General features: G+C 37.2%; 3 protein-coding genes across 4 annotated transcripts; 2 read left to right on the top strand and 1 right to left on the bottom strand.

Moving 5' to 3' along the window:
- Positions 1–57,824: 57,824 nt before the first annotated feature.
- LOC121382802 (major vault protein-like) lies at positions 57,825–108,983 on the top strand. The gene is made up of 27 exons (XM_041512420.1): positions 57,825–57,970; positions 61,605–61,738; positions 63,247–63,310; positions 67,175–67,228; positions 69,140–69,364; positions 70,567–70,658; positions 72,061–72,130; positions 73,921–74,015; positions 74,882–74,948; positions 75,841–75,982; positions 78,011–78,112; positions 82,979–83,069; positions 83,414–83,474; positions 84,488–84,582; positions 86,222–86,300; positions 86,724–86,780; positions 87,431–87,527; positions 88,093–88,172; positions 91,089–91,148; positions 91,995–92,073; positions 92,929–93,071; positions 98,791–98,891; positions 99,568–99,794; positions 101,878–101,942; positions 103,650–103,730; positions 104,491–104,571; positions 105,590–108,983. The coding sequence occupies exons 1-27, from the start codon at positions 57,917–57,919 to the stop codon at positions 105,695–105,697; spliced, it is 2,604 nt and encodes an 867-aa protein (XP_041368354.1). The 5' UTR covers positions 57,825–57,916; the 3' UTR covers positions 105,698–108,983.
- Positions 108,984–115,543: 6,560 nt separating this feature from the next.
- On the bottom strand, positions 115,544–130,609 carry LOC121383228 (casein kinase II subunit beta). Of its 2 annotated transcripts, none has more exons than XM_041513118.1 (7): positions 130,513–130,609; positions 126,016–126,099; positions 125,239–125,341; positions 123,869–123,981; positions 118,102–118,177; positions 117,254–117,443; positions 115,544–116,870 (listed from the first exon to the last, which is right to left on the bottom strand). In XM_041513118.1, exons 1-7 carry the CDS (start codon positions 130,600–130,602, stop codon positions 116,762–116,764), a joined length of 765 nt encoding a protein of 254 aa, XP_041369052.1. In that variant the 5' UTR covers positions 130,603–130,609; the 3' UTR covers positions 115,544–116,761. The 2 variants fall into 2 exon arrangements, with proteins under 2 accessions (XP_041369052.1, XP_041369051.1); XM_041513117.1 differs by lacking the exon at positions 123,869–123,981 and adding an exon at positions 121,852–121,967.
- Positions 130,610–132,644: 2,035 nt separating this feature from the next.
- On the top strand, positions 132,645–142,663 carry LOC121383327 (DNA polymerase epsilon subunit 3-like). The gene is made up of 5 exons (XM_041513284.1): positions 132,645–132,779; positions 133,916–134,013; positions 139,552–139,637; positions 140,466–140,584; positions 142,322–142,663. The coding sequence occupies exons 2-5, from the start codon at positions 133,948–133,950 to the stop codon at positions 142,591–142,593; spliced, it is 543 nt and encodes a 180-aa protein (XP_041369218.1). The 5' UTR covers positions 132,645–132,779; positions 133,916–133,947; the 3' UTR covers positions 142,594–142,663.
- Positions 142,664–144,179: the final 1,516 nt, after the last annotated feature.

Raw genomic sequence — 144,179 nt, 5'->3', positions numbered from 1 at the left:
GTGGGAAGGACTATAAGTACATGACTGAACTCGCCAGTCAAAATCACTGCCAAATAATAGCACAATTATTCCCTAAGATGGAAAGTAGGGGCAAGACATAATATATATTAATGATCATAGTTTTAAAAATGTGTTTTCAAGATTGTAATATATAGAATTCCATCAAAATCAGGGCATTTTCACAATGTGAATATTCTGATAAGGATATTCCAGACCTTGACACATGAGTTTTAAAATTCCATGGCATTCCAAGATCTACAAGCTGCGTAGGTGCCCTATCGTCAGTATGTCATACCTGTTACTAAAGATTTGTGAAAAGAAAACAAACTAAAGATTATGATATATACATAATTTATTTGATGTTTTCTGGTGCATCAGTGTATGCCATACTGCCCATATATATATATATATATATATATATATATATATATATATATATATATATATATATATATATATATATATATATATATATATATATATATATATATATATATATATATATATATATATATATATATATATATAGAGAGAGAGAGAGAGAGAGAGAGAGAGAGAGAGAGAGAGAGAGAGAGAGAGGAGAGAGAGGAGAGAGAGAGAGAGAGGAGAGAGAGAGAGAGAGAGAGAGAGAGAGAGAGAGATAACAGGAAAAAGCTGATAATTTACACGTGTCATCAGTCTGTTATTATTTTTATTCTGTAAATCGGCAAGAAAGGTAGAGTTCTGTATTTTTTGTATAGCAAATTTTGTACGACATGTATCAAGTTAAACAAGCAATCTGTTTGAACTGTCATCCATGCGTCAAAAATAGTTTTTAAACACTTCTAAATACTGTATTAACGATATACTATATCAAACTGGAGTCTAATCCGAAGTAAATGAGTAGTTAAAGTTTGTTTTGTTTAACGACACCACTGGAGCACATTGACTAAATGAATACTAGTAGTCAGTCTACTAGCAGGATATCACATTGCTTTATCTTGTCATATTTTGTCAATACAAATGATGGTTGCAGGACCTCTCTCTCTCTCTCTCTCTCTCTCTCTCTCTCTCTCTCTATATATATATATATATATATATATATATATATATATATATATATATATATATATAAAGGAAGGGAAAAAAAGAAACACACTTTTTTTTATTTGTTTTTAAGCCTTATATCCAATTACGGTTCAAGCACACTGTCTCCGGCACACATTCTAGCTATGTTAGTGTTTAATGAGAGAGACGTCGGTGTAGTGGCCGTACACCTCCCTATTTAGTCATTAAAAAACATGGGCCATGATGTAAAAGGGGAAAAAACCCACCCCAACTAATATCCTTAGTGAAAATTGTTGTGAGCTCCTGGAAGTTTACAACTATAGTTTTATAGGTTTTTGTATCGTACGCATCTGCAACCGGTAGAGGCAGATTAACAAAAGAATATTCATTCATCTTTAATTTAGGCCTAACCTAATCAAAAATGGCGAAATACAACGGTCTATAAAGTTTAAAATCACTAAATAGAAATGACGAACTAGAACAAAAACTTTAATTGACGCAACACAACATTTTATTTTTGCCTGACTGTAGGCTGTTCTGTCGTTGTTGTTTTTGTTGTTGCTGCTGCTGCTGCTGCTGCTGCTGCTGCTGTGTAGTTGCTGCTGAAAACGAAAATACATTTGTAAACAGTGATCATTTGGTTGTATTATTATAAAGTTGTAGGCGGTTCTTTCATTGCTGAGGAGGAGTGTTCTTCTTGCAATTTATGTTTCTCAACTAATCTTCTTTGTGCTTGGCGTCAAGCTGACCGGTACTTCGTAGAAATCTAGGAATGGTACCGATTAATAGATATTTAAAGTCTGGAATTATAAACCGAATGGTGATCAATTTAATCCATTTGCTTGGAACAAGTGCACTTGTAATATAAAAGTGTTTATTTATTTCAAATTATATAGTTTCACATCACTCCTATTACACGTATGCCTACATGAAAAATAATATATATATATATATATATATATATATATATATATTAAATAAAAAGAAAAGAAACGAAAAAAGGTCGATCACTGTATCAGGAAATGAAAATACGAAAGGGTTGTCTTTTGTATCTTACACCACATTTGGCACACATGCACAACCACGCACGCGTGCACGCACACACGCACGCACACAGACGCACACACAATACATACATATGCACACACTCTTATTGACACATACATGCAAACACACACACACTTGGAACAAAACAGTCAGTAGGGACAGATAGATAGACAGACAGGCGGAAAACAGACATAATAAGAGAGAGAGAGAGAGAGAGAGAGAGAGAGAGAGAGAGAGAGAGAGAGAGAGAGAGAGAGAGAGAGAGAGAGAGAGAGAGTGTGTGTGGGTGTGTGTGTGTGTGTGTGTGTGTGTGTGTGTGTGTGTGTGTGTGTGTGTGTGTGTGTGTGTGTGTGTGTGTGTGTGTGTGTAAAAAACTAGACAGAGTAAGAGAGAGAGAAACCAGACAGTATATGTGCATTTGCATGTCTGAAAAAGACAGAGACGGCCAGACAGAAAAAAACAACAAATGGAGAAACGGACAAACAGAAACAGGCAGAGAGAGGCAGACAGACAAACAAATAGGCTGAGAGACATATGAAGAGAGACAAAGATAGTCAAAAACAGAAAGAATGGTATCTACGATAAACATTATTCTGTATTCAACATACTTTTATATAGATAGCCTTTCTTGCAAATGGTAAACCCTACAAAAAAAAAAAAAAACACAAAAAAACAAACAAACAAAACAAAGCAAAACGAACAGTTGGACGTATGTTAAAGCCCATTTTGTAATAACTACGACTATTTGGAAAGGGATAATAATAATAGTTTGACTCGACACCTCAGCACATTGTTAACATTTTAGTATCTAAAACATGACGTTATTTCGACACTCTACACAATGAGAGGAAAAGACTGATTCTTCCACGTAGGTTACTACTGCCGAAATAAGGTCAGAACAGGATAATCTTTTACACCGTGTATATATTCACTTAAGGTTTACGCACGGCCATAACTTCTGGCATCTATTCCGGGGTAGAAATAGATGGCGAATTTGAGATAGGCGGAATTTGCAATGGGTAAATTGGCCACAGAGTACAATTATTTACGTTATATGTTGCTGTATAGCGTTAGTGTTTATAGCACGTTTATTAATATCAGTAGGCCTATGGATTTTGTGATGCACCTTTGCCTTCCTAAGGGCAACATGCCTTAAAAAGGACAAACCCTGTTGTCCAGTACTTTCTTCCAGGATAGTGGTTTAAACAAACTATTATAATAGTATGTTCGTCTAACCATTTTAGTAATCTGTTATTTAAGATAGCAGTGAATATGTGTTTCCAGTGAGTTAACAAGTGTGATACCTCTGTAATTATTTGTGTTATTTACATCACCTTTCTTAAATAGAGGTATTACCCTCCACAACGTACCACAATTGAATATACCATTATAGAGTCGAGATAACAGAGGAATAAACATGTCTTAAAACCTAACAAAATATTAATTGAGTACTTTATAATTCCCTGCCGATTTTCTTGATTTTAACTGTTTATTTACATTCTGGATCTATCCTTCGGTGACTGGGTAGTCGAGCTCAGAGTAAATGCATTCATTGTGTTCTTCTACTGCACCCGGAGAGATGTCCGTGTTGTTGCTTAAATATTTAAAGGGTCATACCCTAGTTTCAACCCGTGAAAATTAACACTAAGTTTAGTTAATCTAAAAACCTGTAACACATTTGGATAAAGTTACAATAATGTAAAACATGAGTCTGTGACTTTGAAATGGTGAAATACCCTCTAAAAATAGACAAAAACTCGACTCCATAACTGTTACTTCTCAGACGCACGTGCGTTTTTAAAAATATGATAAATGCATTTTGTGATATTAAAAACACCAGGAAGACCAAAAACACTTCGAATTGATAATCTAAAGCATAACATCTAAGTAAAATATGATTTCGGTTATCAAAAACGGCTATAATAGTAAAAATATATATACCTTAGTGTTTAAGGGTATGTCCCTTTAAAATGTTTTTAAACATCATCCACAGAATGATGCGATTTTGGTATACATTGGCGCTTTTTACATAAATTAAAAAGCTGTCTATGATTACTTTTTCTAAGGTAACCAATTAAATTGCCTTCAAACCTTTGGTATTTTCTTTTAACTCTGCGATTATAAGATTTGTATAGTCATTTATCCACGATTAATGCTTGTCGACTTGTTACGCTACGTTCAGTGTTAGAAGTATTAAACGTTTTACGATCAGCATTGTAAAATATTTGTAGTGTTCTGTTTGGTTTTGTATGCAAAACTATAATACACATTTTCACAGATGTATTTACCTGCTCTTACACTTTCTACCTGCCGAGCACACGAGGAAAACATTGAGAAAAACGATGGAAAACAACAACAGCTTCATATTCGGCGGTGGAAAGCTCAAGATTGTCGAACGACAGACAAACGTCTTTATATACGTTCGTAGTACGCATCATTAACCAAATAAATTAAAAGGTACTCACGCAGATATCTATTGATCGTAAAATCAAATCGAGCCTGTGTGACACCTATAAAAGTCTTTATTATGATTATCAGTATTATTGTCGTGGATAAATGGGGGCGGGGGGGGGGGGGGGTCTTTTTTGTAAACGCTCACGTGCGTCTTATAACTTTTATATCATTATGGATGCTGCCGAATAGTATGTTTCATTGAGACTTGGCTGATGTGAGCTGTTTAGTTTATATTTCGCTAAAGTGACCTTCGTATTTCCGTCGAGAGCTGTAGTTATAGGTAGTACTAAACGTTTGATAGAGCAGTTAACACCACAAGTCCTGTGATTTGTGATAAATGTGAGTGTGGTTGATTGAAAAAAAAAATTGATCTGGGCAAAACGTGCGAAAAAAAAGTACTAAACTTTTGTGCGGAATTATAGCAGTCATAGACGCTACTCGTTATTTCTGAAATGAGCAGCTTGACACCCATTTTTTTCATATTCACTTTAAGGGTGAGGATTGGTAGCATTTATACCTATAGTGTATATGTCGATTGATAAGCTGAAGGTATGAGGCATAAGACCAACGTAAATTCTTCTACGATTGACTGTGCCCCTAACTCATACATTTTTCATTCATGATTTGACTGATAAAACTCATGTTTCGTGGTATACATGTCACGTTTTTCTATTAGATTAATGCGCAAATGAAATCGTCGTTAAACGGCATATGAAGAAGGAATAATAATTAATCTACCTGTTGATATGACAATTTTATGTTAATGATCTGCAGTGAACGCGTTAATCTGCTCAATAAATCAAGCGGGACACGACATCGTAAGTATCCAATTCTTGACATTTTATTGAGGGTCACCTGTTTTTGTTCGTTTTTATTGACCGTATATGAGTCTGTGTTGTGGTAATGAATTATGCACAGTTGATATGATAATTTACATGTTTAATTGGCCAGATATATATTTGTATACCGGCCTCGGTGGTATCGTGGTTAAGCCCTCGCACATACATCTGGTAGGTACTGGGTTCGCAGCTCGGTACCGGCTCCCACCCAGTGCGAGTTTTAACGACTCAATGGGTAGTAGGTATAAGACCACTACACCCTCTGTTCTCTCACTAACCATTAACAACTAACCCTCTGTCCTGGACAGACAGCCCAGATAGCTGAGGCGTGTGCTCAGGACAGCTTGCTTGAACCTTGATTCCATATAAGCACGAAAATGAAATGAAATATTTGTATTCTTAGGAGTTATCGTCATAAACGTACTCAAAGTATTTTCTGGTACAGACTGGGGGAGCGACAGAACAACTCTTCTCGTGATTTAAAACTCCCACATATGGCAGACTACAATATGGCTCTCAGTACCTGTCTGGTGGAGTACATGTCTGGTGGAGTACCTGTCTGGTGGAGTACCTGTCTAGTGGAGTACATGTCTGGTGGCGTATCTGTTTGGTGGAGTACCTGTCTCGTGGAGTACCTGTCTCGTGGAGTACCTGTCTCGTGGAGTACCTGTCTGGTAGAGTACCTGTCTGGTAGAGTGCACCTGTATGGTAGAGTACCTGTCTGGTGGAGTACTTGTCTGGTGAAGTACCTGTCTGGTAGAGAGCACCTGTCTGATGAAGTACATGTCTGGTGGAGTACCTGTCTCGTCGAGTACCTGTCTCGTCGAGTACCTGTCTGGAGGAGTACCTGTCTCGTCGAGTACCTGTCTGGAGGAGTACCTGTCTGGTAGAGTGTCTGTCTGGTGGAGTACCTATCTGGTAGAGTACCTGTCTTGTAGAGTACCTGTCTGATGGAGTACCTGTCTGGTGGAGTACCTATCTGGTGGAGTACTTGTCTGGTGGAGTATCTGTCTGGTGGAGTATCTATCTGGTGCAGTACCTCAGGTAGAGTGCACCTATCTGGTGGAGTATCTGTCTGGTGGAGTACCTGTCTGGTGGAGTACCTGTTTGGTGGAGTACCTGTCTGGTGGAGTAGCTTTCTGGTAGTACCTGTCTGGTGGAGTACCTGTCTGGTCGAGTACTTGTCTGGTCGAGTACTTGTCTGGTGGAGTACCTGATAGGTAGAGTGTCTGTCTTGTTGAGTACCTCTCTGGTGGAGTACCTGTCTGGTGGAGTACCTGTCTGGTAGAGTGCACCTGTCTAGTAGAGTACCTGTCTGGTGGAGTACCTGTCTGGTAGAGTGCACCTGTCTGGTGAGGTACCTGCCTGGTGAAGTACCTGTCTGGTAGAGTGCATGTGTCTGGTAGAGTACCTGTCTGATGGAGTACCTGTCTCGTCGAGTACCTGTCTGGAGGAGTACCTGTCTCGTCGAGTACCTGTCTGGAGGAGTACCTGTCTGGTAGAGTGTCTGTCTGGTGGAGTACCTTTCTGGTAGAGTACCTGTCTGGTAGAGTACCTGTCTGGTAAAGTACTTGTCTGGTGGAGTAGTTGTCTTGTAGAGTACCTGTCTGGTGGAGTACCTGTCTGGTGGAGTACCTATCTGGTGCAGTACCTCAGGTAGAGTGCCTCTGTCGTGGAGTACCTGTCTGGTGGAGTACCTGTCTTGTGGTGTGCACCTGTCTGGTTGAGTGCGCCTGTCTGGTGGAGTATCTGTCTGGTGGAGTACCTGTCTGGTGGTGTGCACCTGTCTGTTAGAGTACCTGTCTGGTGAGGTACCTGCCTGGTGAAGTACCTGTCTGGTAGAGTACCTGTCTGGTAGAGTTCCTGTCTGGTAAAGTACCTGTCTGGTGGAGTAGTTGTGTAGAGTACCTGTCTGATGGAGTACCTGTCTGGTGGAGTACTTGTCTGGTGGAGTACCTGTCTGGTGGAGTACCTATCTGGTGCAGTACCTCAGGTAGAGTGCCTCTGTCGTGGAGTATCTGTCTGGTGGAGTACATGTCTTGTGGTGTGCACCTGTCTGGTTGAGTGCGCCTGTCTGGTGGAGTATCTGTCTGGTGGAGTACCTGTCTGGTGGTGTGCACCTGTCTGTTAGAGTACCTGTCTGGTGAGGTACCTGCCTGGTGAAGTACCTGTCTGGTAGAGTGCACCTGTCTGGTAGAGTACCTGTCTGATGGAGTACCTGTCTCGTCGAGTACCTGTCTCGTCGAGTACCTGTCTGGAGGAGTACCTGTCTGGTAGAGTGTCTGTCTGGTGGAGTACTTATCTGGTAGAGTATCTGTCTGGTAGAGTACCTGTCTTGTGGTGTGCACCTGTCTGGTTGAGTGCACCTGTCTGGTGGAGTATCTGTCTGGTGGAGTACCTGTTTGGTGGAGTATCTGTCTGGTGGAGTACCTTTCTGGTAGTACCTATCTAGTAGAGTACCTGTCTGGTGGAGTACTTGTCTGGTGGAGTACATGATAGGTAGAGTACCTGTCTTGTGGAGTACCTCTTTGGTGGATTACCTGTCTGGTGGCGTACCTTTATGGTGGAGTACCTGTCTGGTAGCACCTGTCTGGTAGAGTACCCGTCTGGTAGAGTGCCTGTCTGGTGGAGTATCTTCTGGTGGCGTACCTGATTGGTAGAGTACCTGTCTCGTGGAGTACCTGTCTGGTGGAGTACCTATCTGGTGCAGTACCTCAGGTAGAGTGCCTGTGTCGTGGAGTACCTGTCTGGTAGAGTACCTATCTGGTGCAGTACCTCAGGTAGAGTGCATGTATCATGGAGTACCTGTCTGGTGGAGTACCTGTCTGGTGGAGTCCCTGTCTGGTGGAGTACGTGCCTGATGGAGTACCTGTCTGGTAGACTGCACCTGTCTGGTAGAGTGCACCTGTCTGGTGGAGTATCTGTCTGGTGGAGTACCTGTCTGGTGGAGTACCTATCTGGTGCAGGACCTCAGGTAGAGTGCCTGTGTCGTGGAGTACCTGTCTGATGTTGTGCACCTGTCTGGTGAAGTGCACCTGTCTGGTGAAGTACTTGTGTGGTGGAGTACCATTGTGGTAGTACCTATCTGGTAGAGTACCTGTCTGGTGGAGTACCTCTCTGGTGGAGTACCTCTCTGGTGGATACCTGTCTGGTGGAGTACCTGTCTGGTAGAGTACCTGTCTGGTGGAGTACCCTTGTGGTAGTACCTATCTGGTAGAGTACCTCTCTGGTGGAGTACCTCTCTGTTGGAGTACCTCTCTGGTGGAGTACCTGTCTGGTGAAGTACCTGTCTGGTGAAGTACCTGATAAGTAGAGTACCTGTCGTGTGGAGTACCTCTCTGGTGGAGTACCTCTCTGGTGGATACCTGTCTGGTGGAGTACCTGTCTGGTAGCACCTGTCTGGTAGAGTACCTGCCTGGTCGAGTACCTGTCTGGTGGAGTACCTTCTGGTGGCGTACCTGATTGGTAGAGTACCTGTCTGGTGGAGTACCTCTCTGATGGAGTATCTGTCTGATGGAGTACTTGTGTGGTGGAGTACCTGTCTGGTAGAGTACGTGCCTGGTGGAGTACCTATCTGGTAGAGTGCACCTGTCTGGTGGAGTATCTCTCTGGTGGAGTACATGTCTGGTGGAGTACCTTTGTGGTAGTACCTATCTAGTAGAGTACCTGTCTAGTGGAGTACCTGGTAGGTAGAGTACCTGTCTGGTGGAGTACCTCTCTGATGGAGTGCCTGTCTGGTGGAATACCTGTCTGGTGGAGTACCTGTCTGGTAGCACCTCTCTGGTAGAGTACCTGTCTGGTGGAGTACCTGATTGGTAGAGTACCTGTCTGGTGGAGTACGTGCCTTGTGGAGTACCTGTCTGGTAGAGTGCACCTGTCTTTTAGAGTACCTGTCCGGTAGTATTTGTCTGGTGGAGTACATGTCTAGTGGAGTACCTGTTTCGTGGAGTACCTGTCTGTCGGAGTACCTCTCTGTTAAAGTACCTGTCTGGTAGAGTACCTGTCTGGTAGGGTACTTGTCTGGCGGAGTACCTGTCTCTTAAAGTACCTGTCTGGTGGAGTACCTGTCTGGTAGAGTACCTGTCTGGTAGGGTACTTGTCTGGCGGAGTACCTGTCTCTTAAAGTACCTGTCTGGTGGAGTACCTGTCTGGTAGAGTACCTGTCTGGTAGAGTACTTGTCTGGCGGAGTACCTGTCTCTTAAAGTACCTGTCTGGGGGAGTACCTACCTTGTTGAGTACCTGTCTGGTGGAGTACCTGTCAGGTGGACTACCTGTCTGGTAGGGTACCTGTCTGGTAGAGTACCTATCTGGTGAAGTACCTGTCTGGTGGAGTACCTGTCTGGTGGAGTACCTGTCTGGTGAAGTACCTGTCTGGTGGAGTACCTGTCTTGTAGAGTACTTGTCTGGCAGAGTACCTGTCTCTTAAAGTACCTGTCTGGGGGAGTACTTGTCAGCTGGAGTACCTGTCTGGTGGGGTACCTGTCTAGTAGAGTACCTGTCTGGTGAAGTACCTGTCTGGTGGAGTACCTGTCTGGTGAAGTACCTGTCTGGTGGAGTACCTGTCTGGTTAAATACTTGTCTGGTGGAGTACCTGTCCGGTAAAGTACCGGTCTGGTGGAGTACCTGTCTGGCGGAGTACCTGTCTGGTGAAGTACCTGTCTGGTATAGTACCTGTCTGGTGGAGTACCTGTCTGGTGAAGTACCTGTCTGCACACCATAAGATAGGTTTCATGCTGAGTTGGGAGATTCCTCCCTTTCTAGTTAGGAGACAAACTCAGTGTCTCGAATTCTGGTCAAAACAAATTGTCTCACTCCAAACAAACCTGTTAATCTTCTTGAAGTCAATGATCACTTCCATATTGGTGATAGCAATGGCACGCTTAGGGGATACTTTTATAGACTAGCAAAACCGGCATTGCTTTTATTGTTGATGGCGGTATTAGCTCCAAACTTACCACAGGAAATGCCAGATTCACAAGTAACCTATCTGTCTATGCTACTGAATTAAGCGCCATCTTTAGTTTGGATTAAAAGTAATTAAATTAATTTGAAACAAATATTTGTAATTTTTTCAGACAGTTTGAGCTCTTTGCAATCATTAGAATCTGAAGTGACTCGATGACAAAATCTAATAAATCAAATATATTATATTATTTATAACGAGTCCCAGGGAATGAAGCCGCCGATCGTTTCGCCAAACATTCCTTGTTGGAAATGGAGAGTCCAGGCGGCCTGATGTTAGGGACATCAGAAGTAATTTCTGTGGCCATTTCAAAAATATATTCTGTTTAACAAAAAGACTGGAACCACAGGACTAGAGCATGGCACTTAACCTGTAGTAAATGTTCCTGGGCCGATATCTAACAATATTAAAAATACAACACTCCTAACTCGTATGAGAATTGATGTGTCGACTGGTCTGAAGTCTACTTGATGAAAACTGAAGTTGGTAAACTCGCCTAATTATAGTAAATGTGGGAAGATAGAAGAGGTTTCTCAGACGATTTTTAAAAAACACGGTCAAATCTTTTAATATAGAAACTACGTCCAGAAATGTATTAAATCCACCAAAACAAATTAAATCAGCAATTGACAAAGCAGTACTGGCCTTTGTAAGGGCCACTGAAGTAAAAATCTAATGGTTTTAAAATTTTAAAATTTTATTTTTTAATACATTCTAACTGAATTTGTTTTCTCTTGCTTTAACTACTAGTACTCTTTTAATACCTTATATTGTATATTTGTCTGTTGTATCTATTGTACCTAGCTCTGTTTAACTTTAGACCGGCCTCGGTGGCATTTCTTTCTTTCTGTTTAACTTCATCGCTGGCAGGAGGTGTGTGTTAGTACGTGCTCGTATGTATAAAAGTATTTAATTTTAAAATATGTAATTCGATTTAAACTAATCTTTGTTTTAATCTTACTTGGATTTTAACCTAATATCCCTGGATCTACTTGTTAACTTGAGTTACGATTAATTTTGGCAACCTTTATATAAACTGCTACAGGAATGGAGTCCAAATATATATGTGTTTGGTTTTGGAACCCTGCTCTATTTGCGACTAATTCATTTCATATTTAAGCCTGACGCAAACATTTTGTTGTTTAAATTTAGTTACATATATTATGATGCATTAAAAATAGTTTTATTCTGTTTCTTTGTTGTATATTCCTTTCTCTTCTAATTTATATTGTAAATTCCATAGCCTTATTACCCTACCAACTCCCTTGGTCACATCATCTCAGGGAATATACCCAAGATAGTCGTGCTTGAACTGTCAGTGGATGTAAGCACGAGACAAATGGTTGATTGATTGACTGATTTAGTAAAATGATGAAATTCATGGTAAAGGGTGATTATGCCAGCTCATATTGCTCGAACCTTTTCATCGTTTTTGCCCGAAAGCGAAGATTTGCTTCGTACTTATTCTAACTGATCCCAATATCACATTTGCATAATTATCGCAGACCCTGACGTTTCTTATCTGTTTGCCTCCAAGTATGTTCCTTTTACCTCGACTGGTAAGTTTAACATAAAGTCTTAATTAGATCGCTCTTTCTTGTTCCAGCAAGTACACCACGACTGTTACCTCTAAAACTTTGTCACAGTCACCACATGAATGACATCCAATAGCCGATGATTAATAAATCATTGTGCTCTAGTGGTGCCGTTAAACAAAACAAACTTTTAGAGAGGAAACCCGATACGTTTCTCAATTAGTAGCTAGGGATCTTTTATATGCACCATCCAAAAGACAGAATAGCACATACCACGGCCTTTGATATACCAGTCGTGGTGCCCTGGTTGGATCGAGAAATATACCAATGGGCCCATCTACGGGGGTTGATCCTACACCGACCGCGCATCAGGCGAGTGCTTTACCGTATAAGCTCAGCAGTAAAATATAATCAGCCATTTGATACGTGCTTAGGCCACTGAAGGTTCAAGCACATTTACCCTGGATGTATTTTCCGAGTTTCCAATAAGTGTCCCTGGAACAGATGCATGCATTATGTCGAAACAATTCGCAAGTGTTCATTAGACGTTATATATTAAACTGTTGTTTTCTTGGTTTGTCGTTTATATACTTTTAGCGAACAGTCTCTCATAACTCAGTATAGAGTGGATCATTACAATTGCATTATTTATATGGCTTGTAGGGACGGGACGTAGTCCAGTGGTAAAGCGCTCGCTTCGTACGCGGTCGGTGTTTGATCGATCCCCGTTGATGGGCTCATTGGGCTATTTCTCGTCTAAGCCAGTGCACCACGACTGGTATACCAAAGGCCGTGGTGTGTGCTACACTGTATGTGGGATAGTGCATATAAAAGATCCCTTGCTACTAATGGAAAAAGGTAGCGGGTTTCCTCTCTAAGACAATATATGTCAAAATTACCAAACGTTTGACATCCATTAGCCGATGATTAATAAATCAATGCGCTTTAATGGTGTCATTAAATTAAACAAATCAAACTTTAACTTTATATTGCTTGTATGTATATGTTGCATTCTATTATGTTGTAATGGGGTGAGACTTTGATAAACTATCTGTCTGTCTGTCTGTTCGTAGTCTAACTTATATTACGCCATTATGTCACCAATCGTGTATTTTTCTTTGTTCTACGGGAAACAAGTCGTAGTCTACCATGAAGTCATCTTGACATGATACAAGACTCTCTAGATTTCTTCTCGCATGATGAAATTAATTTTCCATATAGTACCAATATGTGGCAAACAATTGAACATGATTATTTGATTAAGTAACCTTTTACTCAGAAAAGTAATAATGCAGCATCCGCTGGTTGCAATATAAAGTCAGATACTCGTAGATCAGCCGACCAACTGCTTATTAAAGTCTCGCTTCCATTTATAAAGCCGACACCACCACTATTTATAACAGCCATTTTGACAGTATTGCTAAAACAATACTTATGCCTGACCGGGCCCAACAAATTTTCGTATCTCCTAAATTCAAGGGCCATACCTCTGTAAACATTTGGATAAATCGCCGCGAAAGTCGAACTTCATCTGTAACAGAACATGATACACCTACACACAAAATGTCCCATCAAACGTTTGTGGTACGGGAAACAAATTTTCGTATCTCCTAAGTTTAAGTGCAATACCTCTGTCAAAAATGGTAAATTGCCATGGAAGTCAAACTTGATCTGTAATTGTACATGAATCATCGAAAGGAATTTGACATTGGGGCGGCGGAGATATTGGGTGTGGAAGGGGTGTCTCCCTCTTGCAGACGGTCCTGCAGTGGTCTTCCCGCTTAAAACATTTTCAAAGATATCTACTTTTGGCCAATATTGTCAACATATTAAACAGAAAGAGCACTAAAATCTGTACGAGTATGTACGGTTCACGTGATACCTAGCACACCTAGAATTTTTAGAAAGCTGCCAGTCGCGATTCTTTATAACGTGCAAACTCGTCTGTCACCTGGCACATGTCTATATTGTCTGTTGCTTCTCAGGCAGCGTTATGCGATTCAGGTCACCCTACGCAGTGAGAAACACAATCTTTTACTGGTGACATTTGTTGCTGGCATTACTAGTATTACTGTAAGCCTAATTTTTTTCCATTAGTAGCAAGGGATTTTTTTTTTATATGCACCATCCCAGACAGGGAAGCACATACCACGTCGTTTGATATACTGGTCAGTCGTGGTGCCCTGGCTGGAACGAGAAACAACCCAATGGGCCTACCGACGGGGATCGATGCTAAACTGACCGCGCATCAGGTGAGCGCTTTGCTACTGCGCTTCGTTCCGCCACCCCCCCCCCCCCCCCCATACTCCGTCCTTTCTTCGGTACGGGGGCGGGAAGTAGCCCAGTGGTAAAGCGTTCGCTTGATGCGCTGTCGGTCTGGGATCAATCCCCGTCGGTGGACCCGTTGGGCTATTTCTCGTTCTAGCCAGCGCTCCACAAATGGTGTAGAAAAGACCGTGGTATGTATTATCCTTCCTGTGGGATGGTGCATATAAAAGATCCCTTGCTGCTAATCGTAAAGAATAGCCCATGAAGTGTCGACAGCGGGTTTCCTCTCTCAATATATGTGTGGTCCTTAACCATATGTCTGACGCCATATAACCGTAAATAAAATGTGTTGAGTGCGTCGATAAATAAAACATTTCCTTCCTTTCTTCGGTAAGTAACTATAGTTAGCGCCGGAAGTTGGCGGGATGGGGTCGCTAGCTCACCCCATTTAGATTCCAAATAATGAGAAACAATAAACAATACAATAACCAAGGCCGTGAAAAGGCCAAGTTATTATCCGACCGGAAATGCCATTTCCTTCCTGTTAGTCGACACTTTCCGAGTTTGGGGAAATCAATATGAATTCGTTCAAGTACCTGAATATAACAGAGTTATTTTTCTGACAGCCCTTCATTGTTAAAAACAAATTGATCCAAAGTTGGTCTATCATATTACAGCCGATTGAATACGCATTATTATACACGTTTCTCATATGAGTGTCTTTGGTGTAAGGAAGCATCTGTTGACGAAAGTCATTTGTCAAGAATCGATCTCTGATAGCACTTTGAAAAAAAGCAAACATATTTACATTTACCAGCATTTGCCACGATGAATTTTACTTGTAGAATCCAGGAAATTTCATTTCAGGATAAAACATTTCCGGGTAACGTGAAAAACAATCGTACTTTTCACAAAATTGCATATTTAATGAAATAAGCACAATTAACATGTATATTTTTCACACTTATCATATTTCATGACATATGATAATGTTTGTTGCTGCCTTTATGTGAATATAATCCATACATTTGTCTTGTTTTGACATTTTGTCTTCAAAATAGTCAAATTATCTCTCGATGTATCTGCATTATATGTTATAACATTATCAAACCTGATTTAATATATCAGTCAGAAATGACATCAGCAAAAGGAGTATCAGACCCTTGTAATATCTTATACATATGTAATTAAAAGACATATACTGATATATTCATAAGGTATACTATATAGTTAACAGTGTCTGTTTCATTATTTAGAATCACTTTTTTCTTCTTTAAAAACAACAAAACAAACCTACACCAAACACTACACCTTTCTTAATTTACAGCATATAAGGGGTTAATTGGCTAGGGTATACTTTTTTGTTATCTTGTTGAAATAAAGTTGTTTTAACTGAACATAGTAACTGATGAATTTAACCAGGTTTGATGCCGTTATGACTGATATATATCAAAGGTACCGGCCTCGTGGCGTCGTGGTTAGGCCATCGGTCTACAGGCTGGTAGGTACTGGGTTCGGATCTCAGTCGAGGCATGGAATTTTTAATCCAAATACAGACTCCAAACCCCGAGTGAGTGCTCCGCAAGGCTCAATGGGTAGGTGTAAACCACTTGCACCGACCAGTTATCCGTAAATGGTTCAACAAAGGCCATGGTCTGTTCTATTCTGCCTGTGGGAAGCGCAGATAAAAGATCCCTTGCTATCTGTCGTAAACGAGTAGCGGGTTTCCTCTAATAAAACAGTGTCAAAATGACCAAGTTTGACGTTCGATAGCCGATAAGATAAAAAAAAAATCAATGTGCTCTAGTGGCGTCGTTAAATAAAAGAAACTTTACTTTACTTTTTTATATCAAAGGCCATCGTGTTTGTGTGATGGTGCATATAAAACATCCCTTGCTACTAATGGAAAAATGTAGCGGGTTTTCTCTCTAAGACTATATGTCAAAAGTACCAAATGTTTGACATCCAATAGCCGATGCTTAATAAATCAATGTGCTCTAGTGGTGTCGTTACCCAAAACAAACTTCGTGTACGAATTTATTTCTTAAATTACAACCTGTCCGATCACTGTTTGATGAATTCTGTACAGACCCTATTAAATATATTTGGCGCCAAATCTCGGCGATCTGTTCTTTGGATCTATAAAATGAAATCGAATGCATGTAGTACCGGTAATCTTTTATTGATGTAAAGGCACTGAAAGCTAATAAATGTCAAGATAAATGAATACTTGTGGGTCGATTTTCTTTAAATCTACTATTCGGCTTCACCATAAACACTAGTTATCTAAAGCGGATCAGGCCTGTATTATAACACACACATCTACAGAAAACTACAAATATACATTACTTTGCTTTATTTAAGCTTAGGCGATTAGCCTTGTCCACGGGGCAAAACGAAATTATATCTTTAATATTACACACTTTATTTTTGACAACTCAAATCGCTCAGATCAAATGTTCCTGAAAACTAAGTTACATGGCTTCGAGTAATAAAATGTATTTGAAGTCGTCTTGCTTTAATCATCTTCAAGTCGTCCCGTTCTCGCTTTATTTCCTTATTTGTCTTAATTTAATTTTTTATGTCATGAATCATGCAGCATCGGGGTTATGCTTTCTGAATTTGTTCTAACCCAACGTAATCTGCGGTCCGCGAGGTGATTGTTAATGTCCGGGAAGAAATTACTTTTAAGATTAGTTGTTTGATTCTTGTGCCATAAGATCACAAAACATATTTATATGGCTTGTAGGGACGGGACGTAGTCCAGTGGTAAAGCGCTCGCTTCGTACGCGGTCGGTGTTTGATCGATCCCCGTTGATGGGCTCATTGGGCTATTTCTCGTCTAAGCCAGTGCACCACGACTGGTATACCAAAGGCCGTGGTGTGTGCTACACTGTATGTGGGATAGTGCATATAAAAGATCCCTTGCTACTAATGGAAAAAGGTAGCGGGTTTCCTCTCTAAGACAATATATGTCAAAATTACCAAACGTTTGACATCCATTAGCCGATGATTAATAAATCAATGCGCTCTAATGGTGTCATTAAACTAAACAAAACAAACTTTAACTTTATATTGCTTGTATGTATATGTTGCATTGTATTATGTTGTAATGGGGTGAGACTTTGATAAACTATCTGTCTGTCTGTTTGTTCGTAGTCTATCTTATATTACGCCATTATGTGACCAATCGTGTATTTTTCTTTGTTCTACGGGAAACAAGTCGTAGTCTACCATGAAGTCATCTTGACATGATACAAGACTCTCTAGATTTCTTCTCGCATGATGAAATTAATTTTCCATATAGTACCAATATGTGGCAAACAATTGAACATGATTATTTGATTAAGTAACCTTTTACTCAGACAAGTAATAGTGCAGCATCCGCTGGTTGCAATATAAAGTCAGATACTCGTAGATCAGCCGACCAACTGCTTATTAAAGTCTCGCTTCCATTTATAAAGCAGATACCACCACTATTTATAACAGCCATTTTGACAGTATTGCTAAAACAATATTATGCCTGACCGGGCCCAACAAATTTTCGTATCTCCTAAATTCAAGGGCCATACCTCTGTAAACATTTGGATAAATCGCCGCGAAAGTCGAACTTCATCTGTAACAGAACATGATACACCTACACACAAAATGTCCCATCAAACGTTTGTGGTACGGGAAACAAATTTTCGTATCTCCTAAGTTTAAGTGCAATAGTTCTGTCAAAAATGGTAAATTGCCATGGAAGTCAAACTTGATCTGTAATTGTACATGAATCATCGAAAGGAATTTGACATTGGGGCGGCGAAGATATTGGGTGTGGAAGGGGTGTCTCCCTCTTGCAGACGGTCCTGCAGTGGTCTTCCCGCTTAAAACATTTTCAAAGATATCAACTTTTGGCCAATATTGTCAACATATTAAACAGAAAGAGCACTAAAATCTGTACGAGTATGTACGGTTCACGTGATACCTAGCACACCTAGAATTTTTAGAAAGTTGCCAGTCGCGATTCTTTATAACGTGCAAACTCGTCTGTCACCTGGCACATGTCTATATTGTCTGTTGCTTCTCAGGCAGCGTTATGCGATTCAGGTCACCCTACGCAGTGAGAAACACAACCTTTTACTGGTGACATTTGTTGCTGGCATTACTAGTATTACTGTAAGCCTAATTTTTTTTCCATTAGTAGCAAGGGATTTTTTTTTATATGCACCATCCCAGACAGGGAAGCACATACCACGTCGTTTGATATACTGGTCAGTCGTGGTGCCCTGGCTGGAACGAGAAACAACCCAATGGGCCTACCGACGGGGATCGATGCTAAACTGACCGCGCATCAGGTGAGCGCTTTGCTACTGCGCTTCGTTCCGCCCCCCCCCCCCCCCCCCCCATACTCCGTCCTTTCTTCGGTACGGGGGCGGGAAGTAGCCCAGTGGTAAAGCGTTCGCTTGATGCGCTGTCGGTCTGGGATCAATCCCCGTCGGTGGACCCGTTGGGCTATTTCTCGTTCTAGCCAGCGCTCCACAAATGGTGTAGAAAAGACCGTGGTATGTATTATCCTTCCTGTGGGATGGTGCATATAAAAGATCCCTTGCTGCTAATCGTAAAGAGTAGCCCATAAAGTGTCGACAGCGGGTTTCCTCTCTCAATATCTGTGTGGTCCTTAACCATATGTCTGACGCCATATAACCGTAAATAAAATGTGTTGAGTGCGTCGATAAATAAAACATTTCCTTCCTTTCTTCGGTAAGTAACTATAGTTAGCGCCGGAAGTTGGCGGGATGGGGTCGCTAGCTCACCTCATTTAGATTCCAAATAATGAGAAACAATAAACAATACAATAACCAAGGCCGTGAAAAGGCCAAGTTATTATCCGACCGGAAATGCCATTTCCTTCCTGTTAGTCGACACTTTCCGAGTTTGGAGAAATCAATATGAATTCGTTCAAGTACCTGAATATAACAGAGTTATTTTTCTGACAGCCCTTCATTGTTAAAAACAAATTGATCCAAAGTTGGTCTATCATATTACAGCCGATTGAATACGCATTATTATATACGTTTCTCATATGAGAGTCTTTGGTGTAAGGAAGCATCTGTTGACGAAAGTCATTTGTCAAGAATCGATCTCTGATAGCACTCTGAAAAAAAGCAAACATATTTACATTTACCAGCATTTGCCACGATGAATTTTACTTGTAGAATCCAGGAAATTTTATTTCAGGATAAAACATTTCCGTGTAACGTGAAAAACAATCGTACTTTTCACAAAATTGCATATTTAATGAAATAAGCACAATTAACATGTATATTTTTCACACTTATCATATTTCATGACATATGATAATGTTTGTTGCTGCCTTTATGTGAATATAATCCATACATTTGTATTGTTTTGACATTTTGTCTTCAAAATAGTCAAATTATCTCTCGATGTATCTGCATTATATGTTATAACATTATCAAACCTGATTTAATATATCAGTCAGAAATGACATCAGCAAAAGGAGTATCAGACCCTTGTAATATCTTATACATATGTAATTAAAAGACATATACTGATATATTCATAAGGTATACTATATAGTTAACAGTGTCTGTTTCATTATTTAGAATCACTTTTTTCTTCTTTAAAAACAACAAAAAAACCCTACACCAAACACTACACCTTTCTTAATTCACAGCATATAAGGGGTTAATTGGCTAGGGTATACTTTTTTGTTATCTTGTTGAAATAAAGTTGTTTTAACTGAACATAGTAACTGATGAATTTAACCAGGTTTGATGCCGTTATGACTGATATATATCAAAGGTACCGGCTTCGTGGCGTCGTGGTTAGGCCATCGGTCTACAGGCTGGTAGGTACTGGGTTCGGATCTCAGTCGAAGCATGGAATTTTTAATCCAAATACCGACTCCAAACCCCGAGTGAGTGCTCCGCAAGGCTCAATGGGTAGGTGTAAACAACTTGCACCGACCAGTTATCCATAAATAGTTCAACAAAGGCCATGGTTTGTTCTATTCTGCCTGTGGGAAGCGCAGATAAAAGATCCCTTGCTATCTGTCGTAAACGAGTAGCGGGTTTCCTCTAATAAAACAGTGTCAGAATGACCAAGTTTGACGTTCGATAGCCGATAAGATAAAAAAAAAAATCAATGTGCTCTAGTGGCGTCGTTAAATAAAAGAAACTTTACTTTACTTTTTTTATATCAAAGGCCATCGTGTCTGTGTGATGGTGCATATAAAACATCCCTTGCTACTAATGGAAAAATGTAGCGGGTTTTCTCTCTAAGACTATATGTCAAAAGTACCAAATGTTTGACATCCAATAGCCGATGCTTAATAAATCAATGTGCTCTAGTGGTGTCGTTACCCAAAACAAACTTCGTGTACGAATTTATTTCTTAAATTACAACCTGTCCGATCACTGTTTGATGAATTCTGTACAGACCCTATTAAATATATTTGGCGCCAAATCTCGGCGATCTGTTCTTTGGATCTATAAAATGAAATCGAATGCATGTAGTACCGGTAATCTTTTATTGATGTAAAGGCACTGAAAGCTAATAAATGTCAAGATAAATGAATACTTGTGGGTCGATTTTCTTTAAATCTACTATTCGGCTCACCATAAACACTAGTTATCTAAAGCGGATCAGGCCTGCATTATAACACACACATCTACAGAAAACTACAAATATACATTACTTTGCTTTATTTAAGCTTAGGCGATTAGCCTTGTCCACGGGGCAAAACGAAATTATATCTTTAATATTACACACTTTATTTTTGACAACTCAAATCGCTCAGATCAAATGTTCCTGAAAACTAAGTTACATGGCTTCGAGTAATAAAGTGTATTTGAAGTCGTCTTGCTTTAATCATCTTCAAGTCGTCCCGTTCTCGCTTTATTTCCTTATTTGTCTTAATTTAATTTTTTATGTCATGAATCATGCAGCATCGGGGTAATGCTTTCTGAATTTGTTCTAACCCAACGTAATCTGCGGTCCGCGAGGTGATTGTTAATGTCCGCGAAGAAATTACTTTTAAGATTTGTTGTTTGATTCTTGTGCCATAAGATCACAAATCAGAAGATGTAATATTTCCAAAGTGAAGTAATCATCGATCTGAAACTCGGTTGAAAAAGAAAACGTAGCGAAGTAATTGAAGTGAGCTGTACTGCGTGACCATATCATTTAGAAGAAAAACGTCGATGAATAAGTAATAATGTTAGATGTTTTAGTTCACTTGTTTTTAATGTAACGTTATAATTAATTTGTTTGTTACAAATGTCACGAAGGGTAGGTTATTTAATTTCAGAAAACAAAAACTGTTGTCATATTTCTTTCATTTTTATTAAAAGATTTTACTGTTTATTTCTAAACAAAATGAAAACATATGTCCCACGATTAATTATTTTATTCTATCTAGGGAGTTAGGGAAGAAGCCTGCTAATCAATGAAAAGCTGTCAACCAGAGGAGGTTGCCCATACAGCCTAGCACAGCATTTCGAATGTAGTTGATAATTAACGTTTAAACTTATTATCGATTCTTTATTATCTAATTCTTTATCATGTTAAGTATTTATTTATACAAAAGAACATGGATAATTGCGTCTGTTTTGTCTTAACGTTTTAATTGGTGACTAAATGGTATGGTCTTATTATTTAGTCTATTTCTCGTTCCAGCCAGTGCACCACGACTGGTATATCAAAGGCCGCCGTATGTGCTAACCTAACCTGGCTGTGGGATAGTGCATATAAAAGATCCCTTGCTACTACTAAAAACATAATAATAACGGGTTTCCCCTCAATACTATATGTTAAAATTACCAAAATTTAATGTTTGATATCCAATAGCCTATGATTAATATATCAATGTCAATGTGCTCTAATGGTGTCATTAAACAAAACAAAAATGTTTAACAATCAGGATTATAGATCGAACTGACATTGTTTTGCAAATATTAAAAAACTTAACTACCAGAATGTGAGATAGAAACAAGGACAGCATTACACGTCATCGCCAGGATCTATACAAACTGTTGAGGACACGTGTATCAAGTGTAACCCGAATGTATTTATGGGACTACGGTCGGATAACATTGAAAACAAGTTGCTGGCATTAATAGCTATTTTGTTGTGGTTATCAGATATCATAATCGTGTAAAGTGAGATCTTTCCGCAGAAATATGTGCCATTACTGCTAGAAGAGGCCCTTAATATAGGCAGATTATCTGTGTAAAATTCATGATTCTTTCATAACATGAAACAAATGGAATGCTTTAAAGTAAGCAAAAGAACAGGGTTTTTTCTAGAACTTCGATATGAATATTCCATATAGGCACAGGCGGAGTATTATTAAACCACATACCGTTCTGTTATCTCAAAACAAGAAAAGAAGAAGAAAAAAAGAACATAAATAAAAAATACTGATCTGAGTTTTCTGTTAATGTAACACGTTTCTGACCAACAAAGCATTTTAATGACTAAAATTACATATACAATTCATTAGATTGCTTTTATATACACATATACACAAAGTATTTCTGACTGCCGAATGTTTGTAATAGTAATAGAAATATGTATATGACGAATCCTTAATATACTGACACACAATGAAAACGCAAAACAGATATTTTTCAATATTTTGTTGTGATTAATGAAAAATATATTTATTGGACTTAAAATAACAATTTATGAGAGGAAGATGGTGGATGATTACCATTCTGGAGAGCAAACTGTAGTCTCGCAGCACGATGTCGCGATGTCATGATGTTACCGTTGTACGGGCGTCTGCATTTGAGTCCAGCCGTTCGACGGATTACCGTCATCGGATGGATAGGCCTTCCATGACGTCCTATCGTGTTGCTTGCTGTTATCGTCGCAGTTCTGAACCGGTCACGGAGGTGGTGTCGTCGAATCTGCCGATCTTGGCGTGGGGTCGTAACGGGACGTTGACCAGGTCGAGGTCGATCACGGACACTCCCGGTCTGTTGATGACGTTCAACAAGTCGTCCAATATTTGATGGATGGACTCTGAAGGTCCTAGCAACTTGGCTTTGCGAAGTCCTCCCTTGAACCATGCCCAACGCTCGCTCCCTTTGTTGTTCTCCGAGTCGTGGCATTCTTAATGTGACGAGGAATATGACACCGTTACGTGACTTTTATGTGTCCACATACTGGCATTTCACGTGCATTGCATGCAGCATGATTGAGCATGTAGTGAACGCATTTCACACCATTTTGTGTGTTTCTGCTATTGTATGTGTAACGAGAACAAAACCAGGATTGAAACCCAGACAAAAGAACCAATCAGTGGCTTCCACTCATAAATTGTTATTTTAAATCCAATAAATATATTTTTCATTAATCACAACAAAATATTGAAAAATATCTGTTTTGCGTTTTCATTGTGTGTCAGTATATATATATATATACAGGATTCGTCACGAGTATTGTTTAATATGGAAAATATCAACCGAGTCTATGTTAATCGGTCTTCGTCGAGGCTCTGCCAAGACAAATACCGATTAACTAGACGAGGTTGATATTTTACATATTAAAAACACGAGTAGCGAATTCTATTTATCCTATAACACTTCTAAAATAACATTCTAATTACTTTTTTTTAGTAAATCATAGTACTAAAGTCACCGCCATCAATAATATGACGTCATCACGATTAGCACAGATTAGTTTGACGTCACGCATTTTAAACAAATCTTTCAAAATGTTACGCTCAGGTACACAAGTCTTGTTGGCTTGTAAACAAATGACCCATCCACAGCAACAAATTACCTAGAGACCTTGCAGATTTGCATACCATTATTAACCGGGTTAACAAAGTAAATTATCACATGGGTTTATGACATGGATATTATGGGTAAGTTATAGGATAAATATATATATATATATATATATATATATATATATAGAGAGAGAGAGAGAGAGAGAGAGAGAGAGAGAGAGAGAGAGAGAGAGAGAGAGAGAGAGAGAGAGAGAGAGAGAGAGAGAGAGAGAGTGTGTGTGTGTGTGTGTGTGTGTGGTGTGTGTGTGTGTGTGTGTGTGTGTGTGTGTGTGTGTGTGTGTGTGTGTGTGTACCAGGTTATTGATGATGATTATCATCTTTATCCTGTGAAGGTAAGAATGGGGGATTCGTCAGGAGTATTTTTTAATATGGAAAATATCAACCGAGTCTATGTTAATCGGTATTTGTCGAGGCTCTGCCGAGACAAATACCAATTAACTAGACGAGGTTGATATTTTACATACTAAAAAAAAGAGTAGCGAATTCTATTTATCCTATAACACTTCTAAAATAACATTTTAATTAAAGGGACACACCCTAGTTACGTTTATTTGTTAACCATTACGGCGTTGTTTTTCGCTATTAAACCCCATTTTTCACAAATAAAATTGCACTTTACTTACATTTTATTATTTAGAATACACATTTCCATTCACCTGAAGTGCTTTTTGGTAATCCTGATGTTTGTAAAACCACGAAATGCATTTTTTGCATTTTTTCACAAAACGTGTTGTCGAGAAAAAACCGTTAAGCAAGCGAGGTCCAATCTATTTTTAATGTCACAGACGTTGGTATATCACGTGACCGTTATCATTTTGGTTCGGTTTGTTTTCTCGTGCACGGTTCGCGCAATCAACATCCGATTTGTTGTTGTTCATTTGTGAGATTTTTCTTCACAGTTCGTGAGCATTTTCAGTAACAATAAAGTTCAGACAAGTAAGTGTCTCAATACAAAACGTTACAAACCCTTAAAACCAATAATTTTGCTAAGTCTTACGATATCTGGAGAGGGGATACAACCAGGACAGAACAGTTAGAACATGTCCAGGAGAGGTGAAAGGAACGCACCCCAAGTCTGTGAAATTTGTCGTGACGTAGGCATTGTTGTGCTTCTACCGGTGACATCAGAATACTAACTTTCAAAATTATTTCAAGCAATTGGGACATGGGGATTCCCTTGGTATTTATCGATATAAAACCTGCTTTTTCACTCCATTTGATAAAAACGTGATCTAAGTGTGTTACAGATTTGTAGATTAACTAAATTATAATTTATTTTCGCTGGATGGAACTAGGGTGTGAGGCTTTAAGTTTTTTAGTAAATCACAGTACTGAAGTCGCCACCATCGATAATATGACGTCATCACGATTAGCACAGATTAGTTTGACGTCACGCATTTTAAACAAATCTTTGAAAACATTACGCTCAGGTACACGGGTCTTGTTGGCTTGTAAGCAAATGACCTATCCACAGCAACACATTACCTAGAGACCTTGCAAATTTGCATTTCATTATTAACCGGGTTAATAAAGTAAATTATCACATGGGTTTATGACATGGATATCATGGGTAAGGTATAGGATAAATATATATATATATATATATATATATATATATATATATATATATATACACACACACACACACACACACATACATACATACATACATACATACATACATACATATACATGTATACAATGTGTAATTTCAGTTGTTCAAAGGGCTTTGTTAGTCAGAAACAATTTAAACTGGCAGAGAACATAGGACGGTCCCTGTAATATAAGAAAGTGTATCTGCCATTTGACGACTTGGTTTTAGACGAGGCAGTGTGTTGCAGAACTAGACTCGATGCTCTTAGAACGCCTTACCAATGGTCAGACCAAAGTTCCAAAATTGATGCGGCGATGCAGCTTTTTTTAACGCATGGATTGCTGAAAAAAGGTGAGTTTATTTGATACCAAAATAAGGGGCATATTTAAATTGAAATTAGAATACACGTCCTAGTTCATGTGCAATGGCATTTTAGCTCCAAATGCGGTTTTACGTCATAGCAAAAAAAGCATGGCAAAAATCGACGTCATACCGAGGGAAATTATTTTTTTAAATGTTGATGCGCGAGGTCAAAATCAACAGCGCGCAGTTAATTCTTGTGAGACTTGAACCCTAAACATTAATAAGCCCTCGAATCAATCTAATTAAAATTAGCTCCACTATTACATGTGGATCTAACACCAGCCAGTTGGAGCTCATGTCCACCAATCAAAACCTTACTTGCAGAATCCTGCCAGTGATTTAAAAATAATTTGAAAACATTCCGAATTATCCTGAGGGTATACATGTTTCGTGTGAATTACGAATGGCTTAAAACATGTTTTATTTTATAAAATAAATAATTTGTAATGTAAAACTGAAGACTGATTTAGGTTGTTTTTTTATATAAATAAATAAATAATATTTAATGTAAAATTGAAGACTGATAACCCACCACGTACGTATTGGTATGGTTCGCTGTACTGCGGCCACTAAAATAGACTCGCCCGATATTTTTAGAATTTGTATGCTCCCAAATAACGTTATAAAAGGTGAAGTGTGATTGGTCAATATTTAAATTATTATTTACAGACGAAATGTTACCTGGACATTGGGGACTACGCAGTGTTGTTAGCAATCCGATTAAAATTAGTTCTACTGGTGCAGATGTGGTACATTTTCAATACCCAGAATATCCCAATGGTGTTTAAATAAAATGCAATTTATATACCAAACTATATATACTAGGATATATTTTGTTTTTCAAAAGAGCTTATTTTTAATAACTCACATTACGAGTCTAGACACTAGGAAGTCCAATTCCGTGAATATATTATTTTGTAATCTCTCATTTATATCACAGATGCAGCTATTTCCCCAAAATTACATTTTCCTCTATGAATGGTGGGGTTGCATAGTGCAACTGTGATTTCAGCGTAGCCAGTAAATAGCATTATTAGGCTTAAACAATTTTGATGTCGCTATGTACTTTTAGCATCATTATATGACATTTCAGTGGCGAAGTTAACTCTCCATGTCATAACCAATATTATAAAAGTGAAATATCGAGGTGAGAAGGTACACGTATATTCCATTCCATACGAGGATTTTTCGTTTTCTTGAATTAGTATTTCCTCCTACGTAATGTTATTTTCTTAACGAAATACCACGTGATTTTACAGACAAACGCCTGTAATTGTCGAGGGCTAATGCCGCGGAGATTTTAATTTTTAATATCCCCACAGCACATTTTTTGCCTTGCACCAAATTCTCTTCTTTTTTTTCCAACGGCATTTTAAAATTATATTATATTATATTATATTATATTATTATATTATATTATATTATATTATATTGTTGCCGTATACATTTCCTTAACTGTAGGGCTTGCCGATAGGCATGCTGATTCTTGCCCGAATTAAAAGTAAAGTAAAGTTTGTTTTATTTAACGACGCCACTAGAGCACTGTGACGGTACAAGCTCTTATCGTTTCGCCTGTGACGATGTTAATTGTTTTAGAGGGCCGTGTGCAGCTTGGTTACGTAATACCCCCGCGTGACGGTGGTAGAGCTGCGTCCCAATATGCACTTAGACCAGGTGTGGAGGCCATGTGGCCAGTAGTTACGTAATAACTCCGGTAGTGCGGTTTACGACCGGGGTATTTCTAGCGAACTGGCGACAGTAAGTCTGGCCATCTAAGAAAAAAATACTGTCCCTGGGAGTTGTGGAAATATCACATGATAGGTGAGGTACCGCGTTGTGTCCCCAGGCGATATTCGCTTTCTCTGAGATTTTTTAATAAATAGATAGGATTTTAGATATATCGAGGAGAAACATTGGAAGGCTCCCGGGGAACGTTGTCCGACTGGACTGGTAAATATATTTTTCTGCTCTGTTGTATAACCTTGATGTGATTGTTGTGACTTTAAATATTTTAATACTGTATTATACCAATATTATTTAGACAGTGTCTCCGGTAATCTGACGAAGTAAATTGTAGGCTTCACTGTTCTAAAATATTAAAGCTTAGCCAGTCATCTTATAGGACCTAGGTAAACTGTAGGTTATTGTCTTTATTGGGATATGTACCAGTATTAATTCTGTATTACAAGGTTACTGAATTAGTAGTTAAGGGTTAATTAAAAATTAACCAGTTAGGAATAGAGTTGTAATTCCTTTATTAATTAAGTTCCCCTGGCAGCGTTTCTCAATTATCACACGTGTGTGTGTTGTATCACGATGAAGTGATTAGAATATTGTGTAAACTAGACACCTAGTGATGAACTAATTAAGTGATTAGTTCTGGGTTGTTATTATATTGTTGATGTTAATTAACTACTGCGGCAAGTACATTTGTCAGCGTTAGAGTTAATACAGATTCCAAAGTGTATTGTGTTTTGTGGTGTTTTCTAGTGAACTAAACGTGCTACATATATATATATATTTATATTAGATCTTAACTCTGATTACTCCTAGAGCCGGGCCACTCGGGTAGTAGCCTGCCCGATACAGAGAGCTCTAATAGATATACAGTTAGGAGAGATATTTGGATAATCGTGTTTTATTCAGGTACGGGTATTATAGGATCCCCGTGACAAGAATAAAAATTGGGGTGCTCGTCCCGGACCTGAAACGCGACATCCATATTTGAAAAGTATGGTTTGTAAATGGGGGCTTTATAAAAAATGTTTACAAATTCACTAGAAGTAGCAACGTTGTTCACTAGAAAAAATAAATAATAAGTGTGTCATATCTAAACATGGATAAGAATTTGCTGGATACGCTCAGTGTAGTGGAGATAAAGCGGGCGCGTAAGGCCGAATTAGTTGAAATCACGAGTGAGCGGGAAATTGATTTAACATCAGCTAAAACATTAGGAGATATAAGGACAATTATTATCCAGGAAGTTGTTGGTGATAGTCCAGTTATGGAAGAAAGTGAGATTGTTCCACAAATAGAGATAAATGAGTTAAGTGTGGAACAACAGTTAGCTTTTAAAAAGCTTGAGGCTTGAGTACGAAAGAGAAGCACGTGCATGAGAGAGAGAGAGAGAGAGAGAGAGAGAGAGAGAGAGAGAGAGAGAGAGAGAGAGAGAGAGAGAGAGAGAGAGAGAGAGAGAGAGAGAGAGAAGAGGGAGAGACAAAGAGAAGAGAGGGAGAGAGAAAAAGAAGATAGAGATAAAGAAGAGAGAGGTAGAGAGAGAGAGAGACAGAGAGAGAGAGAGAGAGAGAGAGAGAGAGAGAGAGAGAGAGAGAGAGAGAGAGAGAGAAATAACAAAATTAAAAGTGGAACATGAGTTAAAGTTGAATACTGAAGAAGTTAGACAAGAGGCAGGAAATAGGTTTAACATGTCGGAGGCTTATAGATCAGTGCCTGTATTTGACGACCAGGAGGTAGATATGTTCTTCCAACTTTTTGAACGGGCCGCTAAGCAGCTAAATTGGCCGCAGTCTAAGTGGACATTGTTAGCCGTGTCTACGTTTAAGGGGAAGGCTAGCGTAGCTTATGATTCAATGAGTGATGAGCGAGCAAGTCAGTACGACCTAGTTAAGTCTGCAGTGTTGAGGGCTTATGAGTTATGACCTGAGGATTATCGTTTACGGTATAGCGAGTTGACAAGAACGCAGCGTCAGTTTTATAGTGAGTTTGTGGCTAAGAAAGCAGGGATGTTTGATAAATGGGTGGTTTCTCATCAGGTAGGGTCATATACCGAGTTACGGGAATTGTTGATCTTACAGGACATTAAAAATGAATTACCAGTTAGCTTACGTATTCATTTAGAGGATCATGATATCAAAAAAATAGAGGAGGCAGGCATAGCGGCAGATGATTACGTGTTAATACACAAAGCTCAGGCAGTACAGGGTAGCTCTATACATCAGGGTGATAAGAAGAAATTTCAGCCAGGTTTTTCCCGGGAAAGTAACTATCGGAGAGAGTCATTTAGTTGGGCAGCTAGTCAGGCAAGGAATGCACCTGGTGGGCAAAGTAAGGATAAACCTGCATTATCAGCCAATGCACGGATTTTCGTCCACATTGCAGTTACTGTAAAAAGGATAACCATCTTGTCGGGGACTGTTTTAAAAGGAAACGCGATAATGCGCAAGTGGTCGGTTTAGTGAGGTCAGCTCCGTTAGCGAGAGAGTTAATGGTTAGACCTATGGCAGAGAAAGTAAACCCGTATGTGTCCACTGGTATGGTTTGTGATGTGAAACAAGAGTTGAGTCCTAAGGCAATATTAATCTATCGAGATACAGGATGTAGCCAGTCTCTTGTAACGTCAGAGTGTTTAGCTGGTGTGGAGAATTCAGATACAGGACGTAGTTTGGACTTAACCTCGGTTACTGGGGAAAATATGGTTGTCCGGTTACATAACGTTTTCTTCTGTTCGAAGTTTGTGAAGGGACCAGTCATTATGGGTGTTGTGAAGGACTTGCCTTTTGAAAACATAGGAGTTTTGTTGGGTAACGATTTGCCTAGTCAGTGTTGCCAGCCGCAAGGTGACAAATTGTTCATTGAAGACAGCCCTTTACCCATAGAAGAGTGTGAGGTTGATGAGATTAGATATCCTGCGTGTGTAATGACTAGGGCTATGGCAAGGGTAGCACGAGACACAGAGAAAAATTGTGATTTTTCTGATACATGTGTGAGCCATGAAATTGGAGTGGATGAGGTTATCAGTAAAATGGTAGATAAATCAACTGAGGAACTAAATGTGGTGGAACCTGTTGATTTCCCGCAGAGGGGAAATGAACCAGTTGTGTTTGATAGAGGGGACTTACCTTGTAATAGACAAGAGTTAATCCTAGAGCAGGGGGCTGATCTAAATTTGTTGGCAGCTCGCACTACATTGTTAACTGAGGGTGAGATGGAGGATCAGATGTCAGGTTATTATATAGACAAGGATAATGCCGAAAACCTGCTGATTTATGTAGGGAGAGTTACAGATAGGTTGTGGCAGGCGACCGAACTAGCTAGGAAGCAAACGGGGTTCATTACAGAACCGGTATTTCGGTCCCTATGTTGTGCACAAACGGGTTAATGAGACAGGGTATGTGATAAACACTCCTGATAGGGTTAGGAAAAGTAGGTATTGTCACATCAATTTGCTAAAAGGTTATTTTGACAGACTGCCGATAGTTCCAGTGTTGCCTGTCCAAATTGAGAGTCACTCAACTTCCTGTGATGACGTCAAGACTGCAGAGATCAAGTTAACCAATAGCCAGATTCTAGCAGACTTGAGTTCTTATCTACAGCACCTTGACAGCCCCCAGCGAGCAAAGTTGACTACATTGATACAAGACAATGTTTCCATTTGTCAGGACTTTCCTACGGTTACTAACTTAATCCAGGATGTGCGCTTGGAACCCAACGCTACACCGATTCGAAAGCATGCCTATCGGATAAACCCTGTAAAACGTGCGGCACTGAAAAAGGAGATAGATTACATGTTGGAACACGACATTGTGGATGCCAGTGACGTGGGAGCTGGAGCTGTGCTGTTCCAAGAACCGAAAATGGACTGGACCATCCTGTAAGTTTCTTCTCGAAAAAGTTTGACATACACGAGGTGAACTATTCCACTATAGAGAAGGAAGCTTTGGCCATGGTACAAGCTCTGAAGCATTTTCAGATCTACGTGAAGTCGGCATTGCATCAAGTGGTGGTCTTTACTGATCATAATCCGCTTACTTTCATTCGCCACCAACCAGAGAGTTTTTAGATGGAGTCTTCTTCTGCAGGAATTCCCAATTACCATTGAACATATCAAGGGCACATCCAATGTAATCGCTGATGCCCTGTCCCGAAGTTGAACGTTGTGATAATGTGTTGACTGTTTTTGTTTATATATTTTATTGTATACCAGGGACTTAGAGACTCAGTGTGATTACTGGTAGTCACCTTATTACTATGTGTTATAAATGCCCGGATGCGTCGGTTAACGCACATTTTGTTTTCTTTAAATGTAGTATATTTCCCTATTCCTAGAGTAGAGGAAATATCCTTTTTGAGGTGGGTGTGTGTGACGGATCATGCTCTTATCTTTTCGCCTATGGCGATGTTAATTGTTTTAGAGGGCCGTGTGCAGCTTGGTTACGTAATACCCCTGCGCGACGGTGGTAGAGCTGCGTCCCAATATGCACTTAGACCAGTTGTGGAGGCCATGTGGACAGTAGTTACGTAATAACTCCGGTAGTGCGGTTTACGACCGGGGTATTTCTAGCGAACTGGCGACAGTAAGTCTGGCCATCTAAGAAAAAAATACCGTCCCTGGGAGTTGTGGAAATATCACATGATAGGTGAGGTACCGCGTTGTGCCCAGGCGATATTCGCTGTCTCTGAGATTTTTTAATAAATAGATTGGATTTTAGATATATCGAGGAGAAACATTGGAAGGCTCCCGGGGAACGTTGTCCGACTGAACTGGTAAATATATTTTTCTTCTCTGTTGTATAACCTTGATGTGATTGATGTGACTTTAAATATTTTAATACTGTATTATACCAATATTATTTAGACAGTGTCTCCGGTAATCTGACGAAGTAAATTGTAGGCTTCACTGTTCTAAAATATTAAAGCTTAGCCAGTCATCCTAGAGGACCTAGGTAAACTGTAGGTTATTGTCTTTATTGGGGTATGTACCAGTATTAATTCTGTATTACACGGTTACTGAATGAGTAGTTACGGGTTAATTAAAAATTAACCAGTTAGGAATAGAGTTGTAATTCCTTTATTAATTAAGTTCCCCTGGCAGCGTTTCTCAATTATCACACGTGTGTGTGTTGTATCACGGTGAAGTGATTAGAATATTGTGTAAACTAGACACCTAGTGATTAACTAATTAAGTGGTTAGTTCTGAGTTGTTATTATATTGTTGTTGTTAATTAACTACTGCGGCAAGTACATTTGTCAGCGTTAGAGTTAATACAGATTCCAAAGTGTATTGTGTTTTGTTGTGTTTTCTAGTGAACTAAATGTGCTACATATATATATATATATATAGATCTTATCTCTGATTACTCCTAGAGCCGGGTCACTCGGGTAGTAGCCTGCCCGATACAGAGAGATCTAATAGATATACAGTTAGAAGAGATATTTGGATAATCGTGTTTTATTCAGTTACGGGTATTATAGGATCCCCGTGACAAGCACATTGATTTTTTATTTTATCATCGGCTATTGGACGTCAAACATATGGTCATTCTGACAAAGTCTTTTTTAGAGGAAACTAGCTGTCGCCACATAGGCTACTCTTCTATGACAGGCAGCAAGGAATCTTTTATTTGCGCTTCCCACAGGCAGGATAGCACAAACCATGGCCTTTGTTGAACCAGTTATGGATCACTGGTCGGTACAAGTGGTTTACAACGTTGATTCATATTTTCATAATTTCCAACAGCTATATTGGGTTGTAAACTGAGAAACAAAATCACTCTCCATCGGTTTTGCCCGAATGCGAAGATTTCCCCCTTCTCTTGGGCATGGGGGAGGGAAGGGCAGTTGACCTCTGCCCCCTTCCCCCACGTCTCGTTTAAAGTTTGTTTTGTTTAACGACACCACTAGAACACATTGAGTTATTAATAATCGGCTACTGGATGTCAATCATTTGATAATTTTGACATATTGTCCAAGAGAAAAAACCCGCTACATTTTTCCATTAGTAGCAAAGGGATTTGTTTTATATGCATAATCCCACAGCCACGATAACACATACCACGACCTTTGATATACCAGTTGTGATGTACTGGCTGGAACGAGAAATAGCCCCGTGAGTCCACCGACGGGGATCGATCCCAGACCGACCGCGCATCAAGCGAGTGCTTTACCACCGGGCTATGTCCCGTCCCCCCCCCCCCCCCCCCCCACGTCTCATACGCTTAAGTTTAAATGAATGTGAGAAAGCAGCAACAAGCTAAATATTAGCAGTTGTTTTGAGGGGGGTTTTTGGGGGCGGGTGGGGGGGTGTTTTGGGTTCTTTTTCAAATCTGTGTAATGAACTCAGTCAGTGTTCTGAAATGTGAAACCCGCCAGTGGGTACGTTGAGGTGAGCTTTGGTAATTTAATGCGTTTAGTTTATTATTTGCATTTTACGTGATAAAATGCGATTCTTTCAACATACAGACCTAATAATTTGTCTTTCATTGACGTAAACCAGAGTTTATTCATCGCATTTCGTGGCATCTGTTCCATAGTAGTGTCTAGATGAGTCTAAACTTTAGAGCGATCATCAAATTATAGAAGGATCCCCATAAGTACAGAACTGCAAATACATTAGGCATTTTCAACTGTTCACGCCCGTTCTTAGACATGTAGCTGCTTGGGGAACAATCTGTCTTACTTTGTTGGCCATGTTGTCACTGAAATTGCTGAATAGGCAAAACATCTGATGAAAGTAGGCAGGGCGTAACTCCAATCATACCACTGGTTTGAATCAGCTGTTTGGGCTATTCGTTTATTCCGCCTTGTTTATGCAGTTAATCTTGCGAATGATGTAAATCTCGTCGTGCGAATAACGCCCCTTTTCAGAAAGAACTCTATCTCAAAAACACACACAAATGACAGTTCATGGTCATATGCATACCGTAAAACGGCCAGATTTAAGTGTAATGTTGTTACGTGAAAGAGTATCTCAAATTGTTTCAAATTATCTGTTGACGGAGTCCAAATGATGTTTGGACAAGGTGAAATAAAAATGTTTTAAACGTGATCGCGTTTTTGTTTCAGATTACTAGTAAAAACAGTGCGTAACTTTGTCATATACGATGGGAAGGCGAAAACGCGGGTTTAAAAAGGGTGTAGAACGTTTAAAACGTTGTTTTTTAAGAAAGCTTTCTAAAATGTTCATACATGTATGTCAATTAGAATACGATCATTCTTGTATTTTTAAAAAATAAAAATGGTGTTCATAGAATTGATTAAAAAAAAAAAAACTTTAAGGCATGATAAACCGTAATTGTTGCTTATTTTATTTTAAAATATATACATTTTTCGTAGATGAGGGTTAAATATTTAAAATGTGAATTTGAAAAAAAAGAAGAAAAAAAACGTTTCCATAGATTACAAGGGGTTTCAAACGAGCTTAAAATGGTATAAAAATCAATTCTCTAGGTGCCTTATTATGGTCATGCTAATTAGGCAAAATTTCTCAATAGCCTATATCTCTAAAAGTAATTATAAGTAAATATAATTTAGTGTGGGAAGGTTTTGGCATGCTTACACCAGAGAACTGTTCAGGCACACGTGTCGTGGGCATAACCTCTGACTTCGCCTGAGAGTTCTCTCCATGACAGGGAGGTTCTCAAAAATACCAACCATGCTACAATATTTTAAGAAAATGAGTGACGATGATGACAAAAACTGTGATGAATTGATATGGAATGTCCCCAATGTTAACGCCAAAGATATTTTCAAAGTTAAATAACTATATTAGATAATTACTTATATATGAAATTTAGATGATTACTTATATATGAAATCTCGGTTAAGGTTTGTTCCTATGCGACATAAAAAAAAATAACTTGACATTAAGCAGGACAAGACCTACTAACATGAAATCCATGAGATCTACATGCCTACAATAATATTTCCCACTGTCTTGGGTTTGACCAGAGTTTGTCTTTATCTCCAGGCCTACAGGGGATGGCGCTGAAACCAAAAACCCACTAATACATACAACTGCAAGAAGTATTAAGTTTATCAAATCTACCAAACATTCCCACAAAAAAAGATGCTAACTTGATCAGTAACTTGAACTCTCCTCACTTGCAGTGAACGTTTTAGATTAGCCTTCAGGATTGTCAACAATAATTCCGTATCAAACATAATTTGTCTTGATTGGACGTTAACCTAATTATGATCAAATTAAGATAGAACATTCTAGGTTCAATCGTGTATGCTTCCATTGCTTGGCCTTGCCTCGGCTAATTAGTAGAAGAGTTTTCACAAACTGTGCGTCGCATTCCGTCGCCAGGCATTGGTAATCTGCAATAATTTGATGAAACCCTTCAAGAACTCACCTCGCGTTTACACGTGACGTGTTCGAGATAGAAGTGCCATACTTCTAACAGAACACCTACTGCAAGGACGAAAGCTACTTATCCATGTGCTTGGAGGTTTGGGAAATTGCTTTCAGTTGTGATGTTCTAAAACTGATTGTTATGCTGTGGTAAATGGATTACTCTTCGAGTAGTTGCTATTTGAAGTGATTAGGTTAATATTAGTCAAGGCCCATAACTTGCACGAATATGCGCGTAATTTAATATTTTAGTTGTACATTTAGGACCGTAGCAATATATAATTCCAGTGTTATTGGTTGGAGAGGAGTTAGAAATCGGTCAAAAATAATTTTGAATTTATGGAGTATGGGTGGTGAGACATATAATGCAGGCGCGAATTCAGAATTTTTTGCAGTGGGGGGAGGGTCATATGTAACTCATTAAATGAAACACATTTAAGACTGCCTATTCATTCATTAAAATAAGTGGGGGAAAACGTTGCCCTGAGCAGGGGTGGGGGTTCCGGACCCTTTCGACTTCGTCTGGAATGATAAATATTTTTAAATTGTCTTTATTTACAGAACCTCTGTTTACATACATATATCTCACTTCAAGCGAATAGTGGCAAATAAATACTAAGAAGAAAAAAAAAACATAAAATGAAAAGGCAAATAATGATTTTTGTCAAGGCCTACATCCCCGGGAATAGAAAACATTATAGCATTTCAGGACTCACAGCTTTCTGTGTGTATCTACCCGTTGTGTGACCCTACCTCCATTTCCACGACATTTATATTTATACAGAATTGCTATAAAATAAAATAAAAAGTGACTATATTAAAGGGACATTTTGCTGAATTGTAAGATGTTTCCGACTAATAAAATATTTCTACGATAAAACTTACATATTAAACATATTTTCTTGTTTTAGAATATCAGTGTCTGTATGTTCAATGTGTTTCTGGTCGTCTTAATATTTGTAAGAAGCCCAAACTGGATTTTGTCTTCAAATAATTTCGTACGTACGAAAAAATATATATTAGGAAATAAAATGAAATTTAAAGTAGTACACATATTAGAATGATCAGAAACACTTCTAATATACAGCCGCTGATATTTTATGCAGGAAAATATATTTGATATGTAATTACAATCGTTAAAAAGTCTCTGTTAGTTGATAACATCTTAAAAATTGCAGCAAACTCAGGAATGTCGCTTTAAAAGCATTGTAAACTATTTGTCAGAGCATTTAGGAATACAAAACATGGTCTCATATAACACTTTATTCTGTAATATTGGAAAATACAATTTATACAAGTTTTATTTCTCGGTAGAAATTTAAAATACAGTTTAGGCAGAAGCTCATTTGGACATCCAGTGATTATTTACATACTATAAATAAAGTTTTGTTGCAGGAATTGCTGTGTAATTATACATTTTATAACCCAACTCCTATTCTCTCAACAGCAATATTTCAATGGCATAGTTAACAGTGACTAAATAAAACACATTATAAAATATTTATAAGGATTGTCAAAGCAAAAATAAGGGAAAAGCAAGTTAGTGCAATATAAAGTTAAGAAATAGAAGCAATCGTGTCATCCATAGAGGGTTAGGGTTTCACGTAACACTTTATTTTACATTACGTAATGCAATTTCCACTATTTCACAAAAGTAGTTGCTCTTAAGGTTTAGGTTGACACCCTCAAATGTTCTGTTTCAAAGATTTTATTGCACACAAATCTACATTAGGCTGCTAAATACTACTTAGACCCTACATTTAAAGTGAATTTGACGTTATATTTTGGTGAGATGTCATTAAAATAAGCTCTCGTTAGACTAAAACCGATTAAAAGTCTATGTTATTGATTTAAAACCCATATTGATCATATATTTATCTTTGTAATATAACAATGACTACAACGGTATTATTGTTTAAAATTGTATCTTTGTACAAAGAGTTCATTGAAGATAGTAACAAATCGTAACATGACCATACCCAAAAAGGCATACTGTTGATTCCACAACTTCAAAATCAAAACAACAAACTTTTATTATATTCAAGTTTACCTATTTATGAATTGCATTAATACAGTGAACCAGAGCGTATCAGAATAAAACTGCCTTTACAAACCATTGCCATACTGATAATTCAAACAGTTTGCAAAGACATAACGACGGCTATGTCATTATTATCCTAAGAATGGAATCATTCTCAGTGCTATAGGCATCATTTGATGGTGAGTTCAAGGCTTGTACATAGGATTGCTGAAGACGTAGTTAGTCGAGTCCTTGAAGTGAAGATGTACGACCATGTACAAGTATATTATGAAGTACTAAAAGTGTTGTGAGACTAGCCTGGTCAGTTTACTATTTGGGCAAAAAAACAACCACATTTTTTGCAGAGTTAAACAATCTCTGGAAAGATTTATGAAAATGTCTGTCCCATAGAAATGAAGAGTTTTCAAAATATTTGACGATACGTCACAGTTACATAGATGCATTGTTTAGCCTTCTTAGTGTTGTTAAGTTAGTGATTCTACGGCACATACACACCAACTTATTAAGCACAACACCTATCTTCCATATGAGCACCCTGATATGTTTGAAGCCTTCAGATTGGCAGCATTGTGGATCATATTTCTGGCAACAATATTTGTGAATGCATTTCTAAAAAAGACCAAATTAAAGTGAACAAAGATACCCGGACCCTAAGGTCACAACAAGGTTAGGGCACAATGCTGTTGCTAAAAGGATACAGCAGAACATCAAAGTGTCATCGCAAAGAGTTTCCAAAGTCAAACGTTTATGAAGCTGAGAATATCTGTACTGCAAAGGTATCTTCAGTGAATACTGCATTTGACGTGACGAAGAACAATGTTATGCAACCTTCAAGGGTGAGCGAATATATATAACAAGACATTTCATGATAAAATCAAAACACAAAAAGCTGAAACATTAGCCATTCGTGCCAGGAAAATGAATCAAAGACCAATCACTGTTTGAATGCATCACTGAGCTGGAACAAAGCAAATTATAACATTCATTGGTATCTCTACCATGGGCATTGTTGCAGATGAATTTGATATGAGCAGATAGTCTAACAGAAAATGTATAATTATTGTCGATGGGATTGACTTGGTCCATGTAGTAATCAGTGATTGTGTTAAGTTTTGGAGGTCGTAAATCAATGTTGCATAAAGCATTATGAGGTGGAAGCCGTACAGAACGTGTTAACATTGTGGTTGTTATATACCATGGGACTTTTGCTAAGAGCAACGAAAGATAATTATTTAAAGCCGATTCTAAACAGGGGCAACCGAGTATCATAGCACCATATATTGTAATCCAATTGAGAACCTTTCGGAGTCAGATCACCAATAAAACCAAATTAATTACTTTCCTAGTCAAAGAATGAAGGAAGGCAGTATATCCAAATATACTCCAAGGCAAAGCGTTTTAACAACAACTATTAAAATAATATCCAACGTTGTATGCTATCCGGTATTTTCAAGTGAAAGCTGACTGATAGTTGCTATTGCATGCAGCTCATGTTGTAATTGAGGGATACAAGTAAGTTGCCTGTTTCTTAGAAAACAGAGACTATATTTTGTGTTTGGCATTCCATGAGTCCCATTGCTCTCACAAATATCGGGTGCAAATATCTGTATTGACAATGAACATGTTTGTAGAGCCTGCAAGGATATGTTTCTGTTCTGTACAAGGAAGGGCGGAATCAAAAGAGACCCAGTGTAACTATGTAGGGATCGTTTGATAACCATACACGACATTAATTCAACTAGATTGTAATGTAAAATATGACCCAGTGACACCAAGTGCCGATGATATAGGCTAGAAAATGGCAACAGAAGAAGGCAATATAGCATTTTGTAAACTGGTATAATGTTCATAATTGAAGACTGTGACAAGAAGGTTGCAAATGAAGACAGTGTTGGAAATGTAGCACAGAATTTTGATATCTACAAAATATGCATCCATCTTTATCATGGTATTGTTTCAATCTATCAAGACAATGTATGCATTTCCGACTGATTTATTGTTTCGATTCAGTCTTGTACACCAATGTGATTTTAAGCAATAATCTTTATTGTTACCTGCAGGTAACAATAAATATTTTAAGATGACAGAGACCTTTACGAGGTTTATATTAGAAAATATTAAAATTTGTACTGACATATTTTTTTTAATCCCATATGAATGCTCATGTTAATAACGTCATCAGCAATTAGCTTCACAAATACTTTATATATGGAATATCTCAATAATGCGTGGGAGTCCAACAAACATTCAGGGCGCCGAAACTCCAAATGGAATTACTGTTGTCAAATGGCAATATATATATATATATATATAATATAATATAATATAATATACAGAGAGAGAGAGAGAGAGAGAGAGAGAGAGAGAGAGAGAGAGAGAGAGAGAGAGAGAGAGAGAGACAGACAGAGACAGAGAGAGAGAGAGAGAGAGAGACAGACAGAGACAGAGAGACAGAGACAGAGCGAGACAGACAGAGACAGAGAGAATGAATGAATGAATGAATGAATGAATGAATAAATGAATGAATGTTTAACGACACCCCAGCACGAAAAATACATCGGCTATTGAGTGTCAAACTATGATAATGCAAACAAATACGGTGATGATCAACATCAATAAAAAAAATTCAAGATTTAAATAAAAACAGTGTAAAGAACTGCAAAAATACAAATATCAAAGACAGATACTGACTTTTACTCAAAATTTCAATTTGTGCTGTATTGGCCATTCTCAAAGAGAATGTTACACCCCTGCACCACGATGAGGTTATAGCACGCGCAGGGGAGAGACAGAGAGAGACAGACAGAGAGAGAGAAAGAGAGAGAGTGTGTGTGCTTCTGTATCGTCTGGCGAGCATAATACATTATTTTTCTTCCTAATATATGATATTGACGATACATAAACACACGAGGGTAAGAATCTCTTATCATATAATCTCAAGCTTAATACATCGTGTTTTTGTAAACTATATATGCAACTTTAATTCCAGTCAGCCATTACTGGTTATTACAATGACGTAGGAATATGTGACGCGGTGTCTTTTTCAATGGAAATGACGTCAAACGTGAATGACACCATCTTGGATGTCCTTACATAAAAATAAACTAGTGCTTAACGTGTTTTATTTTCTGAACGCTGGACAGCTTTCAGTGTAAAGTTGCTCTTGGAATGTTTTTTCTTTGATGACTATGAATGCATACGTCAATTATGGAAAGACCAATAGGATGCGCAAAGCATCATGGTTTGGGGAGGAATCTGGATCAACTACACAGTAGGACCTGGTAATATTTCAGAATATTGGCCCAGACAGAGATAATAATGTCACGGCTCTCCGAATATATCGATCAAGTCCTTAGACCTCACTTTGTGACTTATTTTGCCTGTCACCAGAATAACATGTTCCAGCAGAACAACACCTGCGCCAACACTGCAAAACAAATGGACTTTAAAAAAAAAAAATCAAATCATATATTCAAATATTTAAAAATGAACGTATTGTAAACCTTGCATGTGACGATACTTTCGCGGATATTATATTATAAGGGTACAAGACGGGGCGGGAGGGGAGCACAACTGCGCCTCCCTGTGCTGGAGCTAATCTTCAAATTCGGGCAAAAACGATAGCGATATTCAGGCAAAATGAGATGACCTGAAACCTTTTGACCACGTTCTGCAATCATTCTACCCACAATATTAGTGGTAATCCATGTAAAAATAAGCAGTGATTCGTTTGCAACTATATATAGCTGTTTGGCAGAAAAGCTAATGTGACTAAATTCGGGCATCTTCGTTTAATTAGCCGTCACATCTAACCGTTTTATTAATTAAATATACCAATATACTTGTTGATATTAAGCAATAATGTGAATTATATATTGTTCAATATGCCTACCAGTCCTAAAGCCTTGCTTAAGCATTCCTTTAAAGCAAAAAAACAGTTTGTATGTTTTTTCGGGGGCTCTCTGGACCCGCACTTCATTGTTTCTTCCCCCACAGTCTCCAAACCACTGCAAACAACATAAATTCCTGTATACGTGCCAGTAGTCTAAACTAATTTAATTTTTATTTATACTAGTTTTCTATCTAATAGCGTCGAAAATGTGAAAGTAAAATTAAAACAAATATGGTGGATGGTGGCACTGGTATCCCCAACCAATAACGCCGAATGTGTTATGGTTACGTTATGTAATATGTAACTACAGTATAGTATTTGTACTAGGGGTTTCTCTTTGTGGCTACCTGTGGATGGTTGGCAACAACAAAAAGGTGAGCATTAAAATCTTCTACATATATATATATTTTATTTTTTTGTCTACATTATATGTCCTGATAGTAATAAAACAATTATCCCTACATAAAAGCATTCTGTATATTCGCTAACTTGGATTTAGGCTTTTATAGTTTAGTTTATTAAAGGGACATTCCTGAGTTTGCTGCAATTTTTAAAGAGGTTATCGACTAACAAATACTTTTTAACGACTGTCATTACATACCAAATATATTTTTCTGCATTAAATATTAGTGGCTGTATATTAAACGTGTTTCTGATCGTTCTAATATTTGTACTAGCTTAAATTTCATTTTATTTCCTAAAACAGATTTTTTCGTACGTACGAAAGTATTTGAAGACAAAATCAAGTTTGGGCTTCATACAAATATTAAGACGACCAGAAACACATTGAATATACAGACACTGATATTCTAAACAAGAAAATATATTTAATATGTAAGTTTAATCGTAGAAATATTTTATTAGTCGGAAACATCTTATAATGCATCAAACTCGGGAATGTCCCTTTAAAGGCTTTGGTATTGTAATTGTTTACACATTTATTATAATTATAAATGGATGATACTATTTCTAGTGAGAAACGTAACACATTTGGTTTTAAACGCCACATTTTTTGTGTGGACATTACAAACATGGATGATGATGAGATGAATGGTGAAGCCACAGTATTTCCATTTCGGTATGGGACTACTTGACAGGTTCGTGCTCCACGCTTGCTGTCAGTTGAGCTATCTTGGTATCACCCGATATCACGCGGAACTTGCAGTGTATGCCGGGTAATCATCCTCCATGTGGAGTCATACACTCGGGAACACACCCATTATCGCACCTGTGAAGTTGGTGAAACTCGGTGTGCGTGGTCTTACACCTACCCATTGAGCCTAGCGGTGCACTTACTCGAACCCAATACCTACCAACCTCAAGTCCGATTACATAACCACTATACCACCGAGGCCGATCCATGTAACACATTTTAATCCATTAACAAAATAATTTAAAACCTTAAAATCATTAAAACATAGATATATTTTTATTTAAAAACTGGCGCTACAAAACATGTTTTTTAAATATACTACTTTCCAAACATATATATCATTTAGTGTAATGAACTTCGGTTGGTGTCTATTTTTTGGTTTATTTTGTTTTGTTTTTAAACTGATGACACTTTAAGTTGTTTATTAATTACTTTTAACACATGGAGTATAATACAGAATGTCACATTTTAAGTATTTAGAATTGTTTTATTTCTAATTTCAGTTCTGAAACATGGAATCCTTGTATGAACCAGCTGCAAAGAAATCGTCAATCGATTATAGCAGTATAAAACATTTAGTAAAATATCAAATAAAACATTTGTGAGCTGTGTACAAAAGATATATGAATATAGGAATTCAGACTTGCTGTGTGTTCACAACAGACGTATTGGTGTCACAGCTGATGACAATGGATAATAGTTGTATTAGTTTAAAAGAGGATGGTCTGGTGTAATAATAATGTTTTATGCACCTGCATCTGATAGTATTTTGTAGAAAGGACAGACCGAAATAAAATGATACTCATCTTCATCAGCATTCATATTACAAAGTTTACATACTCTATCCTTTCTCTCAGTATTGTTATATCTTCCAGTTTCTATTGCTAGACTATGAGCAGATAGTCTGTACTTACATAATATTTGTTTATATTTTGAGGAAATTGCTTTTTTTTTAGATAATATTGTAAACTAAAAATATTAACCAGGTATTGATATATAATACATTTCGTGAATGTACGGAATATAGCGTACATGGATTGGGTAAACTCGTCTGCAGTATTAAATACTTTTAACACCAAGTATCCGTTCACAATATTGCATATTAACACATTCTAAGTTATTAACTTTGTTAAAACACCCATACTACACATCCATAGTGCAGAATGCTACCGACATTCGTATCAAACAATGATAATAATGTTTCTATTTTCAAATAGTAGTGACATGTTTTAAACAGTAATGCACATATAGCCTTTTTACCTTGATTTGCAATAACTTTGTGTGCAGTATTGAAATTATCGTTATGCTGTAAGTCGACACTCAAGTAGCTAACACATTCAACAATTTTTAATTCAATACCGTTATATGACGACTTTTTATCTTGTTTTAAATTACCTCCTCTCCTGAATACAACAATTTTTGTTTTGTCATAATTAACCTTTAGATTCCACTCTGTGGTATAAAGATATAATGTATTTAACATATTTTGTGATTCAGAATCACTTTCAGAAAAAAAGTACTGTATCATCAGCATACATAAATAGACAAAGGTTTATCACATCCAGCTCATATGACTGATCACTAGTACCAAACAGTTCCATTTCCGGATCGTTAATAAAGAGAGTAAACAGTGTAGGCGATAGAGCTTCACCTTGGATTAAACCAGATTTCACCATAAAATAGTCCGATACATTGCTATGACATCTCTACCTCTTATGGAAGTAAACCATCAAAGGTTCATTCTGTCCATGCTAGCAATAAGGCATTCAATTCTGCAAGTGCTCATGAAGCACAAGATTGGTAAAAACTAAAGTTGTTATTAATGTGTGCAAAGCAACTCCATTTCATTGTAAGGCAAGCAAGGCAAAAGCAATGGGTATTTCCAGGTTCACCTAAAGACTGTGCAGGTGATACTATACCCCAATCATTATTTCTCTGTGTTCAACTGATGATGCATGGCCATAAGTCTGCTTGCACTAGCGAAAGATCTAATGAAATAGAGTATTCTGCCAATGTTATATGTCAGCAAATTCTACAAATGTTTAAGTCTGACCGCCAGATTAAATACTGTTCAATTTCTCCCACATTTACATGTACTATGAGATCTTCATATGAGACGCCACAATCAGTTGTACAGTCACCACATGCATAGAAGCAAGACTGATATATCGTTACTAAATGCTGCATCAGTTGGCATTACATAGAACTGTGTCAATGAAATCACCACAGAGGTTGCAGAGAGTGCTCTCGAAACCACAAGAATACACAGAGGCATCTACATTCCCCCAGAACGTGTGATGTTCTGTGGTTATGTTCGAGATACATACAATGTTTGACAGTATCACACAATGCAAATACTACAGTCTTCAGAGTCTAATCATATTCAGTATATCCCATCGTGGAGAACATACAATTCACAGGTATACAAATGTGATAAATGTTCACTGGACACTGTAAATACTCTACATATCGTCAATGCCACAGCTCATGATTGGCAAACCCTTATATCTGTATCGCAGAATATTCATAAGCTGAATGCAATCGCATGTCCTCAAGAGAATAGCAAAATAATGGTTATTTGACATGGATTTGTATAACAGAGCTATTAAGGTGGAACACATTATCAATCATTACAAGGAGAAGTGGTGGTTGCTGCCAGACCCATTCCACACCAGCGTGTGTGCAATCAGATGTTTGAGAAAGACTGTAGAGCACAGTGGAATATATGATTCTTGGATCCAAACAGGCCTGGTGCTTATAAAACTTTTAGAGTCTAGACTCGAGACTAATAGAGTCTGAGACACTAATGTCATGGCAACGTCATACAAACTGAATGCGTGTGACGTCATTAGAAATCGAGTCTGGACTCTATAAATGTTTTATAAGCACGGACCCTGGTCTATACAGTAGTGTTGTTGTCTATCAGATTATCTCTAATAGCCACTACAAACGGGCAGTTGAGGCTCATGAAATTACATTGCATGTTCTCTCTGATCTGTGGCTGGATGAATTTTTCAGTAAAAATCCTGTGGTTCGCCATACACTGGTTGGTTGTGTGGGGATAAATTAGCTACTGCATGCAACACCCACCCATCCACCCCCTCCCCCCGCCATCATGGATGACAGGTAGAACATGGTAAAGGTTGCAGATCAGGAACCAATGATCCATTTAGAACAGATGCAGTTAACCCAGCAGTTTCAAAGGTTGGATGAACGACATAAACGGTTTCCATTATCAACATGGACTCGCATGTACATGTGCTAAGTGCTCACTCTTCTAGCCTTCCATTGTCCGGTCAAACAACCAAACTGATTTCTGTACCTTGCTTCCTTGGAAAACCTGTCTACATACGTATTTGCTTATAACGAACTTGATTATGCACAACATATCCTAGAGTTGACATCTCGTGCATATACAGCCAGAGAAACAGACCCAGACTTATGGTACAGGCTGTCAGATGTCAAGGTTGATGTATGCGTTACTTTTGGTGATAGGGATAGTAAATAAGTCAATTTGATTTGTGTGCTTGACTTTTGTTGTCTGGTGTAGTATATTGCACGGGTAGTGTGTGGTGGATGGGCAATGGAAGGCACGGGATAATTGTGTATTGGGATGAGCAATGCATGGAAAGCACGTGATAATTGTGTTGGGAAATGGTTAAATAGAAAGAATTATTAGATATCTGGTAGTTATTATTTTTCGTCAAGGAGGAAGGTACTCTCGTATTTCTCACGGTGTTAAGACGTACGTTTTGAATTTTATTACTTTGATTGTTGCAAATGACTGTAAATATTAGATACTGTATTTGTGCAACAATGATTATGTATAGATAAGTTATTTTGTTAAAATGTTAGGCAATACATGTACAAGTTTATAGTGATATTTGCATGTAAATAATTTAGTACATGTATATAAATACGGGATTGTACAATGTAATACATGCAATGCATTTTGTATTGTTACAGCGGGTTTCCCAGGTGTATAATCCTGAGGTTGGGGTGGAGACTGAACTCCTGATTGGATTCCCGAGGTTGGACTCCTGCGATTGGACTCCTGCGATTGGACTCCTAATGTTGGATTCCTGATGTTGGATTCCTGATGTTGGATTCCTAAGGTTGGATTCCTGATGTTGGATTCCCGAGGTTTGACTCCTGAGGTCGGAATCGGGAGGTGTTTACCAACAACTGATGTGGTATGGTTTAAAGACTGTGTTTTTGTAAAATTCCACTGTAAATTTGATCTCTATTATTGGAAGTTTTATAATGTGATAACAGACTGAGTAATTTTGATTTTGGAAACCGTTCTAAAACAAACTGAGAACATTTAAATAGTAATGTGCGATTTTTGTTTCACCATGGGATTGGGTTGATGGACGAGTGGGGCGTGTCGAGTTATCTTTTTCATAATCTTTAGTACGTGACAGGCTGGTAGCCGGCGAGTTCACTTTGGCAACAACAGCATACTATTTACCAGCATTGGAATTGACCAAGCTCAGGAGCATGGTAACAAACTACTAAAAGGAGATGGAGAACTTCAGGGAATAACTACAAAGCATTTAACCCGTGTGAAGTTTGCCTTATGGCACCAGAACTTGATCGGTTGTCAAAGGAGGCCGAAGTCAAGGAGGCCGAAGTCATGTTCGCCAAACAGTAAAGCTGAAAAGAAACATTAAGAGTATCAACTGAAATCCAGTGGATTGTTAATTGCAAGGCTTTAGTCGTGGCAAAGTCGGAGCGTGATGTTGACCTGCAAGAAGTGATATCTACAGATGGAACTCCAACTCTAGCAACCAAAACTACTCGAAACAACATATTTCTTGTTATAGATGCAATGGCAGTTGTACAGGCATTGATGCATGCTTTAAATTTTAAAACATGTAAGGAATTAGGCCACGCCTTTGCGCAGATGATTGATCATTTAGTAGCCCATTACTGGGGGTGATCGCATTATATATGATACATTTTTTTTATTAGAATCAATGATCAAATCAGATATGGTACCACCTCTTGTAAAAATGAAGATGTGTAAATTCAGAATCTGACACTAATAAAAGACACAAAGCAGTGTTCTAGCAAGCAAAAAGAATAAAGATGAACTTACATTTTGCTTGGCCGAAAAAGCAATCAACCAGTGCATAAAACCTGTTGTCACTGCTACAAGAAAGCATGTTCTAACACTCCACGCAACGCATACCAACTACAGGTTTTAGCTCTCGGGAACGGGCAGATACACGCATGGTGTGTCATGCATTTGAACTTGTCAATTCTGAAACTGATGTTGATTTTCACTCGAGACACTGATTGGTAGGGTTTAATTTTGTTTCAAAACGTTCAGTTACATCAGTTATGGCCAAACACTGGAATTATTACATGCAATAACAGTAGTCGTAGACGAGTGCCATTATATCCAAGTTATAACAAACTGGGAACCAAATAGCTATGTCATTGCTTGGAGTTCATGGTTTAACTGGATCCGATACAACTGGGCAGATCAGGGGTGTTGGTAAGTTAGGAAGTTTTGCAGTGTTCATGAATGCTCTTAAAGTATCATAGATGCTCTTGGTCAGGCCTAAGGTGATACACCTTCAGAAGAGGTGGTTACCAGAGGTGAGGAGTTTCTATGCAATCTTCTCTATACAAAACGGGTCAGAGGTCATGATGCAGCCACGCTACGTTGGAAAAGGTTTAAGAGGTTGTCTTCCACTCACGGTGTTGATACCTTACCACAAATTCCAGGTGCATTGTTACAACACATTTTACGTGCACCTCTTCAGGCAAACATTTGGGCTCAAGACTGCTTGAACCTGTGATTCCCAATGAAGATTGCTTTAATACACACGTTCAGCCCAGGGATAATGATTTAAGATTATGCGGAAGTTGAATCAGGAGAAATAATCTTGTAATTAAATGTGGTAGACAGTATATGCATGTATCACAGTAAATGTATCAATGTCTGGATGTTAACTTCCAACACTGCCATTCAGTGTTTTTATATATATATATTATTTTCTGAATGTCAATTATATTAGCTAGACCATAATGTCACGCATGGTATTGTTCCATTTTATACGAAAGTGGGTCTAAGCAACCCATAAATGAATTAAAATCCACTGTCATTGACATTGTCGACTAGTTCTAATGGCGAAAACATGCTTACATTTGCACGTAAATTAGGGCGAAAGCGAAAGGTCTGCTAAGTGCCCATAACTTGCTTTTTCACAAAGCGCTTCATTTGCACGCTTTGCACGTGTATTTCATGTTCCCTATGCTGAATTTCCGTATAATTGGAGCTTGCGTTCGTGTACAGTGCACACTCCAAATTCGATAATGGTACGACTTCAACTGACTATCGAAGATCGAGGAAGGGCTATTGCTTGGCTTCAGGATGGCAATACGCAAAGAAATGTTGCTCTGAGACTTGGTGTCAGAGTGTCGTTGGCCGACTATGGCAACGGTACCAAGCAACGAATTCTGTTCGAAATCGTCCACGTTCGGGAAGACCCCAAAGCACTACAAATAGAGAGGACCGCTACATCACCAATATGGCTCTACGTCAACGCACAACCACTGCACGCCGATTACGTGACGGACTGCGACTGGAACTCGAGTGTCTGATCAAACCATACGCAATCGTCTGAGAGCCAATAATCTACGCTGCCGTCGCCAGGCTGTTCGACCACCACTCCTACCACGTCACAGAACGGCCAAACGGCCAGACGTAACTGGTGCACGCTTCATCTGCGGTGGCAACGTGTTCAGTGGGGTCGAGTGATGTTCATTGAAGAGTCCAGGTTTAGTCTCCAGTTCAACGACGGTCGGGTTCGTGTCTACAGACGTCCTGGGGAGCGCTTCGCTGACGTTAACGTTAGACAACGTCAACGGTTCGATGGTGGCAGCGTCATGGTGTGGGGCGGCATCTCTATCCACCACAGGACCCCCCTCTATGTGGTGGATGGCAATCTGAATGGAATCCGCTATCTGAATGAGATTATCCGGTTGTTGGTTCTCCCAGGCCTTCAGCAGATTGGCGGCGGGGCAGTTCTGCAGGATGACAATGCCAGACCCCACCGCGCCAGGGTGGTAACGGACTTTCTCAGACAACAAGGTATCGCCAGGATGGATTGGCCAGCATATTCGCCTGACTTGGCCCCAATAGAGCACGCCTGGGACGAAGTAGGCAGGAGAGTTCGGGATAGCCATGCCCCTCCGGCCAACCTTCATGATCTGGGTCAACTTCTTATGGCAGAGTGGCAGGCCATTCCCAAAGTGTTCTTCAGACGTCTGATCAACGGCATGGGGCAACGATGTGTCGAGTGTATTCGCGCCAGGGGTGGATTCACACACTATTAAACGAATGTTCTAATGTGTAAAATCCATGTTTGACAACCTTCAACTTTGACAGCATGTCATGTGACTTTCTTGTATACAGTGACGTTTATTTGTGGGTTTTTGTAAATATGGAACAATAAATAACATTTTTGGTGTAGTTTACATCATCAATCTAATACACTCTGAAACTTATTTGGTTATAAATGTTTGACCCTTAAATTCTTTTGAGTAGTATATATACTATGTTTGTAATATCCAGAGCATTTCACTTCCATTGCCTCACTTAATATATACTTGATTGCCTTTTTTTTTTTAAATTCACCAGTTTCCCATCTTTAAAGTGAAAGCAGTGATAGTCCAGAATTATTTTCAAATATTTCTGAAAATTAGGTACAATATTTACCTCGATCAGAAATTTGCCGTTAAAATAATTTTGAAAACAAAAATTAGAGTATATCTATTGGTACAGGCCACCGAGAATTGCGAGAGCGATCGTTTCGTTCGCGCAAATTTAATTTTGCATTACCCTATTTTTTGTTCGTGCAGAATGTGGAGCACCATTTACTTTACTTGGATATAGCAGGTTACACAAAAAGGAAATGGGTTACCTGGATTTATTTCTGCGTGACCAATAAATGGATCACGCAGATTTTCAATTCTCAGAGGCTTGTCAAACAGATTGCCTGCAGACAGCCTGATGTGAATGTATAGTGTGCCCACGGTGTATATACGGTTGCAAACGAATGACAACATATTTTTACACGGATTACAACTAAGATTGTGGGTAGAATTATGGAAATGTATGCATGGTGAACAGGTTTGAGGCAGTTGCCCACATACCCTTCACTCCCCACCCGTCTCGTACACTTAACGTTATAAAAACAAAATCATTTGGCAGACTAAATTAATCTTAAATTGAATCGTGGGTAATTTCGGATAACATATTTAAAACACTTTGTAGATCGAGACAGTGTCATATTTTAATTTTAAGTCTCGACGGGCATTACTCTTGGACAACTGACGTGTTCAGGGGGCCAAGAGCTCGCGAACAAGTTCATCGGTACTTTCGTCTTCTATCAATCACATCCATCTAATGTTAGGCGTAAGCAGAGACATCTTCAAAGGGTATGTGTGCTAGAACTATATCAGTCATTATCAAATGTAATAAATGGCATAAACAGTGTATGAATTATAATTTATTTTTACAAATATAAACACTATAATTTAAATTAAATAAATATTTCAAACTCTCAGAAGCTGCTGAAGTCAATTACTATGAAATAAATATGTTTTTAAAGTATTTATATTTATTTATTTATTTCATTTACAGGCGAAGAGGAAAGCAACTGGTGAGATTTACCGCCCTGCGATGGCTGTTATTGAGGATGTGATGACAGAAAACATACAGCAGGACAACTTGTTCCTGACGCCAAAGCAAAACGTGTTTAAAAGATCAGTTCAACCGTTACAGGTCTAAGTAGAGGCCAGCAGAACCAAAGGATTTGGATTTCATTGTAAATTGGCTGTGCATGTCATAAAAAAAAAAACTATTAATTTTCTAAAGAAATTAACCAAATAATTCTCTTTTTTAACAAATTAAGTTTCTGTTTATTTTTAAAGAAACATAACTGATAATGAATTGTTTTCTCAACAGGTGAATGCAGAGTATCTCCATTGTGAAGATTTTCGTATAGCAGAAATCCGTGTGGACGACGCTCGACACTTTGGTGTTTGCTACTCCATTCCAGCTAAATATTTTGCAACAAGCAAAAAGATGGTTCATGGGTGGAACCTTTAAGGTAACATTGTTTTCTTTCAATATGCATACATATTCTACAACAAGCAAAACGATGTTTATGGAAGGTAAAATTATGTTTTTTTTCTTTCAATATACATAAAGAAATATATTTTTAAAAAAATTATTGTGGAATACCATGGTTTCAAGTTGTTGGCAATCCATTCGACCGGCAGGACTGCTGATGTCCATACATGCATTTGTTCAAAAAGATGGAAAACAAAAACAGTTCCCATTGGTCTTAGCTTTAATATCCAGAAAGCGCAAGGAAGATTATGTTAAAGTTTGTAAAATTCATCTCTGGAACATTCAGCACATGAAAAGACTAATTAGACTATAATAATACAATCATATCGGCATCTCTTGAAACGCACACACAAACATTCAATACACGAATAAACTAACACACTAAGGGACGGTCCATAAATATCGATGTGCTTCACAATCCGAACAATGTTCGGAAGGGGGGGGGGGGGGGGGGGGGGGGGTAAAAGCCATGTTCGGATTGCTTTTCAGATAAAACATCGGTCCATCGAAGGTCAATGCTTCGTACACATTATATCAATATTTTTATGTTAGGATTAGGGGAGGGGGGGAGGGGGTCAAACCCAATCCTAACATTGTTAGGATTATGAAAACCATTGACATTTATGGACCGTCCCTAATATACTTCTCAAAAGAATTTAAGGGTCAAAAATGTATAACCAAATAAGTTTCAGAGTGTATTAGATTGATGATGTAAACTACACCAAAAATTTAATTTATTGTTCCATATTTACAAAAAAACACAAATAAACGTCACTGTATACAAGAAAGTCACATGACATGCTGTCAAAGTTGAAGGTTGTCAAACATGGATTTTACACATTAGAACATTCGTTTAATAGTGTGTGAATCCACCCCTGGCGCGAATACACTCGACACATCGTTGCCTCATGCTGTTGATCAGACGTCTGAAGAACTCTTGGGGAATGGCCTGCCACTCTGCCATAAGAAGTTGACCCAGATCATGAAGGTTGGCCGGAGGGGCATGGTTATCCCGAACTCTCCTGCCTACTTCGTCCCAGGCGTGCTCTATTGGGGCCAAGTCAGGCGAATATGCTGGCCAATCCATCCTGGCGATACCTTGTTGTCTGAGAAAGTCCGTTACCACCCTGGCGCGGTGGGGTCTGGCATTGTCATCCTGCAGAACTGCCCCGCCGCCAATCTGCTGAAGGCCTGGGAGAACCAACGGCCGAATAATCTCATTCAGATAGCGGATTCCATTCAGATTGCCATCCACCACATAGAGGGGGGTCCTGTGGTGGATAGAGATGCCGCCCCACACCATGTAGCTGCCACCACCGAACCGGTGACGTTGTCTAACGTTAACGTCAGCGAAGCGCTCCCCAGGACGTCTGTAGACACGAACCCGACCGTCGTTGAACTGGAGACTGAACCTGGACTCATCAGTGAACATCACTCGACCCCACTGAACACGTTGCCACCGCAGATGAAGCGTGCACCAGTGACGTCTGACCGTTCTGTGACGTGGTAGGAGTGGTGGTCGAACAGCCTGGCGACGGCAGCGTAGATTATTGGCTCTGAGACGATTGCGTATGGTTTAATCAGACACTCGAGTTCCAGTCGCAGTCCGCAGATTGTCACGTAATCGGCGTGCAGTGGTTGTGCGTTGACGTAGATCCATATTGGTGATGTAGCGGTCCTCTCTATTTGTAGTGCTTCTGGGTCTTCCCGAACGTGGACGATTTCGAACAGAATTCGTTGCTTGGTACCGTTGCCACAGTCGGCCAACGACACTCTGACTGACACCAAGTCTCAGAGCAACATTTCTTTGCGTATTGCCATCCTGAAGCCAAGCAATAGCCCTTCCTCGATCTTCGATAGTCAGCTGACGTCGTACCATTGTCGAATTTGGAGTGTGCACCGTACACGAACGCAAGCTCCAATTATACGGAAATTCAGCATTGGGAACATGGAATACACATGCAAAGCGTGCAAATGAAGCGCTTTGTGAAAAAGCAAGTTATGGGCACTTAGCAGACCTTTCGCTTTCGCCCTAATTTACGTGCAAATGTAAGCATGTTTTCGCCATTAGAACTAGTCGACAGTGTCAATGACAGTGGATTTTAATTCATTTATGGGTTGCTTAGACCCACTTTCGTCAAAATGGAACAATACCATGCGTGACATTATGGTCTAGCTAATATAATTGACATTCAGAAAATAATGTCGAAAATATCGTCTGACCCTTAAATTCTTTTGAGTAGTATATATAATACAATCATATCCATTTCAGACCATGGATGCCGTCAAAGAGAATAGTGAGAGAAATGTGGTGGAGGCATTTGTTGTCGACTTTGGTGGTGGATTTTGTTTTGCTTCAATGTTTATATCCATTTATCTTACGTATTGTGTGTCATCTTGTTTCAACAAATTTATCATTAATTTTTTACATGAGCTTGGCAAGCTATCGGAGAATGATGTGGATATTAAGGGATGTGACTTTCACTGGACGCAACCATCCAGGAGCTAGGTTTAGGAACTAGTTACAGGAAACGAGAAGTGGCCCACAGTTACACCAGACAACTGATGGCCCTACCGTTTCTACCATCAGTTCACATCGTGGAAACGTTTGCAGTCCTGACAGCTCGGGCACACAACGGGTCATTGATCGAGTTAACCAATTATTACATGGACAGGCAATGGATGAAGAACCCTAGTTTTGATGCGTCATCGTGGTGTGTTTGGGTTGACCATTCGCACGAACAATGATGTAGAAGGTAGGCCTACACATTGTTACTATCGATTAAATTCATAACTTGACAAACAAAATAGTTTTTATTTTTTATTTTATTACAATCATGAATGAATACACATACACATTGCAGACCCAGCGGTAAGGACCTGGAGCCTAATTGACAAAAGTCTCTTAGGCTTTGCTAGACAACAAAGCATCCTCTTTGCAAGTCTTTTAGCATTGCACTGCGAGATCGCAAAGTTGCGTGAGTTTAGTGAATTAGGCCCCTGGGTACATTTTACAACATTAAATGTAACAATTGATATAATGTATTTATATTTGCAAGTTGGCACAACAGACTCAATACAAGGGCAGGACAAACAGGTCTCGGATTCTACCAAATGGCTACCTTATTAAGGAAAGAATCTGAGTTGGTACAACTCAACGTGTCCTGCGAAGACTTGAGAGAGAAACACATTCCAGATATACCAAGTTGGAACAGAAGCTTGGAGAAGCTTGGAGAAGCTTGGAGAAGCATGGGATGCTTATATGACCAAAGACCTTAGCACGACCAATTTTCTGAAGCCGTGTGCCCATCTGTACAGCCCTAACTAGTGATGACGGCTCGGAGAAGGAGAATTGAACTGGCGTATACTGAAGTGAACTGGCGTATACCGGCAATGTTTGAAGAACTCTGTTGATAAAATGTAGTATTTTGCTTTGCCCATATATGGTTATATTTATTAATTTGAGTATATAGTTTGCATTGTATTTGTAATAAACCTTATAATTTTTTGTTTTCTTATTTCTGTTAAAAATTATACTTAAAAGTCCTCCCTGTCTGGTCCTTATGTTAACCATTTGTCATGTGTCAATCATGTGTAAAATTAACTAATATTTTGTAATGAATAATGAATTTTTGGTTGAGAAAAACATAAAGCTTATTGTATAATCCTAGTTTGTAGGTTGGACAGAGATAGTTCACAAAAAACACAAAAGAAAACTTTGAAATGATGACGCATCTCACTGCACTGACATTTTTTTTTATTTTATATAAATTATATCTTTGACATGACACTCGACAATATAATAGCATCACAGCTATATTACTCTCTAGTACACTGATTTGTAGCTGTAAAAGTTATTACATAGTTTCTGTAAAGTAAAGATATTTATTACTCAATATTGAAATTGTCCAGGGTTGAAAATTAACAAGAAAACCAAGGTCGCCAGCAGAGCCAGTTGAAGAAAAATCTTACTGGCCCTTCTTAAATTCAACTAGCCCTCCAATTAATACATTGGAATTTAACTGCACAGCTAAAATTAAAATTAGAGTAGGGTTGGGTTTTTTTGTTGAATAATAACCGTTTGCGTTAAAGAAAACCGATGAATTGACGTTTAACGTCATAATGAATAAAGTAAAAATTCATATAAAAACATGTTATTAAGTTTTAAATCCATACCAACTCAAATAAAATTAAAAATTAAAAAAGAAATCCAGTATAAACAAACATGTTTGTTTACAAAGTACCATTAGATTAAACATATTAAATCTCATTTTTAATACAGGGTAAAAGATAATGCGCGTGCTTTAGTAAACTAGTCTGGGAGTGGCAGTCCTCTGTGGCTATGCAAGAGATGAAATAAAGTTTGTGGTGATGCAAGAAGGGTGAAATTCCTAGCAAATGATTTCCTCGGCTGTTCTCCTAGACGGAGATCAATGCAATCATCCACTATTTTGCGAAATGTCCATTCGACTATGCTTTGTGCAGAGATACGGCCCTGATTATGCATTATGGTTGTGTTATTCAGATTACCTTGGATGTTCCATCAATTTCTTTGAAACTTGAATCACAAAAGAAGAGTTAACATATGCAGTTTGATTGTAATTTGTGAATAATTTTTATTTTTATTTACACTGCATTTTTACCCCCCAATAAAATGTTATTTGAGACGGTATGGGTTTAAAACTTAATAAATTAATATGTTTTTATATGACTCTTATCTTTATTCATTATATATGTTGGCGCTGTCAAAATATAGAACATATTTTATGTATTCTGTTGCCAGATCTGTAGTTCGCGCCAACATAGACTTCTGCCACATGCGATTCAGTATCAGTGTGTTTCTTTTTTAACTAGTACCATACTCGCCAGACACTAAAATCGATGGTCGCCCAACGGACTACCTTTCTAAAATTGTTAGTCGCCCTTAGCCAATAAAGGTCGCCACGGGTGACTGCTAATTTCCAACCCTGGTTGTCCCTGCAAAGGTATCTCAATTCTTAGTGAAAAAAATGTGTTACAGCGTTATGGCCACCACTTTGGCTACATGTAGTACTAAACCAATTTAAATAACTTCCGGCTGGGACAAAATTTGAGGTTTTTGATAGAGAAGTTAACAACACAAGTCCTGTGATTGGTAATAAATGTGAGTGTGTTGGTAAAAAAAAAAAAAAAAAAAAAAAAAAATCATCTGGGCAAAAAATGTGTGCACAACTGTCAAGTAGCCTTGTGCTTGAAACATGTATGGGGTACCGGTAAAAAAAAAAAGAGTACTAAACTTTTGTGCGAAACTATAGGTGTTGTAACAATGTAGGGGTTGTAGTACTGATATTTACGGGTCATAGTTTGGTTGATATATTGCATATAGTGTTTTTAAACATAAACGTTAACATGGTCGCCTATGGGATTTTAATTGGTATAGTACAACCTGTATCGACCAACCACCATCTAAACTTGTCTAACGTTTCCGGATTTTTCATAGACAGGTTTTACACGTATACTTTGCATGTGGGGGAAAATAGTATTAGCAGCGTAGTAAACAATGAAAAGCGTTTCTAATATTTGTGTAATATTTTTTGTTGTTGTTGTTGACAGTGTTAACTTGTTTCGCAGATTATACTTCAATTACTTGAGTTGAAAAAACAATCAAAAGGCGTCACGCAAACCATCAACATGAATCAAATATGCGGATTGGCTCCATACCAGTTTATCCACATTCTGGATGAAGTGAGTTGTAAAATTGAAAATGTTAAAACGCAGTTACGCTGTTTTCACTGCAAATAGAATTGTCACTTTCACTTTCAAGTTTCACAAAAGGAGGAAAGACTTAAGGACTTTTTTTCTTTTACAATAAAATTACCATCAACGTTCCAAATGAGGAAAGAGTTCGACCCGTACCCCTCTATATCAAGGCTCTAAAGGCTAACCCTAACACTAAAAATAACCGTAACCAAATCAAATGGGACCAGCGCATCATCGAGTCAACTCGCCCCAAAGTCCGAACCAAATTATTAAAGGGACATTCCTGAGTTTGCTGCAATTTTAAAGATGTTATCGACTAACAGAGACTTTTTAACGATTTTAATTACATATCAAATATATTTTGCTACATAAAATATTAGTGGCTGTATATTAAACATGTTTCTGATGCGATGGTTCTAATATTTGTACTATTGTCTGAACCAAATTGTTAACAACTACAACAAATTACTCTCCTACTTTTAATTGCCGTTAGATTTCCTCCAAAGTTTGTCCAGACACAAATCACCAAAAAAACACTACAAATATACAGATTCCACACACGAGACTGCAACGATGTCGCTGATATAGTCTTTGCCGAGATTGTATAGTAAAAAATACACGCAGTTTTCTCACGTCTGCCATGTTGCTTGTTTATGGAATACTCTTCAAGAGGGGTGAAAGTATGTGACACAATTAATATGAAATCAATTATCTCTAGTGGTATCATTAAAAAAAAAATAATAATAATAATAAATAATATGACATCATCACGTTTGCTTTTATATCATAACATGTTATGATGTTGTTAGATTAAGTCCTATCCTTTCACCCTTCTTGAAAAATATTCCAAAAAAAGTCAAAATGGCAGCTGGCACAAAATTACATGCTTTTTACCCTATGCGCTCTCAGCGAAGTCGATATAGGTGACATAGTTATCATCTGGTATGTGGAATCTGTGTCATTGTAATGGTTTTTTCAAGATTTCTGCCTGGACAAACTTTGGAGGAAATCTAACGGCAATTAAAGGTAGGAGAGTAATTTTTCTTAGTTGTTAACAATTTGGTTCGGACAATAGGTTAAATTTCCTTAAATATTTCCTAGAATGTTATTTTTTCATACGTATGAAATTATTTCAAGACAAAATCCAGTTTGGGCTTCTTACAAATATTAAGACGACCAGAAACGCATTGAATATACAGACACTGATATTCTAAACAAGAAAATATATTTAATATGTAAGTTTAATCATAGAAATATTTTATTAGTCGGAAACATCTTACAATGCAGCAAACTCAGGACTGTCCCTTTAACAACAACAATAAATTACTCTCCTACCTTTAATTACCGTTTCCCCCTAATTTTGTCCAGACACAAGTTGTGAAAAAAACATTACAGTGACACAGATTCCACATATGAGACTGTAACGATGTCGTCAGTATCGACTTCACTGAGATAGCATAGGGCAAAATACATGCAGTTTTCTGCCGTCTGACATTTTGGGTTTTTTATGGAATACTCTTCAAGAGGGGTGAAAGCCTCCAAAGTATATGACATAATTAATATAAAATCAATGATCTCTAGTGGTATCATTAAAAAATAATAATAAATAAATAATAATAATAATAAAATTAATATGACGTCATCATGTTTGCTTTTATATCATAACATTTTATGACATTAGATTAAGTTATATCCTTTCACCCCTCTTGGAGAATATTCCATAAAAAGTCAAAATGGCAGCCGGCACAAAATTACATGCTTTTTGCCTGATGCGATCTCAGTGAAGTCGACATAGGTGACATGGTTATTATCTAGTATGTGGAATCTGTGTCATTGTAATGGTTTTTTCAAGATTTCTGTCTGGACAAAATGTGAGTAAAATCTAACGAAAAATAAAGGTACTAGTAGGAGAGCAATTTTTCGTAGTTGTTAACATTTTGGTTCGGACTTTAGTAGGCAACTCCTATCAATTGACGGTAAGAGAGCTAGACAAACAATTGGACAGTTATCAACGCTCTCATACTGTCAGGGCCCCCATCTTAAGGTCGATGACAGTCACTTTTCGCACCCTTGTTTTGGCTTTGTACACAATAAATATAGCATATCTTACCGTAATTTCATTGAAATCCATATTTTGTAAAAGGTACAATTTTTTAATTACAATATTTTTTTTCAAACACTATCAGGTGCATTAGTAAAGTTCCAACAAAAAATTTTGATAGCAATTTTGTATTGGGATTTTTCCAGCATTCTCTAAACGGAAACATCGTTTACCCAGTTTATGGTTATTTTAAGGAGATGCAAAGTGACGTCACTGGAATCCTGACGTCATTCAAATTCAAAATTAGCTATATTATTGCAATGCTTTACCGCATTAAAACCGGTCTACTAACCTTGACCCCTGTCACATTTTTATGACAAGCTGACAACGCTGTTTAATTACAGGTTGAGGTTTTTTTATTTTTCATAATTCTGGACAAAATATTAATTTTAAGTTTTAAAAGATGAAAGAAATAAAAAGTACCTTTTGTCAAATACATGTATATCATATTAAAAAATTACTGTTGGATATGTTTTATTTATTGTATACGAAGCCAAAACAAGACCTTTGTTCATCAAGATAAATGTCTCTGGCACAATATTTATTATTGTGATGTTTATTGCTGTGCCGTCGGAGGTCCAATAAATGTCAAAATGTAAAAAAAAATGGACCTTGGTAAACTAGGACCAATCCATATAAATTCTGTGCAATTGATGCCAACCAAACACTAGACTCTAGTCAAAGATTCCTGCTCTAATACAACAACAATCCTATGTTTGACATTAAATACTTTTACACTGATCATTTTTGAGCTCCCTGATAAAAACATGTTCACATATTATTCACTTATATGCACGCACTACAGGAAGAAATTTGTTGGCAAATATGTATTTAACTAGAACATTATTTATTATACAGAAAATTATTTGCTGACGAGTCTCTTCCTGTAGTGTGTATTAGTGATTAATAATTGAATTTTTTTTTTCATCGGGGATGTCGAAAATTATTGATGTAAAAGTATTTACGTCAAACAGGATTGTTGTTATATTAGAGTGGGGAGCTTTGACTACCGTTTGGTAGGCAGCGATTGCGCAGTTTTAATATACAGTTTTCTCTGGCCGTAATGAGAGCATCATAACTGTCCAAATGTCCATCTTGCTCTCTTACTGTCCGAGTACTTGGGCTAGATTTGTACTAGTGCACGTCCATACATATATCACTCATTATGTCTGAACTTTGTTATGTACAGAGATTGTCTTGAGTTGCTGCCTTTGATAAGATTTCCCTGACTAAAACTGTAGCCTCTTTAACAACTAGAATTACACAGCAAACAGGGGGGGGGGGGGGGGGGGGGTTGTAGTAGCTAAAACTTCATTTTCTTTCCTTTTTCTTTCTTTTTTCGTACAAGTGTACAACTTTACGATGATCAGAAACATTGATTATACAGACACTGATATATTCTAAATAAATTGTATTTCATATATATGTAGTTTTTGTCATTAAAAAGGCTATAAAATTGTTTTGAAACATGTTCCAGTGGCAACCAACTCAGTAGTCTCTTTAAACTTACTATTTCAGACCACAAATATTACTCGTCTTGAAGTTGGACCGAAGTCTGTAGCATTATTGGCAAATGAGAAGTTAGTTGCAGGACCACTACCTATGGTTACTATTCCTCCAGGAAACTACTGCATTGTGCTCAATCCTGTCAGGTAATTGTACTTTGTTTTGCTAGATGGGACATAGCCCAGTGATTTGTGATCAGTCTGGAATCAAAGTTTGTTTGTTTTGTTTAATGACACCACTAGAGCACATTGATTCATTAATCATCAGCTATTGGATGTCAAACATTTGGTAATTCTGACTCGTCATCAGAGGAAACCGGCTACATTTTTTCTAATGCAGAAAGGTATCTTTTATATGCACTTTCCCACAGACAGGAAAGCATATACCATGGCCTTTGACCAGTTGTGGTGCACTGGTTGGAACGAGAAAACCCAGTCAGTTGAAGGATCCACTGAAGTGGTTCTATCCTGTAACACAAACACCTCTAACAACCACTTGACCGACTGAGCTAAGTCCCTCCCCAGCCTGGAATCGATCCCCATCAGAGCGGTTATTGGAACCTCATTCCAGCTAGTGTCTCTAGGATGGTGCACATAAAAGATCCCTTGCTACTAGCTGATGGGAAAATGTGGCTGGTTTCCTCTCTAAGACAATATGTAAGAATTATCACATGTTTGACATCCAATAGCCGTTGATTAATAAATCAATGTGCTCTAGTGGTGGTGTTAACCAAAACAAACATTCGCTCCAAAATGGCACAGGATGTAACTCGGTGATGTAGTTTATGCCCAAGATGTGATAAATCACAGGATTGATCACCCTCAATGTACTTGGGTTTGTTTTTTTTTCCATCCCATCCACTGGTTGTTTAAAATGTGCTGAGGTGTCATTAAACAAATATTTCTTTGCTTTCCTGTCAAGTAAAACTTTACCTTCTAATGTGACCCATTTGGACTTTATTTTAGTTTTTGTTTTCTTTTTGTACATGACATTTTTTAGCCCCCCTCCCTCCCCCCCCCCCCCAAAAAAAAAGAAGAAGAAAAAAAATGTATTTCTGTATTAATGTATAAGATAGGGCACTAGCCAAAGCTTCTGTCAGGGCTTGTGACTTTCTCAAATATTTGTCAAACACTGGAAGTGGAAATATATATGCACATCTTGATAAATGCATGTAGTTGTCACTCCATAACAGTGTAAAATAGTCCTGAACTGAGAAAATTAAGCTGCAAGTAAACAAAATCATACAGTGTGCATTGTTTGGGGTTTTTTTTGGTTCATTCTTACATTCATGAACCCAAACATAAATAAAGTAAATTCTTCAATAAAAGTATTACATTGTGCACATACCGTACAAATATAATTTACATAATTAGACAAATTTGCAGGCCCTTGGATTTTATGGAAACAATTGTTTCCGGTAACATGTCAGTAAAATCACTGAACCAAAACATTTTGTTTCCCATGATTATCATACCCCATGACTTGTATTCATGGAACCTAAAAACAGTGGTTCCCTTGATCATAAGGCATGGAATTGAAAAGAAAAAAAAGGAAATCCTATGGCCTATATTTGTATGTATTGTATATGGTACAGGTACATGTACGCACATTATTATTATTATTATTATTATTGGTTTTATTTAATTTGTTTCAGTCATTATGAAGCTGGTAAAGTGTGTGAGTTAAGACTTGGTCACTCCGAAGTGCGGTACAATGCTGTAAGTTTTGCCTTCATATGCTATCTGTACGTTATCTATATATGTTCATACTGGAACTTATTTTAAACCAATTAACCCATTTATTCATTTCAACTTATTTTCGTGCTTATATCCAATTAAGGTTCAAGCACGATGTCCTGGGCACACACATCAGCTCTCTGGGCTGCCTGTCCAGGACAGTTGGTTAGTTGTTAGTTGGTTAGTGAGAGAAAAGAGAGTGTAGTGGCCTTACACTTACCCATTGAGCCCTTAAGAACTCGCTCTGGGTTGGAGTTGGTACCGAGCTGCAAATCCTGTACCTACCAGCCTATAGTCCGATGGCTTAACCACTGTGCCATCAAGGCCGGTCAAGTAGCCTAAATGCATTTTTACATCATTTCAATCTGGGTCGGAGTTGGTACCGAGCTGCAAATCCTGTACCTACCAGCCTATAGTCCGATGGCTTAACCACTGTGCCATCAAGGCCGGTCAAGTAGCCTAAATGCATTTTTACATCATTTCAATCTGGGTCGGAGTTGGTACCGAGCTGCAAATCCTGTACCTACCAGCCTATAGTCCGATGGCTTAACCACTGTGCCATCAAGGCCGGTCAAGTAGCCTAAATGCATTTTTACATCATTTCAATCTGGGTCGGAGTTGGTACCGAGCTGCAAATCCTGTACCTACCAGCCTATAGTCCAATGGCTTAACCACTGTGCCATCAAGGCCGGTCAAGTAGCCTAAATGCATTTTTACATCATTTCAATCTGGGTCGGAGTTGGTGCCTAGCTGCAAATCCTGTACCTACCAGCCTATAGTCCGATGGCTTAACCACTGTGCCATCAAGGCCGGTCAAGTAGCCTAAATGCATTTTTACATCATTTCAATCTGGGTTGGAGTTGGTACCGAGCTGCAAATCCTGTACCTACCAGCCTATAGTCCAATGGCTTAACCACTGTGCCATCAAGGCCGGTCAAGTAGCCTAAATGCATTTTTACATCATTTCAATCTGGGTCGGGAAGTAGCCCAGTGGTAAAGCACTTGCTTGATGCAGAGTCGGTCTGCAATCGATCCCCATTGGTGGGCCCATTGGGATATTTCTCGTTCCATGTAGTGCACCATGACTAGTATATCAAAGACCATGGTATGTGCTATCCTGTCTGTGGGATGGTGCATGTAAAAGATCCCTTGTTACTAATGGAAAAATGTAGCAGGTTTCCTCTCTAAGACTATCTGTCAAAATTACCAAACGTTTGACATCCTACATCTGATGATTAATAAATCAATGTGCTCTAGTGGTTTCATTAACAAAAAAACCCTTCATTTCAAACCATTAAAACAAATCATTTTAGAGTGATATCATCCTAATATGATTATTAAAATGTGTTTTCAAGCTGGAAACAGCCTAGTAGTAGTTGTACCATAAAGTCTTGATTTTTTATTAGTGCAACTCCGTAATTCTGTCGAACACGAACATTTCACAATTCTGCCACTGGAATTAAATTGGAAGGTTCCTATGGACTCTGTCCCAGCTGCCCTGCCCTCCAACATCCTCTGCCTGTCAGATTTCAAATGACACAGAAACATCTGATGTCACCAAATTAAAAATTAATTCAGATCGATAATTACTTATTTTGACAGAAAAAAGATAATCATTGGTTGTCAAACCAGTGGCAATACTTCCTGGGTGACACTGCAAATGCACACTGCACATGCATATACATCTAATGTGGACCCATCAACTGATTGGGGTTTTACTTTTTCCAACCAGTGCACCACAACTGGACAAAGGCCATGGTATGTGCTTTCCTGTCTATGGGAAAATGCATATAAAAGATCCCTTGCTGCATTAGGAAAAATGTATGGTAGTGGGTTTCCTCTGATGACTACATGTCAGAATTACCAAATGTTGTACATTCAATAGCCAATGATTAATAATTAATCAATGTGCTCTAGTGGTGTCGTTAAACAAAAACAAACTTTAACTTATATGTTTGGGTAGGTCATTCGTAGAGTGTTTTCCTGAGGTTAGATAGGTTACAGGATTGTTCTCCATTGATGGACAACTGGCATATTAAAGTCTGTGGTATGTACTGTCTTTCCTAAGGGAAAGTGCATATAATATAGCCCTTGTTTCTTTATTGGTAGAAGAAAGTTTGTTTTGTTTAATAACACCACTAGAACATATTGATTTATTAATCACTGGTTATTGTATAGAGATGAAACCTAGTTTTATGCTGTTACTTTTTTCCATTAGTAGCGAGGGATCTTTTATATGCACTATCCCACAGATAGCACATACCACAGCTTTGATAGACCAGTTGTGGTGCACTGGGCAGTGTTTCTGCCAGAAAGACGTTTTTGGGTATGGTGCTGTGAAATTGAATATTTACAATGTGTGTGCTGAATGCAACCAAAGTCGATTGAGGGTATGGGGGTCTCCCACAGAAAGAAAATGGGTTAGGTTTAATGTTAGGGTTAAGAAAATCATACAGTAATGATGAGTCCTACATTTTGTCAAAAGGTCAACTTAAACAAAATAAAATCTGCAAAAACATTTGGGTATGGTGCCATACCCATTTTACCCTCTGGCAGAAATCCAGCAGTGGGTTGAACGAGAAATAGTCCAATGGGCTTACTGACGGGGGTCAATCCCAAACCGACCGTACATCAATCGAGGGCTTTACCACTGAGTTACGTCCTGCCCTAAATATTGGTAGAAGAAGCCCACATGATGGCAGTGGGTTTCATCTCTTCCTCTATTGAACAGGGCCCTGTTCCACGAAGCAATCTTAGCACTAAGATCACCTTAGTGCATAAGGTAGCTATGCACTTAAGGTGATCTTAGGGCTAAGATCGTTTGTGGAATGGGGCCCTGATGTTGAAATGACCATATGATGGAGAGAAATTGCCATAGTTTGCACTGTACTATGGTGGTGTTCAACAATTGTTTCCTATTAATGTGTTTTTGTTTAATCACACTAAAAGATTCACACAGTGAATCATGATTGGTGAATTGTCGCTGAACCAGTGTGAAAACGATTCAGGTAGGATTAATTGAAGTGAAATGGTTTCATATTGGTTTAAAAGCTCTGTAGTTTGAACAGCTAAACCATTTTAAGGAATTGAATCAGTTTCCTATCAATGTAAACTGCCAGTATGAGCATGGCAATATACAATGTACATGTACATACTACCCATACATTATGTGAATGTGTAACAGAATATACAGTCCTCTACATTGAGATCGATTTGGTTGCATATGCAAGCATTTCTTTCATTTGACGACTAAAACATTTCATACTATCTACATGTACATGTGTATATAAAAATGGATGGAAAAGTTGCTGTAGAGGGCAGATATAGATGTGTCACAGTTTAATCTTAATGCAGATTTCTAGCAACTACTGTTTTATTTTGTGTACAAAAGCTACATGTATGGGCTCAGTCTGTCAGTTACTTTTGTCATTGCATTTAAAAAAAAAAAAATGTTTTAAGTACAGTGTACATGATGATGTATAGGTAAAAAAGGAAAAAATAAAAGAATCTAATATATGATAGTGGTATAATTATAGCTGTTAATTGGGCAGTTTATTATTATTTTTTATCTACAGGTACAAAGTATCCATCATTATTATTACCATTACAGTAATGTTTACTCCTCATACATGTAGGTATTTATAAAATGTATTTATCAAATACATGTGTAATGCAGTTCTCTCCGTGACATGTGAGTCAAATTGTGGAATTTCTTTCATGCATGTATTTGTACTTGTTACAATGGTATCTGGTTAGGGCAATATATATATATTTTTTTTTTAAATGGCCTAATTTTAGAACTGGTGACCAGTGAGTAAATTATATGTTATTGTTGTTGATTTTCAGGGATTCAGTGCACCAAACAAGTCCAGTTCTGATGGCCAAGCTCTGCACATGCTGGTCAGTATAGTGATTTATAGTTCTTCCCACAGGGAATGCCTTTTTTCATACTATGGAATTTATTACAAGTAGGATTGAAAAATTAGCAGTCGCCCATGGTCACCTTTATTGGCTATGGACGGCTAAGAATTTTACAAAGGTAGTTCGTTAGGCGACCATCGATTTTAGAGTCTGGCGAGAATGATACCAACTGAATCGAATGTGACAAAACACATGGCGTCTGTGTTGGCACGAACTACAGCAGCAGAAGGCATAGAACATGCTCTATATTTTAACAGTGCCAGATTCATGTTCTGTGACTTTGAGCCAGGTCTTGTTAAAATAGAACTCATATTGAAGACATTGCATGTATTTTGAAAATCTAGAAGTCATTGGCTTATTAGAATGGACTGGATACGCCATAATTATCTAGTAGAGCTACTACATGTATTTGACAGTTGTTATTCAATGTTATGATAAAAAGGAATCATATTTAATTAGCTTACATTATTCTGGGACAAAATCAAAATCTATCTTGCAGTTTTAACTCACACTAACGTGAGCACATTTTTTACAAATTTATTTTTCTTTTGATATTTATTTTATTAGTAGCCTACTACTGTAGCATTTACAATATCTAAATTTAACGCACACGTGTGCGTGCTTCATCCATTCCTGAGGAAATCTGATACTGGAGATTGTACCCCTTCTTGCATCGCCAAAGAGGACTGCCACCTGAGACCGGGTTTATATGCATTATTTGTTTTTACTTCATAGACAATGCAAGTCAAGCGATATACTCTGGTTGTTCTAGCATTTTGTTTTCACCCCTGTATTAAAAATGAGATTTAACAATCATAATTTAATGGTGATTTGTAAAGAATTCTTTTTTATTTATACTGGACTCCTTTCTTTTTAAAACATTTTTTTATTTGAGTTGGTATAGGTTTAAAACTTAATAACATGTTTTTATATGACTTTTAACTCTATTCATTATAAAGTTACAAGTCAATTCATTGGTTTCCTTTTGAAGGAAACAGACTATATATGGTGAGCACATGATTATTATTCAACAAATATTCTAGTTTTGATTTTAGCTGTGCATTTAAATTACAATGTGATAATTGGAGGGCTAGTTGAATTTGAGAAGGGCCAGTAAGATTTGTCTTCAACTGGCCCTGCTGGCGACCATGGTTTTCATGTTACTTATTTCTGAGCTGATTGTTCTAATATTTTGTGTGCAATTTAGCACACAAAATTAGTAAAAAAAAATGTTATTTCCGAAATAAATATTAATTTTCTTCTCACATCAATCCAAACTGAAATTTTTCTTTGAAAAAAACATCTTTATTGGTTGGGAGGGACTTATATAAATGTGTATTTATTAATAACTATGGTCGACATTTTTCACACCCTTGTTTTGGCTTCATACACAATAAATGTAATGTATCTACCAGTAATTATTTGATAATGATATATTTGACAAATGGTATTCAGTGTGCGATTTTGAGGAGAGTCCGGGAGTCCAAGTTTTGCAAAAATCATATAGGACTCTCTAGCTTGGCTATTTTTGTATGCTACAAGCCCACATGGCTTTTAAACTTATTTGTACAAATTACATGGATTCTTTGAAATAACATATTCAACATACATGGTTTTATGCAAAACATTTAGTGTATCATCTGTTGTACTGAAGACACATGTTAGGGCTCGCTAGGTTGGTGGAGGGCTCTCAAGATTTGCGAACAGGGAGTCCTTATGACGCTTAAAAATGTTTAAACCAAAATTGCACACAAAAATAGTGTATTTATTGTTATTTCCAAAACACTTTTCAATCAAATCAAACTAAACTGAAATATACTTTTGATAGGAGGATGGGATGGACTATAGTTTTGTCTCACAATCGATGTTCATAATGAACCTTTTTTGTAGGAGCCATTTGCCTTATACCCAGGAGAATCATTATCAGGAGCAGCACCATTGACTATAGAAGGAGGCTGGTTTAAAAAGGCCATTAAACAGCTGCCAGTGATCAAAGCCAACACCGCCATTCGTCTCCAGTGCAGCATCGATCACAAGGATGGGAAGATCGTCCGTCGGAGCGGAGAAACGTGGCAGCTGGATGGGCCTCTCACATACATTCCACGACCAGAAGTGGTAATTAGTTCATCATCTACATTACTTGGTGGGGGAGTCTGGCTATTTTCGGGTTGTAGAAATTTCAAACACACCTGGTGGTTCATATTAGTTTCTAAATGACGTCATTTTGGTAAGTGACGTCATCACCCCTGGTTGTAGCTCTGTGCATATTCCCAAGTCTCACTGAGTTATGTTGGAAGTAATTGTCATTAAAAATTGTGTAATAAATAAAATTAGTTTTCACTAGATATCATTTTTATGAAGCTCGTGAACTTCCCATGGTATCTGACCAAACGAAAGTAATCTGAATAAATATAAATTTGAATGCCGGGGAATATGGAGAGTTCACTAAAGACACCAGCTTTCATTATGCAGGCCTATCGCAAATCTGCAGTAGGCCTATTGGTTATATAAATGAAACATTGTTGGGATCATCAATTATTTTAGCAGTTAGAGCAAGGCCTTTATCCTACGCCATAGCGTATCAGGGCTAGCTCTGGCACTCGCCAACTTCGACAATTGCCAATTTTCAAAGCAGTTGGCGAATTTTATTTTAATTTGGCAAAATAATTTCATGTAATAATTGACATTTGTTTACAAAATAACTGTGGATTTCTGCAATTTTTAAAGTTTAATACACAATTTGGCGAACTATTTTGCTTACCCAGAGCTAGCCCTGGCATATGGCCTAATGCATGGACTAAATGTTTACTTCAATGTAGACATTTTGTATGTATTAGCTAATTTCTTTAATTGACAATGATTAGTACATCGAATACACAGTATCATTACCTTTACAAATAAACTTTAGATGATCCTGAAATGTGTAAGTTTTAATTTTAGAACGTAAACATTCACCACATAACTGATTTGCAATTCACGTGAATTTAAAGTTGTAATAATTAAACATTGTGCCCTGTATTGTGAAAAGCCATTATATGTATCATCCTCTCTGGCTCTGGGAAAGTACATATAAAAGATCTCTAGCTGCTAATCAATGTTTAGCATAGCTTGTGTGTGGCAGTGGGTGTTGTCACATAGCCTTGGACTAGACACAGTCCATCTAGGGTGCATAATATACATAGCTATTCCTGTAACCACTCGATCAGAACATCTCATCCTAAATGTCAGAAGCTGCTGTAGATATGATGCATAACTGAGATATATAAATATAGGTTTATATAGGGCTTTCAGTTAATGATATTTTGTTTTCATTATAGGAAATAGTTTCAACCATTGAGGCAATCATTATTGAAGATGGAAATGTGGTCCGTCTTAGAGCATTGGAAGACTGCATTGATAAATCTGGAAAGTCAGTATCTTTTTTAAATCGAATAGTAACTTAACTGTCAGTAACTCATATATCTCATATTTATAGAATATTAAATGAGCTTCCATTTTGTATCATGTTTATGTCCCGAGTAAAATATTTTTTAATTGGCACACACTTTAGCGGGTGACAATGAAAATTATTTCACAAGGGACATAAAACATGATACGAAATGGTAGCAAGTTTAATATCCTATTTATTATCCATTAATCGATTACAATTTACATTACTAAAATTGTTTACTTAATTTTTCGATAAGGTCGTAGTGCATCAGTCGCATGATGTCATGATGTGACATCACGGTATTACGTCCCACTTGACGTTCTAGTAGGACTTAGCACTTTGATATGTACCAAGATATTTTTAACCATATGTGTAATAAAAATGGATTGTATTAGGTTTAGGATTTTTTTTTAATATGCAATTTGTATCAAATTGGTGGAAGATTGTATTTTATATTTCTTATTGAATTTCTTGTGAGTTGTAGAAATTGGTATAAGTTGATTAGCTTACACTAAATCATTTTATTTTAGGTAGGACATTCAAGTTCATTCTTACTTTAACTGTAGACTTCAGGTCTTAATGACGACACTTACTGCAGTTACCGTATAGTTACTGACATCAATGTATTTTTGGGTATGGTACTATGGAATTGAATGCAACCAGTCAACAGGGGGGTATGGGGTACGACCCCCAGAAGGAAAATGGGTTATGTTTAGAGTTGGTTCTTGTTTTTGTTTTTTGGGTTGTTGATTTTTTATTTTATTTTAGTTAAGTTTAGAGTTAGCGTTAAGAAAATCATACAGTAATGATAAAAGAAATTAATTTCGTGAAAAAGTTAACTTAAACAAAAAAATCTGAAAATTGTTTTGAGTATGGGCACCATACCCATTTTACCCTCTGGCAGAAACTCTGACTATGACTTGCCATAGATGTGATATGAATTGCCATGGATAGTGGCTTTACCAATGGCATTTTGTTTGTCTCTGGATACAAATTAATAATTATTTCCGTCCGTTGAAGGAATAATTTGTGTTTTTTATATTTGTTACAAAAGTTACTGGTTCAGGCCTTCAGATATCACGGAAACGATCATTTCCGATACTGTGTCAGTAGCATATCGGTAAAATCACAGAACTGAAATTTTGTGTCCCATGATTGTTATATTGAGTGCAACTATTCAACAAAAATAATACATATATTATCCAATTATTTTTTTAAACAATTTTCCGATGGGTTCACAAGGTATGGAACCAAAAATATTTTCCTGTGAAATTTGACATCCTACGTTGTATGTCCTGTGATTTAAAATTGCTGCGAGCATTTTGTCTAAAGTAAAAACATTTTAAAATTCTTAAGTGGAATCCGTGGACTTGTGTTTCAGGCATCGTGTGACAGGAGAAGAGTGGCTAGTTTCAAAACCTGGGGCCTATCTTCCACGAGTTTTTGAGGAGGTAAGTCTTAGGATTGTCTCCATGATTTCAAAGTCAATGGGCCCATTGGGATATTTCTCATTCCAGCCAGTACATCACAAGTGATATATCATAGGCCATGGTAGGTGCTATCCTATCTGTGGGATGGTGCATATACAAGATCGCTTGTTACTAATTGAAAAATGTAGCAGGTTTTCACTTTAAGGCTATTTGTCAAAATTACCAAATGTCTGACATTCAATAGTCGATGATTATTAAATCAGTGTGCTCTAGTGGTGTCATTAAATAAATAAAACAAACTAACTGAATTCAAAATAATATCTTAGCTGAGATCACAGTGATATGTCCCATTGAATTTTCACAGGTACATCATCATCTTCATTAACACTTTACTTCATCTGTCCACATCGTTCGAAAACGCAAGCACTGAAAGTAAATATTAAGGTCGATGATGATAGTCACTTTTTGTACCCTTGTTTTGGCTTTGTACACAGTAAATAAAATATATCCAATGATAATTTTTCGATATGATATATTTGTCAAAAGGTACTTTTTATTTCTTTCATCTTTTAAAACTTAAACAATATTTTGTCCAGAATTAGGAAAAATAAAAACATACCGACCTGTAAACAGCATTGTCTGCTCATTATAGAATTTTGACAGGGGTCAATGGTTATTTTAATTTGTCAAAGCATTGTAGTAGTAATAAAGCTAATTTTGAATTTGAATGATGCCAGTATTCCAATATTACGTCACTTTGCATCTTCTTACAATAACCATAAACTGGATACATGATGTTTCCATTTTAAGAACATTGGAAAAATTCCAATGCAAGGTTGCTATTGAATTTTTTTTTTTTTAACATTACTAATGCACCCGAATGTTTTTGAAGAAAATCATGTGATTAAATTTTTAACCTTTTACAAAATATGGATTTCAAGTGAAATTAGGGTGAGATATGTTATATGTATTTTGTATGTAGCCAGAACAAGGGTGCGAAATGTGACTTATCGTCGACCTTAGTTTCAACACCTAAATGATTTGTCTCCATTTTATGACCTTTTTGTAACTTGTTTTTTCAAACACTCTATAAGATTTTTCAACTACCGGATACATACTAACACCTGTATTATGTAGCAGAGATCTTAAAAAAATATACATATATATATATATATATATATATATATATATATATCATATAATATCTTACATTTTCAGTGCAATCAAAGTATGTGATATTTTTCAGATCACATACTTTAAGAATTTGATAACTTTGCAAATTAGATGTAAATTAGTCGAGGTCTCGGCACTAGGTTTATTGACATTTAAGCAAACGTACTTGGGTGACACTCCATGATTGACGTATGCATTCATAGTCATCAAATAAAAACATTTCAATGGCAATTTGACACTGAAAGCTGTCCATCGTTCAGAAAACAAAAAACGTTAGGCATGACTTTATTTTGATGTAAGGACATCCAAAATGACGTCATTCGAGTTTGACGTCATTTCCATTCAAAAATACACTGCGCCACATATTCTTACCTCATTTGAATATCTAGTAATGGCGGACTGGAATTAAAGTTGCGTGTACAGTTTACAAAAACATGTTGTATTAATCTTGAGCTTATATGATAAAGAGATTATTACCCTCGTATTTCGGTATCGTCAGAGGCTCACATAATACAATTTTTATTCCTAATATATGATATTGACGATACCGAAAAACACTCTGGTAATAACCTATATATATATATATATCGGACAAAGGTCCAATTTGTGTTGAGGTTCACGGCTAATTTCTCTTGTAGATAGTGGGAGTGGAAACAAAGATGACTCTTACCTTGAAAGATGGGCTGCACTTGATAGCTACTCAAAGTGTGACAGACGTGTGGGGGATTGACAGGTGAGACTGGTGACTGTTGCGGGGCAAAATATTTCATGAGAACCGTTGTTCTGTTCGTGTGTCATTATGCAACTTTAAAATCACTAGAACCGCCAATCGGTTACATGGTGAACAATTACATTCTAAAATTAAAAGTACCATATATCAGTAATGAAAGTAAAAATCAATTTGTTTTCAAATACATTTGAACCACCAGTGTAGCACAGAACCGTAGTTCAAGTGTTTTAGGATTAGGTTGGCCTAACTCATCGGTTACCTTAATAAAACTCATGTGAACTGACTTCCGGTTTCCTAAAGCTTTTGAAATGTTGTCCCTTGCTGTTAATGAATATACATTCACAAGGTAAATCAGATAGCCACATATTTAACATTTTATTAATATTTTAATTTGAAATATATCCTTTGAATGTTCAGCTTGGTGTGATTTTTTTACTCTCCTGGGTTTAAAAAGAAGAAGGAAAGCCTGAACATTCGTGTATGTATTTTTGTCTCATGTTTACGTCAGTGGCGACAACAGCATCATTTCTTGCATTTAGCTCAACAATTAAGTTTTGTATACATTTAGTTTATTTCTCACAAACTATTTAGATTTACCGTAGATCAGTGAAAATGCATTTATAGTTGCACCTAATGATGTTCATCATAATGCATGTGAAAAAAATAAGAAATTACTTAAATTAAAATTTTAATTGAAGTTTTTAATTAATATTTTAAAACTTATTTTTTTCTTAATTTTTTAACATTCATTGAGATGAACAGCTATGGATACAGCTGTCGGTGACTACGAATATGTTTATGGCAGGTAAAACATGTAAGTGGTGGTAAATGTCTGTTCTCTGTTTTATTTTTATGATAATTGTTTTCAGAGTGGCCGGTGATGAATGGCTGGTTACCGGAGACGACACTGAGGAATATTTCCCAGAGATCGGTGTGGTAAGCTAATACAGACACAAGTACTTGTTTTACAATCCTTTCTCACACACTATACATGTTCTTAGGCTGCATTCTATAGTGGGTGGTGTGGGACATAGCACAGTGGCAAAGCGCTTGCTTGCAGTCGGTCTAGGATCGATATCCATCGGTGGGCCCATTGGGCAATTGCTCATTCTAGCCAGTGCACCATGAATGGGTATATATATCAAAAGCTGTGGTATTTGCTGTCCTGTCTGTGGGGTGGTGCATATAAAGGATCCCTTGCTACTAATGGAAAAATGTAGCAGGTTTCCTCTCTAAGAATACATGTTAAAATTACCAAATGTTTGACATCCAATAGTCCAGGATTAATTTCAGTTCATTTCAACTTATTTTCGTGCTTATATCCAATTATGGTTCAAGCATGCTGTCCTGGGCACACATCTCAGCTATCTGGGCTATCTGTCTAGAACAATGGGATAGTCGTTAGTGAGAGAGAAGAGGGTGCTCGCTTTGGGTGGGAGCTGGTACCGGGCTGTGAACACTGTACCTACATGCCTTATGTCTGCTGGCTTAACCACAACACCACCAAGATCGGTCCATGATTAATAAATCAATGTGCTCTACTTGTGTCGTTGAACAAAATAAACTTTTATCTTTTTACCTGTGTAATGTACATACTGAAAATGATCAAGAAAATGGCCAATCATCAGACCGCAAAGAGAACAGCAAAACATATTGTTTAAACCACAATTAAAAGATGTCATCCTTATTTTGAAATAAAGTTTGGCAAGTTTAGCCTTTCTGCACTTACATGTACATGAAAGCAAAAGTAGGAATAACCCTCTTTACTCAGTATTGGGACTGCAAAGTGTAGAGTAGATTTATAGGGTACAGCTGGTGTTTTTTGCAGGAGGTGAGCTGTACTGTTGAGAAGACTATTCTACAGAGAGGAGAATACTGTGTGGTACTCGACCCGGTCAACAGTGATGGTCAGCCTATGATGGGAATGAAAGAACTGAGGACAGGATGTTGCTCTTTCTTCCTACACCCAGGTTCTGTCTTCTTTCTATCTCTTTAGTTCTCTCTCTCTTTAGTTGATGTCATTTCTCCATTGCTATATATTACAGTTACTGTCGTCTTACTGTAACCAGGTGAATGTTTATGATTTTAAGCTATTGCACTGCACTGTACAAAATACACACATACACTGGGTTTTAATTAAGTGTCAATACTTTAGGGCAGTTAGTGTAGCTTGTTTCATGTTTAGAATACTGACCTTTGACACTGACCAGTACTCACCTACTGACTGATATGTTTAAGCCAACAGGTGATTCATGACTTTTTGAAATTCACCTGACCAGAAAGGACATGCTTTTCATTCTCTGAAATAGACGCCATCTTGAAATCTTTGAGCTGCTGATATCTACATTCCCTATTGACGACCTATGTTCTGTCGCCTTATCGCCCACAGCGAAAGGGTTTGAAACAACACCCTTCTTTCAAATAAAGAACTTTTACACACTGCGTCCGTCTTTGTGTTGAAAGCCAGTGTAACAATGGAGCCGACATAGCTTTTGGAGAGGGGGATGGTCGTCAACTTCGGATGGAGTCGGAGGTCATCGATGGCAGCCGGAAGTCATCGATAGTTGCCGGAATAGTAACAAGATTTAAGCTTGATTGCATCCTTACATTATTTTACTTTCATATACTTACCTATTTGTGACACCCAGTAGGGGATGTGTATTTTTGTGCTGGGGTGTTGTTGAACATTCATTCATTCCTACATTATTTTTTTTTAATTATTATAAAATAAAATTTAATTTATTATTATTTTTAAAATGATATATACTTTTATCTGTTAGGCCAAACATTGCTTGTCTCATCTCAGATCAGCGCACATCGATTTCAACCCAACTTTCTTTTTTCTAATTTACCACAGTATCTATAACAGCGCCATCTATACCAGAAATAATAGCATGCCACCTCAACTAATAATATTGTGGCACATCATGACATTTTGGATACAAATTAGGTCATGTGGGGACAAAGTTGGAAGACATAAAAGTTGCCTTGGCTATATGAAAAATGAAATGGAAAGCACTTAATGTAGCATAGCAAGTGAGGGAGCACCAGGACTAATGAGGAGGTTGCAAGACCAATGAGGAGGTTGCAAGACCAATGAGGAGGGTGCAAGACCAATGAGGAGGGTGCAAAAGAACAAAATATACCCTCCTTTTGTTTCCAGTTCATGATTGCAAAAAACAAACTCAGAAAAAGGAATTTAAAAAAAAAAAAAACATCTGCATCACCACATCAATTTTGGAGCTTTGGTCTGACCAGAGAGACTATATTTGTTTTTTGGTCTAACTAAATTGGCCATCTCATAATATCATATTTGTTTGGTTTTCAATTAATTTAGTTTTCAGTGGGGTTTTTTTTTTTGCAAGCAATTTGTTTTATATCTACTGTGTATTAAAATGTATGAAAGTTTAAGTATACTTCCCCTCACCAAAATAAAAAGAAAAGAAAATATAAATAATTAAGCATTTATAATTGACTTGATATAAATTTAATTGCAATTGCACTGTGTCCGTTCTTATTCATTTATGATACCAAAATGTTGCAGATGGTTTGGCACAGGCATGTATAGTGTTTTCTCTAGCTTGTTTTAGCATGGTGTGGCACCTTACCTCACTGCTCTAGCACCATCTTGCCTTAATCAGCACCATGCTGCCCTGAGATTTAAAAAAAAACTATTTTCAGAAATTAATTTAAAAATTGCCTTTATAAAACACTTAGAAAATGTATTATTAGTTAGTAAAATATGCCTGTTATATATTTTGCCATTCATTTATTAAAGCAAGCACATCAATTACATTAAATTATATTTTTATTTCAATAATATTTTTGTCTTCAATGGAAAAAAAAAGTGTCCTCAAAATGGTGAAAATTCCCCAAAAGTGTTTTAGTCTACCATGCCATGACAAATTTCTATTGACAACTGTGAACACTACATGTATTTATGATGTATTACTAATATTGTTAAAATATGTTGATAACAGTTTGTGTAATGATTTCAGGTGAAAGGCTAGAACACGGAATTCAAAAGGCACACATCCTGTCTGCTGATGAGTCGTTGGTCCTTCAGTGCACCAGTGAATGTGTTGATAAGATGTTCAAAGGTACATGTAGGCATGTTGTTAATGTCACAGATATCACAAGTATGGTACCACGTATAAATCTCAAGTGTATTGAAGAACTTTTCAGATGTAAACATTAAAGAAATACCACAGATAAACTGCTTTGTTTGGCTAGCACATTGCCAACTGTGCCATTATTATTACCAGTATGCATTACGACTCCCATCTTTGCCATTGTTATTACCAGTATGCATTACGACTCCCATCTTTGCCATTATTATTACCAGTATGCATTATGACATCTTTGCCATTATTATTACCAGTATGCATTATGACATCTTTGCCATTATTATTACCAGTATGCATTATGACTCCCATCTTTGCCATTATTATTACCAGTATGCATTACGACTCCCATCTTTGCCATTATTATTACCAGTATGCATTACGACTCCCATCTTTGCCATTATTATTACCAGTATGCATTACGACTCCCATCTTTGCCATTGTTATTACCAGTATGCATTACGACTACCATCTTTGCCATTATTATTACCAGTATGCATTATGACATCTTTGCCATTATTATTACCAGTATGCATTATGACATCTTTGCCATTATTATTACCAGTATGCATTATGACTTCCATCTTTGCCATTATTATTACCAGTATGCATTACGACTCCCATCTTTGCCATTATTATTACCAGTATGCATTACGACTCCCATCTTTGCCATTATTATTACCAGTATGCATTATGACATCTTTGCCATTATTATTACCAGTATGCATTATGACATCTTTGCCATTATTATTACCAGTATGCATTATGACTCCCATCTTTGCCATTATTATTACCAGTATGCATTACGACTCCCATCTTTGCCATTATTATTACCAGTATGCATTACGACTCCCATCTTTGCCATTGTTATTACCAGTATGCATTACGACTCCCATCTTTGCCATTATTATTACCAGTATGCATTATGACTCCCATCTTTGCCATTATTATTACCAGTATGCATTACGACTCCCATCTTTGCCATTGTTATTACCAGTATGCATTACGACTCCCATCTTTGCCATTATTATTACCAGTATGCATTATGACATCTTTGCCATTATTATTACCAGTATGCATTATGACATCTTTGCCATTATTATTACCAGTATGCATTATGACTCCCATCTTTGCCATTATTATTACCAGTATGCATTACGACTCCCATCTTTGCCATTATTATTACCAGTATGCATTACGACTCCCATCTTTGCCATTATTATTACCAGTATGCATTACGACTCCCATCTTTGCCATTATTATTACCAGTATGCATTACGACTCCCATCTTTGCCATTATTATTACCAGTATGCATTACGACTCCCATCTTTGCCATTATTATTACCAGTATGCATTACGACTCCCATCTTTGCCATTATTATTACCAGTATGCATTACGACTCCCATCTTTGCCATTATTATTACCAGTATGCATTACGACTCCCATCTTTGCCATTATTATTACCAGTATGCATTACGACTCCCATCTTTGCCATTATTATTACCAGTATGCATTATGACATCTTTGCCATTATTATTACCAGTATGCATTATGACTCCCATCTTTGCCATTATTATTACCAGTATGCATTATGACATCTTTGCCATTATTATTACCAGTATGCATTATGACATCTTTGCCATTATTATTACCAGTATGCATTATGACTCCCATCTTTGCCATTATTATTACCAGTATGCATTACGACTCCCATCTTTGCCATTATTATTACCAGTATGCATTACGACTCCCATCTTTGCCATTATTATTACCAGTATGCATTACGACTCCCATCTTTGCCATTATTATTACCAGTATGCATTATGACTCCCATCTTTGCCATTATTATTACCAGTATGCATTACGACTCCCATCTTTGCCATTATTATTACCAGTATGCATTATGACATCTTTGCCATTATTATTACCAGTATGCATTATGACTCCCATCTTTGCCATTATTATTACCAGTATGCATTATGACATCTTTGCCATTATTATTACCAGTATGCATTATGACATCTTTGCCATTATTATTACCAGTATGCATTATGACTCCCATCTTTGCCATTATTATTACCAGTATGCATTACGACTCCCATCTTTGCCATTATTATTACCAGTATGCATTATGACATCTTTGCCATTATTATTACCAGTATGCATTATGACATCTTTGCCATTATTATTACCAGTATGCATTATGACTCCCATCTTTGCCATTATTATTACCAGTATGCATTACGACTCCCATCTTTGCCATTATTATTACCAGTATGCATTACGACTCCCATCTTTGCCATTGTTATTACCAGTATGCATTACGACTCCCATCTTTGCCATTATTATTACCAGTATGCATTATGACTCCCATCTTTGCCATTATTATTACCAGTATGCATTACGACTCCCATCTTTGCCATTGTTATTACCAGTATGCATTACGACTCCCATCTTTGCCATTATTATTACCAGTATGCATTATGACATCTTTGCCATTATTATTACCAGTATGCATTATGACATCTTTGCCATTATTATTACCAGTATGCATTATGACTCCCATCTTTGCCATTATTATTACCAGTATGCATTACGACTCCCATCTTTGCCATTATTATTACCAGTATGCATTACGACTCCCATCTTTGCCATTATTATTACCAGTATGCATTACGACTCCCATCTTTGCCATTATTATTACCAGTATGCATTACGACTCCCATCTTTGCCATTATTATTACCAGTATGCATTACGACTCCCATCTTTGCCATTATTATTACCAGTATGCATTACGACTCCCATCTTTGCCATTATTATTACCAGTATGCATTACGACTCCCATCTTTGCCATTATGTATGCATTACGACTCCCATCTTTGCCATTATTATTACCAGTATGCATTATGACATCTTTGCCATTATTATTACCAGTATGCATTATGACTCCCATCTTTGCCATTATTATTACCAGTATGCATTATGACATCTTTGCCATTATTATTACTTTTATGACATCTTTGCCATTATTATTACCAGTATGCATTATGACTCCCATCTTTGCCATTATTATTACCAGTATGCATTACGACTCCCATCTTTGCCATTATTATTACCAGTATGCATTACGACTCCCATCTTTGCCATTGTTATTACCAGTATGCATTACGACTCCCATCTTTGCCATTGTTATTACCAGTATGCATTACGACTCCCATCTTTGCCATTATTATTACCAGTATGCATTACGACTCCCATCTTTGCCATTATTATTACCAGTATGCATTACTTTGCCATTATTATTACCATATGCTTTGACTCCCATCTTTGCCATTATTATTACCAGTATGCATTACGACATCTTTGCCATTATTATTACCAGTATGCATTATGACATCTTTGCCATTATTATTACCAGTATGCATTATGACTCCCATCTTTGCCATTATTATTACCAGTATGCATTACGACATCTTTGCCATTATTATTACCAGTATGCATTACGACTCCCATCTTTGCCATTATTATTACCAGTATGCATTACGACTCCCATCTTTGCAGGGGCAGGACGTAGCCCAGTGGTAAAGTGCTTGCTTGATGCGCGGTCTGTTTGGGATTGATCCCCGTCAGTGGGCCCATTGCGCTATTTCTCGCTTCAGCCAGTGCACCACAACTGGTACAACAAAGGCTGTGGTATGTGCTATCCTGTCTATGGGATGGTGCATATAAAAGATCTCTTGCTGCTAATCAAAAAGATTAGTCCATGAAGTGGTGACAGCGGGTTTCTTCTCAATATCTGTGTGGTCCTTAACCATATGTCCGAAACCATATAACCGTAAAATAAAATGTGTTGAGTGCGTCTTTAAATAAGCCTTTTTTTTTCCTTTCCATCTTTGCAAGAGCACCCTATGATTTTTGCATGACTGCATAACAGTTTTTGTTTTCATACATAAGCTGACCTCTGACCTATGATACTTTACCCCTAGTTCTGTGGACAGCCAATCAGATGGCTAAAATCTTCCACTGAGTCATGGCATCCTGTTCTGGTCACGTGATAGTTACATCCTTATCACTCTGCTTCAATGATTTGGACAGTTTCTTCTTTTCGCTCCCACCTATCCAAGCCGTTTTTGTGTTTTTGTGTTGGGTTTGAAGACATTTTTACGGTAAGTTCAGATGTTCTTGAAAACGTTTGTAACTCTAGACAACAAAACTTGATGATTAAATTTTAGCCAAGTATTCTACCCAAATATTTTATACATGTTACATCTCAAATTGATTTTTTTTTTTTTTTTAAATGACTTAAAGAATGTTCAGTGAATTCAACCATGTGGCTAGTTGAAGCCCAGGGCCCAGATTTTCGAAGCTATCTTAGCGCTATGATATCATAAAGCCGTCATAGGGTATGGCGTGTGCCATTGTGACATCATATGACGGTTTTATGATATCACATTATAGCTGTAGATGATTTTCAACCAGTAAGGTGTTTCTTTTGTTATGGGCTGTTTTTCGCTCCAGCCAGTGCACCATGACTGATACAGCAAAGGCTGTGGTATTTTGCTATCCTGTCTATGGGATGGTGCATATAAAAGATCCCTTGCTGCTAATCGAAAAGAGTAGCCCATGAAGTGGCGACAGTGGGTTTCCTCCTTCGATATCTGTATGGTCCTTTACCATATGTCCGACGCCATATAACCGTAAATAAAATGTGTTGAGTGTGTCGTTAAATAAAACATTTCCTTCCTTTTGTTATATTTCAGCTAGCATCATTCAATAAATGTGGTTCCAGCCTCGCCCCGGCCACAAATATTTTAGGTTTTATCCGTTTGTGTTATTCAGGTGCACCTCTGCGTAACCCAGGTGATCGGTGGCTCATCACAGGACCAGTCAGATATATTCCTCCCATTGAGGTCACCATTTTAAAGAAAAGGTCAGGAGTTATAAAGTGGACAGTATATTGTCTTTGTATATAACAAAATTAATGTTTCCTAGTGTCCAAATTATTACAAGTCGGGTTTGTCATGAACTTGACACGCAGTAAACTAGATGTGTAGCCTATTTATGTATATATGCATTGTAATGTATTTATGTGTGGAACACACTGTGAAATGATTGGCAATCCAAATAAACATACTCATATTCGTGATTTTGCCAGTAAATTAAAAATAGTGTTTCTTTATTTCTAATTATTATACGTTAAAAGAGAAGTAAAATAAATTTTAAAAATTGTAAAATAAGCAGTAATAGAGAAATTATACTTTATTTTTATTTCAGGAGAAGAATAGCACTGAACAAGAATGAAGGAATCTATGTTCAAGATCTGAAAACTGGTCAAGTAAGTCATTTAGTATGTGCATGTGGTCCTTGTTACATATATATGTGGCTTTATCAGAGGTGACATTGTTTAGTTACATATTAACAAAATGTAAGAATAAAATCCATAAGATTTCATGTTTTATACATAGCTGGTTTATTTAGTGAGATTCAAGTTGGAAAGTTGTAACAAATTTGTGGCCTGCCTAGTATGACAATAGACATACATATGGTGATCTTCCAATGACAGATATCACCAGCCTCGTGGTGCAGTGATTAATCCATCTGATTTAAGACTGGTAGGTACTGGGTTCACATCCCGGTACCGGCTCCCACTCAAAGCGAGTTTAAAGACTCTGTGAATAAGACCACTATACCGACTGCTCACCCACTAACCACTAACCACTGTCCTGGACAGACAGCACAGCTGAAATGTGTACCCAGGACAATCTGCTTGAATCTTCATTGAATATAACACAAAAACAACTCTAAATGAATGAATGAATGGATAAATGAATGAATGATTGACAGATATCACCAGCCTCTTTTTGTGCAATCACAGTCACAGTGGTAATTGATCTGCAACTCGGTGCCAACTCGCACCAAAAGTGAGTTTTAATAGCCATTACTAATCATAGTGACTAAGCATTAACTCACTGTCCTGACTCACATCAAAAGTGAGTTTTAATAACCATTACATGGACATCCGTCTTACTAACCATAGTAACTAACTGTTAACCCACTGTCCTGGACAGGACACTGAAGATAAAATGAAATTACAAAGTTTAGCATCAGACCTGTTGTATATGACTCAACTAGTGCCCCATGTCTATCAAAGGCAATGGTATGTATTGTCCTGTTTGTAAAAGATCCTTTGCAGTTAATGGAAAATTGTAGTGTGTTTCCTCTGACGACCACGTGTCTTGACATCCAGATGGGCAGTTTATCAGTGTGCTGCAGTGGTGGTGTTAAACCTCACAAAATTTAACTTTTTGTTGTAATGGAAATATAATATTAGTACTGTGTTATTTTTAGGTGCGTGCTGTGTTAGGCCCACGGGCCTACATGTTGACGGCAGATGAAGAACTGTGGGAGAAGCCACTTCGTCCCATTGAAGAGGAGTTACTGCGGTGTGTTTACAACTCATCATCCACATGTCCATCTATCTCGACATTTTCTACAGTTAAAGCTGTGATGAATTGTTTCTTTCAGTAACAGGCAGATCGATCCCCTTCAGTGGGCCCATTGGGCAACTTATCGTTCACATGTCCATCTATCTCGACATTTTCTACAGTTAAAGCTGTGATGAATTGTTTCTTTCAGTAACAGGCAGATCGATCCCCTTCAGTGGGCCCATTGGGCAACTCATCATCCACATGTCCATCTATCTCGACATTTTCTACAGTTAAAGCTGTGATGAATTGTTTCTTTCAGTAACAGGCAGATCGATCCCCTTCAGTGGGCCCATTGGGCAACTCATCATCCACATGTCCATCTATCTCGACATTTTCTACAGTTAAAGCTGTGATGAATTGTTTCTTTCAGTAACAGGCAGATCGATCCCCTTCAGTGGGCCCATTGGGCAACTTATCGTTCAGCCAGTACACCACAACTTGTATATTAAAGGCCGTGGTATGTGTGATCCTGCCTGTGGGATGGTGCATACAGTTAAAGCTGGATGAATTGTTTCATAAGTTGATCCCCTTCAGTGGGCCCATTGGGCACTAATCATCCACATGTCCATCTATCTCGACATTTCTACAGTTAAAGCTTGATGATTGCATAGCCAGGATTTTATATTGGTGGACCAACCCACACTATATGTATGCATGATTTCATTAAATTTAATACAGTTTAATAATAAAAAAAGTTTGATTGGGGCGTAGGTGCCATGGGTGGTCCTCTGACTGTGCCAGTGGGTTCTCATATAAAAGATCTCTTGCTACTAATGGGAAATATAGCATGTTGCTTCTCTGAGACTATATGTCAGAATTACCTAATGTTTTACATCCAATAGCCGATACGGGTCCTGGAAATCCTTAAAAGTCATGGAATTAGAAAATGTCATTTTCCAGGCTTTGAAAGTCATGGAATTTTTAATTGGGTCATAGCAAGTCATGGAAAATGTAAATTGATTGAGATTGTTTAATTAATGGCTATTTTATGTCGAATTGCAAATGAGAAAAGAAACCTGCCCCAAGTTCAGTCAGCCATTTTTCGGTAACGTTTGCGAACTATTTGGACTGGTTCCCGAAGTGGTCATTCATTTTACTGTGTAGCATAAAAACGAGTTTAGCGAATGTTAATGACAAGCGTTGGACTGAACTTAACTTGCTGTCAGTATATAGACTACTGAATGTCTGCAAGGAGGAGTTTTTTATGCACTAACCTAGAGACAGGACAGTGCATACCACATAACATTTGATGTACCAGCTGTGAAACACTTTGCTACATCCTATGACACCATAATTATCATGAGGGTTCATTGTACAATAATGTATAGTGTAGTGGCATATGGAGCAAAAATAGGTCCTGTGGGAATTTCATGTTAATTTTTGGAACCAATGATATTTATAATCACTATTGTATACAGATTCAGAAAAATAGAGTGATGTAATACTTGAAGTCTTTGTAATCTTCAAAACATAATGATATAATAAAACAAATAAAAATAAAAAACCCAGTTAAAAGCTGATTGTTTACATACGATGAGATATTACACTGACTGGTTCGTGTTAGAAGTAACTGTGATTTTTGTTGTGTTTGTAGGGCTGGAGGGGGTATTGGTGAAGGAGACATCCGAAAGCTGGCCTACTTTGCACAGTCCATCAATCCGGATATTGTTGATGTATGTGGTCACAATTCACTTATTTATTGAATCTCTGTAGTCACGTTTCTGTATTGTGTTGTTAAGAGGTAGTAATTTTAGAAGTACATTGTACTTTCAACTCATGATTCAAAGATGTAATAGGTAACAACCTTGATTTGTTAAAAATATATATATATTTTTTAAATACATTTTAAAAAGAAATAATGTTGTGCAGAGTGTCATACAACTTTAAAAAAAAAAAACTGGACTGTGTTTCCTGATTTACAGCCCTATTTTCATTCCTTTAAACAATATTTTTAACTGAACTATTTTAAATATTAGTATGTTATATCAGTCCTGTAACCTTTTATAGTGTAGTCATGAGTGGTTTCAAATATATTGTTTTAAAATAGCTATTCTTCTTCTCTTAGTCTGGCTCTTATCGTTTTTGATTTGTTGCAGGGTCGAGACAAAACTCGGGTGATAACATACCGTTGTCCCGGTAACACTGCTGTTCAGGTGTGTACAAGTCAATATTGTCTTGTCATCATATGCATTACATGTAGGTTACATACTCCATTAGTGAAATAACATATAACCACTTTGAGAGAGTGGGCAAGTACAGGTACTGGCTACCTTATTCCAGACTTACATGTATATACCTACCAGCATTATCGCTTTCGTACTTAGCTCATATTTAGTACCAATACTTAGATCCATTCCTGTCAGCACATCATTTGTGCATTTTCTCAGAGATACCCAATTTAATTTTAAATTTTAATTTTACTTACCTGTCATATTTGTATTTTTTGCAGGGCTCTTTACACTGTCTTAAGTTAACTTTTGAATTTTTATATTGATGTTGGTCATTTATATATTTACTATTGTTTTGACAACCAATAGCCAAATTGAATGTATTTTTTGTTGTGGAGGTTTGATAAAATTTACTCATTCATTAGTCATTTGAGGAATTACTAGAAAAACTAAGTTTAACATGAATATGATGGTAGTTTGAAATAAGTCACTAGATGGGGGGGGTGGGGGGGGGGTTAACTGGAGAGTCAGTTGTTAAGTTGTTAGGGTATGATTAACCTTGCATCCCTACTACATGTTTTCTTAGACTAATGAAGTGAGTTGCATGTAGTTGTACAGTGTTCTATGTATTGTAGGTGTATAACTACATGAAGAAGACTCAGCGGATTCTGTTTGGACCGGATCTCGTTGTTTTGGGACCACATGACGAGTTCAATGTGTTGAGTTTGAGTGGTAGGTCATTACCTGGAAATATTGTTGCTATGTTTACTTCAATCTTTTATTCAAAAGGAACTTAATTTAGCTCAGTGGTAAAGAGCACTTGCTTGAGATATAACAGGTTGAAGAATTTATCCTTGTCAAAAACAGATGGTATATATATATATATATATTGAAGGCTATTAATTGTCGTAGTATTCATGGTACATCAGGTGTATCTGTTAATTTGCATGGGGTAAATATGTCACATTATCTATAATAATAATAATAATAATGCTTTCTTGATACAAATTTGAAAGTTTTTATAAAAATCAGAAAGATAATTTGCCAAGATTAGAAACTGAAAATCCTTCCTTATGCATTTGGGACCTGTTCAGGGCCGTGTTTAATGAAGCAATCTTAGTGCTCAAATCGCCTTAATCACGTGCATGAACTAAGATCAGTTTGTGAAACAGGGCCCAGGTCTCGATTAATATAGGAATCCATTGATTTTGTTTTCTGTATAATATGTTTGTTAGCAAAAGGGTAACAACAAAAATATTTAGAAATGTCATTAATATTGTTTTATTTCTATTTCCAGCTGGAAAACCGAAAAAGGAAAATGCTCTTAAATCTCTGTGCCTGATGTTGGGACCCGATTTTATTACTGATATCCTCGAGGTGTGTTGATCATGTTTAAAATGAGCAATTATAGGAAGTGTGAGAGTTTTTGAAAACTTGTTCACAGGATTGTATAGCACGAGTTGCACTGAGACATTGAGGTTTGTTGTACATTTTTAATGAGCATGTAACTTAAGGAATGTTGTACAGTTTATAGCAAGCATGTATCAAGTGATTTCCTAATCAAGCATGTTTGAAATAAGGTACGTTCAGCATTTTATTTCTAAAATTTTACTTTACACCCATGGCTTTGACTTTGGGAATTTTAGTGTTGTTTATAAAATTTTGAGAATTTTCAGTTTCATTTAAAAAACATCTTAGTAAGCTTTGTTAGATTCGAAAAGACTAATACTGTACATATACTTGTATTTATTCAAATTAATATCAAGTGTTATGTATTGTTTTTAAAATATGCCTTTAATAATAAAACATGTTAATTAGTTTCATTGATACTCCAAACTTGGGAATAAAAAACAACATGATAGTCTTTGGGTAATGGTGTCGATTATCGGAGTCTAGAAACATAAGTGATAAAACCCTGAAATTGTACAATTAATAATCAGCATGTAGATAGTGGTATTGAGTAAAGCTTTTAAGTCACGTACAAAGTGAGATATACTGTACGGCTGGGTAGTGATGTTCCAATAACTGATTATAATGGAAAATTGATCAGTTTGGCTCTTCTGATGTGATGATCGATTTAAAATTTCGTAATCTATAATCTATAGTTGCTGATAATATTAACTGTAATGGTTTCTTCAGTTTAAACAATGAAACTGCTGTAATTCATGGGTTTGTGTTTGGTTTCATGTGTAAGTAAAGAAAACTGATATTGAATAATAGACTCCCATCATATGTGGTCATGTGGGATAGAAAAAGTACACCCTCGGTGCATAGTCTTAATAAAACACATCATTCTTAAGTGCATATAATTCTAAACTATTGTGTAATAGAGCATTGATCGGTTAATGCAAATCAGTTATAACCCAATGATCAATGATGAAATTCCAACTGATAGCCAACACTATAGCAAGACATAATATTTTTCATGAATTGTCATTCTATTCTGTTTTAATGTTGGTTACGAAGCGTTAAATACATGCCGACAGTCAGTTTCATGGTGATCCGCTGCATTCTGAAATTAAATGTTACAAAAATCACAATCATTGATATTCAGTATGCAGATGTAATTTGTGTTACCTATTATGTAGATCAAAATCAGGTAAATTGAATTCCGGTTACCTAAGATGTTTAAATATCGTCCCGTGGTACAAAATGAGATATTGTGCAGGTTTATGCCCTGGCTTAACCACCATGCTACCGGCTTACGGTTGCCATCAGTATTAAGATTTTGTTTTATCTAATATTTCATTTACTTGGATATATTTGGTGTAATTAAAACTGTATTGTACGGTGGTGATACAAGGCTCCCCAACCCTGACATTATTATTGATCTGGGGTCAGTTAAAAAAAAACCACATTTGGTATGTGTTGGGTTCGTATTCCAGTACTGGCTTCATATCAGTGGAGAGATGTAATCTTTACATGGATTTCTGTCTCTTTAACCATGCACCCAATAACCAGTGTATTTTTCATGCTGGGGTGTGGATAAACATTCATTCCTTTGTTAACCGCTAGTAATTTGGCTATCAGATTTTATCTAGATAGACAGTTTAAATAGCTGAAATAGCTTGAAACACCATTTAGTATAATCATGTAAACAAATAGAAAATGAGCCTTAGTAAGCATGTATATGTATATGTGTTGTTAATATTGTTTGAGCAAATGTGAATAAAGTATGATCTTAATATTTTTTACCACACTTGTATACAGTATTATTTTAATACTTTTTACCAAGTTTGTATAAAGTATGATTTTGATACTTTTTACCAAGCATGCTTTTAATAACAGGAATGAATGCATGCATGTTTTATGCAGCTGGTATATAGATTTGAAAAATACAAATGTAGTGAGGACATTTTTATTATTCTAAACTATACTAACATTATTTATATGCCATTCCATCCTGAAAACACCCAGCCAACTAACATATTACAACCATCCTCTCTTAAAAACAAATTTATATTAATTCATTCAATTTTAAAGAATAGGGGCACTTTGGAGCGCCCCCCCCCCCCCCCCCCAAACACACACACATATCTCTGTAAATTATAACCACTGTATGTTAGAATGCCACTGACAAGATGTACCACATTTTATTTTGATGCATGTTGAATTTCTACTTATTATCAACATTTTCACACATATACAAATTACAAAGAGTATTCATTGCTACACCCATCCAGTACTAAAAGAGCAATTTGTTTTAACAACATTTTGTTTTGGTTTTTAAAGTGCGTGCTCACACAAAAAATCCTAATGAACAAGAACATTATAAATATATTTAAATACATGTTCAACAAATAATTGTATTCATGTATGTTGAACATATTTTAAAACAGATTGGACAAACATGTCATAAGAATATATTTAACAGGTGATTAGTGCATACACAGGGCTTATAGAATTTTATAAAAATCCACTAGTCATGGGATCAGTGATTTTAAAAATGTACTAGCCACGATTAAAAATTCACTAGCCCTACTTTACTTTAAGTTAATATAATTTTACTAATTAATAGTAATCAGATATGACACCTAAACAGGAAGATAGAGCTTAAAAACACTAACACTTGGTGGTGGTGGTGGTGGTGTGGGTATATATATATTTACAAAATAGACCTAACTGCAGCATTAGACTCTTTTTTTTCTTTCTTTTCACTAGCCGTCGGGCATGGCAATAGTAGTTATTTACTAGCCCAGCATTGAATATCACTAGCCATGGAAGTGGGGCTACCATAATCTAGAAGCCCTGGCATACATAAAATACTTCATTGTCTCTTTTTCATTTTGCTAGGTTGAAACATCTGACCATGCTAGACTGAGAGTGAGAATATGTTTCAACAATCATTTTGAGGTGAGTACATTTAGATTTATGATGGACATTGGCACTGGTTATAATAAATTTATAAAATAATCATTGTCGTTTTGAGGTGAGTACATTTAGATTTATGATGGACATTGGCACTGGTTATAATAAATTTATAAAATAATCATTGTCGTTTTGAAATACAGTGAAACCTGTCGAAACTGGACCTAGAACAAACTGGAATCCTGTCAAAATTGGCCAAGTTTCATGGTCCCGAATTCTCCAAATACTAAAATGTGACCATCTAAACACTGGATCCTGTCTAAATCAGATAAATATTAGGTCCCCGGAATGATCTGGTTTAGACTGGTTTCACTGTATTCTATTTGGGGAAAATCGTTGTTTGAGAAAATCATACACAGCAGAATAAAACCATTATAGACATTTGACAGTTTCGATCAGGGTCCAGTTTACATAGCACTCATAGCAGAATACTCATGACTTGTATAGGAGATCTACGTACCGAATGGGCTCACCGTAACTGAAGAAGGTGACAAGGGGAGTTAAGACAAAAGGATTTATTTTACATGTGTCAGTATTAAAATTGATTTTATTTTTGTAGCCTACAAGATTACCAGCACAGCTCATCTTTAATCCCAGGGCTTAAATTTTAATAATTTTCGAGAACAAACATTTTAATACAAATTTGAGCTTTTATAAAAAAAAAAAAAAATTGACACTTTGAATGCGAAAAACCCCCGTCACAATTACTCTTCATTAATAATAGTTGTTTTTATCACCTTTACAGAGTGAACTAACATAAAACATTTTGTACATTAAACTAACACTAAAGTGGTATCTATGTAATTGCATGTGGATTTTGTTAATTTTCAGTATGTGAAAGGAGACCAGGCCAGTGAGGCAAAACTCTTTGCCGTTCCAGATTTTATTGGATTTGCATGTAAACGAATAGGTAATTTTCATTACTGTTGTTGCTCATACAGATTGCAAGGCATAAAAATTATAATACTTAGTGTATTTTAAATATCTATGCCTAAAATGTCCATTTGCTTTCTTGAATTTTGAAATCTGTCATTAATTACATGTACCTGAAATTGCAGCCATAATGGAGTAGAAACTAGACTCTCTTTACAAGTCAGGAAACTATTTTCTTTTCAACATCACGTGTCCTCAAACTAGTGCATATTCCCCTAAGGATAGTAGTCTGGTTTGAACATCCCAACAAGAAGAATTTTAGGCCATCCCATTGGCTGTTGGGATATTCGAACCAGACTACTATTCTTAGGGGAATATGCACTAGTTTGAGGACAGGTGATGCATCTATAAAAAAAAGAGAAAACACCTCAAGTTTTCTCCATTTTACATTTTATGAATTGGCAGTCTGTAAGAGTTTAAGGTAGACACCAAACATTAATAGCAATTTGGCGAATTTGATCAGAAAGTGCGAAGCCAAATTCAAGTAACATGTAGCTAAACAGAATTATTTTTTAAAATAGCTATACACAAACAAACGAAACAGTTTTTGAATTAGCTTTTTCGGCGAATTAGTACATGTAATTACATAATATATTCACTGAATTCAACTTTTAATTGCATTTGGCAAAAGACAGTTTAAACCCTGGTCTGTCTTACATTTATGAATAAATAATTTTAATATATTTTGGGAAATCAAAATAGCTCAGCTGAAGACATGTTGCAGCAGTAGATTTCATCTCATACAGTAACCTTGTGTCTAACACCTGTTAGCTAACAATAAGTGACAACATACTGAGACATTTCTGCTTAAAGATTGTTTTTTAACTAACAGGTAGCAAGATCCGAGCTGCCGTTGCTTTTGTTCCATTTGACGAGTTCCACAGACATTCGGTCAAGGTCATTCACACTGCCGTGTTCGGGATGGACGAAGATGGCAAACTCCATCGTCAGCTCAAGTTTCCTGCTAATAATCTGGTAACTTATGTGTTTATTGTACCATCGGGCCACTTAGGTGTTATGCGTATGTTAAATTAGTGTTACATATGTTAAAGGCATAGACCCTTGTTACAGCCTGTGAAAATGTAGAATGCTTTATTTCGCGTGTGAATGAAACACCTTTTTAGTTCCATCTTATAGTTTTTATTGAACGTTAAGTCCAGCGGCTGTAGCTGATCGGTGCACACAGCAGGAACGAAGACCACCTGAATGTGAGCTTTTTTCAGTTTGTCTAGCAATGTTTTACACTGGTGTGCCTTGTACACGTCAAAGATAGCAATACATCGTTGATCATCTGCCATCTTGAGATTTGTTCTCATTTTATCCATGTAAGGAATTACAATTTCCTCAGAGAATTCCAACATTGAATTTTCGTTAATCCAGTGTGACTCTGTGTGTGTAACATTCCATTCTTCCGGGAATTCCACATGCGGGTGACACTTGTCAGTTTTACCACCATATGTCACCTGTGGTGGGAGAAGTTCTTCAGCCATCGAGACAGCCAACAGGACTAATCTGGAGCTTGTCATCTTTGCCACTGATGGTCACTTGTTTGGCACCTTTTTCTTCAAATGTCCAATCGCCCCCAGGTACAAGGTTGACACCCGTCTGGTCCCAGTTGATGATGAGTTCATCAGGGATGTTATTTTCACTCTTAGCCTTTTTCACACGATCGATAAATTGTGATTTTAACGTTTCAAAATCACCGGGCACTTTTTTTTTACTCCTTTCGTCCCTTTCCGTTTGACATAGCCCATCCTGGATAAAAATGATTTCGACCAAGTGTTTGTGATTTGTAGTGGCCCACCAAACTCGCGCAACTTTGATTGTTCAAGTTTCTTCACAATTCCGATCGCGGCACCGGTCACGGTGGCAGTGGTGATGACACCCCCATGAATCCTCATGGTTTTGACCCATTCTTTCACCAAGTCATCGTACTTGCAAAGCATAAGGGGCTGTCCACGTTGACCTTTCGGCAATGACTTTAATGAACTGCCATCATTGGTGATCCTTGTTGTTTTTAAGTATGACGCCTTTAAACTTCTAACAGTGCTTTCATTAAGTTTTTTACCCAGATCAACAGTAAATTTGCGAGCCGCTCCATGATCGATTGCATAACGGGAAAACTTAGCACAAGTTTCTTCAGTATATACATGTAGACCGTAATCACTGTGTTTACGTTTTCTTGGGTTCACTTTACTAGTCTCTATCTGTTCGGTGGCGTTGTTGGCAGTTTCAAAAGACATCACTTGTTCTGCAGACAAACATTCTTTAGGATTTGGTAAACCCGATAATTTTGGTTTCTGAACTGTGTTCAGCCACTTTAACAACGACATTTTAGAACTTTATCAATACAGATATAATTTCAAAATGAATGTACAGACCTTGTACTATACTCATAGTACACGTCGCTACTTTACTCTAAAGGTTTTGCCTGTTAGCCAATCACAAACCGTTTTGAACTAGTATTTTGACGGCAATAAATATTGTTTCAATCAAACTTAAGTTACTGAGTACTAGTAGCTTGTGCCTTCAAATTTCGTTTTGTTTGTTTTCGGTTTTTGTTTTTATAACAAATATAAGGATTACGAAAAACTGCACGCAGTAAGCACCTTCTGTAAGCTTATTAACTTGTAAACAAATAGTCTTGATTGGTTAAAGCAGGAAAACTATTGTTTTATGTGTATAGCACTTGTGTGTACATGTAGGATTAGTTCAACAGATTAGCGTAACAACCGGCAAAACTAAGTTCCGTTTTTAAAACAAAATTATTGACATCTGTACTTCGTTTTTTTATTGATGGGGTTGGGAGATTCGCGAAAATAAATGTTCGCGAATTGACCCATTTTCATTAAATCGCGAAAATTTTATCCCGCGAAAATAAAGTATTGTACAGTAGTTAATCCACAAACCTGCAACACACATTTGGATAAAGTTATAATTGGAAATACTGTAAAATTAACTAGAGCTTGTCTCGATAAAGGTTACTTCTCAGACGAACGGACAGTTTTCGAATTATGAAAAATGCATTTTGGGGTATTGCAAAAAACTGGATGACCAGAACCACTTCAGGTGTACGAAAATTAATATTCTAAATAATAAAACGTAAGTACTTCTAAGTTAAATTATCAGAAACGTCTTTAACACGTTGAGTGCCGTAAACAAAATGGCGGCTGGTCCAGTTTGCCAAGTCATATAAAGATATGCATTTCCTTTATTTACCCATAAATGTTATTTCTAAGTTATTTTATGCATATTACTTAGTACGTTTATGGAAGAGCATGTGACATGAAATTACTCGTAGCTGGCAATGAAATATAACATTTTTATTTGGTATGCCAAGTACAAGTCGTAGTTTGGCAACATTATGCAATCACTGTATTGTATTTGCCAGCTACGAGTCACGTGCCTCCCAGATTTTATTGCGTCATTGGTTTTTGTTACGTAATTTTGATACTCAGTACTTGCTACTTTCCAAAATGGCGACTAGAAACCTTTCTGCTGAGCAAGTTGCCGCTTTGATGATGGAAACAGATGAGGAAAGTGATGATCCTGATATGGATATTAGTGATACTGATTCACTAGATCTTCATACTAACTGGAGCAGTGAAGAAGGTGATACAATGATTTCATCAGACTCGTATGTTTCAAGTGACGATGGGGTACAACCGGCAACACGTGGTAGGTCTAGATTTCGTGGTGTTCGCACTCGAGGACCTCGTGGTCGTGGAACTCCTGGAAGCGGTGATGGCCGTGGTAGGCGTGGTGCGGTTACACCAGCTAGAGGTCGAAGTGTACGATATCGTGGTCAAGGTAGAGCTGCAATTTTGTTTAATAGACAAGCAGTTTCCAGCCCAGCACCAGGCACAGGACGGAATGGAGCAGATGGGCGTGGAAATTGTGCTGTCCCAGTGCATACATGGTTAGATGTTGCCCAAGATCCACCTGACTTTGCTTTCACTGAAAACTCTGGTCTTAGAATGGACTTACAGGATACATCGCCCGGTGCATATTTTGATTTATTTCTGACACCACAGTTGATAGATAAAATGGTTACAGAAACAAATCGATATGCTGCAGTGGAAATAAACAAGCAGTGTCCTTTAAGAAGAGAATCACATTTGAAATCTTGGAAGGACACGGATGCTAAGGAAATGAAACAGTTCATTGCATTGTTGCTTCACATGGGTCCAAAAACCTTGCCTACTATACAACACTACTGGAGTACTGATGTTCTATACAGTTCACCATTTTTTGGTGGTGTCATGAGCCGCAACCATTTCCAACTACTTTTGCGTTTCTGGCATTTTGCAGACAATGATCAACATAATGATGATCGCTTGTTCAAGATACGCACTGTTCTGGATCATTTCAACGATGTCATGCCGGCTATTTACTATCCAGGGAAAGATCTCTCTATTGATGAGTCCATGGTACTTTGGCGTGGCAGATTGCTGTTTCGCCAGTATATCAAGAATAAACGTCATAAATATGGAATCAAACTCTATGAACTGTGCAAGCCTTGAGGCACTGTTCTGAAGATTTGGGTATACAGTGGTGTCCACCTAACTGATGATGATGGCTATGGTCAAGTTGCTGCAACTGTTCTAGACCTCTTGGACGGCTACCTAGACAAAGGCCATGTGGTGTACACAGATAATTATTACAATTCTGTGAGTCTGGTGAAGAAGATGACAAACCGATCAACCTATCTTTGTGGAACTCTGCGATTTGACAGAAAAGAAAATCCAAAAGATTTAATCAAACAGAAGTTGAAGAAGGGGGAACATGTTTGGAAGCGGTCTGAATCAGTGGTAGTTTGCAAATGGAAAGACAAATGCAAAGTTCTTACAATCAGCAACATGCATCGAATTGAGATGGTTGATGTTAGAAATCGGAATGACAAGCTGTCAAGAAAGCCGAACACAGTCCGAGATTACAACAATGGCATGGCTGGAGTAGACAGGTCAGATCAAATGCTGTCTTACTACCCGGCGCTGCGCAAGACAATCCGGTGGTATAAGAAGATTGTCCTGCATATCCTAGAATTACAATTCACCTGCTTGGTGATGTCTATGACAAATTACATGACCACGGCCCAGCACATTCCCAGGCTCCAGTAAATGAGACATTCCATTACCTTGCACCACTGCCTCCCACAGAGAAGAAAGAGCGACCTACCAAACCTTGCCGAGTGTGCACAAAGGCCGGTACAAGACGGGAATCCTGTTACATCTGTGAAGTCTGCCCCAGGAAGCCAGCTGTTTGTGTGGGAAAATGTTTCAAAGTTTATCACATGTCAGAATAATGGACATACCAATTCAATATGACACTGACAATAAACCCACATTTATTAATAGTTCAAGCATAGACACATTATACATGGCAAAACGGTTTTTTCTTTTGATCGCTGTGTTATAGTTTTGACTTTCATCAATGAAGACGATCATTGATTCATCATTTATATGAATGTTTCAAACATAGTCCAAATTGCTCTGAAACATTAGGAATAAATCTGTTCCTGTATTTATGTTGATTTTTAACATTATAACTATAAATGATTTAGTCAAAGAGATATGTGTCAAGATATTTCCATTATGAAATGCTGTGACTTGTGTTCACAATCAAAATCATTCAAACATTAATTAATAAATAATTTCATTGATTATTACATCAATTTGTTATTAGTCATTGCCAGAAAGGTTACTAATTGTGTTATTGCCATTGCTGACAACTTTAATTTAATACGACACAGCACTGGTTTTACTACGAGTAAACTCGTAGTGGCAAAATCTGGTGCGCTCAGCATACGAATATACTCGTGGGCAGCAGTCAACGTGTTAATAGTGAAAATATGTTGTAGTGTTTAAAAACTAGGGTCTGTCACTTTAAGCCTTTATGCTGGGAAAAATTACAACATTTTTGTCACATAGAAAATGTGCTGGGTGTAGTAAAGTAGTGTTGAATGGGTTATTGCTAGCTTTTTGTCACAGAACATGGTCAGAAACACTTTTCGGTTGGCATTAAAGTCTGGAGAGTTACATCTTTGTACCTACATGTACCTCAAGAGATCAGTTTACTATTAGCCTGAATCATCTAATAGAGTACAGAGAGATGTGTATTAAGCAATCAGTTGTTTTAAAGAGGCTAACTCTTAACCCTCTTAGCATCATTATAAACTACACTATTACATGTACATGTAGTTGTTTGTACCACTATATAGAAGATATGTTACTTGTCATCTTATGGGGTCAGCCAGTGGTATGTGCTATCCTGTCTGGGATGGTGCGTATAAAAGATCACATGCTACTAATGGAAAAATGTAGCGGGTTTCCCCTCTAAGACTACATGTGTATGTCAAAATTACCAAATGTTTGACATCCAATAGCCGATGATAATAAATCAATATGTTCTAGTGGTGTCGTTATAAACAAAACAAACTTTTATCTTACAAGTTTCTATTTGAATTTTGTTTAGACACAAATTAAAGTTTTCTGCATTGTTTTGTTCAGGGTTATTTTCATTTCTGAAGGTGAAGGTTTAATTGTGATGGCCATTATTGGCCAAAATATTAAAAATAAAAATTGATGGATAAAATCCTTGTGCTAATAATGTTTCAAGAATTGTAGAAGAAATTGTTTTCAGTCACACCTCAGCACATTATAATCTACACGTTAGATTTTGGATGAAATTTCAGGTGGTCACCAACATAGACATCCAGAGTATTGAACCCTCGGACCCCAAGATGAGAGACAGCCTCAGCAAGTCTGTACAGCTGGCAATAGAAATATCTACTAGGTGATTTCTGACGTTTTAAAAATGTATTTTCAAATTATTTATAATCATGGTGCTCGAGGACTACCACCATATTATATATTGTTAAAATATGTCAGGGTAATAAAGTCTTGAATTTAAAACTTTTGACTGAATCCTGCACACCAAGTGTAGTAAGATGGAGTAATCTGAAGATCAATTCAACTACATGTACATGACTGTATAATATATGAGTCACATATTAGTCTTTTCATTGTCATATTATTATTATTAATTAAAGTATTTTAGATATCCTCAGTGTAGATGAATATCACAAAATATCCTAGGCATATATACAGACACGTTGGAGTGGGGTGGGTGCTCTAGAACCCCCAATAATTCTGAATCAAAAATATTATTGGTAGTAATTGGCAGATATGAATTTTAATTGTAGAATGCAGGAAATTGCATTTCAGGACATCTAGTTTTCAAAATTTTACGAGGGAGCATATCTCCGAACACCCATATCTCAGTCAGCCCCCCACCTCCCAATGTCTAATTGCTTCTGCCATGCCTGATATATACCTTATTTAAACAGTTACACCATACTTGAAATGCTTGACTTTTACAACTGATATCTATTAATTGTAAAATCCAAACACAATTTCTTAAAAAATAATAATAATTAAACAAAATAAAAAAACCCACATTTTTATCACAGGTCCATTGAAGCATCCGCATTTCATGAAGCAGAGAGAAATGAGCAGATAGCGCGTGGTGAACTGGAGCGACAGAAACTCCTCAATGAGAAGGAGTCTGAGAAGGAGCGCGCCAAGTTGCTGGAGCTGCAGGCGATCTCGGCGGCTATCGAGTCGTGCGGCCAGGCTAAAGCCGAGGCTCAGGCCCAGGCCGAGCGGGTTATCATCGAGTGTCACAGCGAGATCGAAGGTAAACAGGCTGAACACAAACCAAGCTTTAATAATCACATATTATTTGTGACAGTGAGATCGAAGGTAAACAGGCTGCACGGGCTGAACAAGGAAACACAAACTGGGCTTTAATAATCACATATTATTTGTCACAGTGAGATCAAAGGTAAACGGGCTGCACGGGCTGAACTTAAACCGGGCATTAATAATCACATATTATTTGTCACAGTGAGATCGAAGGTAAACAGGCTGCACGGGCTGAACACAAACTGGGCTTTAATAATCACATATTATTTGTCACAGTGAGATCGAAGGTAAACGGGCTGAACAAGGAAATACAAACCGGACTTTAATAATCACATATTATTTGTCACAGTGAGATCGAAGGTAAACAGGCTGCACGGGCTGAACACAAACCGGGCTTTAATAATCACATATTATTTGTCACAGTGAGATCGAAGTTAAACAGGCTGCACGGGCTGAACAAGGAAACACAAACCGGGCATTAATAATTACATATTGTTTGTCACAGTGAGATCAAAGGTAAACAGGCTGCACGGGCTGAACACAAACCGGGCTTTAATAATCACATATTGTTTGTCACAGTGAGATCAAAGGTAAACAGGCTGCATGGGCTGAACAAGGAAACACAAACCGGGCATTAATAATTACATATTGTTTGTCACAGTGAGATCAAAGGTAAACAGGCTGCATGGGCTGAACACAAACCGGGCTTTAATAATCACATATTATTTGTCACAGTGAGATCGAAGGTAAACAGGCTGCACAGGCAGAACACAAACCGGGCTTTAATAATCACATATTATTTGTCACATTGAGATCGAAGGTAAACAGGCTGCACGGGCTGAACAAGGAAACACAAACCGGGCTTTAATAATCACATATTATTTGTCACAGCGAGATCGAAGGTAAACGGGCTGCACAGGCTGAACACAAACCGGTCTTTAATAATCACATATTATTTGTCACAGTGACATCGAAGGTAAACAGGCTGCACGGGCTGAACACAAACCGGGCTTTAATAATCACATATTATTTGTCACAGTGAGATCAAAGGTAAACAGGCTGCACGGGCTGAACACAAACCGGGCTTTAATAATCACATATTATTTGTCACAGTGAGATCGAAGGTAAACAGGCTGAACGGGCTGAACACAAACCGGGCTTTAATAATCACATATTATTTGTCACAGTGAGATCGAAGGTAAACAGTCTGCACGGGCTGAACAAGGAAACACAAACCGGGCTTTAATAATCACATATTATTTGTCACAGCAAGATCGAAGGTAAACAGGTTGCATGGGCTGAACACAAACCGGGCTTTAATAATCACATATTATTTGTCACAGTGAGATCAAAGGTAAACAGGCTGCACAGGCTGAACAAGGAAACACAAACCGGGCATTAATAATCACATATTATTTGTAACAGTGAGATTGAAGGTAAACAGGCTGTACGGGCTGAACAAGGAAACACAAACCAGGCTTTAATAATCACATATTATTTGTAACAGTGAGATTGAAGGTAAACAGGCTGCATGGGTTGAACAGGGAAACATAAACCGGGCTTTAATAATCACATATTATTAAAAATATTTTGGTACATATCAAAGTGATACGTGGGACGTATCACTTTGACATCACACGATGACATCATTGATTGGTGCACTACCTTACAGGAATGTCAACTACACAAGTTGAGTAATATAAATTAAGATCAATTATGGGTATTAAATAGGATACTAAACTCGCTACCATTTCATATTATGTGAAATAATTTTCATTGTTACTCGCTAAATATGTCACGAGTGAAATAATGTTCAGTTGTCACAAGCTTTAGCGAGTGACAATGAAAATTATTTCACAAGGAACATGCAACATGTTACTAAATGGAAGCTTATTTAATATCCTATAATTATTTGTGTTTACAAAACGAGACAAAAGTTTCACTTCCACCAAATATTTATTGCTGAGAAGTAGTTTTTTTTACATGCTTTACAATCATATTCGTATTATGCTTACTTTTCTTTGACTTTTTATATGCACTACAATCCTATACTTTTACTGCGTTATATTTTGCAGCTGTAACACTGAAGGCAGAAGCAAAAGAAATAGAGCATGAAGCCAACTTGGAGTCACAAAACCTGGTCAGTGTGTGGGAATTATGTTGAGTGTCATCCATTCTTTTCCTTCTGTGTTTGTTGGAGGGTGGGTTTGTTGGGTTTTTCAGCAAAATTGAGATCGGTTTGAAAATGTTTCAACTGCAAAGTTATATAAAATTAATAAATACTGAGATAAAGAAATAAGGGAACACTTGGAATTGCAGACCAAATTTAATTCACTATACATGTCGAAATGTTTGAATAAAATATAAAATTGTGGGATTGAATATGGTTAGCTTCCTGAAACTGGATGCGAGTTTTGGTTGCAGTCACTCTTTGCTCTTAGTGTTGGTGTGATATCTTATTTTCTCCAATAAGATATTTTAAAAGTATCATGCTTCTGTATTACATTCCAGTATGCTCAAGTCTTTTCTGTTGTTAACTTTTCAAATTTCAACACTATCTTTAAGTTAATATCATCGAAGCATTTAAAAAAAACCCACAATGACAGATTGCAATTATCAAAATACTGTAAATCATAAAATATTAGTTATCTTAAAATTTAGCTAAATTCAAATAAGCGACATCAGAAACTAAAAAAAAGAAAAAGCTTAAGTTATAGGATCAGCTGAAATAATGTTTTTGACGAATCTTGACATTATGCAGCTTACAAACATTTTGAATTTAGTAGAACATTGCAGTAATTTGCATGCTAACTAACTATTGTTTGCTATCTTTTTGATTTAATCAATAGCATGTAACCATTGTTCCGAATTCAGTTCATTACAGATGTTATTGGAACAATCCATTGTATGTCTCTTTAAATTTAGCGTCATCAAATATTAGCATCTTGTATGACCTCACTAAATTCGCTAACATTTTATGCTCACTAACATTTCCTGATTTACAGTAATATTTCATTCATAAACAAAACATGACACCAAAGAATTATCAGGGATGTGAGAGGGGCTGAAACAAAACAGCTTACTGCTCACCTTCTTTCTTCCCAAGTCAAACAAAGGCTTTCAAATAGCATATCCTGGTTTAGACAAAACTGGCCAATCGCAGCAAAGCTGATGAAATCCAGCCATGGGAATGTACTATTCGTGAACACTACTTGCGATCACACGATACTACTTGCGATCTAACTCTTGTGCGCAGCGCGACAGTCTCTGTCCGCCAAAAGGTGCATCTGGTTTTTGGGGGGGGGTGTTTTAAGACGAAATGGAAAAGCGCATTTATGCTTTTCCGCGTAGCTCTCACATCCATGAATTATGCTTAGTATTTTAAATGAGATAATGTTATTAATTTACTAAAAGTAGTTTCATAGGATTCTTCATGAGTGTTTATCAGTATGTAAAATATTCACCAAGTCATGTTAATCAGTATTTGTTGAGGCTCTACCAAGACAAATTGATATTAATGGCAAGTTTGATATTTTACATATTAAAAATCATGAGTAGAAAATTCTGTTTATCCTATAACACTTCTAAAATAACATTTTAATTTGATATTTAGTAAATCACAGTTCTAAAGTTGCCATCATCAGTAATTGTGACATCATCATCATAGCACACTTAAACTAAATTTTATCAAAACGTTACACTCATGAATGTACAGGTCTTGTTGGCTTGTAAACAAATGACCCATTGACAGCAAAAAAAATATTAACATTGTTAATAATGATAAATAACAAATGGGTTTATGTAAGTTATAGGATAAATGTAACTACAATATTCTTTTTACTGACAGGTCAGATCAAATGAGATCAAATATCTCAGACGTCAGAATGAACTTGAGTTGTTCATGAAGAAGCAGAAAGCAGAAATTGAGGTTTGTTTACTTTCAGGATTCTTCAAGTACATGTAAATTGTTTCATGTTCCTTATAACTGTTTGTCAAGTATAAAATAGAATTTGTATAATCTCAGCCGAGTTGTTAACACTATCTGTATTGACCAAGCCATTTTGAGTTGTCCTATTAAGAGCTGTTCTGGAATTGATCCCATGGGGCATTAATTATGGGAGGCACTCAAATGATTATTTTATGCCTGGTGGTTCTGCCACATTTTTCCTTTATACAGATGTGGTTTAAAATAAAATTTAATTGATTGATTGAAACATATTTTATTGCTTTTTAAAGAACAAATGGATATTAAAAAAAAGAAAGAAAGAAATGTTTTATTTAACGATGCACTCAACACATTTTATTTACGGTTATATGGCACCAGACACATGGTTAAGGACCACACAGTTTTTTTAGAGGAAACACGCTGTCGCCACTACATGGGCTACTCTTTCCGATTAGCAGCAAGGGATCTTTTATTTGCGCTTCCCACAGGTAGGATAGCACAAACCATGGCCTTTATTGAACCAGTTATGGATCACTGGTCGGTGCAAGTGGTTTACACCTACCCATTGAGCCTTGCGGAGCACTCACTCAGGGTTTGGAATCGGTATCTGGATTAAAAATCCCATGCCTCGACTGGCCTAACCACGACGCCAGTAAATGGATTTAATGATTTAATTTTGTGGCTTGTATCTTGGCAGTTGGAACATAATCTGCTTAGTAAACCCACTGTGTTTCTGTGACAGGTGAACCGACTAAGAGAAATGGTAGGTTGTATGGGATCCGAGACCTTGGCATCCATGGCTAGAGCAGGACCTGATCTGAAGGTAAGAACTCTAACCTCTAGTAGTTTATCTTCTCGTATAACTGTACCACAGTGATAGAGAACTCTCCTCACTGACTTGTAGGAGTGACCTCCCTTGCTGGACCAATTGGTGAATGAAAATGACTTACAGTGACAGTATTCTTCAGCTCCTCATTGGTGGAGTGTCTACCAAAAGCTTTCTTCTTACCTCATAAATTTAGTCATATATATATATATTTATTTACCTTTGTTTGGCACCCAATAGCCAATGTTGTTTGAGGTTGTTGGTTTTGGGGGGCTAAGGGGTAGTGGGAGGGGGGTTGTGCTGGAGTGTTGTTAATGATTCATTCATCCATTCTTTCCTTCTGCTTGTAAACTATTACATGCACTCTACTGGAGAGTTGTTATTAAAAATGCTGTTTATGCCTATGTGGCAACAACAGTTTTTTCCTTTTACAGTTCTAGACAGTTTAACATTATCTTATATAATAAAGTGCTAGCTTATTATAACTTTCCTTTTCCACTCTAAATCAGATGAGCTTTGCTCATCTAGTATTTACGGAGATGTTTCACATAATATGTGTGCACTATGTTTTGGAGTCTACCAGACAATTAAATCAGTAACCCACCTCATAGCTTGTGACCACATTAGAGGTACGGTACTTAAAACAGTTTGCTTCAATTAACAAATAAATTTGACTCTGACCACAATACATTTTCTGACACCCAGTAGCTGGTGTGTATTTTTGTCATTAAACATTCATTCATTCATTCTTTCATGATAACAAATTTTCTGTTTTAATGTTGGTCACAAACCATACAGCAACATATTGATTAATATAATAATCATCATCATCATTAATGTTCATATCTTATTAGTATATTTCTGTTTTCTTTTAATTAACATTATAAAAAAATCAAAATCGTTTTTTGCTGGATGTTTTTGTTTTCGTTGTCACTTTTATCTCTGCAATCTAATGGTGAAGCTTAAAGGATGCATTGAACTGTCAAATAATCAGTTTCTGTTTTCTCTTCTTCAGGTGAAGTTCTTGGAGGCCCTTGGAGTGAAAGATGTCTTGTTCGCTGATGCAAGCAATCCCATCAACCTTTTCACCAATTCAGGCAGTCTGATCGACAGCACAAATTAATTCACATTATTTCCACTGTTTAAACAGACTTACAAACAAAACATATTAGATACAGATAGATACAAAATACTCCGATATCAACTGCATAATATAACAATCTTTCAACATATATTTTTTTCTGGTCACAGATTAGTGCCATAATATTAGTAGATAAGCAAGAAACCAGGCCACATGTTGAGGAGTAGACTAAGAATTGGATCATTTCATGTTTGTGTAAAGTTATTAAATATTTATTTTTTTCTGTTACATTTCCCTATAATGGAAATGGTATTAAAAATCAGTGGAGTAAAGTGATTTTGAATTCACAAATGGATTGGTTATATTGCATACTATAATTTTAATTCCAAGAACAAAATCTGTTAGTGTCAAATTGTAGTACAGTAAGTACTCTTATTTTTAGTATAATTGTAAAATATGAGGTAGTTGTCAGGTAAAATTGTTTTACAAATAATTGGTAAAAATTGGTTAGTTTAATAAAATGATATGTCATTTATTATGATATTCGTGTATTCAATTAAACTTGTGATGCTGATTGTGATTTTTTTATTATACAAGATCAGATTGAGGAAGGCTGTGATGTTTTTTACTGTTTACAATAGAAATGCTTTTATAGTTTTAATGTTGATTTTGTTCTAATGGTTCAGGATCCATTCAATAACTACTGTATGTAGTGTGGTAATTTTTTACCCACCTTCCCATGTACTTTTAATACTAACCACAAACATAACACATTCCATATCACACACCCCACCGAGCATTATACAGTTGATAAATGTCCACCTATGAGTTCACCGGAACTGTATTGATAAATATGTGTGTAAACACAATAATCAGATAATCACAGTGTTGAATACTTATCATCTGCTGTTAGAACTGACAGTTTCTTTTTATATGTTTTGTAAATTTTATAAAAGTCATATCACATCATAGTTTATATGGACAAGAACAAATGTTTTGCATTTAATATGGGTATGGTTTTGCTGTGTTTAAAAATATTTAATGATCTGGATTGTCTGTTATTTCATTAGTCTATGGTAATGTTTTTACATTTGTTTCTCTTCATAACATTATAAAATTGAATATAAGTCATTAAGTAAACTATCCCTACATGTTGCAGAGGTTACCCTCAGTGAGGTTACTTAATTTTCTGGGCTTTCATAGTCTTGTTACTGGAATGTTATGTTTTAGGTCAACTGTTGGCAGATCATGTTACTTAAAATAACGTAATAGAGAATGTTATAATAGTTTCAGCCTCTGATAATTACACAAATAATCATTCTGTTAGTCCAGCACTTGGACATTTTAATTTACAGGCAATACAATTCTCAGAGCCATGAATTTGAATGTCTTATTACTTACAGATTTTTACTTTGGATATTAAAGGTTGAAAAATCAGGTCTATTACAAATATTGTAGTGCTTATTAACTGATCCTTCTAAAAAAAAAATTAAAAAATAAAAAAAATTGGTTTTGGGACCTAACAAATTAGATGACTATAGCAGTTTCTTAAACTACCAGGTATATTCTTTATTTGTAAGGTTTTGTGTTATTATTTTATTTATTTCACAAGTGTATATATTTTATTATAACGATTTTCATGAGGTTACTAGGCTGTGACTTGTTACTTAAAAACCTCAGATAATATTCAGGTAGAACTATGCATTTGGAAAACCTAGACCAGAGTAAATGAGCCAAGTTAGGATTTATGTCACTTTATGCTAGCAGCTATTTATAACATTAATTGACCATCATAATCTGTTTGTATAAACAGTAGTTGCAGGATAAAAGCTTTTAAATGTTTACATCTTCCTAAAATACCAGGCCATAGGATTTCAGATTTCATGGGGAACACTTTTTCAGTTCCATGCCTTGTGATCATGGGAACCCGTCGGAAACTGTTTTAAAAATATAATTATATATAATTATGTTATTTTCGTTAAATAGTTGTACTTGATAAAATAATCATAGGAAACAAAATTTTGGTTCAATTATTTTACCAACCGTTTCCGTGAAGTCTGAGGGCCTGAGATAGTCCATTCATATGGACAAAAACATTTAATTAAAGTTCCACAAGTAAAGCTTTCCTCCTTAAACTCATTTAAATACAGAATATTACATGATACCATTTACCGTACAATGAATTGTTGGATACTTTTTAAAATTTACTTTTAGGGTAAATGGTATCTAATGCAAATTACTTTTAGGGTAAATGGTATCTAATGCACATGAGTGTAGCATTCTATTTCGTACATATCCTCAAAAATCAGGTTTAAAAGAAATTCAAGTCTTTGTGATACAACGGGCATGTAGGAAAGAAAATAATGCACTCATTAGACATTTTAATCTGCTCAGTCTGTTACTCGTCTTTCTAAGAATTTATTTCTATTTTATGTACTTTTGTATTTTGGTGTAGATATGGAAATCTTATTTTAGATTTAAAATGTGAATGTAGACCAATGTTTAATGACATTATATTGTTGCTGTTGTTTCAAATCCTTTCAGATCATTTCCAAAATTAATTAAAATGTTCAGTTTTGATCAGACATATAGAGCAACAGATATTAGTTTTGTATAGTCAAGTGGAATGCAAGCAATTTCCATGATTACAAAATCTTGTATGATCTGTGATGTTTACATGTAAATTGTTTACCATATGCATACAAGGTGGGGGCTCAGTCACCACCACCCCCAATGCTGGAGGAAATATTTTATTCAGGCAAAAACCAAGGACATTCAGCCAAAATGAGGTGGCCGTAAAATTTTCACCATGTATTTTCAACTAATGTTAGTTGTAATCCATGTAAACAAAGTGTAGTAATTTGTTTGAAACCATATATAGCTGTTTGGTACCAATTGAAATATGAATAAACATTGTTATCAAGATTTGGGTATTTTCATTTAACTATGCAAAAATCACCATGCCCACCCTTGCCCTGTATGCTTATGTTGTTTACTGTATTCATAACATTGCATATTAATAGTACTTGTAAATACACCATTCAACATGTGCATCCTAAATGTAAGGTAGTAATTTTGTAATTGGAATTCTCAACATAAATTTATATCAATAAGAAAAAAAAAGTCTCAAAAGCTCCAAACAGTAGTTTCCAGGGTATTTTGCCTGGACCTACTGTTTTGAAAAGGTGGTTTTCTCCTTGGAGTTTTTGATATGGATCCACTTTGTTATGTTGCTTTGTCCTGTAAAATTGAATATGCCTTGACTAACGTTTTTGGAAAAACTACAAGTCATTTGGTTACTTCATTAATAAATATTTTCTTTACTTAAGTATTGTTTGTTATAAATTAATTTTTCTGTACAATGTTCATTGTGCAGCAATCACATTTGTTATTGTCAGACTCTTTCATTTTATGACCGAGAGGATATCCTTGTTTGTCAGAGTATTGCAGGAAACATCATTGATATTAGTCTAGTACACCTACCATCGACTACATTCAATTGATATTCATTTCCAAACAGGTGCCACTGATAGTACATGTATGTCCATAATCGGCCCCGGTGGTGCAGTGGTTAAGCCATCGGACTACAGGCTGGCAGGTACAGGGTTCGCAACCCGGTACCGACTCCAACCCAGAGCGAGTTCTTAAAGGTGCTCAATCACGGATTTAGTGGGCTTTATTTCTCTAAATATGGATTATAAATGGAAATTACATTCATTTGGAATACCAAACCTAGTTATTGTATGATCCAAAACATTTTAATTGAACTACAATCGAGGGAATTCCATGACACGCTTCATTTTTAAAATTTTGAAGTTTTCTTGTGAAAAGTCATAAAAATACGGCAAAACAGACTCGTAGTGATGAGGCTGTATATACGACAACCATATAATGTATTTTAGAATTTTATATAAACGTTCGTGTATAGAGACTTGGCAAATGAGGGCCGGCTATATAATAAAATAATTTTAAAATATATATTATTTCATGACGAAAATAACTGCAAATACGCTGAAATAAAATAATAAACAGTCTGAACATGAACTCGCCATTTATTATTATTATTATTATCAGGCGCGTGTACATGGAATTTAGCAGGGGAGAGAAAGAATTTTTTTATTTAACGACTCCCTCAACATTTTATTTACGGTTATATGGCGTGAGACATATGGTTAAGGACCACACAGATTTTGAGAGGAAACCCGCTGTCGCCATTATATGGGCTATTCATTCCGATTAGCAGCAAGGGGTCTTTTATTTGCGCTTCCCACAGGCAGGATAGCACAAACCATGGCCTTTGTTGAACCAGTTATGGATCACTGGTCCTTGCAAGTGGTTTACACCTACCCATTGAGCCTTGCTCAGGGTTTGGAGTCGGTATCTGGATTAAAAATCCCATGCTTCGACTGGCATCCGAACCCAGTACCTACCAGCCTGTATACCGATGGCCTAACCACGACGCCACCGAGGCCGGTAGCAGGGGAAAGAGTTTAGACGGGTTAGAAGCTATAATACTCGGTTTGAAAACTGACATGTTTTCCAGCGTCACAAATGTGGCATACGGCTAGCCAGTCGTTTTTCGTTAAACGTTTGCAAATTATTTTGACTGGTTCGCAAAGTGGTCATTCGGTTTAATGTACAGCATAACCCCCTCTCCCCCCCCCCCAAAAAAAAAACCCACAAAAAAAAAAACCCACAAAAAAACAACAACACAAAACCCCACAAAAAATAACAACAAACAAACAAACAAAACAAAACAGTATAAGGGCCTACTGTCGCATGTTTTGCCATCCAGAGGTTGGCTTAATTATTACTTAACCTAGTTGAATCCAGTTCTACGTGCAGCCGGACACGTTCAGCCTGCCGTTTGTGCGTGTGTGCATGCACGTTAATCGTGCTCTTTTTTGTACGTAAAAAAAGAAAGAAATGTTTTATTTAATGATGCACTCAACACATTTTATTTACGGTTATATGGTGCCAGATATGATTACGGACCACAGATATTGAGAGAGGAAACCCACTGTTGCTACTTCATGGGGTTCTTTTATATGCATCATCCCACAGACAGGGTAGTACATACCACAGCCTTTGATATACCAGTCGTGGTGCACTGGCTGGAATGAGAAATTACCCAATGGGCCCACGGACAGGGATCGATCCCAGACAGACCGCGCACTTTACCATAAAAAATTTAAAATGTAAATAAATAATTTAACATGGTTTTCTATAGGTTCTTAAATTATTACTTTACCGACTTGTATGCAGATGAAAGGTATATATATGTTGTTTTGTTATGTTGGTTAATAGACTGATATAAGAGCTAAGGGTAGTCCTTTTGGTAGCAGCAGTTATTAAATTCTCTATACCATTGTTTCCCCATCTTTTCGCTACCGAGGATCAGCTAGTCATGTTTTTAAACTGATTCCTGTAATTTGTCTGTTCTGATGGATCTCATTGATTTATGCGTTGAGTATAGTGATGAAAAGAAATAGGGGATCACATAAATAGTAACAGCAAAGAAAAAAGTTTGATTTGTTCAACGACACTACTAGAGCACATTGATTAATTAATCATCACCTATTGAATGTCCAACATTTTGGTAATTCTGACTCGGTCATCAGATGAAACCTGCTACATTTTTCCATTAGCAGCAAGGGATCTTTTATATGCACTTTCCCAAAGACAGTAAAGCACATACCATAGGTGATGGCCGTTGACGTGCACTGGTTGGAACAAGAAAAAAACAATCAGTTGACTGGATCCACCAAGGTAGTTTGATCGACTGACTGAGCTAAATCCTGCTACTAACAGCAGAGTGACAACTAGAACGTTCATCCATTGTGTTGATCGACTGACTGAGCTAAATCCTGCTACTAACAGCAGAGTGACAACTAGAACGTTCGTCCATTGTGTTGATCGACTGACTGAGCTAAATCCTGCTACTAACAGCAGAGTGACAACTAGAACGTTCGTCCATTGTGTTGATCGACTGACTGAGCTAAATCCTGCTACTAACAGCAGAGTGACAACTAGAACGTTCGTCCATTGTGTTGATCGACTGACTGAGCTAAATCCTGCTACTAACAGCAGAGTGACAACTAGAACGTTCGTCCATTGTGTTGATCGACTGACTGAGCTAAATCCTGCTACTAACAGCAGAGTGACAACTAGAACGTTCGTCCATTGTGTTGATCGACTGACTGAGCTAAATCCTGCTACTAACAGCAGAGTGACAACTAGAACGTTCGTCCATTGTGTTGATCGACTGACTGAGCTAAATCCTGCTACTAACAGCAGAGTGACAACTAGAACGTTCGTCCATTGTGTTGATCGACTGACTGAGCTAAATCCTGCTACTAACAGCAGAGTGACAACTAGAACGTTCGTCCATTGTGTTGATCGACTGACTGAGCTAAATCCTGCTACTAACAGCAGAGTGACAACTAGAACGTTCGTCCATTGTGTTGATCGACTGACTGAGCTAAATCCTGCTACTAACAGCAGAGTGACAACTAGAACGTTCGTCCATTGTGTTGATCGACTGACTGAGCTAAATCCTGCTACTAACAGCAGAGTGACAACTAGAACGTTCGTCCATTGTGTTGATCGACTGACTGAGCTAAATCCTGCTACTAACAGCAGAGTGACAACTAGAACGTTCGTCCATTGTGTTGATCGACTGACTGAGCTAAATCCTGCTACTAACAGCAGAGTGACAACTAGAACGTTCGTCCATTGTGTTGATCGACTGACTGAGCTAAATCCTGCTACTAACAGCAGAGTGACAACTAGAACGTTCGTCCATTGTGTTGATCGACTGACTGAGCTAAATCCTGCTACTAACAGCAGAGTGACAACTAGAACGTTCGTCCATTGTGTTGATCGACTGACTGAGCTAAATCCTGCTACTAACAGCAGAGTGACAACTAGAACGTTCGTCCATTGTGTTGATCGACTGACTGAGCTAAATCCTGCTACTAACAGCAGAGTGACAACTAGAACGTTCGTCCATTGTGTTGATCGACTGACTGAGCTAAATCCTGCTACTAACAGCAGAGTGACAACTAGAACGTTCGTCCATTGTGTTGATCGACTGAGCTAAATCCTGCTACTAACAGCAGAGTGACAACTAGAACGTTCGTCCATTGTGTTGATCGACTGACTGAGCTAAATCCTGCTACTAACAGCAGAGTGACAACTAGAACGTTCGTCCATTGTGTTGATCGACTGACTGAGCTAAATCCTGCTACTAACAGCAGAGTGACAACTAGAACGTTCATCCATTGTGTCAATAAGTTAAGTGTTACAGACATTCACTTCCATACTACATCTTTGTAATATAGACATTACTATGCTAGTATTTAATTTAGTTTGATCTGTAATACTGTTCCCTTATTTCTTTCTATCAGTATATAACAAGAGTACATGTACTGCTGAGTAACAGTCAAAAGTAGATCGCACTGACCTATTTATGGTAAATGAACACATCACCATTTTAAGTTGTACCTGTATACAAAATTTGACGATCCTATATGAACTGATAAGGAAGATATGGCCTGGACAAGGATTTCCTTTAATTTGCAGTAATCAATGAAAAGTAGGTTGTGGTAACCTAGTTATGGTACATGCTACAAGTTATACTTAAATGCATGGTTTTTATGACCCTATATGAATTGATAAAGATATGCTCTGGGAAAAAAACATTTATAGACAGACGGATGATGCCATACCATAATACAACCCATCAAAGTTTGCTTTGTTTAACAACACAATTACAGCAATTGATTTATCAATCATCGGCTACTGGATGTCAAACATTTGGTAACTTTTACATATAATGTTAGAGAGGAAACCCGCTATATTCCTCCATTAGTATCAAGAGATTTATTTTTATATGCACCATCCCAGACATGATAGCACATACATGGGCGTACATAGGATTTTGAAAAGGGGGGTTCCAAAATAGATTGCAGAGATATTGGGCATATATACTCTTCAAAAGAAGAAACGCAAAACCACATTGTCGTAACATTTGGAGAATTGATTTAATTATTGAATGGTGAGTCCGATAATTACCAAATGTTGCAGGATTGTTCACAATTCACTCTAGTCCATTGTGAGCAAGTGATAGGACACACCACCAAGGTCAAGGTCATCTGGAGTCAATACCGGGTGTGGCCTCCGCGTGTGTTGACAACTGCCTGGCACCGCCTGCACATTGAAGCAACCAGAGTACGGATGACGTCCCGGGGGATGGTGGCCCACTCGGCCTGCAAGGCTGCTGCCAGCTCAGGCAGGGTCTGGGGCTGTGGTTGTCGCTGTCGGAGGCGTCGGTCCAACTCGTCCCTTAGATGCTCAATTGGGTTCAAATCCGGTGATATCGATGGCCAAGGAAGGACATTAATGTTGTTGTTCTGTAGGAAAGCCGTTGTGAGACGTGCTGTGTGAGGCCTGGCGTTGTCATGTTGGAACACTGCGTTGGCGTTGGCCATAACTGGAACGATGTGTGGCCGGAGGATCTGGTCAATGTAGCCCTGTGCATTCAGGTTGCCCTGCACGTGGACCAGGTCAGTTCTGCCAGTGTGTGAGATGGCTGCCCACACCATGACACTACCCCCGCCGAATCTGTCCACTTCCTGCACGCAGTTTGCCGCATAACGTTCACCACGACGCCTATACACGCGACATCTTCCATCATGACGTCGGAGCAGAAATCGGGACTCGTCAATGAACCACACCCGTCTCCATCGCAGTTGAGGCCATTGTCGATGAATCTGGCACCACTGCAGTCGGAGTCGACGGTGTTGTGGTGTTAAGATGACACCTCGAACTGGACGTCTGGCACGAATTCCTACCTCACGTAGGCGGTTCCGTACGGTCTGGTCGGATATCCTGCGCAAACCTGGTATTGCTGCGGCTGTGGAGGTGGCAGTAGTCAATCGTTCCCGAAGGTGGCGTACCCGGATGTAGCGGTCCTGCCCGGGGGTAGTGACCCGTGGTCGACCGGATCTAGGGAGGTCACGTGTTGATCCATGTTGCTGGTAACGGTCCCCCAGTCTGGAGATGGTGCTTGGGGACACATGGAATGCCCTGGCAACGGCCGTTCTGGATTCGCCTGCGTCTAGTCTGCCGATGGCATGGTTTCTCTGCGGTTCACTGAGACGTGGCATGTCCTGGATTGTCAACTGTCGGCCAGATACAGAGGCCAGGCAAGCGAACACCCTGCACTTTTATACTGTCGGTGTTCATGTTGCACGTGCAGACAACGCACGTGCAGTGGTGACATGGTTTGCACGTGGCTGCGTTTTTGCGAATATTCACATTTTGGAACTTTATTGTACAGTAGCTGCGTTTTATCGAATGTAACCGTGGAAATGTGTTTGGGACATGCAATGACCTTATATTCACAAAGCATGAACCGATAGGAAACATAAAATCGGAGTTATAACCCATTTGTACCCTTTTGCGTTTCTTTTTTTGAAGAGTATATTTCTATGTTGAGTAAATATAATAATGTCAGATATATTAAATTATAAAAAAAGCGATTTCAGTCGAACCCATCGAACCCCCCTATGTATGCCCATGACATACCACGGCTTTTGATATACCAGTCGTGGTGCACTGGCTGAAACGAGAAACAAATAAAAAATCTCAGTGACGAAAGTTTTCTATTTTTTATCTTTAATCTGAGTGGGGGGGATGCACCTCCTTGAATAATTTGTTTAGCTTCTTTACGGATTTATCAATGGCTATTAAATACTACCCTGCAATTCTGATTAAAAAAACAAAACAAAACCATGTCTCCAGTCATAATGTAGTGAATTCATGTATACCGTAAATTGTTGATAACCAATAGAACTCTCCAAAAAACTTCCAACAAGAACGACATTCACATAAATACGTTTTTATTACCGGTAGTACAAATGCAGAATATATCAACCATATGGATATGCTTTTTACCAAGACTGACAATATCTCGGTAGCATATCCATTTCTTTTAAATGTAACAGTGTTTTTATAGCTGAAGTACTAGTATACAATAACTAATATTCTGCATGTCATCTGCATTTGAACTTCTTAATATCTAAATTCAATTTTAACAAACAATGTTAAATAGGGAGCTGGAGGAATTATGTATGGGACACAAGTGTCTGTCCGTCTGTGGATGTCCCCAGACACAACTTCCTAGCATTTGAAGAATTAAATATATTTTTTACAGGACAATTTCTTGTCTTTTTTTTTTTTTTTTAATACAGGACAAAATGGTACATTTTATGGTCCTCAGATGAGGGGTGCACTGGCCTGCAAAGCTTGATGACTGAATGGACACCAAATAGTTGGGGGTGGTGGTAATTAACAAAATTGTAAAGACTGGAGGGAGCTGTAAGTTCATCAGAATGAATCCAAAAGTGCAAAGATGTACACCGTTTACATGTACGCATTTGGGTACATGCTACCAACACGTAGTAACTACTTAGTGATATTTATTTAGACAGTCTGAAAACTGGTGTCCACTAGCAATAGTTGTATTCATAATAATAATAAGGTTATATGTGACCTGTAGGTTTTTAAAAAAATAAAGTCATTTGATTTCCAGTCTTGGCAATCACTTAAAAGAAAATGTCTGAAAGATTATGATACAAAATATGTTCCTGGCATTACAAGTAGATACATGTTATCTATAATGTTTTACTATTAGCTGAAGTTTTCCCATGCAACAATTACAATCCTTGGAACTGTACAGTATTACTAACAGAACAGTTATTATTGATTTGTTTTTCTCTTCAATTTCAATCAATACATAATGATGTAACTTCAAATTGATTCAAATATAAAATGAAATTATTAAACAGGGGAACACAAACATACAAACACAGCTAATAGTGCACGGGTTATAGTACCAAACGGAGAACTAATAAGTCACAGGCACCATTACTACAAGCAACAACTGCCTCTTGTATTTCATAGTTCATCCTGCCCACCTGAAACTGTACCACAGCAGTTTCATCTGTATCACATGGCAACTAGTCATTTTACACAAACATCGATTCACAAGTGAGAGGCAATCATTAACATAGCCCAGATCGTAAATATCACCAGCTTCTTTCATCTTTTACTATTTGTGTGACTAGCTCCCCGCATCGGCATTTTGAAGTTGGCTGCGGCCTGATACTGTAACTGGTAAGCAAGGGGGTGGATTTTGAAGCCATACAGTCTGAAAAAAAACAACAGAATTTAAGAATTCATAGTTGATCTAGGTTTTACGGGTCAAGCTAACAAAGTAAACACTGTGATGGTAAACAATTTTAAAAAATTTACTTAAAGCTAAACAAGCAAATGCTGAAATAAATACAGCAATTGAATGACTGAATAATTTTACAAGTATGAACGCTAACAATCACCCAAGCAAGGATGAAATCACATTTAATTTACCACATGAAAATCAAATTTGTGAATAAGCATCTTCTGTGAAGCTTCAATACCAATTTGAGTATATTTGTGTATCAAAGTATACGCCTATTGATTCTTGTTAGTATCTGTGAACTTCTAAACCCTCTTGAATACTCGGGTACATGCAGTCAAAATTGTAATAGTTACCTTGGTACAAACTGATTAGCTGGCCGTTTTGGACGATATTCTGGATGCACCATAAAGAGCATGTGAGGAAAGCCTGTTCCGAAGTAGGCTCCATCAGTGTGGTGGTGTCGGGATGACTTGGGAGTGTACACGTCTTGACACTTGGGACAGTACAGTTTGACCATCGCTTCGCCGGGAACATCCGACAGACCTGAAACAGAATGCCAAATCTCATAGCATGGCCCAAACATAGTTAACAAAAAAAAAATTAATGAGAAAATTAAAGTGAAGAATCAAAAAGATGCTAATTTCCATATATAAGATTTCAGAATATACAGTGAAACCCATCAATAATGTCAGAGCTGACAATGCAGGGCTCGAAACTTAAGAATGTGTAAGAGCCTATAGCAATTTTGAAATGCTTTTGTCAGAGATAAAACGTTAACCTGCATAATTCTGAGTCTGACTACAGCAAGTTTAAACCAGTACTTAACTTTTGTAATAAATAAACATTTATACTGCATTATTAGTTTCTGTATGTAATCAGATTTTGTGGCAAGACTTCACCCCCAGATTTTGTGGCAAGACTTCACCCCCCCTTCCCAAACACATGCTTTGATTTAAAATATATCAACTTTTGTCTTCTAATACCTGCAGAATTTTCCACTTACATGCATAACATAACAACTGAAGATTTCCGATGTAAATATTTTCTCAAGTCAATAAAAATAAATTTTCCATGTGACAAACATTATGTGTACATAACAAGCATCGCCATTAGGAAATTATATGGTACTGATGAACCGACTTGTTATCACAAAATAACAACACATGAACAGTATGATGTGTATTCACATTGGATCTCTTACCTATTGGTAGCATTGGCTGATTTTCACAGTATACTCGTGGACAATAACCAAAATCACCTTGCTGCCACTTCTCAATCTAAAAATAACAAACATATTACAAGTAATACTACTGCACTTTCCATTAAAACCACAATACATCAAAGCTAATCCAGCAGACCTATATATGTAGTTAAGTAAATAGAAAAAAACTATACTGCCTGTACTTGTCAATGTGTATTGTGTACATGTACACATACTACTGCAATTCCATGCTCGCACCCAACATTCAAACTACAATAATATAATTAATACTTGCAGAAAAACCATTCAAAATCAAACAGTATATATATCTACAAATCTAAGTACCAGATATGCATATACATATGAAACAATCTAATCAAAAATCAAAAGTAAATTAATTATATTCATTATAAAGTTGAAACCTAAAAATTTTGCAAGTCTGAATAACAATAAATGTTTTCACAGATATGTTCTGTGTTTAATATTTGCTGTTAAATATATAATCATATACTCTTCAAAAAAAGAAACGCAAAAGGGTACAAATGGGTTATAACTCCGATTTTATGTTTCCTACCGGTTCATGCTTTGTGAATATAAGGTCATTGCATGTCCCAAACACATTCCCACGGTTACATTCGATAAAACGCAGCTACTGTACAATAAAGTTCCAAAATGTGAATATTCGCAAAAACGCAGCCACGTGCAAACCATGTCACCACTGCACGTGTGTTGTCTGCACGTGAAACATGAACACCGACAGTATAAAAGTGCAGGGTGTTCGCTTGCCTGGCCTCTGTATCTGGCCGACAGTTGACAATTCAGGACATGCCACGTCTCAGTGAACCGCAGAGAAACAATGCCATCGGCCGACTAGACGCAGGCGAATCCAGAACGGCCGTTGCCAGGGCATTCCATGTGTCCCCAAGCACCATCTCCAGACTGTGGGACCGTTACCAGCAACATGGATCAACACGTGACCTCCCTAGATCCGGTCGACCACGGGTCACTACCCCCGGGCAGGACCGCTACATCCGGGTACGCCACCTTCGGGAACGATTGACTACTGCCACCTCCACAGCCGCAGCAATACCAGGTTTGCGCAGGATATCCGACCAGACCGTACGGAACCGCCTACGTGAGGTAGGAATTCGTGCCAGACGTCCAGTTCGAGGTGTCATCTTAACACCACAACACCGTCGACTCCGACTGCAGTGGTGCCAGATTCATCGACAATGGCCTCAACTGCGATGGAGACAGGTGTGGTTCAGTGACGAGTCCCGATTTCTGCTCCGACGTCATGATGGAAGATGTCGCGTGTATAGGCGTCGTGGTGAACGTTATGCGGCAAACTGCGTGCAGGAAGTGGACAGATTCGGCGGGGGTAGTGTCATGGTGTGGGCAGCCATCTCACACACTGGCAGAACTGACCTGGTCCACGTGCAGGGCAAACTGAATGCACAGGGCTACATTGACCAGATCCTCCGGCCACACATCGTTCCAGTTATGGCCAACGCCAACGCAGTGTTCCAACATGACAACGCCAGGCCTCACACAGCACGTCTCACAACGGCTTTCCTACAGAACAACAACATTAATGTCCTTCCTTGGCCATCGATATCACCGGATTTGAACCCAATTGAGAATCTATGGGACGAGTTGGACCGACGCCTCCGACAGCGACAACCACAGCCCCAGACCCTGCCCGAGCTGGCAGCAGCCTTGCAGACCGAGTGGGCCACCATCCCCAGGGACGTCATCCGTACTCTGGTTGCTTCAATGGGCAGGCGGTGCCAGGCAGTTGTCAACACACGCGGAGGCCACACCCGGTATTGACTCCAGATGACCTTGACCTTGGTGGTGTGTCCTATCACTTACTCACAATGGACTAGAGTGAATTGTGAACAATCCTGCAACATTTGGTAATTATCGGACTCACCATTCAATAATTAAATCAATTCTCCAAATGTTACGACAATGTGGTTTTGCGTTTCTTCTTTTGAAGAGTATATATCACTACATGTGAATGTCCAAATAAATAAGAATGGTAAAGTTAGTGTCAGTGGCATAAAAAATCCATTACATGTAGCTTCTAGCGGTGGGGGGGGGGGGGGGGGGGTGCTGCAGTCAGTGGTGACCATGGGAAACTGGTTATGACACTGTATCTATTTTTAGATTTTTTTTAATCATAGAAATAAATTTTGATCAATTTCTTAAATACTGTTAGCAGTGCCATATAATTATTTAAAAAATGCTCCGCATATTCTGGACATTATTCAACTAATTTTGATCAGTTTATTTTTCACTTCTGATTTACTGATACCTGTAACTGGCAAAGCAGTTGCCAATGTTTCAATATTGTGTATAATTATTTGCAACTGTCTTTTGGAAATTGATATTAATACAGTCAGCATTATTTGACAATGATGATCACAGCTGAAACATACATACAATAAAGATAACCAAATAAAACTAGAAATGAGACACCACCTTAAAACAACATGAACTCTAAAGATGCAATAAGTGTAAAGTTAGGTGAGGTCTAAAATCTATGTTTGGGTTTTGAATGGACTTTAAAATTTTATAAACTGTTTACAATTATTAAATTTTATACATTACATTACATTTTATGTATAAGTACATATAGTATACTAACTAACTTAATAACAAACATGTATAGTACTATAATAAATAGATAAAGTTGAACATCAAACTTTGAATAAAGCAAACATTATAAACGGTTACTGCAGTGGACTCAATTTAAACCAGATCTCACCCTACAACCAGTTAAATTATCTTAATGCTCATTTTAATAATGACTCATTAAAAGTAAGGTAGTGATATGGCTATTAAAACTTTTGATTAATTTTCCAAGCAAATATTTTCGATCTTTGAAAAAGTATAAAACAAAATCATTTCCAGTATTACATGATAAAATACAATGTATAGTTGTTTAGATGGTGCTGCTAGATTAAATAAATAGTCAAACACATTTTGGACGAGCCAAATTGTTGTTTAAATAAAAGTCCATTGAGTATAACAGTAAACACAGTGAAATAAAACTACCATTATGCATCTATATTATGTTACCAAACATCTTCAGTGGAAGGATATGATCACTGGAAAGACTACAGGAAAAAAAACAATGCCATGTTGGTGGTAATCCAAATGCCAAATGAAGAGAAGGCAGCGAAATGATTGATAAAATAACCATTTAGATTCATTAAAATCATTTGGACTCAATTAAAACTAATCCAAAAAATAATATATCAAATAGAAATTTTTTGTAAATGGACAGTTTACCTGTATGATAAGAAAAAAAGCAACTCAAGTCTCAGAGTTTGTCTGGACTCCCTGTACGAAGCCGTAGACACTACAAGTCTGGTAATTGTTAACAGCCTGACATTTCACAGCCCAAAGGAACCAAGGGAGTAGAGAGGACCTGTGCACCTCCACCCTCTCACTTGAGAATGAAAATGTACATTTTTTGTACATAAATATAAAAATCTGGTTTGTAGTCTCTACTAGAGACTGCCCCCTCTCGATAGAGACTGTGCTCCCTTTCATTAGAGACTGCCCCCCCCCCCCCCCCACACTTCTCTTTATTTTATGCAATCTTATTTTGATCATGAATATACCCCCTAGTGGGGGGTTTTTTTCTCATTTAGTAAACATACAGGTAAATAGCCAAGACCACCGAGGCATACAAGCGAGTTCTGCTATGGAGGCAGACCGTTACGAAGTTTGGCTTACCATCTGGGCTATGCCTCGGTTAGTCATAATGTATCGCGCGTGTATCAAGCCATACAACATCTCGGCCGCCTGTTCTATGAGGTCACTCTGATTAGGATTGTCCTCCAACTCATCATCTGAACAAAAACAGAACATGTGTTAACAGCTACAGAACATTCTCATCAACACTCACCATGCGGCTGACCATTGACAGTGACAGTCATCAGTCTGTGCTTCAAAACACCATGTTCCTTCGTATTCCGTTTTGCACACAAAATATTGCACTGTTAACATATATTTCTTTTGTATGTACAGGTATATTTATACACAGTGGATTATTTCATGCAAAAACAAAAGGAAAAAGAAATTTGCTTAACAAAACCTCAGCAGTGTGCTTAATCGGTGTGTTTCAAGCATCAAGCACTTGGTCTGGAGAATTAAGAGAAGAAACATAGTTTATTCTCTTTGATAACTTAAAAAACGTAATGGTGTAACTGCATGTAATAGCCAATTTAACAGTTTGATGGTATTCACAGAAGGCTACGTGTTTTGGGCAACTAAATGCTGCCAAATGAAATAACATCAATGTGTTTTTACTTTTGGTCAGGGTTTTTATCTTTGTTTAATAAAAGAAAAGAGTAAATGTTGATGAGAATTGGGTAAGTAAAAACAAACAAACGATTTCCTCTGTGGATCACCAAATGTGTACATAAGCAAAAAAAATAAGAATAGAAAAATAATAAAAACATTTTTTCTTAATTATACTTTTTGTAATAAAAAGTTTAATATTTACTTTCTCAAATTACGGGTAATTTGCTGTGACAAAACTATTTTAAATAGAAATATTAACAGTAAACACTGTGATCAAAACAACATTACATGGTTCTATGACTAAACGTATATGGAAATCAACAAAATAAATATGCCACTTAAAAAAGAAAATAAAAGCAATTAATTTGACAAAACCGAATTGTTGTAGAATTAAAAAGCATTTTTAAGCCTGTGCACACTTCCCACCATTCCTTACAACTGAAATATCCTCAGAGGAAACCTGGCAGCAAACGTTGAATGCAGATTTCTAGACCTTGTGCCAAGGGAGATAATTAGGCTTATAGGTTACAGGTGGCGCTACTGGTTGTATCTTGTCATATAGTCCTATGTGTATATGAAGAAAATATGCATGCCAAATGCAAAAACACTGCTATACTTGGTAAAGGACTTATTGCCAAAAATATATGTGCAATTGTTTTAAGTTTTTTTTTAAATCCATATGAGCAATTTTTAAAATATCAGAACATTTGAATACACATGGTTTGTACATTTAAAAAAAAAAGCTCTAGCAAAAGTTCATGTATTTAATATTACATTTCTCAAAGTTAAAACAGAATTGATGCCCTTTTGGCCAAGACAGCCACACACATGCAGCAATACATGTGTATGTATATATGCCAGTAACAAGGAAACTATATTATCATAATTTATGATAATACCAAAAATGAATATTTAAAACACAAGTTCCAGGAAATGAGTGAAAAGTAACAGAACAAACAACAGTACAGGTACAAGTAGTTTTAGGTAGCTAAAAGCTGAATTTATTATTTACAAATATACCTGTACCTGTACATAATTAAAAACAACAAGAAAAGTTAAAAGTATATGTGTATGTGTGTATATATATATATATATATATAATTTTCTTTTTTTAAAGGATTCCGCCATTACCATAAAATATAATTTAATACAGATATTTTGGGATTCCATCTCATAATCTTGTGCTTCCGACCGAACATCTGAGATTTGCGGATGCACAGAATTGTGCTAAATTTGTAGCCTGTACATATATTATACAGTGGACATACATGTGCACAGAATCCTGTAACTTGTGTTTTTACAACGTATGCAACAACTGGCTTCATTATTACTGGCACAAAATCTGGCTAACAATGGTAAATGTACTAGACACACAAGCATGCCACCTAGTAACCCAGAGGAGACAAGCCAGGCCCTCGGCTACCAAGGTGGACGAGAAACCTCTTACCATCTTGCTGACGCCTGCATTGGTTAGTATGAACCTAGCGTGTATCAGGCCGTACAGCATCTCGGCCGCCTGCTCGACCAAATCAGACCCTGGGTTCTCCTCTAGCTCTTCCTCTGATGGGGCACAAACAGAAAGCCAGCACATTATAAAACACAGTGGACCCAATTTACGACAACTTGTCCTTCTTTAAGTTTTTCACATGGGTTTTAAGCACTGTAAATGTACATAGGATAGCACAGAACCGTTTTTCTTAGGTCAGGGAACATTTTGTTCAGTATCGCAACAACTCACAACACAAATTTCAGAGATCGCTACACAATTTTAAAACACTGAACAGTAGTCGCTGATCAATTTTCAATTGACCAGAAATGTCGCTAATCAATTTTCAATTGACCAGAAATGTCGCTAATCAATTTTCAATTGACCAGAAATGTCGCTAGTCAAAATTTTAAAAACAAAATGTTCCCTGTAAGGTTTACACAGGTGTTTAAGAAAGTTCTGTAAATGTAGCCTACATAACAGGGAACATTTTGTTTTCTTCTCAACTAAACTTGATTAGCTCAACTACTGTTTAAATGTTTTAAAAGTGTGTAACTATCTACGAAACTTACGAAGCAAATCGTGACACGATACTGAACAACAAAATGTTCCCTGCATAGTTATACATGTGTAAAAAGTTAAAAGTTTGTTTTGCTTAATGATACCACTAGAGCACACTGACTTATTAATCACTGGCTATTTATTAATCATGGATAATTTTAACATATAGTCTTAGAGACAAAACACGCTACATTTTTCCATTAGTAGCAAGGGATCTTTTATATGCACCATCCCATTCAGGACAGCACATACCACAGCCTTTGAAATACCAGTCGTGGGGCACTGACTGGAACAAGAAATAGCCCAATGATGGTGATCGATCCCAGACTGACCACACATCAGCCAAGCACTTTACCACTGGGTTATGTCCCACCCTATACATGTGTAAATGCAGCCCAGCATGTTTGCTTAATACCATCATAATTTATCAAATGAGTGGATGTTTCATCATGATCAAATAGATTTTTGATTTACTTTTCCAACTAAATGACAAAATAGATTTTTATTTTTAGTGGGTTTGGCCAATTAAAAAACTGATGTAATTTGTTAATGCAGACCAATTATTGCTATCTTACTTGTTAATAAAAGATTGTCTACTGCACATAAATAGGTAAAATGTGGGGCAAAAAAACTGGCCTGTTATCCTCAGGATCCAGTTTAGGCAGTTTTTACTGTGCAAAAATATACATGTAAAAATAATTGATAATTCATTTGAAAAGATGAAAGCAGGAATCCAGATGACGTTTCAGTGTTTATCTTGTTACACGTACCTGGTTCCAAGTCTAAAATCATATCCAAGGCTTGTCTGTAATGTGGAACCTGCTCATTAAGACCTGTCAAGTTGAACTTGTCTTGTATATAGTCCTCATCCACCTGAAACACACATTTACAATACCTGTACACAAGAATAGTCAACATGGTTACTGTCACAGTCAGCCCTATAAAAAAATTAAATAAATGTTGTGTAGTTCTAACTATACTCATGCAAAACATCTTGACATAAAAATGTTATGGTTCAAACTATATTACAGATATATTTTGTACAATATGTTTTTAATCTAAAAATCTGAAAGCTTTTTATTTGTATAAATCAATGTAAAAAGATTTTGGTGGTTTTTTTTTATTATTCCCTTGCTATTTGTAGTGAAAAATCAATGAATACATAGAGGATATTTCATGTTTTTAGTCATCGAGTGAAGTTTTCAGTCATATCTCACGAGTCGCACTTGCGCGACTAATGTAATATGATTGCAAACTTCACGACATGAGATATAAATCATATTTGACAAAAAACATGAAATTTTCTATTTATTATATAACTTTTGGCAATTTACCATCATTTTTAAAATGCCAGCAGCAAAATAGTTCCGGCTTTCTTACAGTGAAGATGACATTGTCTACAGTGACAGTAACACATTTTAGAGTGAAATAGTGAAATTTTCACTCTAAAATGTGTTATCATCACTGAGTGACTAATAACACTTTTATTTCACAGATATTTTAAGATATTTCATTAAATGTTATACATGTATAATACAGGTACTTACTTCGCAGAAGAATTCATTTCCTCGGAGACCACAGAACCAGGAAATCCACGATACCTCCTCTGAAGAACTCATCATTAAACTAATCTGGATGATAAAATAAAAACATAACTGTTATGAAACCATCTAATCAATCCTTGACGTAACCAATGGACCTGACCTATCTTTCATCACATTTCACGGGCTGCTAATAATGTTTGTCAACATATATGACGTGTATAAATGCTCTCAACAAAAATTTAAAATACATGCATATATATATATATATGTATGTGTATGTGTGTATGTGTGTATGTGTGCATGCGCGCGTGTAAGGATGACTTGCCACATGACTCTGAAAACTGTGACAACAGTTTCAATGACACCTCACTTGCGCAAAATTTGATTTTGTGTAACCCAATATTTGGACATTAAATTTCTCTAGAACATCATTTACATGGTCATTATGGCCACACAAAAACAAAATGAGTTACAAGATCTCACTAATTTGGGCACAACAGGGACTCGTCTTTTCTCAGTGCAGGAAGGTTGTTTTAGTTCAGTAGTGTCATTAACCGTTAATATAGAAGAGTTGTCAATATTCAGAAATGTATTTCAAGTTATTTTAATCTAATTAAACTTAACAGTTCAGTGGTTTTGAGGTAAAATAGTTTGAGGTTAGCATGTTTGTACTTAATTTGGGAATGATTATAGTGAGTAAATTTGTTAATGTATTTTGAGTATGTTTATCACCTCGACTTTGATGCCCTGGTAACCCATAAATAATTTACGCCTATTTTATATTATCAGATGCCTATATGTGGTTGCCATCCAGTGCAACTCTTCTCTTAAGGTCAACGACGGTCACTTTTCGGACACTTTTTTTGGCTTCGTACACAATAAATAAAATATATCAAACCAGTGCTCTACAAAGCGAGTAAAATACTCGCCATGGCGTTTAAACAATAAAATCACATTCGCCAGTTGGTGACTGTCCAATAATATTACTTTAATCAGTAAACAAAACTGGACATCGGAAAACACAGTGGACCAGTAGCAATTTATCTTCCATAAAACGTGTTTTCTATCAGTAGTTTGTTTGCAAAATAAAAGTTTGAGACAAGTTAATCGGACTCACTGGCGTAGGAAGCGGTGGGGCAAGGGGGCATTTGCCCCCCCCCCCCCCCCCCCCCCACTTTTTAGATACTTTGCTTTTTATTTGCTTTATAATAGTGTAAAAGTGTGTAAATATAAAAGTGTGCCCCCCACGCTTTGGCACCTTCCTACGCCACTGGGACTATGAATAACGATTTTCCTGTAATAAATAGTAAACATGGTGACGTTAAGGGAGGTAATACTTGGTTATGATGTTATCTCCCTTAACTTTCCCTCCACGATAACGTCTCCAGTCGTGAATGTTGTTTTAATCACGTCGAAAGTCATGTTCACCAGTGGAGGATGAAAACATGTTTCTAATTTCATGACTGGACTTTAGACAGCTTTAAAGACACAACTATTTACAAAACAGTATTTATGGATTTACAAGGCAGTATGTGACGAAAATAAATATTATTTAAACCAAAAGTAAGGTAGCCGATTGTTAACTACTAGTAACACGTTGACGCCTAGTAGATATTATCACAATGCTTTTATTTAACTTTTAATGAGTACTGCAATTTAAATGCATATCTTAGCAGTGCCATTAAAATAGTAATTCGCTTAACTTCGTTTAATAAACTTATTGGGTATGGAATTTGATGATGCTAGTTGACAGTCGTTCACTGATTTAGTGGAACCAGACACAAACATTAATTTGTAATTACTATTTAACAACTAGGAATTACCCCTTCACGAGTTCATTCGAATGTGGTTCTAATAACAATTACGGCATTAGTAATGTGTCATAAAATGGCAGATGAATCGATTTAATTACAAGTATATATTAGCTGGCAACTAAATATAAGTGGCTGGCGACTAAAATATTACACTTTACTGGCCTGGGAAGAGTAAATTTTAACTTGCTTTGTAGAGCACTGCAAACGATATTTTTTTGAAATGACATATTTGACAAAAGGTATTTCTTTCATCTTTTAAAACTTAAAATAAATATTTTGTCCAGAATTATGAAAATAAAAAAATACCAACCTATAAACAGCATTGTTTGCTTGCCATAGAAATTTGACAGGGGTCAAGGTCAGTAGACCAGTTTTTATTTTTTAAGCAAAGCATTGTAATACTATAGCTAATTTTGAATTGAATGATGTCAATATTCCAATGACATCACTTTGCATCTCCTTACAATAACCATAAACTGGCTACATGACGTTTCCGTTTTAAGAATGCTGAAAAAATTCCAATGCAAAATTTTTTGTCTGAACATTAGCAATGCACCTGAATGTGTTTGAAGAAAATCTTGTGATTAAAAAATTGTACCTTTTACCAAATATGGATTTCAAGTGAAATTACGCTAAGATATGCTATATTTATTGCGTATAATGCCAAAACAAGGGTGCGAAAAGTGACTATCATCGACCTTAACAATTATATCCTATTACTAGGCCTATTATGTTAAAAACAGGGCTAAATTTTAATGATGGCACCGACAGAAATTACTTGAATTACCATCACTGTGATACGAATTGCTGTAGGTTAAGGACTTTATTGATGACAATATTTTGCCACTGGATAAAAATTACATATATATTTGTTGTAAGAAATACTATGATACTATGATAAAACTTCCAATTGTCGCATTCAAAAAAGCCAAATGAGGTAGGTTCCATGAGGTATAGGGTTAGTACTAGCCCGAGTACTCTGACTGTAAGAGAGCTATCTAGACGGACATTTCAGGTCTGTGCAAATTTTTTTTTTGCATAACCTGAAAAGGGGTTATGCTAAAAGATTTTACATAACCTATTTTGGTTTGCGTAACCTGTTTTTTTTGTTTATAATTAAAAAAAAATAAATATATACTTAATTTTGAGAAACAAGAGTGGCAATGTTAAGTAAAAAGTATATGTATACGAATGCTTAAGAGATTTAAAAATAATAATGATTAGAACTATTATAATAAGTTACCAAAACATAGTGAATGCTTGTTTAACGACACCCCAGCACAAAAATACATATCGGCTATTGGGTGTTTGTCAGGCTTGACCTATTATATAAAACACATCATCATGTGTGCATAACTACATGTGAATTAATAAGAATTCATTGCAAGGCAATCGCTTACCATTAATTTTATAATATTAGTCTTTTATGTGTATGTAATGTCATGACATTCAGTCGTGAGTGGGAGACTCGGTGCTATCTTCCTCATCTGAGGAACAATGGATACTGATACTGTCACTGTCATTATCACTGACACTGTTGTCATTGTCACTGTCGTTATCCAATTCGGAATTACAGTTAATAATAGGGTCACTGTGACTGGTTTACCCTGGTTGCTGATCCAGTTCGAGATTGTAATGACCATCACAATATCACCATTTTTGATTGGTTAAATTCGTCTATAACACCTTCTAACAACCAATGGGAATGCACCTATTTCGCAAGATATTTATACAAATTTGGCTGGTTACGGTACGCACTACACTGCGTTGGGAACAAGTCTAATGTTTGTACTCGCGATAAAAATATGTTGGTACGTTGCCGGGATTAATAATTCGGTAAATTTGACATGAACGGTAAATCGGTTATGCCAAATAAAATGGCATAACCAGTGCACGAACGAAACTGTCGTTCGTGCAATTTGTGCAGGCCTGCATTTGGACATAAATACGCTCTCATTACAGTCAGAGACCAACCTATGTATATTTTTGGCAATTCCTGACTACCAAACGGTAGGCAAAGATTCCCGCTCTAATACCACAACAATCCTATGTTTGACGTCAAATACCTTTACATCGATCATTTTCAAGTTAACTGATACAAAAAAATCCACATATTAATCACTAATACACATACTACAGAAAGAAACCTGACAGCACCCACATTCAGCTACGCTTCGTGACACTCCGTTAACTCGAAAATGATCGATGTAAAGGTATTTGACGTCAAACATAGGATTGTTGTGGTATTAGAGTGGGAATCGTTGCCTACCGTTTGGTAGTCAGGAATTGCCAAAAAAAGACATAGGTTGGTCTCTGACTGTAATGAGAGCGTATTTATGTCCAAATGTCCGTCTAGCTCTCTTACAGTCAGAGTACTCGGGCTAGGTTAGTGCATGCTGGAATGTTCAGAACTTTTTTTCAAAGGTATTTCAAAATTGCCGTAGGTATCAAATTCGTACGTTCGAGCCCTGTAATAAATGTTAAAATCATGAAATATGGGGGCCGATTATAGACTCTTGCAAAAAACCATGATTATGATGATAAACAGATAAAGGGTCTTTAAGTTTTAACTAAGAAAAATGGTGTAATTTTAAATTAGAGGGGCCAAAAAAATCTTCCCTAGACGATAATCCTTGTTTAGTGATTAATCAGAATCCATAATTGCTCAATCTAAAAAATAACACACCAAACTAAAAATTATTAAGGTTTTTCTTTCTATCTCGCCGTTCCAGACACAGGAAACGGATAACGCGCATGACAAAACGGAAATGGACATCGCCCCAAGTTGCTTTGTCCCCTGTAATCCAAACGTCCACATGGGGGTGTTTGCAGAAAACATGCGTTCTTTACATTATTCAATATTTAATAAAGGGAAAAAACTTTTGCCGGTCCTTGCTGTTGTTATTTTATTGTTATTTTTCTATTTGTTTTCCTTTTATTATTTTTAAAATTTTAAGTTTTCCTTTATTGTTGTTTTTAAAGTAGTCTAAATTTAATTAACCACCAGTACTTGTGGTAGCCATAACGTCTCACAATTACCTCTGCCATGAGCAAGTAGTCCATTTAACTAAATCCCTTTGATAGTGTGATTTAATATCTTTGAACTGTTACATTAAAGAAAAAGAGTTTCCGTTTTAGCCGTTATTGCCGAAAAAGGTTCTGTTTTTGCCAAGGTGCAGTTATAGCCAAATTGGTTCCGTTCTCGCCAACGAAAATGGTTCCGTCTTAGTAGTAGTGCAGTTTTAACCTGATCATCTCAGTTTTAGGTCATTCTTGGTAATAAAACGTACCAAATCGCCTTTGAGAAATAAAACTTTTTAAAATGAGTCTTTTACGAATCAGTTTCTTAATGTTTTTTGGTTGTTGTTTTTTTTTTTTTTTTTTTTTTTTTTTTTTAAGTCGCAGACCCTATAGTTTCAACCCTTGACAATTGACACTAATTAATTTACAGATCCCAATTACATAGTGAAATACTCTTTAAACATAGACCGGAGTTTGTTGCAATACCTGTCATACATAACCGGCCATTACTTACGAGATCGAGGTACGTACTTTTTTGTTTTTGTTTTTGTTTTTGTTGGAGTTGTTGTTTTTGTTGGAGTTGTTGTTGTTGTTGTTGTTTTAAGATTAAAAAAATAATAATACATTTCGTGATATTAGAAACACCAGGATAGGGTCTCCACGAGTACTCGATCACAGGACTCGAGTACCCTATAAAGGAAGAGCTAATTCATTTAATTATATTGTTTGATAACGTAATTTTGCCATTTTGCCTCCGGTTACATTATAGGGCTATGAGACATGGAGGAAAAACAAAAGTCAAATGTGTGGAATGTAATACAATGGCATGATTTGGCAGCCATGTTCAGCGCTGGAATTAAGATGTATTAGAGGCAGATCTAGGGGACCCCCTAAATTTATTATATATTAATTTTCATTTTTTTTTTTACGATCCCCCTCCAAATCTCCCCCAAAGTTCCCTTGGCATTCCATTTCATGTCACTGCCCCCCCCCCCCCCCCCCCCCAAATGGATTTTCTGGATCCGATACTGTGTATAATGCTTGTTTACTTTAGTCCTTAGTCTCATTATCATCTAATGTAAGTGCCGGGTCGAGTTTGACCCTCGAGTTCTCGAGTCCAATATTTACATCAAAATATCTGTGTAAACATATTTATGTTAGACTTGCATGATGATTATTTAAGGTTAAATGTTAAAATGAAGACAGTGTTCTATACATAAGCGTAAGTTGCAGGCAAAACAAAAAACCTAATATTTTAAAAATACCCCTCAACTATTTTACCCCCCCCCCCCCCTCTCAAGAAAACCCCAGTAACAACAAGCTGTATGTACCCAAAAGAATCTGGGTCGTTTCGCCCTAAAACCATTTCGAACACTGCATTGTTTCGCCCTTTAGTCCTATTCACTCAGGGTTGGTTCGCCCTAATCTCATTCGTACCGAGTCGTTGGAGGTACGAATCGACCCTGCTCAAAACGACTCGGGTGAACTAGTAATAAGGGCGAAACGACATGTTACCAACCCAGGGCAGAGAGCGTGAAGCTTAATTAGATATAAGCACGAAAATAAGTTGAAATGAATGAATGAAAATGTAATTAAAATACGCAAATAGGTTTATACATGTTATATTTTTCAGTGTTTGGTATTGTAAACTTGACATATCTGTTACGTGTTCTCTTTCAAATTTTATTATTCAAAATTTGACAAAGTAGTTATAGCGGGCATACTTATATAGGGTGGGGGTGAACAGATTCACTGTTTGGGGACAAAATGAAATTGATTATTTATAACCAAAATGTTTAAACTGTTGCGCTATTTCTTTTGAATGCAATAGGTAGTAGTAATCAATTAAATACCAGTCTAATGGCGCCAATGGCTAAGTGTGTTGTTTTCAGTAGGTGATCATCCAACTGAGACAAATTCTATATAAACTAGGTAACTATTTAAAGTATTTTCCCCACTACTACAAATGACGTAGTGCTAGGTCTGGATTACGAAATATAAACATTATGTTGGTTTTATAGAACAAATTGTTTTAAAAGATATTTTATATAACTATCGCTAACCCTAACCCTAAGCCTAACCTTAAACTAATTCTAACAAATATTTTTTTTAAAATCGTTATGGGGAAAATAAGGAACTCATGCCCTAGTAGGGTTCTTACTCAAGTTCGAACGGACATGCGACGGACGACATGAGTTCGTATTAGAACAGAAAGTTATTTTTATAATAAGTAAAGTTAAAAGTTAAAAACCTGACAAAAATATGTTTTGCCAAGTTGTAGTCAAATATTTAACAAACCTGCAACATACATTTGAATAAAGTTATTTCATATAGTCTTATAGAAGCTAAAATCTGATTCTGTGATTTTTAAACATGATAATTTTAACATGGAAATAGTGTCTAAAAATAACTAGAGGCTAGAGCTTATCTCAATAACCATTACTTCTCAGACAAACGTGTTTTTAGAAACTAGGGTCTGTCACTTCAACGCATGCTTTAACTTGTATTTTGCACAGCTCTTTTATACATTGTGTTTTATTAAGACCTTTAATTACAACAACTTGACATTTTTATTATTGATTTGATTATCGCTTCATTCATATGTTTACCTGTGTATGACACCCAAAAGCACATGTATTATTCATGCTGGGATGTTGTTAAACATTTGGGGCAGGATTTAACCCAGTGGTAAAGCACTCACTTGATGTGTGGTCGGTCTTGGATCAATCCACGTCGATAGGCCAGTTGGGGTATTTCTCATTCCAGCCAGTGCACAATGACAACGGCTGTGGTGTGGTTATGGTGCATAGGGGTGCAGAAAGTATTCGCTTGCTTGCCAAATGAGAGTAAACGTCATTCTGACAGACAAATTACAAAATGAGAGTACTGGTCCGATGGGTGATCTGTCTTTTTCTGGCTGACCATAATTTTGGTGAAAACCCCCCCAACAATTTTGCATCAGAGAAAGGAAATGGCTAGTTGTTGTGAATGTTGGCAGTATGAGTAAAAATATTCTGAATCCGCAACTAATTTTGCTGATACATGTATCTTTTTATTTTTCATTGTAGGCGTGTGTTTCCAGCAATCTTGAGAATATACGATGGCAGAGAGACCTGAGGATCTCAATTTGCCAAATGCTGTTGTTGCCAGAATCATCAAAGATGCTGTTAGTACATAACATGTCAGCCCCTGCCTTTGCCGTGGACGATATTATTATTTTTTGTTTTTTTTGTTCAGTGGCAGGTTTTTTGTTAGTATATATGTTAGCCCCTGCAATTGCTTATGGCAATCAACAATGCCGTGGAGTTTTTAATTCTTCACAGCACTTTTTTGCATTGAACTATATTCAGGGTGTTTTCTTTGTTCAACAACAGTTTTTTTTTGCCATGGACATTTTCAGACCTCCGATAATAGAAAATTTGCATAACCCATTTCCTTTTTGCTTGTGCCGTTATGTCCATGACATTGACACATGTAATTGTAAATGGATCACTGAAAGTTCTAAATTTAATATATGAATGAAAAATATGTTGCCCAAAATTAGATGTTTATAACCTAGAGATATATAGGGCTACAATGGTTGATCAAGTAGACCAGTTATTTGCATATATTTTCATTGCATAGCTATTAGGATTTATGCAGTTTAGTGAATTTGATTGTATTTTTAAATCCCCATTATAAAAAATTCAATATTGTTGATTTTAAAATCACAGTTACCTGTTTCAGTGTTTGGCATTGCACACTCTTTTTACGGGCCTTTAGATCACTCTAATTTGGGTACAACAGGCTTTTTGTCTTCTGAGCACACAAAGGTCTTTTTAGTGCAGTAATCTTAATATTAGCTGATAAAGAGTTGTACATATTTAAAAATACATAATATCAAAAAAAGAAATGTTTTATTTAATGATGCACTCAACACATTTTATTTACGGTTATATGGCGTCAGACATATGGTTAAGGACCACACAGATTTTGAGAGGAAACCTGCTGTCGCCACTACATGGGCTACTCTTTCCAATTAGCAGCAAGGGATCTTTTATTTGTGCTTCCCACAGGCAGGATAGCACAAACCATGGCCTTTGTTGAACTAGTTATGGATCACTGGTTTAGTACAAGTGGTTTACACCTACCCATTGAGCCTTGCGGAGCATTCACTCGGGGTTTGGAGTCGGTATCTGGATTAAAAATCTCATGCCTCGGCTGGGATCCAAACCCAGTACCTACCAGCCTGTAGACCGATGGCCTAACCACAACACCACCGAGGCCGGTACATAATATCAAGTTATTTGTAATCTAATTATAGCTTAGCATTCCACTGATTTTGAGGTGAAATGTTTTAGGGTTAGCATGTTTGTACTTAATGTGTGATTACTTGTTTTGGGCACACATTTTAATGTTTCAGCATTGTTGCAATCTAGAGCCCTGTGGTTATATAATAATGCTTGCACCAAGTGGTCACATACTCTCTAATTGTCATACTCCAAACAGATACTGTATGTCAGGGCTTCAAATTTCAGTACCGCCCATCTGTAGCCATACCTCCATGGTCAGTCTTTGCCTTTTGAAAAACAAAGCTGAGTGAAAAATTGCACACCTCAAAACACTTAGGTGAGTGAAAAATCGCACTCATCAAAATACCAAGGCGAGTGAAAATAGAGCATTTATTAATTTAGTAATTGGTATATGTAAATGTAGAGACATATGTTGCAAAAATGAACCAATAATATTTTTTTCTAATGTTATGTTGTTTGGTTCATTAGTGTAGTCTGACTTCTTTTCCCTTTCAGGAATGAAGTTATAGTATATTAAAAAGTTTCAGGAGTAGTACTATAGAAATATAATTATGACATGTATACACTGATGCAGACCATTTGATTTTTTAATTACAATATGTACTATTCAGATAATTTGATGCACACAATTATATATATATACCTTTTCAGTGTTAGATGGTTTGATGGACGTGCAGCTAAACATATATAGGAATCAACTTGTATTGAATTTGATTATTATGTACAACGAACATGATTAGAATAGTTGGGATGGGAAAAAACCCACTGGTTCCGAGGAGGTGGTTTATGAATTACGACCCAATAATATCAGGTGTGCTCTACTGACTCATATTATTAAAACATTAAAAAAAAAAATTTACTCGTGAAACGTGGGCCTACAATTACTTCAATTAATAGTGTTAGTTGGGACATTGACATTCACGTGGCATTTTTAATTCAACAATTGCGCAACCAATCTCCCTCCCTCAACATTTTGCAACACATCATTTAAGCTACCGCTACAAGTTACGAACAGCTCTGATGGCGTTACGTCATTGATCTAGAACAGCCCCAATGTTGTTAATAACAAAATACACAAACTCTGAAAAAAATCTGTCATTGCAAAGGATTTTATTCCAAATGTGGGATGCCATAATAAAGATAATACACACCACCCCGTCCCCATAATTTTAGACACCATCATCAATACTTAATAAGTTGTCAAGTAGACCAGCGTGTGCATGCAGAATTCCAAGAGTAAAAATAATCTGACCCCGATAGCTCTGATTGGTCAGTATGCCACAGACTACTGCGCATCAAATCATGTTCCAGTCACATGGTCTTGTTACTTTCTAACAAACGAAACAAAAATTAAATAGTCAGCTATTACCATTGATTACTGTTACTATAGTGTGTACATATATACATATATAAATAGCATATGCACATTCATTAACCTCTGGCTGAAATATAAATATTTATTTGATTTTTTTTTTTAAAGATAAAAAAGAAAAATAATAGATGTAAAAAAAAAAGACCTAGGCTTATTCGTACATACCTATTATCATTTCTTTTCAATCAATTTTTTTTTTTTTTAAAAGAAAGTATAAAATTACATGATTGCCATTTTCGGGACCTTACGTAAGCTTTGTAGGCTAACAGTTATGAACTAATCGAGACAATTTTACCGACTTCGCTGATTTCCATAAAAGAGTTCATTTGTGTAGGCTACAGAAGCCACTATTTAATTCAATCCCTTTTCTCTTTTTGTCATAACTGTATGAACAGTATAAATGAGTTATCCTTATCAGACGTTGTGATCTATTACCTTAAAAAAGTGGACTGTTTCTAATTAATAATAAATTGAATATCCTGCACATCTCACAACTAAGGTTTTTTTTTTCAAGCTCTATCTCTGTCTTTAGGTCCTGTCATCTACGGGTTTTCAAGCTCTATCTCTTTAGGTCCTGTCATCTACGGGTTTTCAAGCTCTATCTCTGTCTTTAGGTCCTGTCATCTACGGGTTTTCAAGCTCTATCTCTCTCTTTAGGTCCTGTCATCTACGGGTTTTCAAGCTCTATCTCTCTCTTTAGGTCCTGTCATCTACGGGTTTTCAAGCTCTATCTCTCTCTTTAGGTCCTGTCATCTACGGGTTTTCAAGCTCTATCTCTCTCTTTAGGTCATCTACGGGTTTTCAAGCTCTATCTCTCTCTAGGTCCTGTCATCTAAGGGTTTTCAAGCTCTATCTCTCTCTTTAGGTCCTGTCATCTAAGGGTTTTCAAGCTCTATCTCTCTCTAGGTCCTGTCATCTAAGGGTTTTCAAGCTCTATCTCTGTCTCTAGGTCCTGTCATCTACGGGTTTTCAAGCTCTATCTCTCTCTTTAGGTCCTGTCATCTAAGGGTTTTCAAGCTCTATCTATCTCTAGGTCCTGTCATCTACAGTTTTCAAGCTCTATCTATCTCTAGGTCCTGTCATCTAAGGGTTTTCAAGCTCTATCTATCTCTAGGTCCTGTCATCTAAGGGTTTTCAAGCTCTATCTATCTCTAGGTCCTGTCATCTAAGGGTTTTCAAGCTCTATCTCTTTAGGTCCTGTCATCTACGGGTTTTCAAGCTCTATCTGTCTCTAGGTCCTGTCATCTAAGGGTTTTCAAGCTCTATATATCTCTGTGTCCTGTCATCTACGGGTTTTCAAGCTCTGTCTCTCTCTTTAGGTCCTGTCATCTACGGGTTTCCAAGCTCTATCTATCTCTAGGTCCTGTCATCTAAGGGTTTTCAAGCTCTTATCTATCTCTTTAGGTCCTGTCATCTACAGGTTTTCAAACTATCTCTAGGTCCTGTCATCTAATGGTTTTCAAGCTCTATCTATCTCTTTAGGTCCTGCCATCTAAGGGTTTTCAAGCTCTATCTATCTCTAGGTCCTGTCATCTAAGGGTTTTCAAGCTCTATCTCTTTAGGTCCTATCATCTAAGGGTTTTCAAGCTCTATCTCTTTAGGTCCTGTCATCTACGGGTTTTCAAGCTCTATCTATCTCTTTAGGTCCTGTCATCTACGGGTTTTCAAGCTCTGTCTCTCTCTTTAGGTCCTGTCATCTACGGGTTTTCAAGCTCTATCTCTCTCTTTAGGTCCTGTCATCTAAGGGTTTTCAAGCTCTATCTATCTCTAGGTCCTGTCATCTAAGGGTTTTAAGCTCTATCTATCTCTTTAGGTCCTGTCATCTAAGGGTTTTCAAGCTCTATCTCTAGGTCCTGCCATCTAAGGGTTTTCAAGCTCTATCTATCTCTAGGTCCTGTCATCTAAGGGTTTTCAAGCTCTATCTCTCTTTAGGTCCTGTCATCTACGGGTTGTCAAGCTCTATCTATCTCTAGGTCCTGTCATCTAAGGGTTTTCAAGCTCTATCTATCTCTGTGTCCTGTCATCTACGGGTTTTCAAGCTCTGTCTCTCTCTTTAGGTCCTGTCATCTACGGGTTTTCAAGCTCTATCTATCTCTAGGTCCTGTCATCTAAGGGTTTTCAAGCTCTATCTATCTCTTTAGGTCCTGTCATCTACAGGTTTTCAAACTATCTCTAGGTCCTGTCATCTAATGGTTTTCAAGCTCTATCTGTCTCTTTAGGTCCTGCCATCTAAGGGTTTTCAAGCTCTATCTATCTCTAGGTCCTGTCATCTAAGGGTTTTCAAGCTCTATCTCTTTAGGTCCTGTCATCTACCGGTTTTCAAGCTCTATCTCTAGGTCCTGTCATCTACGGGTTTTCAAGCTCTATCTATCTCTTTAGGTCCTATCATCTAAGGGTTTTCAAGCTCTATCTCTCTCTTTAGGTCCTATCATCTATGGGTTTTCAAGCTCTATCTCTCTCTTTAGGTCCTGTCATCTAAGGGTTTTCAAGCTCTATCTCTCTCTTTAGGTCCTATCATCTAAGAGTTTTCAAGCTCTATCTCTCTCTTTAGGTCCTATCATCTAAGGGTTTTCAAGCTCTATCTATCTCTTTAGGTCCTATCATCTAAGGGTTTTCAAGCTCTATCTATCTCTTTAGGTCCTATCATCTAAGAGTTTTCAAGCTCTATCTATCTCTAGGTCCTGTCATCTAAGGGCTTTCAAGCTCTATCTATCTCTTTAGGTCCTATCATCTAAGGGTTTTCAAGCTCTGGCTATCTATTTAGGTCCTGTCATCTAAGGGTTTTCAAGCTCTATCTCTTTAGGTCCTGCCATCTAAGGGTTTTCAAGCTCTATCTCTCTCTTTAGGTCCTATCATCTAAGGGTTTTCAAGCTCTATCTATCTCTTTAGGTCCTGCAATCTAAGGGTTTTCAAGCTCTATCTATTTAGGTCCACCCCCCACATCTATATTATAAAACTGTATAATTACTTAAAGTATGATTTTTGACTAGTGGGTTTTTATAAACATTCTAGAATCCCTGTGTATGTTTGTTATTTACAGATTCCTGAAGGAGTGAATGTATCAAAAGAAGCAAGACTTGCCATATCAAAGGCAGCAAGTGTGTTCATTTTATACGCCACATCCTGGTAAGCTAATTTTGGGTTTTAAACTATGTGTGCATCATGACTTTTATTTCTGCCTGTTTGGGGCTCGATGTAGCCCAGTGGTAAAGTGCTTGCTCGATCCGCAGTCAGTTTAAGATTGATCCCCGTTGGTGGGCCATTTAGGTTAATTCTCTTTCCAGCCTGTGCACCACGACTGGTATATCAAATGATGTGGATTGATGCATTTAAAAGATCCCTTGCTACTATTGAAAAAATGCACGGGGTTTCCTCTCTATGGCTATATGTGAAAATTACTAAATGTTTTACATCCAATAGCCGATGATTAATAATCAATGTGCTCTAGTGGTGTCGTTAAACAAAACAAACTTTAAATTTCTGCCTCACACTGGAATGTCAAGAGACACCCTTTCAAAGGAACATTTTGTTTTTTAAATTTTGATCATTAAGTTATAATTAATTTCAAAGTTGATTAGCAGCTGATATTTAATGTTTTAGAATTGTTTAGTTATCTGTGAAACTTGCATAGCAATACAATATCTAAATCATTCTGTCCATAACTTTAAAGATATGAATACTTGACTATAAGTAAAAGAAGAACAAGGGGAATCTGTTTCCCATGCAATAATTCAAGTGCCTTTTCTTCATATAAGTTGTTGACGGTTTTCATTTAGAAATGCCAAACTTTATTGGGGTACCCTTTACAGTTCGTCCTTGTGCCCTTTTAGCTTTGATGCCCTCTCTCTGTGAAATATTTTCTGATCTACTATTTTGGGGTTCTAAAACCAACATCCATCAGTTACATTATATCTTGTGCTTTGACTTAATAGATTATTTGTCGGTTGGTTTCAGCTCCAACAACTTTGCGATGAAAGGCAAGAGAAAAACAATCTCAGCCCAAGACGTGATCTCTGCGATGGAGGATATGGAGTTTGAACAGTTCTGTGACCCTCTCAAAACCTGTCTAGAAGGTAACACATTTATATACGAGCATCTATGATGGCGGTGTCTCGCATACTATTACTAGGTCACTGTGACCTACTTTTCACGGTCTACTGCACATAAATCCTTGTCCGGACCATATCTTGCGTACAGATGCATACAGGACCATCAAACCTGACATGTAGGAACAACTTGGGATGGTGGTGTGTTGCATACTATTACTAGGTCTCTGTGACCATCAAACCTCACATGTAGGAACAACTTGGGATGATGGTGTCTCCAACTTGGAATGGCGGTGTGTCGCATACTATTACTAGGTCACTGTGACCTACTTTTCATGGTCTACTGCACATAACAATAAATCCTTGTCCGGACCATATCTTGCATACAGGACCATCAAACCTCACATGTAGGAGCAGCTTGGGATGGCGGTGTGTCACCTACTATTACTAGGTCACTGTGACCTACTTTTCACGGTCTGCTGCACATAACAGTAAATCCTTGTCCGGACCATATCTTGCATACAGGACCATCAAACCTCACGTGTAGGACCAACTTGGGATGGCGGTGTGTCACCTACTATTACTAGGTCACTGTGACCTACTTTTCACGGTCTACTGCACATAACAGTAAATCCTTGTCTGGACCATATCTTGCATACAGGACCATCAAACCTCACATGTAAGAACAACTTGGGATGGGTGTGTGTCGCATACTATTACTAGGTCTCTGTGACCTGCTTTTCACAGCAAAATTTTCTCATAATTAGAATTGAATCATACACGTAACATAATCATTAATATAGATATGGTTTTCCATCAAACTCCTGATGGTCGTATCATGTACCTCACCAGTACTCTTGTTTGTACAGTGAACAACAACATTACACAAATGACCGGTGAGATATAACAGGAACTACTTTCCTTAATTTGAATAAAATTTTTTTAAAGAAAAACCACCACCTAAAATATAACAGTAATTACTTGAATGGTTTAAATCCCCCCCACCCCCCCCCAAAAAAAAATCCATCATTTATACAAAGAAATTTAAGAATTAAAAATTCTTGGTTTACAGATTTCTTTTTTCTGTCTTTAAAACCATGAGAGTTTAAGGAAAACAAAAGTAATGGTATGAATGGGAGAGAGAAAAAAACAATACAAGACAATATTACAGTAGATAGTCTGCAAGTGCAAGAACATGGACATTAACTGTTTACAGGCATCTTTGTCTGGCATATAAGTTTTTTTCTCAAAGGATTACAAATGTATTATAAAGACTGAGTCTGCATTAGACTTACACGGCATGTAATTGGGTTTATTAAAAATCTGTTTTTGGTGATTATATGGGTATTTTGAAATCTATATTTAACAGCACTGGATATTAATTACACTATTCAATGGTGTGGCTTCACAGAACCTGCATGTGTGGTGATATGTTTTTGTGCTAGCACCTGCAATTAAAACTGTCAAGCTGCATGTACTTCTAAACTCGTTCAAATCTCTTAAGATTATCTTGAATGTCACAATTACCGGCATTTACTGTGTGTGTGGGGTTTTTCCCGGGTTTTTTTGTTTTGTTTTTTCACTCAGTAAAATGACACTTTAAAAGAAAATTGATTCTAATATCCAGAATAGATTTCAAGCAATTAAATTCTTATAATAAGTTCACACAGGATACTTTCTGGCATTGATGGGTTCACCATCGAGAAAATCAATTCTGTGTAATTGAAAAATGATTAACTCTCTCAGCTTTTGCTGTAATTCCAGCTTACAGAAGTGAGCAGAAAGGCAAGCGTGACAAGAAGAAGGAGAGAGATCAGAACGTGTCTGGAGACGCCAGCATCACCGACTCCGCTACTGGAGACACCCAGACGAATGGCACCGCTGTGCTGGTCAGCGACGAAGACAGCGAGGGCTGCGATGTCGTGACGGAGCCGAGGGAAGGAGAAGACTTTATTATCACGGTGAACGGAGAGTTCGACAATGACGATGATGAAAACAGTGTAGAGGAGATAGAGGACGGGGAGGATGCCGTTTGATATCCTTCAATATTGTTATTATTGTTATTTTCTCTTTTTTGTAAATATAAATGTGATTATTTTAAATACATTTGTGGTTTTGAGTGTTGATTTTACATACTGGACACATAGGATCCAGGAGAAGGGGACTGTGTATTTATCCCTACTTGAGGACGAAAATGCACAGGTTTTTTTTGTTCTCTATATAAATAAAGATACAAATGTGGCTTGTGTCCATACCCCCCCCCCCCCCCCCCCCTTCCAGGAATTGTGTTTCACCATCCCCACAAGATATCTTCCTATGGGGCTGCATACACATAAAAAAAAGCATTGTTTAGGGTATTCATTATTTTAAAAGTAGGAGGCTGTTTAAGAAAAATAGACATCTACAGCGTGCAGCGAAGTATATACTTATTAGCATGAAAAGCAGACGATGGTGGCTGCAGAAACTAACCACTTGCCGCCTGCTACTGAACATCCTGGTGTTCTCTGTTATCATTTTGCAGGGTTCGACTAGCTCTGGGAAAGCAGAAAATTTTCATGAAATTATTTTACCGAATTAAAACCAAATTCACCAATTTGTTTTTGAAATTCACAAATTTTGCGAGTACCAGGGCAAAGTCCTGTGCAGGACATGGCACAAGACGTGAATGATCATTACTGTTGTATTTAGGTTACAATAATCAGAAAATAACAAACTCCGATTTATGTTTGCTGATAAGAAAGGAATTGTGTTTTGAGAGATATTTGCTACAATTATTAGAATGTTAAACTCTGGTTTATTATTCATTGTGACGAATTGGTAACTTTTTGATAGTTGACTACAAAGATCAAGGTGAGTTTGTAACATTTAGGAGAAGAGATGATTACAAAGACTTGGGGCCAGTTGCCTTGCTGACGGAGACTCCACATTCTTCTTGATTAAACTATTTTGCTGCATAATGAGCAGCCATTATCAATGGATCATAATAAAAAAAGGTTTTGTTTAACGACACCACTAGAGCACTGATATATTAATCATTGACATTTTTGTCTTAGAGAGGAAACCTGCTGCATTTATTATATGCCCGTCTGTGATGGGTCGTATTATGGTGTGGCATTGTCCGTCCATACATCCGTCTGTTATTTTTTTCTTGTCCTCACCATATCTTGGATACAGATGCATACAGAACCATCGAACCTCACATGTAGGAACAACATGGGATGGTGATGTGCCGCGTACTATTACTAGGTGACTGTGACCTACTTTTCACAGTCTACTGCACATAACGGTAAATCCTTGTCCGGACCATATCTTGCATATAGGAACATCAAACCTCACATGTAGGAACAACTTAGGATAGTGGTGTGTCACTTACAATATGGTTTTCCATCAAACTCCTGACAGGTGTATCATGTACCTCACCAGTACTCTTGTTCATTAGTAGCAAGATATCTTTTATATGCGCCATCCCATGGACAGGATAGCACATACCACATCCTTTGATATACCAGTTGTACACAGGCTCGAACGAGAAATAACTCACTGGGCCCACTGACAGGGATCGATCCCAGACCGAATGCACATCAAGCGAGCGCTTTACTACTGGGCTACGTCCTGCCCCAGG

Source organism: Gigantopelta aegis, chromosome 10, assembly GCF_016097555.1.
Source record: "Gigantopelta aegis isolate Gae_Host chromosome 10, Gae_host_genome, whole genome shotgun sequence".
Taxonomy (NCBI): domain Eukaryota; kingdom Metazoa; phylum Mollusca; class Gastropoda; order Neomphalida; family Peltospiridae; genus Gigantopelta; species Gigantopelta aegis.
This window is presented reverse-complemented; position numbering and strand designations above follow the sequence as displayed.

Bases quoted from the DNA above. Each gene is read 5' to 3' on its own strand.
- LOC121382802 (XM_041512420.1), top strand. From the start codon at position 57,917: ATGAATCAAATATGCGGATTGGCTCCATACCAGTTTATCCACATTCTG. The intron at 63,311-67,174 runs GTAAGTTTTGCC...GTTGATTTTCAG, and splicing joins CCGAAGTGCGGTACAATGCT to GGATTCAGTGCACCAAACAA. The intron at 84,583-86,221 runs GTGTGTTTACAA...TTGTGTTTGTAG, and splicing joins ATTGAAGAGGAGTTACTGCG to GGCTGGAGGGGGTATTGGTG.
- LOC121383228 (XM_041513117.1), bottom strand. From the start codon at position 130,602: ATGTCCATTTCCGTTTTGTCATGCGCGTTATCCGTTTCCTGTGTCTGG. The intron at 125,342-126,015 runs GTAAGTACCTGT...TGTGTGTTTCAG, and splicing joins GAAATGAATTCTTCTGCGAA to GTGGATGAGGACTATATACA. The intron at 121,968-125,238 runs GTACGTGTAACA...GTTTTTGTTCAG, and splicing joins GATTTTAGACTTGGAACCAG to ATGATGAGTTGGAGGACAAT.
- LOC121383327 (XM_041513284.1), top strand. From the start codon at position 133,948: ATGGCAGAGAGACCTGAGGATCTCAATTTGCCAAATGCTGTTGTTGCC. The intron at 134,014-139,551 runs GTTAGTACATAA...TGTTATTTACAG, and splicing joins CCAGAATCATCAAAGATGCT to ATTCCTGAAGGAGTGAATGT. The intron at 139,638-140,465 runs GTAAGCTAATTT...GGTTGGTTTCAG, and splicing joins ATTTTATACGCCACATCCTG to CTCCAACAACTTTGCGATGA.